The sequence below is a fragment of the Salvelinus sp. IW2-2015 genome, unplaced genomic scaffold (assembly GCF_002910315.2).
Source record: "Salvelinus sp. IW2-2015 unplaced genomic scaffold, ASM291031v2 Un_scaffold1682, whole genome shotgun sequence".
Lineage (NCBI taxonomy): Eukaryota > Metazoa > Chordata > Actinopteri > Salmoniformes > Salmonidae > Salvelinus > Salvelinus sp. IW2-2015.
In genome coordinates, this window is record NW_019943082.1 from 1 (window position 1) to 132338 (window position 132338).

The 132338-nt window shown below is 42.0% G+C and overlaps 6 protein-coding genes and 1 pseudogene across 13 annotated transcripts; 5 read left to right on the top strand and 2 right to left on the bottom strand.

The window, feature by feature from the left end:
* Positions 1-9571: 9571 nt before the first annotated feature.
* On the top strand, positions 9572-36457 carry LOC112071680 (6-phosphofructo-2-kinase/fructose-2,6-bisphosphatase 4-like). Of its 3 annotated transcripts, none has more exons than XM_024139114.2 (14): positions 9572-9836; positions 11412-11528; positions 13569-13665; positions 13958-14024; positions 14403-14477; positions 16957-17013; positions 17100-17221; positions 26762-26969; positions 27110-27256; positions 30624-30728; positions 32101-32230; positions 32423-32485; positions 32623-32687; positions 36298-36457. In XM_024139114.2, exons 1-14 carry the CDS (start codon positions 9626-9628, stop codon positions 36355-36357), a joined length of 1524 nt encoding a protein of 507 aa, XP_023994882.1. In that variant the 5' UTR covers positions 9572-9625; the 3' UTR covers positions 36358-36457. The 3 variants fall into 3 exon arrangements, with proteins under 3 accessions (XP_023994882.1, XP_023994883.1, XP_023994884.1); XM_024139115.2 differs by lacking the exon at positions 36298-36457 and adding an exon at positions 34813-35428; XM_024139116.2 differs by lacking the exon at positions 16957-17013.
* A 6608-nt stretch (positions 36458-43065) lies between these two features.
* Positions 43066-45244, bottom strand: LOC112071682 (actin-related protein 2/3 complex subunit 4). The gene is made up of 6 exons (XM_024139119.2): positions 45135-45244; positions 44595-44713; positions 44402-44513; positions 44130-44225; positions 43751-43921; positions 43066-43634 (listed from the first exon to the last, which is right to left on the bottom strand). Exons 1-6 carry the CDS (start codon positions 45135-45137, stop codon positions 43629-43631), a joined length of 507 nt encoding a protein of 168 aa, XP_023994887.1. The 5' UTR covers positions 45138-45244; the 3' UTR covers positions 43066-43628.
* A 261-nt stretch (positions 45245-45505) lies between these two features.
* On the top strand, positions 45506-65501 carry LOC112071681 (transcriptional adapter 3). Of its 3 annotated transcripts, none has more exons than XM_024139117.2 (10): positions 45506-45575; positions 45703-45735; positions 46334-46567; positions 53743-53984; positions 60258-60363; positions 60611-60743; positions 60890-60993; positions 62732-62841; positions 64234-64425; positions 64794-65501. In XM_024139117.2, exons 3-10 carry the CDS (start codon positions 46358-46360, stop codon positions 64984-64986), a joined length of 1290 nt encoding a protein of 429 aa, XP_023994885.1. In that variant the 5' UTR covers positions 45506-45575; positions 45703-45735; positions 46334-46357; the 3' UTR covers positions 64987-65501. The 3 variants fall into 3 exon arrangements, with proteins under 3 accessions (XP_023994885.1, XP_023994886.1, XP_070295580.1); XM_024139118.2 differs by having other exon boundaries at positions 45519-45575; positions 45703-45745; XM_070439479.1 differs by having other exon boundaries at positions 45520-45735.
* Positions 65502-74162: 8661 nt separating this feature from the next.
* On the top strand, positions 74163-77469 carry LOC112071684 (abasic site processing protein HMCES-like; annotated as a pseudogene).
* A 46-nt stretch (positions 77470-77515) lies between these two features.
* Positions 77516-88421, bottom strand: LOC112071683 (ras-related protein rab7). Of its 2 annotated transcripts, none has more exons than XM_024139121.2 (6): positions 88333-88421; positions 82042-82104; positions 81795-81921; positions 81451-81669; positions 81230-81358; positions 77516-78961 (listed from the first exon to the last, which is right to left on the bottom strand). In XM_024139121.2, exons 2-6 carry the CDS (start codon positions 82092-82094, stop codon positions 78866-78868), a joined length of 624 nt encoding a protein of 207 aa, XP_023994889.1. In that variant the 5' UTR covers positions 82095-82104; positions 88333-88421; the 3' UTR covers positions 77516-78865. The 2 variants fall into 2 exon arrangements, with proteins under 2 accessions (XP_023994889.1, XP_023994888.1); XM_024139120.2 differs by having other exon boundaries at positions 88055-88404.
* A 10215-nt stretch (positions 88422-98636) lies between these two features.
* On the top strand, positions 98637-102885 carry LOC112071685 (dolichyl-diphosphooligosaccharide--protein glycosyltransferase subunit 1). Its single transcript, XM_024139122.2, has 10 exons — positions 98637-98976; positions 99633-99697; positions 100176-100482; positions 100634-100843; positions 100960-101152; positions 101280-101379; positions 101466-101604; positions 101900-102019; positions 102175-102420; positions 102541-102885. The coding sequence occupies exons 1-10, from the start codon at positions 98731-98733 to the stop codon at positions 102721-102723; spliced, it is 1809 nt and encodes a 602-aa protein (XP_023994890.1). The 5' UTR covers positions 98637-98730; the 3' UTR covers positions 102724-102885.
* A 12604-nt stretch (positions 102886-115489) lies between these two features.
* LOC112071686 (GATA-binding factor 2-like) lies at positions 115490-132332 on the top strand. 3 transcript variants are annotated; one of them, XM_070439482.1, is made up of 6 exons: positions 115490-115842; positions 122257-122723; positions 123706-124278; positions 127153-127298; positions 130825-130950; positions 131696-132332. In XM_070439482.1, the coding sequence occupies exons 2-6, from the start codon at positions 122498-122500 to the stop codon at positions 131993-131995; spliced, it is 1371 nt and encodes a 456-aa protein (XP_070295583.1). In that variant the 5' UTR covers positions 115490-115842; positions 122257-122497; the 3' UTR covers positions 131996-132332. The 3 variants fall into 3 exon arrangements, with proteins under 3 accessions (XP_070295583.1, XP_023994894.1, XP_070295582.1); XM_070439481.1 differs by lacking the exon at positions 115490-115842 and adding an exon at positions 121852-121958; XM_024139126.2 differs by lacking the exon at positions 115490-115842 and having other exon boundaries at positions 121849-122723.
* Positions 132333-132338: the final 6 nt, after the last annotated feature.

Genomic DNA, 132338 nt, shown 5'->3' on the forward strand with positions numbered 1-132338 from the left:
CTTACTGTGTCTGGTGGGGGGGGTTCATATATTTTGTACAGTGCGTGAGTGCAGAGTTGGATGGTGAGCCGTGCATTGCATGACGTGCAATTTTGTGCTGTTCCTATCAGGTACATTGTTAAGATATTATATTGTATATTGTAATTGTATTATTTTGGTAACTACATGGCCCAGTGAACAAGCACCAAACCAGCGTGCGTGAGTGCAGAGTTGGATGGTGAGCCGTGCATTGCATGACGTGCAATTTTGTGCTGTTCCTATCAGAATAAATCTCCATGACTGGTGCTACACTTTGGAGTTCGTGTCGAGGATTGATTGTACACAACGCAAGAAGAGTACTGTTACACTGAACAGTTAATCATATGGCTACCCGGACTATTTGCATTGACCCCCTTTTTTGTTGTTGCACTGACCATCTTGCACTGGCTCTACCCACACACACACTACACTCCAATACACACATACTCTCACTCACACACACTGCTGCTACTCTGTTATCTATCCTGATTGACTAGTCACTTTTCCCCCTACCTATATMTACATATTAGCTCAATCACCTCAACCCCATCTGAGCAGCAGCAGTTAGGCTCCTCCTAATTTTTTAAATTATTGTTAAATAATTTTGTTTTTTGGGAACAGTTTGGTTGTTTCAATGGAGTGCTGTCTCCACATCTGGAGATATTTTTCATTTGAGAAGATTGAGATTGATCAACCTGGCTATGAAAGCTAGCTAGTCTACTATCATCTGGCAAGAAGCAACAAGAGCAGGATTGYGGGACTAGAACATGAGGACAACGAGAAAGAGGAAAAATAGAGGATAAAACCAACAGAAAAAGMAATTGATTTGGAGGGTTTCTGGAAGATTTCTAAAGGAAAGACAGTACAAGGCATTGAAAAGGAAACAAAAACAAAACAAGCACATAAGGTAGGATTATTCTGGACATTGTAGTTGGTGTGAACTGTCGTGGAAAATTGCAAGATTATGTTATAATGCTTGTAAGATTATGTTATAATCATCAAATCAACTCAAATGTATTTATATAGCCCTTCGTACATCAGCTGATATCTCAAAGTGCTGTACAGAAACCCAGCCTAAAACCCCAAACAGCAAGCAATGCAGGTGTAGAAGCACGGTGGCTAGGAAAAACTCCCTAGAAAGGCCAAAACCTAGGAAGAAACCTAGAGAGGAACCAGGCTATGAGGGGTGGCCAGTCCTCTTCTGGCTGTGCCGGGTGAGAATTATAACAGAACATGGCCAAGATGTTCAAATGTTCATAAATTACCAGCATGGTCAAATAATAATAATCACAGTAGTGGTCGAGGGTGCAGCAAGTCAGCACCTCAGGAGTAAATGTCAGTTGGCTTTTCATAGCCGATCATTAAGAGTATCTCTACCACTCCTGCGTCTCTAGAGAGTTGAGAACAGCAGGTCTGGGACAGGTAGCACGTCCGGTGAACAGGTCAGGGTTCCATAGCCGCAGGCAGAACAGTTGAAACTGTAGCAGCAGCACGGCCAGGTGACTGGGGACAGCAAGGAGTCATCATGCCAGGTAGTCCTGAGGCATGGTCCTAGGGCTCAGTTCCTCCGAGAGAGAGAAAGAAAGAGAGAAAAAGAATTAGAGAGAGCATACTTAAATTCACACAGGACACCGGATAAGACAGGAGAAGTACTCCAGATATAACAAACTGACCCTAGCCCCCCGACACATAAACTACTGCAGCATAAATACACCACTAGAGGGATATCTTCAACCACAACTACCATCCTGAGACAAGGCCGAGTATAGCCCACAAAGATCTCTGCCACGGCACAACCCAAGGGGGGCGCCAACCCAGACAGAAGATCACGTCAGTGACTCAACCCACTCAAGTGACGCACCCATCCTAAGACGGCATGAAAGAGCACCAGTAAGCAAGTGACTCAGCCCCTGTAATAGGGTTAGAGGCAGAGAATCCCAGTGGAGAGAGGGGAACCGGCCAGGCAGAGACAGCAAGGCGGTTCGTTGCTCCAGAGCCTTTCCGTTCACCTTCACACTCCTGGGCCAGACTACACTCAATCATATGACCCACTGAAGAGATGAGTCTTCAGTAAAGACTTAAAAGTTGAGACCGAGTCTGCGTCTCTCACATGGGTAGGCAGACCATTCCAAAAATGGAGATCAATAGGAGAAAGCCCTGCCTCCAGCTGTTTGCTTAGAAATTCTAGGACAATTAGGAGGCCTGCGTCTTGTGGACCGTAGCGTACGTGTAGGTATGTACGCGCAGGACCAAATCGGAAAGATAGGTAGGAGCAAGCCATGTAATGCTTTGTAGATTAGCAGTAAAACCTTGAAATCAGCCCTTCCTTAACAGGAAGCCAGTGTAGGGAGACTAGCACTGGAGTAATATGATCACATTTTTGGTTCTAGTCAGGATCTATCAGCCGTATTTAGCACTAACTGAAGTTTATTTAGTGCTTTATCCGGGTAGCCGGAAAGTAGAGCATTGCAGTAGTCTAACCTAGAAGTAACAAAAGCATGGATTAATTTTTCTGCATCATTTTTGGACAGAAAGTTTCTGATTTTTGCAATGTTACGTAGATGGAAAAAAGCTTGTCCTGAAACAGTCTTGATATGTTCGTCAAAAGAGAGATCAGGGTCCAGAGTAACGCCGCGGTCCTTCACAGTTTTATTTGAGACGACTTTACAACCATCAAGATTAATTGTCAGATTTAACAGAAGATCTCTTTGTTTCTTGGGACCTAGAACAAGCATCTCTGTTTTGTCCGAGTTTAAAGGTAATGCTTAAAAATAATTTAAAAAATAATGCTTGTATTACATTATAATAGTTGTTACATTCGACAGAATAGAGTATTCTGTTAACTATTGTGTGTGTGTGTGTGTTCCACTGAGGATGGGCCTCTATGAGATAGCACTGACAGAGGTGATTTACAATGTCTTTGGGTGATAAAACCTAGAGCATTCCAGAGAACATGAGCTAATGGTTCTGTTCTATGCCGTACCAGGGAGAGATGGTTCTAGTTTGGAGTAAGAGGGCCAGACACTGGTCTTTACAATAAACTGTTGACACAGCAGTAACTGTCTGCTATGGTTTATAGATATCTTTCATACAAATCTTTACCTTTGTGGACTGTTCCTAAGATCTGTGGTTCGTCAGTGTAAGTTGAGAGGGGTGTATCTTGGCTATAAAAGATCTTTGTACTTTTCTGTTGGTACTTCTCAACGGTTCATTAGAAATAGTGAATTGTTGAAAGTCAAATGCTATTGCAAAGCTTATTATTAAAGATGTAGTTTAAGTATAACRCTGACTGGTGTGTAGTTTGTAACTCTCCTCATTTGGTAAGCAGAAATATGCCACCACAGAACAGTTTTAATTGCCCTAAATTACACATTTAATAGCTTGATATTTTCATTAGTCCAGTAGCTACACAACTCAGGCTGGTTCCCAGAGTAACCCTCCACATGATCATCACCAGACTCTTCATAACCATCTCCCTAACCAACCTTCCTCTGATCAAGTCATGAACTGTCCCTCTCCATCTTTGGAGGATACATGCACTAAAATAATTGGCCTCTATTGGTTGACTTAACTATCAGCCCCCGTCCCCGCAAGAGGCCTTTTGGTAGGCCGTCATTGTAAATAAGATTTTGTTCTTAACTGACTTGCCTAGTTAAGTTAAATAAGGTACTTTGGCCATGTCGGAAAGAGATGAATCACTAATGGTCCACAAATCTTGATATTTCATGAACAGGAGCCTGATAATCGACTCTTCACCATTAATGCCTACAACTATGGCACTGTAATGATTCAATGGCCTAGAAATTGTACTAATCCTCTATATATACAAGAGTTTACATCACTGAAAGAGCTAACAGACACCTTGAAAGAGAATGACACTAACTGCTACACTTTAATCAGAAGACTGATGAGAAATCAGTTAATTCCTAAAGTCCCACACTCTCATATCTAACCAAGCCACCCTTGCAGACATGGAGAGCGACAACCGTTTCTAGGCTTTGGGAGTATCTCCCTACTGGAGGTAGAGGTGAATGAGCTTTGTGGTGAGGTGACAGTTCTGAGGCAGGATAACGAGGGGCTGAGAGAGAAGCTGGCAACGGTCTAGAGCATCATGAGGAGAGAGGTAGCTGACATCAGGGAGGAGCTACAAAGGGAGTTGTCAGCAGTCATATAATTGCTACAACACAGAGACACCACCATCCACACTCTAAGAGAACAACTGGAGCCTACCACAACCCTCACTACCACACCCTCACATCCCCTCATCGGCAGTACCACGTATTGAACCTGCGGAACTCACACAGACTCAGTACATGAGGTCAGTAGCCAGGTCTGACCCGACCTCCCCAAGATCTTTACATCCCAGCCCCAGAGCACCAGCACCAGTGGAGCCATGCTGGGACCCTCAGAAGAGAGGAAGACAACGAAAGGCCATCTGTGGTCCCCACCCCACTCCATCCCCCCAAAAATCATTCCAGACACCACAGCCCACAACAGCAGCAGAGCACTCTATTTCCTTCATTTTTAATGTGACTCCAATGGGAAATTTCTCAGACAGAAACTGCTATTCCCTGGCATGTCAGTCAGAAAGCTATGGTCACCAACAACACCAAGTGCCTTGAAAAGTCTGTCAAGAAACAAATGAAATGGGGCCAAATATTATAATTCATACAGGTARTAATTTGTTATTTTTTTTTAAATTTAACCTTTATTTACCTAGGCAAGCCAAACCCGGACGACGCTGGGGCAATTGTGCGCTGCCCTATGGGACTCCCCATCCCGGCCGGATGTGATACAGCCTGGATTCGATACCAGGGACTGTAGTGATGCCTCTTGCACTGAGACGCAGTGCCTTAGACCGCTGCACCACTCGGGAGCCAAATAATTTGATGGCAATGAGAGGACATGTGGCAGCCAGAGATGCAAAGAGATTTCCTAACACCAAAATCAGTATGTCAACCCTGTTGCCACATGGAGCTGTGCCCTTCCACATTATTCAAAGCAACAACAATGATTTGTCTAGAGGCTGTGCTCTCTTGGACAATGTTTACCTGGCGAACCACCGTGAGATTCACCCCCAGGTGATATACGACCTAGTACACTTCAACAAGCAGGGTGTCAAGGCGTTTGCTAGGAACTGAAAGAAACTCCTCTGGGACAAAGCAAAAACCCAAATAAGAGGAACTTTGCCATACATCCTCCAAGATCACGACCACCAGCCCCCACTCAGAGAGTCCAGCACCACCCTACACCACCAGGCCTCATGCAGAGAGGCCAGCTCCACCCTGCACCACCAGGCCTCATGCAGAGAGGCCAGCTCCACCCTGCACCATCGGCCCCTTCCAAAAAAGACCAGCTCCACCCTACACCATAGGTTAACTTCCAGAGAGGCCAGCTCCACCCTGCACCATGGAGCCCCTTCCAGAGAGGCCGGCTCCACCAGACAACATTGGGCCCCTTCCAGATTGGACACAGATCTGGGGAAGGGTACCAAAAAATGTCTGCAGCATTGAAGGTCCCCAAGAACACAGTGGCCTCCTTCATTCTTAAATGGAAGAAGTTTGGAACCACCAAGACTCTTCCTAGAGTTGCCCACCCGGCCAAACTGAGTAATCAGGGGAGAAGGGCCTTGGTCAGGGACGTGACCAAGAACCGATGGTCACTCTGGCAGAGCTCCAGAGTTCCTCTGTGGGGATGGGAGAACCTTCCAGAGGACAACCGTTTCTGCAGCAGTCCACCAATCAGGCCTTTATGGTAGAGTGGCCAGACGGAAGCCACTCCTCAGTAAAAGGCACATGACAGCCCACTTGGAGTTTGCCAAAAGGCACTTAATGAATCTCAGACCTTGAAAAACAAGATTGAACCCTTTGGCGTGAATGCCAAGCATCACGTCTGGAGGAAACCTGCCACCATCTCTACGGGAAAGCATAGTGGTGGCAGCATCATGCTGTGGGGATGTTTTTCAGTGGCAGGGACTGGGAGACTAGTCAAGATTGAGAGAAAGGTTCACCTCCAACAGGGCAACGACCCTAAGCACACAGACAAGACAACAGAGGAGTGACAAGTCTCTGAATGTCCTTGAGTGGCTCAGCCAGAGCCCAGACTTGAACCCGATTGAACATCTCTGGAGAGACCTGAAAATAGCTGTGCAGCAACACTCCCCATCCAACCTGACAGAGCTTGAGAGGATCTGCAGAGAAGAATGGGAGAAATTGCCCAAATACAGGTGTGCCAAGCTTGAAGCGTCATACCCAAGCAGACTCGAGGCTGTAATCGCCACCAAAAATGCTTCAACAAAGTACTGAGTATTCAAAGCCATATTCCTGTTAAGCTCAGAGAGTATCTCATGACAAATAAAGTAGGTGTGCTGTGGTTGCAGGTTCTCCGGCCTCATCTGTAGCCTCTTCTTTTAGGGTGCTGCTATAGCCCGCCAAGTGCAAACTCTCAGTGTCTGGAGAATATGTGTGTGATTTTCGATAAGGTCTCTGATGCTAACAGAGAAATGTATTTTCTTGGGGACCTGAACATCGACTGGTTATCATCTAGTTGTCCTCTCAAGAGGAAGCTTCTTACCGTGACTAATGCCAACATGACCCAGGTTATCATTCAACCAACTAGAGTGTATACCAATAGTGTTGGATCTGTGACATCCACTTGTATTGATCATATCTTCACCAATGCTGCAGAGCTTTGCTCCCAAGCAATATCAATTCCCATTGGCTATAGTGACCATAACAAGGAAAGCCAAAGTACCAAAGGCAAGGCCTAATGTTATTTACACTATACATATAAAAGTATATGGACACCCCTTGAAATTAGTGGATTCAGCTATTTCAAATCAAATCAAACTTTATTTGTCACATGTGCCGAATACAGCAAGTGTAGACCTTACCATGAAATGCTTACTTACATTCCCTTAACCAACAGTGCAGTTCAAGAAGACTTAAGAAAACATTTACCAAATAAACTAAAGTAAAAAAGAATAAAAAAGTAACACATTAAAATAACAATAACGAGGCTATATACAGGGGGTACGGGTACCGAGTCAGTGTGTGGGGGTACAGGTTAGTCGAGGTAATTTGTACATGTAGGTAGGGGTGAAGTGACTATGCATAGATAATAAACAGCGAGTAGCAGCAGTGTACAAAACAAATGGAGAGGGGTGTCAGTGTAAATAGTCCYGTGGCCATTTGATTAATTTTTCAGCAGTCTCATGGCTTGGGGGTAGAAGCTGTTAAGGAGCCTTTTGGTCCTACACTTGGTGCTCTGGTACCGCTTGCCGTGCGGTAGCAGAGAAAACAGTCTATGACTTGGGTGACTGGAGTCTCAGACAATTTTATGGCCTTTCCTCTGACACTGCCTATTATATAGGTCCTGGATGGCAGGAAGCTTGGCCCCAGTGATGTACTGGGCCGTACGCACTACCCTCTATAGCGCCTTATGGCCTACCCTTACCACCTGGGGGCGGGCCCGTCAGGAAGTCAAGGATCCAGTTGCAGAGGGAGGTGTTTAGTCCCAGGGTCCTTAGCTTAGTGATGAGCTTCGTAGGCACTATGGTGTTGAACGCTGAGCTGTAGTCAATGAACAGCATTCTCATATAGGTGTTTCTTTTGTCCAGGTGGGAAAGAGCAGTGTGGAGTGCGATTGAGATTGCGTTATCTGTGGATCTGTTGGGGCGGTATGCGAATTGGAGTGTTTTCAAGCCCTGCCACATCCGACGAGCGTCAGAGCTGGTGTAGTAGGATTCAATCTTAATCCTGTATTGACGCTTTGCTTGTTTGATGGTTCGTTTGAGAGCATAGCGGGATTTCTTATAAGCATCCGGATTAGTGTCCCACTCCTTGAAAGTGACAGCTCTAGCCTTTTAGCTCGATGCGGATGTTGCCTGTAATCCATGGCTTCTAGTTGGGATATGTACGTACGGTCACTGTGGGGACGACGTTGTCGATGCACTTGTTGATGAAGCCGATGACTGAGGTTGTATACTCCTCAATGCCATTGGATGAATTCCGGAACCTATTCCAGTCTGTGCTAGCAAAACAGTCATGTAGCGTAGCATCCGCGTCATCTGACCACTGTCACTGGTACTTCCTGCTTTAGTATTTGCTTGTAAGCAGGAATCAGGAGGATAGAATTATGGTCAGATTTGCCAAATGGAGGGCGTGGGAGAGCTTTGTATGCATCTCTGTGTGTGGAGTAAAGGTAGTCTAGAATTTTTTTCCCTCTGGTTCCACATTTTACATGCTGGTAGAAATGAAGTAAAACGGATTAAAGTTTGCTTGCATTAAAGTTCCCGGCCACTAGGAGCACCGCTTCTGGATGAACATTTTCTTGTTTGCTTATGGCCTTATAGAGTTGGTTGAGTGCGGTCTTAGTGCCAGCATCGGTTTGTGGTGGTAAACAGATGACTACGAATAATATAGATGAGAACTTTCTTGGTAGATATTGTGGTCTACAGCATATCATAAGGTACTCTACCTCAGATGAGCAATACCTTGAGACTTCTTTAATATTAGACATCGCGCACCAGCTGTTATTGACAAATAGACACACACCCCCACCCCTCATCTTACCAGACGTAGCTTCTCTGTTCCGCCGGTGCATGGAAAATCCCACCAGCTCTATATTATCCGTGTCTCGGTGAGACATTAGGTATTACATTTAAGATATTATATTTAAGCCACACCTGTTGCTGACAGGTCGATAAATCGAGTACACAGCCATGCAATCTCCATAGACAAACATTGTTAGTAGAATGTCCTTACTGAAGAGCTCAGTGACTTTCAACGTGGGACCGTCATAGGATGCCACCTTTCCAACAAGTCAGTTCGTCAAATTTCTGCCCTGCTAGAACTGTAAGTGCTGTTATTGTGAAGTGGAAATGTCTTGGTGCAACAATGGCTCAGCCGCGAAGTGATAGGCCACACAAGCTCACAGAAGGTTACTAAGGCAAAAAGCAAATTTAGATTTAAAAACAGATAAAAAAACATTGTATCACAGAGCCTCTCCTCTTTCTAAAGATCTAATTTAACTGTGCTGTATATAATAATATGAATAGTGCGTAAATAGTATTTTTGTTGTCTCTTGGTGTCTGTCCTATATATAATTTATTTTAATTGGAATTTAATGTAATATATTATGTTGTTCTTGTCTATTACTGTTCTGTACTTTGTCATGTATTTGCAAGTTTTATGTTGACCCCAGGAAGATTAGCTGCTGCGTCTAATGGAGAAAGTCTACACCTTTTGTATTCGGCGCATGTGACTAATAAAATGTGATTTGATCTTAAATACTCGGTTTTCGATGTCGTGTTGTGTAGTTACTACGGTAAACAGAATACAACGTATTAGTGTCTCCGAATTGATACATTGTCCGTGTTTGTAGAGAGCTTGAAACTACAGATGTTTAGGGAATAATTAAGTCGTTTAGTAGGCCAATAATCCCAATATAATCTTGGAAGTATGACATTTGAGGGAAATTGTAATAGCAACAGCAACAGCGTTACTTCATTGTTTCTGAGCAAATGTGCGCGTGTTTTCGCGAGATTAGGGTAGGTACAACCTTCTGTGGTTTCACCACGACACCGCCAGACTTCATCAGAACACTGATGCGAGACCATTCGCCTGAAACGCATGACAAAAGGCTCCGCGCCACAGTAGTCGAAGCAACCACCATGTCCTCAATGGAAGTTGGAATGGAAGAACGACCATCGAACACTGCAACGCCGCGTGAACTCACTCAAAACCCGCTTAAGAAAATCTGGATGCCGTTGCCGTGTAAAAATGGCCTTCCCGAGAAACACATATCTCAGAGAAAGGGTTCGTATATAACGTTACCGACGTGGCTAGACAGCAAGCCGGTTGTTGCACACGCACGAATAATACATTTAATGGACGTTGTTTACGTGGTGAAAATGCATTTTATTCATAGTTCGCTAACGTTACATGTATCTCTTACTAGTTAACATTACAAACGTGCAGCCAAGCGTCAAGCCAGGTTCTTATCCATATATTGTGTCGTAACGTAATTTTCGTTGATTACGTGGAGAAAATGTAAATGTATCAACGGCGTGATCGTCAGCCAGAGAAAGAACATTAGTCTTCTTGGCAATCGATTATTGATGATACTTGCTGCCTGTTATCTGATGACTGTCTGTTCTGACTGGTTCTTCATACTGTCGTTGGACTGGCCCCTCCAGTCCAGAGCAACGTCCTTTGCTTCTCATTGTTAATCTCATTGTATATTTTGTCCTGATTTGTGAAAGAAGCAGATGCCAGTACAACAACCCAAGCGGTTGAGCATTAGTGGCAAACTAAGTCACTTTAAGGACACACTGCTCATTGAAGTATCTATTGTCTGTTTTCAGAGTACTGACTGTTCACAACAGGCCAGTAGATGGTAATCCATGATGGCATTGTTCTAAATCACCGCTCCATCCTTTATCAATCCAAACTTATTGGTAAACATGAATTGTAGTCCTGACTCCTGGCACTGGACTCTGTGGATCTGCTTCTCTAAGCCTGTATTACCCTGTTCAATAGTATTTTTATTAGTATGATTTGTTCTGTGGGTTGACCAGACATCATAGGCCACTTTCCAGTCTTTTGCATGCTACATTTTCTTCGTGAGAGATCTCTATGACAACTTCAAGTTTCACTGGCTTGGTCAGTCATAGAATATCACCATGGTTTGTAATACATAACCTGATCAGTTGCTGGCTTGCTGCACAGGTTTTTATGTTTGAAACTCACAAACATATAGGCAACTTTGACATTTGTTCCTGGCATTGACTTGTTGTATTAACACCACTGGAGTATCTTTTTCACCAAAGGGATATGATATGAAGCCGAGACACTGGCTCCTCTCTCACCCTGTCCTCTACAGACCGGGTGAGAGAAAGTGTGTGTGTGGAAACTAGGTTACAAGTCTCCAGATGCCTTGGCTTGTACTGTCATTTCACAATAGCATGCCATGGTGGCACTTGTGACATTTGGTACCTCTGCTCCTTATTGACAACATTCCCAGTACTTTCTGATATGGTTTTATTTCTTCATGTTAGATAGCAATGGTACACAGTGATTGGTGGAATCATCATATGTCCTTATCCGATTTCAACACAATGCTTCCATCTTTGCAAACTGCTCTCTTTCACTTGGTTCAATAGTTAGTGTGAGTTACAGAGGGCAGGTCAGTTGAGGGACAAAAGTTCACTTGGGAATTAACTCCAAAGGGTCATTTAGGACAATTTAATGATTTTTTTTGTTGTTATCAGAGCCCTTCACTGCTATAGCCTGCACTGTGTTCTGTTATGTTTATCTTTCAATGCCGGTCTCTGTCCAAATATAGTAGAATAATTTAACCCGTCTCTCCCTCTACTCTTTTTCCATGTGCAGTATGTATGACCAACTGCCCCACCCTGATAGTGACGGTGGGCCTCCCAGCCAGAGGGAAGACCTACATCTCCAAGAAGCTTACCCGCTATCTCAACTGGATCGGCGTGCCCACCAGAGGTACCAACTCTCAGCCCTTTTACCTGAAATTACATTTCGGCAATCCACTCACACACACTCAAACTCGTAAGAATTCCCCTCAACAGTCTGTAATAGAGGTCGACCGATTATGATTTTTCAACGCCGATACCGATTATTGGAGGACCAAAAAAAGCCGATACCGATTAATCGGCCGATTTTGATTTATTTATTTGTAATAATGACTATTACAACAATCCTGAATGAACACTTTTATTTTAACTTAATATAATACTTCAGTAAAATCAATTTAGCCTCAAATAAATAATGAAACGTGTTCAATTTGGTTTAAGTAATGCAAAAACAAAGTGTTGGAGAAGAAAGTAAAAGTGCAATATGTGCCATGTAAAAAAACTAACGTTTAAGTTCCTTGCTCAGAACATGAGAACATATGAAAGCTGGTGGTTTCTTTTAACATGAGTCTTCAATATTCCCAGGTAAGAAGTTTTAGGTTGTAGTTATTATAGGAATTATAGGACTATTTCTCTTTCTACCATTTGTATTTCATATACCTTTGCCTATTGGATGTTCTTATAGGCACTTTAGTATTGCCAGTGTAACAGTATAGCTTCCGTCCCTCTCTTCGCCCCTACCCGGGCTCGAACTAGGAACACATCGAAAACAGCCACCCTCGAAGCATCGTTATRCATTGTCCACAAATGCCGCGGCCCTTGCAGAGCAAGGGGAACAACTACTTGAAGGTCTCAGAGCGAGTGCCGTCACCGATTGAGACGCTATGAGCGCGCACCCCGCTAACTAGCTAGCCATTTCACATTGGTTACACAAGCCTAATCTCGGGAGTTGATAGGCTTGAAGTAATAAATAGCTCAATGCTTGAAGCACAACGAAGAGCTGCTGGCAAACGCACGAAAGTGCTTATTTAAATGAATACTTACGAGTCTGCTGCTGCCTACCACCGCTCAGTCAGACTGCTCTATCAAATATCAAATCATAGACTTAATTATAACATAATAACACACAGAAATAAGAGCCTTAGGTCATTAATATGGTCAAATCCGGAAACTATCATTTCGAAAACAAAACGTTTATTCTTTCAGTGAAATACGGAACCATTCCGTATTTTATCTAACGGGTGGCATCCCTAAATCTAAATATTGCTGTTACATTGTACAACCTTCAATGTTATGTCATATTTATGTACAATTCTGGCAAATTAATTATGGTCTTTGTTAGGAATAAATGGTCTTCACACAGTTTGCAACAAGCCAGGTGGCCCAAACCGCTGCATATACCCTGACTGTTTGCACGGAACGCAAGAGAAGTGACACAATTTCCCTAGTTAAAAGAAAGTCATGTTAGCAGGCAATATTAACTAAATATGCAGGTTTAAAAAATATATACTTGTGTATTGATTTTAAAGAAAGGCATTGATGTTTATGGTTAGGTACACATTGGTGCAATGACAGATTTTTTCGCGAATGCGCTTGTTAAATCATCACCTGTTTGGAGAAGTAGGCTGCGATTCGAGGCACCGCATCGATTATATGCAACGCAGGACACGTAGTAATATCATCAACCATGTGTAGTTAACTAGTGAATATGTTAAGGTTGATTGTTTTTATAAGATAAGTTTAATGCTAGCTAGCAACTTACCGTGGCTTCTTGCTGCACTCGCGTAACAGGTAGTTAGCCTGCCACGCAGGCTCCTCGTGGAGTGCAATGTAAGGCAGGTGGTTAGAGCGTTGGACTAGTAACCGGAATGTTGCAAGATCGAATCCCCGAGCTGACAAGGTAAAAGTCTGTCYTTCTGCCACTGAACAAGGCAGTTAACCCACCGTTCCCGTCATTGAAAATAGGAATGTGTTCTTAACTGARTTGCCTAGTTAAATAAAGGTTAAAAAAAAATGTCCACAATCGGTGTCCAAAAATGCAGATTACCGATTGTTATGAAAACTTGAAATCGTCCCTAATTAATCGGCCATTCCGATTAATCGGTCGACCTCTAGTCTGTAATAGTATCTAGAAAAGTAAAGCATGTAACTCTTTCTTTCCCCTATTTAGAGTTCAATGTTGGGCAGTACCGGCGTGAGTGTGTGAAGATCTACAAGTCTTTTGAGTTCTTCCGTCCAGACAACGAGGAGGGCCTGAAGATCAGACAGTAAGAAACATTTCCAGTGCTTTGATCCTCTACTGTGAACAAGTTAAAACACTGAGAAGATCCACTTGTCCTTGAATCCCCCCAATTTTGTATTTATTTATTTGAATTCACCTTTATTTTACCAGGTTTAAATTGCCTAACAATATCACGGTATTATATGATATTACTTCCTGTTTTTAACCAGTGTCTGTGATTAAGCAACCTACATTTATTTGTCTCTGCTAACCCACCAGTGGCTCTTTTAGTCTTGTCACTGCTGCCTCTGACTCAATTTTCCCACTGTCCCTTGTAGGCAGTGTGCGTCAGCAGCACTGAATGATGTCAGACAGTACCTCGCTGACAAAGGAGGCCAAGTTGCGGTGTGTACAATCACTATAAAAACAAATATAATATTGTGGCCGGATTATGTGCGCATTAACTGTCAATTCCGACACTTTTCAATCCCGTGTTACATTTTTACAAGCACAATACTAGTGTCTACATATGTGGAAGTGGTGTGTTTCTGTGATAGAAATGTGCTGTAGAAATAAATGTGTGTTTTACACTTATGTTGGCACTGGTATTGTGATGTAGATAATGAAAATTAGGTTGAAAGTGGTGGAATTGKCCATTAACATTGGGATGGGATTATCCCGTCATGAAATGCTGTGATATCTCATTGTGTATTTATTTGTATATGGATTACAGTGGAGTGGTTCTGGCAGTTTGTGATGGTGTGTGTTTCGTTCATTCTCCAGGTGTTTGATGCCACTAACACCACTAGAGAGAGGAGAGGGACCATCACCGCGTTTGCTGAGCGGAATGGCTTCAAGGTAATGGTGGCTTCTTCAACAACAAAAAAATCGAATAGCAATTTATTTTTTGTGGGGCCAGATATTGGAATATCAATTATGAATTGCAATTTTCAACACTTGGGTGAAAACTTGGTAATTCCATCAGACATGGTTAAACCAACTGTCAGGGTATAGAACATCACTTATAAAATGAGATTATATGAATGTAGAACTATGTTCCAACATTGTTATAGGCTACATATAATAATAGATAGGATTATTACACKTACATATTAACAAACATACATTTTGAACATTTGCAACAAAGCATCCTTCACTCATGCTGCCAAATATACCTTCGTAAAACTGACCATCCTACCGATCCTCGACTTCGGCAATGTCATTTACAATATAGCCTCCAACACTCAACAAATTGGATGCAGTCTATCACAGTGCCATCCGTTTTGTCACCAAAGCCCCATATACTACCCACCACTGCGACCTGTATGCTCTCATTGGCTGGCCCTCGCTTCATACTCGTCGCCAAACCCACTGGCTGCAGGTCATCTACAAGTCTTTGCTAGGTAAAGCCCCGCCTTATCTCAGCTCACTGGTCACCATAGCAGCACCCACCCGTAGCACGCGCTCCAGCAGGTATATCTCACTGGTCACCCCCAAAGCCAATTCTTCCTTTGGCCGCCTCTCCTTCCAGCTGTCAAAGCAGCTKACAGATCACTGCACCTGTACATAGCCCATCTGTAAATAGCACATCCAACTACCTCATCCCCATACTGTATTTATTTATCTTGCTCCTTTGCACCCCAGTATCTCTACCTGCACATTCATCTTCTGCACATCTATCACTCCAGTGTTTAATTGGTTTATTGTAATTACTTTGCCACCATGGCCTATTTATTGCCTTTCCTCCCTTATCTTACCTCATTTGCACACACTGTATATATACTTTTTCTATTGTATTATTGACTGTTTGTTTATTCCATGTGTAACTCTGTTGTTGTATGTGTCAACTGCTTTGCTTTATCTTGGCCAGGTCGCAGTTGTAAATGAGAACTTGTTCTCAACTAGCCTACCTGGTTAAATAAAGGTGAAAAAAAGAAAGAAAAAAAAAAGAAAAACATGATCATAAAATGTATAGTGTGCTATAAGCGCAGCACTTATTCATTAATTCATTAACATGAGTTCCTATTTTACCATTAGGCCTATTAGTTCTTAAATAAACTAAGTTCATTGTTTATTCAGGCAGCCATAGGCTGCAGATGGAATAGTCTTATGATTGTGTAATTATGTAGAGGTAGTCTCCATCATTATTATAATTTAAATGTTAAGTCAGTGCCTTAAGAACATGTAACACGTAGTCTATCGATTACAAGGTGCATCCTGTGTCCAAAACATTGGAGTCTGGTCCAGTCATTCAACACAACATTCAATGTTTAAACTTCTCCTTAAGTTTGTTATACAGTGTTGGGATGGCGACTTGGGAGAAATAAATGTGCGAGATGGAATCTTGTATCTCCTGTCCAGCTTGTTTATCATCTTCTTGAAGCAGCCTTTGCTGACTGTGTAAATAGGAACCATGTCTTTGGCTATGTGATAGTTAATTGCCTCTGTGATTTCTGTGTCGGTGGGATGTTTTTTAAATTCAAATTATGGAATAGATTTGTTGTTGCCTCTTGTCACCACAACTCTGAGGTACATTTTGCAAAACACTTGCATTTGGTTGACACCGGATTGCCTGTAGCCGAAATACTGCCATCACTGAAGATGCGCCCTTCTTTGGCACCAAATCGGCTTCTTATTGGGACTAGCAGCATTTGTGTTTCCGACTCGCACTCTCTCTTCACCAGCATGTAACTGCTCGCTCTATGCGGATTGGCCAGCATGAGCATGCCATGCAGAAGGTGAGAGAGCCCGCTTGTGATTGGTCAGCATCCTCTGTGCTTGTACAGAGGGAATAAACAGAGTCTAGCGCATCTCATTGGAGGTACCGTAGTGTCGTTTTTTGTTGTATTAATGGCATGTCAAAGAAAGGAGAAAATTGTAGCCAGCCTCTTGCTATATGGATATTGCACATGTCAATATCTCAATTTTGATCTGAATTCGATTTATCAGCCCTAGCTAGCGGCAATAACTAGAAGCTGCTGTGTGATGAATTGTAGATGGTTTATTTCAGCTGGTTGTATTTTGTTCTTGGTACCATCTCTTGTTATGACACGTCATATCTGCAGTAACATGGCTAGGGTCGCTAGCTCACCAACAACTGTAACAATGTATCTGAAAGCGAACAACTGCTTATTGGGCAAATCTATTTTTCAATTAACATTTGCAGACAAAATATAACTTACATGTTGTCAATAATCCTTTGATTGTAAGCCAACCCTGTCTGTTTTTAGCCTTGTGGTCACGCATGCATTGGTTTTGTTGGTTAACACCCTACCCATCTATGTGACTTAGATGTTTTGTCTATCCTGGGGGTTTACTGTATTCCCTTTTCTCCTAGGTGTTTTTTGTAGAGTCTGTTTGTGAAGACCCTGAAGTCATTGCAGAAAACATTGTGGTGAGTGATCATCCACAGTTCCTGTTGATAACTCTTTATAGAGAGCACCAATAAGTCTTATTTCCACTGTCTATTTCTCTGCTCAGCAAGTGAAGCTGGGCAGCCCTGACTACACCAACTGCAACACAGAGGAGGCTATGGAGGACTTCAAGAAGAGGATCAAGTGTTATGAGAACTCCTATGAGACCCTGGACGAAGTTCTGGACAGGTGAGCATCTTATCTCAATGAGGAACAAAGAGTTGTCTCCTACTATTTKATCGAAAAGCGTTCTGTGGACCGTTTTCTATTCAAAAGTTGTTGCTTTTACAGTTGTAACTGTTAATTCAAAATTACACAACGACTAGGTTCCAGTTTAACAACGTTTACTTCACAGAACATAGTCGCCACCACACTCAGGCCAGGTCCATCTCCAGTGAGACTACTGCGCAAGCGTACTAATAATCAAATGGAATCACATTTTATTTGTCACATGCGCTGAATACAACCGATGTTGTATTGAAATGCTTACTTACAAGCCCTTAACCAACAATGCAGTTTTAAGAAAAATACGTGTTAAGTAAAAAATAGATAACCTAGAAAAGAATAAGAAATAAAAGTTACAAATAGTTAAAGAGCAGCAGTAAAATATCAATAGCGAGGCTATATACAGGTGGTGACTCGTACAGAGTCAATGTGCGGGGGCACTGGTTAGTCGAGGTAATATGTACATGTAGGTAGAGTTAAAGTGACTATGCATAGATAATAAACAGAATAGCAGTAGTGTAAAAGAGGGGTGGGGTGACAATGCAAATAGTCTGGGTAGCTATTTGATTAGCTGTTCAGGAGTGTTATGGCTTGGGGGTAGAAGCTGTTGAGAAGCATTTTGGGCCTAGACTTGGCGCTCTGGTACCGCTTGCCGTGCGGTAGCAGAGACAATTTTTAGGGCCTTCCTCTGACACCGCCTGGTATAGAGGTGCTGGATGGCAGGATGCTTGGCCCCAGTGATGTACTGGGCCATACGCACTACCCTCTGTAGTGCCTTGCGGTCGGAGGCTGAGCAGTTGCCATACCAGGCAGTGATGCAACCAGTCAGGATGCTTTCAATGGTACAGCTGTAGAACCTTTTGAGGATCTGAGGACCCATGCCAAATCTTTTCAGTCTCTTGAGGGGGAATAGGCTTTGTCGTGCCCTCTTCATGACTGTCTTGGTGTGTTTGGACCATGATAGTTTGTTGGTTTTGTGGATACCAAGGAACTTGAAGCTCTCAACCCACTCCACCACAGCCCTGTCGATGAGAATGGGTGTGTGCTGTAGTACACAATCATCTCCTTTGTCTTGATCACGTTGATGGAGAGGTCTACCACTGTTGTCATCAAAAAACTGAATGATGATGTTGGAGTCGTGCCTGGCCGTGCAGTCATGAGTGAACAGGGAGTACAGGAGGGGACTGAGCACGCACCCCTGAGGGGGCCCCTTTGTTGAGTATCAGTGTGGCAGATGTGGTGTTACCTACCCTTACCACCTGGGGGTGGCCTGTCAGGAAGTCTAGGATCCAGTTTCAGAGGGAGGTGTTTAGTCCCAGGGTCCTTAACTTAGTGATGAGCTTTGAGGGCACTAAAGTGTTGAAAGCTGAGCTATAGTCAATGAATGGAGATTGCATCATCTGTGGATCTGTTGGGGCGGTATGAAAATTGGACTGGGTCTAGGGTTTCAGGGATAATGGTGTTGATGCAGGCCATGACCAGCCTTTCAAAGCACTTCATGGCTACAGACGTGAGTGCTACGAGTCGGTAGTCATTTAGGCAGGTTACCTTAGTGTTCTTGGGCACAGGGTCTATTGTGGTCTGCTTGAAGCATGTTGGTATTACAGACTCAGTCAGGGACAGGTCGAAAATGTCAGTGAAGACACTTGCCAGTTGGTCAGCGCATGCTCGGAGTACACGTCCTGGTAATCCGCCTAGCCCTGCGGCCTTGTGTATGTTGACCGGTTTAAAGTCGGGTTGCATGATATATCGGTAAGCATGTCGGAATCGGACGATGTTAGCTAAAAATGCCAGCATCGGCCGATGTGCAAAATCGATATCAAAGCTGACTTGCGTACCTATATAACGTAGGTAGATCCCATAATGACGCCACGAAAAATATAGCACTACACGTGCAACACCTAGCCTTTCATTGTCTTCTGTGTGGATCGAGCAGTCATTTGAAAGATTAAGAACATTTCAGCCAGACAACTCAAATGCGAAATCCATTAACGCCAAGATAATGGAATTCAATGCCCTTGATAATAAACCGTTCTCTGTCGTGGATGATGTTGGCTTTCGCCGACTGGTCGAGCACAGTGGGTCGCCGAGGATTTCRTACTGAGGAAAGCCGCATTGCATGCTTAAGAATATGCTSGTTCTCATACCTCTGCTGCCATTTCAATGGCATTTGAGAACATGTTTGAAACATGAACACTCCTAGCTTCATTCGAACAACTGACTTGAGAAATAAGCTCAACTGCCTCTGCAGCAGACGTGAAACCAGGAAAACAGCTTTGAGGTGTGGAATCACAGTTGTAGCAAAGGTCTGTGAGCCACCCCAGATGAAGTCATCAACATGACAGGCAAGTACTCCAGTCACATTGCAGTCTTGATCAAGCCAATAGAAGACTGCAGGATCCACTTGTGACATTTTTCCACCTGTACACAGCATTGTTGCCTTGACTTTGTTGTACCAGTAGAGTGATGCATCTGCCAGGCCATACAAACAGTTTTTTCGTTTCCTTAGTTCAGGCGGAGGTCGGATGTGAATGTCTCTTGACAGCTTTGTTCCCTGCAAAATGCACATTTGATGTCTATGGAATGACATTTCCATTTTTTTCTGGCAGATCACTGTCAGCAGCAATCTGAGTGACTGAGTTCTTTAGCAGCCAGCTCGTCAAAACCTCTAGCCACTAGATGTGCTTTTGGCACTATTCCAGTTAAGGATGCTTTAAGGGAACACACCTACCTTGTTGAGACACATTTTTGGCCAATGTCTGTGACTTCCTCAAACACTAAATTTTTCCTCCAATTACTGAGCGCATCTAATTTAGCTGAGTCAAATGACACGTCCTTTGTATCGAGTACATCATTTTGAATGTCATTCTGTTTTTCTCAGTTTTCCATTGGTTCAATTCTGAGATGATCTACAAGTCACAGGTAATTTGACCCTGTTGTACCAGAAAGTGTAGCTGGTTCAGAGTACTGAAAATTTTACCAGTTCTGGTGTTTTCTTTTGGCTTTTCCTGCTCGTCCAATGACTGTTGCTGTGTGTGGAATACCACTTTCTCTGTCCATGTATTTAACAGTTAGTTCAGTTTTCAGATTGGACGCAAAAGTCAGCACAGTACAAGCAGTCAAAGCCAACTGTTTCTTCCTACCATCCAGACAGGCAGTATCTAGCAACTTGAAAGCTAGCACTGCATTTGGGAAAACCATGTTGTACTTGCGCGTCATATTGTACTGCTGTTCGAAATCTATTATGTAGTCCGTCATTGCAACCGAAATGTCTCTAACACTGTCAAAGTTTAAGTATGCCTCGTAGGCATGGTCTTTCTCTTCTTTAAGAAACACAGAATCCAGTGCTCTGATCAGTTCTCATATCGTCATCCTTGTTCAAATCCTCCACGGATATTTCCTGTACTGTATCTCTCGCTCTTCCCACGAGCACAAGTGCTTGCTTTTTCTCGTCCAGATTAGTAACCCGTGTCCAGATTCCAAGTAAATTTTCACAACTTTCATACAACCTCTTCTCGTCGAAGTGAGGTGGCACATTGTAGTTATTGGCCATCCTCTGCTACCAATGTAAACTCAAAGACACAATGAGGAGCACGTGATGCTGTGGAGCTGAGCAGACATTGACAAACCGAGCTCTTCAAAGTTATTCCATTATTACCTAAATAACAACATTGAAACAATATTCTAACATCGGCTGATAAATTGTCAAGTACTACTTACCTTCCCAAAGAGCCATGGACCTCCGACCAAGAGGCAAGAAGGACGACCAAAACGTTGTTGATTCCCAAGATAACGATAATGCTACAGCTAGCAAGATTAGCGTTAGCCCTCATACTCAGACAACAGTTCCAGACTGGCTCTGCCGACATGCTGGCTACTCTCCTTCGGGAAATTCGGGATGGTAATAAAGGTCTTTCTCTGAAAATTGACAAGAAATCGMCTGAACTCCATTCTTCCATTGACGACCTGAAATCCTCCATGAATGGTCTCCTTTTGAGAACGACTAAGGCGGAGTTGCGCATTAGCACAGTTGAAGATACAATCACTCAACATGACCAGGTTCTGATACAACTGCAGAAGGACAATGCCTACCTCAAAAACAAGCTAGACCAGATGGAGAACCAGAACAGACATAGCAATATCCGTGTGGTGGGATTGAAAGAGGACAGCGAMGGCCGTGACCCGGTCCGTTTCTTCACTCAATGGATCCCTGATGTTCTAGGCATAATCAACTTCACCAAGCCGTTGGAAATCGAACGTGCCCACAGAACATCAGCGCCGAAACCCCGGCCAGATGAGCCCCCACGGGCCCTCCTGATCGGGTTCCTCTGTTTCCAGGACAGAGAGAAGATACTGCAACTCGCAAGAGSCAAAGGGGACATCACCATCAATGGCAAGATGGTGATATCCTTTTCCCGGATATGAGCGCGGATCTCACCAGACGTCGCAAAGGCTGACATTGTGTTTTTACAAGAAACACACCTTACAGCCAGTGAACACAAGAAATTGAAGAGGGAATGGGTAGGACACGTTTTTGCGTCCTCTTTTAACTCCAAAGCAAGAGGAACTGCAATTTTGATAAGTAGACACATCCCCTTCTGCGTCAACAACACCATCTCTGATCCCTCGGGCAGGTTTGTTTCGGTGCAGGGGCATATGTTTTCGGAGTCTTGGACCCTATTTATGCTCCTAACTTCGATGACCATATGTTTATTCAGAATGTCTTCCTTCAGGTTGCTCAAGCACCACCAGGATGGCTACTGGTTGGAGGAGATTTTAATTTTAGTTTAGATAATTGGATATCCAATTTGTTAGTAGTTACTGCCTTGTCTCATTGCTACAACTCCCGTACGGGCTCGGGAGAGACGAAGGTCGAGAGCCACGCGTCCTCCGAAACACAACCCAACCAAGCCACACTGCTTCTTAACACAGCGTGCATCCAACCCTGAAGCCAGCCGCACCAATGTGTCGGAGGAAACACCGTACACCTAGCGACCCGGCCCGCCACAGGAGTCGCTAGTGCGCGATGAGACTAGGATATCCCTTCCGGCCAAACCCTCCCTAAACCGGACGACGCTAGGCCAATTGTGCGTCGCCCCATGGACCTCCTGGTCGCAACCGGCTGCGACAGAGCCTGGGCTCGAACCCAGAGTCTCTGGTGGCACAGCTAGCACTGCTATGCAGTGCCTTAGACCACTGTGCCACCCGGGAGGCCTTGATACAGTTCTTTATAGGTCCTCTGATAAACCCTCACTTCTTACCAAAGCCGGCAAGCTCACCATGTCATTCATGAAAGATCTTAATTTGCTAGACATCTGGAGACAGTTGCACCCACAGGATAGGGACTACTCTTTTTATTCACACCCACACAACACACACACACACACACGCATAGATAACTTTTTACTATCGACCCAACTATTTCATACTGTTAGATATCGAGTATCTCCCCAGATTGCTTAGTGACCATTGTCCTCGTATTATCAATCTCCATTCCTACCAAGGTAAATGGAGCATATAGATGGAGACAAAATTCTACACTCCTAAAGCAACCCGAATTTTGTGCATTCATCAAAGAGCAGATCAATATTTTTACTTTGACAAACAAACCCTCTGCTCCTGACAAGCTTTAAAATGTGTCCCAAAGAATGAAACTATCTGAGGGGACAGATAATTTCCTATACTAAAGGGCTGAAGAGAAAACACGGTGCGGAACTGAATGTCCTTGAATCTGAAATCTCTGAGCTAGAGAACCTACCAAAGAGGCCCGACTAAAGATCTATACAGGCTTTTGGTAAATAAACTGAAATATAATATTCTGAACACATATCAAGCTGAGAGGGCCATCAATCATTAAATCAAAACAGCGTTATTACGAGCTTGGAGAGAAAGCACACAAAGTATTGGCATGGCAACTGAAAMCAGAGTAAGAGGACAATATAGAAACTCTTACTAATGAGATCTTTCGACACTACTGAAATTAATGAAATACTATGAAGACCTCTACACTTCCCAATCAAGCGATGATCTATCAGAGATCGACTCCTTTCTCTCCACTCTCAACCTCCCATGCCTGTCAGAGGAAGACAGAGAGCGCCTGAGTGAACACTTCTCAGACCTTTGTAAATGGATGGACTTGCCTCTCACTACTGGGTAGAATAAATGTAATTAAAATGAATGTTCTGCCCAGATTTCTATATTTGTTTCAATCTCTCCCTATCCCTGTTCCCGCAGCATTCTTTTCCTCTCTCGACAAGCTGACCAGACGGTTTATCTGGCAAGGCAAAACCCCTAGAGTTGGCCTTGATAAACTGACCCTTGATTACGGTCAAGGGGGCTTAAACCTCCTCAATTTTAGAATGTACTACTGGGGCTGCACAGTCTAGGGTTCTGGCTCAGAGGTTTGACAATGATCCCTCTCCTTCATGGTTGAACATTGAAAAGTTTGAGGTAAATGATGACACTGAGGCAGATTTGTTTTACAAATGGGACATAAAATCTATAAAAACCATCACAGACAACCCTTTAATCATATATTCTGTCCTGGCATGGTGCAAACTGCATGAGCTGTTCAGACGAGGGGGATTTCTTTCCCCTAAAACCCCTCTATGGAACAATAGATTGATCCCTATGTTTTTCCAGAATAGTAACTTTAGACCATGGTCTGATAAGAGGATCACTCTTCTGGAACATTGTTATGAGGAGGGAGTTCTTATGTCTTTTGATCAGCTGAAACAGAAATACCATTTGTATATACAATTATTATCTTTTTAAAAATGTACGCTCGTCTGTTAGTGTCACTTTGTCCTATTGCTGTCTAATATATTTTCACTTTTGTTTTGAATGTTCTTAATTGGAAAATGCAAAAATAAAATATATATAATTTAAAAAAAGACACAGACTAGGTTCCAGTTTAACAACGTTTACTTCACCCTATTACCACAGAACATAGTCACATCACACTCAGGCCAGGTCCATCTCCAGTGAGACTACTGCGCAGTCGTACTAATAAGAGTGATAGCACTGTAATAACAGGAATATAGGGATACTTAACAGTACAAGAATTTCCGGGTGAACAAAAAGGAGAGTAGTCATTGAGAGCCAATCAAAATCAATACAGTTTATTACAAGAATTCAGGGAGAACACCTCCAGAGCAGAAGCGAAGAATGTTTAACGGGCCTTCTCACCACCCCGAGAAGCTTGTAGGAAGTCACAACATCAGCTGCTACAGAATCACACGGTGTCACAGATATATTCAGTGTGTCCTCGAATCCAGTCTGGTGCAAACTTTAACCATAGCATTCAACACTTACAATTTGATTCTGGCAGTTCAACAGGTCAAAGGTAATAACATCTGTATTTAGTTACAACAGATAATTATAGACTAACAAGTGACAACTACTTAAACATATGGGACCCTTTTTCCAAATTTTGTTGAGTTACAGTCTTATTCTAAAATGGATCTACAAAATGTATGTGTGTGTGTGTATATATGTACAATAATGACAAAATGAAGACTGTTMTCTAGAAATTGTTAAAATGTATTAATGATCAAAAAACAGTATTCAGACAGTCACCTCCCTGTATGCTGTCTCATCGCTGTTGATAAGCAGGCCTACTACCACTGTTGTTGTCAGCAAACTTGATGATTGAGTTGGAGATGTGCGTGGCCACGCAATCATGGGTGAACAGGGACTACAGGAGGGGACTGAGCATGCAATGTGGGGCCCCCGTGTTGAGGATCAGCGTGGTCCAGGTGTTGTTTTCTACTTTCACCACTCGGCTCGTCAGGAAGTCTATTACCCATTTGCACAGGGTGGGGACATACCCAGTGCCCTGAGCTTAGTGACGAGCTTGGAGGGCACTATGGTATCGAAGGCTGAGCTGTAGTCAATGAACAGCATTCTTACATGGGTATTTCTGTTGCCCAGGTGGGAAAGGACCGTGTGCAGTGCAATGKCGATTGCGTCGTCCGTGGATCTTTTTGGTACATATGCAAATTGTAGTGGGTCTAGGGCAGTGATCACCAACAGAAACATGACTTAAACATGACTTATGCAACAACTTAATAAAACCGGGAGGTAGGAATGAGGTTTGTGCTGTAGGCCTAATGCATTTTAACAGCATATTGGCCTACCAATATTGTTTTTCTCAAACCATATTATATGGTTGTATTTCTGTATTTCTGATCAATTTGATGTTATTTTAATGGATGACAAATGTGATTTTTCTTTAAAAACAAGGACATTTCTAAGTGACCCCAAACTTTTGAATGGTAGTGTACATGGCAGTGACAATGACCGAAGAAAATTCTCTCTGGAGGTAATGTGGTTGGGATTTGATGGTGAAGTATTCCAGATCTGGAGAACAAAAGAACTTGAGTTCCTGTATGTTACCACAATTACACCATGAGTTGTTAATCATGAAACAAACCCCTCCGCATTTCTTATCCAGTTCTTTCTTCAGGTCTGCACAGTGGACGGAGATCCCCGCTGGTTGAATGGACGGGGACAATATATCCCTAGAGAGTCATGTATGTTACAGTCCCTGATGTCTCTTTGGAAGGAGATCCTTGCCCTGAGCTAGTCTACTTTATTGTCCAGGGACTGAACATTGGCGAGTAATATACTAGGAAGCAGCAACACCTGAGTCTGACTAGGGCCCTACTCCTTCTACCTCTTTAGTGCAGCTCCCGGCATGATTACGGCTGCCTCTGGAAGTTTAAACAAAGGATCCATGTCTGGGAAGTCAAATTTATTGGTAGTTAGTCTTGTCCCATCGCTGCAACTCCCGTATGGACTTGGGCGAGGCGAAGGTCGAGAGCCATGCATTGTCAGAAACACGACCACGCCAAGCTGCTTCTTGACACACTGCTCGTTTAACCCGGAAGCCAGCCGCACCAGTGTGTCGGATGAAACACCGTACAGCTTACGACTAAAGTCAGCGCGCATGCGCCCGGCCTGCCACAAGGAGCAGCTAGAGCGCAATGCGACAAGGACAAACCCTCCCCTAACCCGGACGATGCTGGTTCAATTATGCGCAGCCTCGTGAGTCTCCCGGCTGCGACAGAGCCTGGGATAGAACCCGGGTCTGTAGTGACCCCTCCCACACTGCGATGCAGTGCCTTAGACCGCTGCGCCACTCGGAAGCCCTGGAAGTCAAATTTCTGCTTGAATATCTGAAAGTTATTTACGGCTGTCGGTAATAATACAAGAAACATTCTTAGCAAATAATGTAAGAAATAACACCAAAGAATACTACAAAGTTGGCTAGGAGCTAGAAATAGGGTGATCATGTCTGTCGGCGCCATCTTGTCTGTCAAATACATGAAAATAATGAATCAAATAATTTCCAATTACATCAGTCAATTACGTTGCTTGTCCTTTTAATGTGAAATTTTTTAAAGCTGGTTTCAATGCGTGTTGTTTCTAAGAGGTGTTCTCTCTTGTAAAGTACGGGATTCCTAAAGCTCTCTGGCCTGTCCCTCGCCCCCTCTCTCCCAGGGATCTGTCCTACATCAAGATTATGGACGTGGGCCGGAGGTACCTGGTGAACCAGGTCCAGGACCACATCCAGAGCCGGATCGTCTACTACCTCATGAACATCCACATCACGCCACGCTCCATCTACTTGTGTCGCCATGGAGAGAGTGACCTCAATGTCAAGGGCTGCATTGGAGGAGACTCTGGACTCTCCCCCAGGGGCAAGGAGGTATGGCTAACTCTATCCCTAGACTTGATCTGTACCTTACATATTCTACTTTTTAATTTCTTTAATATTGAATAAGTTTACATATTTTATTATATATATATTTTTTTTTTCTCTTTTGTGTGGATTTTTTCCATGTGCAGTTTGCCAATTATCTGGGCCAGTTCATCCAGTCTCAGGAAATCAGTGATCTGAAGGTGTGGACCAGCCAGATGAAGAGGACTATCCAGACAGCTGAGGCAGTGTCTGTGCCGTACGAGCAGTGGAAGGCGCTCAACGAGATAGACGCGGTAAGAACTCACCCACGCCTTCTCAATATTGCACAGTGCCACCTGTGTGATATCAAATTAAAGTTTATTGGTCACATACACAGTTTGGCAGATGTTATAGAGGGTGCAGCAAAATGCTTATGTTACTAGCTCCTAAAAGTAATTTAAATGCAATCTATTAGGGCTGGGAATTGCCATGGACCTCACAATCCGATATTACGATACTCAGGTGCCGATACGATATATATTGCAGTTCTCATGACTCTACAGTGCCTTCAGAAAGTAAACTCAGCAAAAAAAGAAACGTCCCTTTTTCAGGACCCTGTCTTTCAAAGATAATTTGTAAAAATCCAAATAACTTCACAGATCTTCATTGTAAAGGGCTTAAACACGGTTTCCCATGCTTGTTCAGTGAACCATAAACAATTAATYAACATGCACCTGTGGAACGGTRGTTAAGACACTAACAGCTTACAGACYGTAGGCAATTAAGGTCACAGTTATGAAAACATAGGACACTAAAGAGACCTTTCTACTGACTGAAAAACACCAAAAGAAAGATGCCCATGGTCCCTGCTCATCTGCGTGAACGTGCCTTAGGCATGCTGCAAGGAGGCATGAGGAATGCAGATGTGGCCAGGGCAATAAATTGCAATGTGGGTACTGTGAGACGCCTAAGACGGCGCTACAGGGAGACAGGACGGACAGCTGATCGTCCTTGCCACGTGTAACAACATCGGTACATCCGATCATCACACCTGCGGGACAGGTACAGGATGGCAACAACAGCTGCCCGAGTTACACCAGGAACGCACAATCCCTTCATCAGTGCTCAGACTGTCTGCAATAGGCTGAGAGAGGCTGAACTGAGGGCTTGTAGGCCTGTTGTAAGGCTGTTCCTCACCAGACATCCCGGCAACAACGTCGCCTATGTGCACAAACCCACCGTCGCTGGACCAGACAGAACTGGCAAAAAGTGCTCTTCACTGAAGAATTGAGGTTTTGTCTCACCAGGGGTGATGGTCGGATTTGCGTTTATCGTCGTAGGAATGAGCGTTACACTGAGGCATCCTGACATGACCCTTCAGCATGACAATGCCATACTGCTCATTCTGTGTATGATTTCCTGCAAGACAGGAATGTCAGTGTTCTGCCATGGCCAGTCAAGAGCCCGGTTCTCAATCCCATTGAGCACACCTGGGACCTGTGGGATCGGAGGGTGAGGGCTAGGGCCATTCCCCCCAGAAATGTCCGGGAACATGCAGGTGCCTTGGTGGAAGAGTGGGGTAACATCTCACAGCAAGAACTGGCAAATCTGGTGCAGTCCATGAGGTGGCCACACCAGATACTGACTGTTACTTTTTATTTTGACCCCCCTTTTGTTCAGGGATACATTATTCKATTTCTGTTAGTCACATGTCTGTGGAACTTGTTCAGTTTGTCTCAGTTGTTGAATCTTATGTTCATACAAATATTTACACATGTTAAGTTTGTTGAAAATAAATGCAGTCGACAGTGAGAGGACGTTTCTTTTTTTTGCTGAGTTTATTTATACCCCTTGACTTATTCCACATTTTGTGTTAGACTGAATTAAATTAAAAATGATTAAATAGATTCTCACCAATCTCCCTCTCCAACACACTTGACCCTCTCCAACTCGCCTATCGCCCTGACAGATCCAATTGCCATTGCACTGCACACTGCCCTTACCCACCTGGACAAAAGGAATGCATATGTGAGGATGCTGTTCGTTGACTATAGCTCGGCCTTCAATACCATATTGCCCTATATGCTCATTACAAAGCTCACAGCCCTGGGTCTGAACTCCTCCCTATGTATCTGGGTCCTGGACTTCCTGACGGGCTGCCTCCAGGTGGTGAAGGTAGGCAGCATTACCTACTCAACGCTGATCCTCAACATAGGGAACCACAAGGATGCGTCCGCAGTCCTCTCCTGTATTCTCTGTATACCCACAACTGCGTGGCCTCAAAATTCCAACTACATATTCACGTTAGCTGACGACACGACAGTAGTAGGCCTGATCACCAACAACAGTAGTAGTAGGCCTGATCCTTCCCTACAGGAAGGAGGTAGGACACTGATGGCGTGGTGCCAGGTAAACAACCTCTCCCTAAACYTTAGCAAAACAGAGGAGCTGATTGTGGTCTTCAGGAGGAACCAGGCTGGACACGCCCCCATCCTCATCAATAAAATTCCTCTGCGTACACATCTCAAAGAAAATGAAATGGTCTAACCACACACACCATAGTGATGAAGGCACGGCAGCGACTCTTCAACCTCAGGATGCTGAAGCAGTTTGGCCCCGAGGCCCCTCAGTGTTCTACAGGAGCACCATCAAGAGCATTGGGCTGCATCACAGCCTGGTACGGCAGCTTCACCGCAGCAGACCGCACGGCTCTTCAGAGGGTGGGTGCGCACTGCCTGCCCTACAGGACACATACAACACCAGATGTTGCAGGAAGGCCAAGAAGATCATTAGAGACCCCATCCACCCAAGCAATGCCCTGTCCTCCCTGCTTCAATCATTCAGACGTGGGCAGTGCAGGAGCATCATGGCAAAAACTGAACTGAGACTACCCTCAGACCATCAGGCTGCTGAATAGCCACCACAACTAGTCAGCTACCTGCTCCCCCCCTCTCATGGACATCCCCTTCAACCACACCCTGAACTTACCTGCTACTCCCACTATGGACATTCTTTATCCTGCTGCTTCCACCCTTCTACTCCCCCATGGACATTCTTTATCCTGCTGCTTCCACCCTTCTACTCCCCCATGGACATTCTTTCTCCCTTCTACTCCCCCATGGACATTCTTTCTCCCCCGTTGCTACTTGACTTCCCACAATAGGACATTTCATATTTTCCTTCTCTATAAAAAACTCCCTCCTTATAGGACCCCCCCCCCCGCCCACCAGCAGTTGCTGATCATCAGACAATAAAAGTGCTGCACACAAATTGTCTCCCTATTTAAAACAAGATGGAGAACAGGCTATGAAGGAAAAATACTGGAGTTTTGGTGCAGGTACAGCCGACTACCCCCATAGCTACAATCTATACCAGGGGTCTCTAACAGGTTGCGAGCTACCAGTAGCCCCTGGTTAACTACCAGTAGCTATTGGTTAACTATTTAGCAGTCTTTTGGCCTGGTGGTAGGTGCTGTTCAGGGTCCGGACTGCATCGGCAGAAGATATATTAGTGAGATTTGTCAAGAACCCAGTATATAAATAAATATGGAGTGTGCATAAACAGTGTAACTAAAATGCAATATACAGATGTAGATTTAGAAAATTGTGCAAGTCTGTGATTTACTAAATATGTTGTGGTGTGTTTGAGTAACTGAAGTGGTGCATGTGTGTTTATCTTCAGGGTGTGTGTGAGGAGATGATGTATGAGGAGATCCAGCAGCACTACCCGCTGGAGTTTGCAATGAGGGACCAGGACAAATACCGCTACCGTTACCCAAAGGGAGAGGTGAGTGAGAAGAACATTCTCTAATGCCTAATTTGTTAAATCATCTTTATGTATTATGGAAGTGCTCTGCCAACCTGAATGCTGGTTTTATGTGTCAAGAAATATGTGTGAGGATTTGCTTCTGCTGAAGAGCTGTACAGTTCTTAACAATGTTTTTGACAAGCGAGCACTTCGATATGGTCATTTTCATACTTTCATGGAATGTTTGGGATTGACAGAGTAAGGCATTTGTGAAAATTCTATAGCAATATATAGTTGGAAAGCAGCTGTGTGTTTGGACAATTAAGACACTGCAGTAATCGGGGAAGAAGGGCCTTGGTCAGGGAGATGACCAGGAACCCGATGGTCACTCTGACAGCGCTCCTGAGTTCCTCTGTGGAGATGGGAGAACCTTGCAGAAGGACAACCATCTCTGTAGTACTCTACCAATCAGGCCTTTATAGTAGAGTGGCCAGACGGAAGTCACTCCTCAGTAAAAGGCACATGATAGCCCACTTGGAGTTTGCCAGAAGGTAATTAATGGACTCTGACCATGAGAAACAAGATTCTCTGATCTGATGAAAGCAAGATAGAACTCTTTGGCCTGAATGCCAAGCGTCACGTCTGGAGAAAACCAGGCACCACTCATCACCTGGCCAATACCATCCCTATGGTGGTGGCAGCATCATACCATGGGGATGTTTTTCAGCTGCAGGGACTGAGAGACTAGTCAGGATTGAGAGAAAGATGAACGGAGCAAAGTACAGAGAGCCTTGATGAAAACTTGCTCCAGAGCACTGAGGTCCTCAGACTGGGGCGAAGGAACACTTTCCAACAGGACATCGACCCTAAGCCCACAGCCAAGACAATGCAGGAGTGGTTTTGGGACAAGTCTCTGAATGTCCTTGAGTGGCCCAGCCAGAGACCAGACTTGAACCCGATTTCAACATCTCTGGAGAGACCTAAAAATAGCTGTGCAGCGTCTCTCCCCATCCAACCTGATGGAGCTTGAGAGGATCTGTAGAGAAGGAGAGAAACTCCCAAATASAGGTGTGCCAAGCTTATAGCGTCATACCAAAGAAGACTCGAGGCTGTGATCGCTGGCAACGGTGCTTCAACAAAGTACTGAGTAAAGCGTCTGAATATTTATGTAAATGTAATATTTCAGTTTAAATTTTGTATTAATTTGCAAAAATGCTTTCTACATTGTTTTCCACTGTAGACCCCATTACTGAAGATAATTTCTCATCTTGTAGTATTTGTCTGTTCCCTGGTTTTTGGGGGGTGTTTTTTATCCCCTGCCTTAAGTTTTTGTCACCCTTTTTGGCCGAGTGAGAGTCTTGGTTGGTCTGTCTGTCTCTGAGTGTACCTGACCGTTGACCTGTCCCCTCAGTCCTATGAAGACCTGGTGCAGCGTCTGGAGCCGGTCATCATGGAGCTGGAGAGGCAGGAGAACATCCTGGTTGTCTGTCACCAGGCTATCATGCGCTGCCTGCTGGCATACTTCCTGGATAAGACCGCAGGTCAGTCTCGTTGTCTCTCCTGGATAAGACCGATGGAAGGTGTTGTTTAGTCCCTTTTTTGTAGATCTCTTTTGTAATAGATTTCTGGACAAGTCTCTGAATGTCCTTGAGTGGCCCAGCCAGAGACCAGACTTGAACCCGATTTCAACATCTCTGAAGAGACCTTGGTAATGTTTGTGTGTTGTTTCTCAGAGGAGCTGCCCTACTTGAAGTGCCCACTGCACACCGTGCTGAAGCTCACACCAGTGGCTTATGGTAAGACTGGCCTTCCACTGCTACGCAGGCCTGTTTGTACCTGCTTCACTGTGAATTGTGAAATAACAGAAATATTTCACATTGGATTTAGTTGTTTATAATGCAAGAATGCACCTTTCTGTTCTCTGTGTTTTCAGGCTGTAAGGTGGAGTCCATCTACCTAAATGTGGACGCAGTGAACACTCACAGAGATAGACCGGAGGTTGGTATATCTACATACTTGCACACACAGATACTGATTTGGTGGCAGATTTGGTAAACATAAGGGGGAATCTGTGCTACGCTTGACAGATGACTCTAAACTCTGTAACCTGTGCAGCTGTAGTGCTTTTCAACAGTCCTGGTTGCAATGGCTTCATAATCAGAGGAGTGTTTAATAGTAATGCTTAGAGTGGATTTTTTATTGTAAAGATGTCATGTGCACTGGTATCAGTACTAAAGATGATGATTGTGACTAATGTTGTGACCTTCATCCATTGTCCAACACCATTTCACACGCTCATCCTGAATAAACCAATTAGAGGATAGTGGGATGGAACGACATGATTCATGATGTTATATCATCAGGTGAAATCTGTGTGATTAGGAATCATGTTCATGACATTTCTTTATCGTATACGTAGAGAAGCATTTAGGGAGTGTAACTATTCAAATTAACTTTGATAATTAAATTATTAAATGGACTTTTATCACATCCTGGGCTCTGTTTTCAGCTGGTGCTAAGGAGGCACTAGTGTCAAATGCACATTAGTTTGCAATTTAGGCATGTAAAAAAAATGYCAGACTGACATTTTCCAGTCCTAACGCCAGGTTTGTCAATTTACCTGTCGAACATCAGCTCGTTTGCACTGAGGTGGGAGGGGTGGCAATATTTGAGGTGTGTCCTTTAAAAACAAAGGCAAAAGTTACAATTTCATGCAGCACTAATGGTAAGTTTTAAGACTCACAAAATGCAGGTCTTAACGGTAACGCTGTTGATAATGGCATGATTTTAAGAGCAGAAGTGCAGCCTATCCAGCCATGATGCACAGTGCCCATGGAAGGAGACATGTGCCAGTGAACCTTATATTTAGAAACGTTAACAAATTATTGATTTCTGCCCCTTTCATTTAATTGGATTAAAAAACAAGCATAGCCTACCCTCCCGTTAAACAAGGCTGGTTTAGCAACATCGCATAGGTATGCCTTTTTATCCTGGCCAAAGGTAGCTTTTGAATAAATGGTTTCTACTGGGAGTGCTTTTAAATATTGGAGGTTTAAGCCCTTGTGCATTTTAATTATTCACAATTCACATACCTGCGTTTTGCTTGTTCAAGTAGGCTATCCATCCCCATTTTCAAAGAGCACCCCACATCCGATTTACCGAAGACATGCTCTTCCAAAATCTTCCAACGACAGATTATTATTATTTTTTTTAATGATACAATTGACAGGAGCCTAGTATTGGCTTCAATGCAATGGAAATTTTGTCTGCTATTTCTGGAGAAGTGCAAATATGATCTGTAAGGTGGTTCCATGATGTTTATAAAACATTACAGTTGTGAAGTATAATGGTGAGTGGACATTCCCCGTTCTCTTTACTTTGGATCTTTATCCAGCTCCTGTGAAAAGTTTGGATGTGTGTAAAACCCTCCATAGTCTTATTTGCCTGGTCTGTATTATATGCCCATGGGGAGCAATTATGGTGCCTGTAACTCTATTTAGACATTGCCTATTTAAAACAAGTTATTTTGTTTTTATTAGAATTGTGGACTGTCATTTTAGGCCTTATCAATAGCCTAGTGAATTTAATGTTGCTTGTTGACTACGTTTGGCATGTCCAGACTGCAATTTACAGTAGACATTGCCCCTGTATCAGTGCGAATGCTGTTGCCTATGTTTCCATATTGAAGCAATGTGTTTTAGAACAATGTGGGCTGACATGTTCAACATATTTAGCAAACTAGGTTATAACGGACTAACATTCGAATTGGGGTTACAATACATAAAAGACCATAAATACACAACTTGAAGCAACTGCATATTTAGTTATGGTTTATGTTCTGATTGGCCAGTGAAGGGCCAAGTCTTGACACACTCAACTTGTTTATTCATCAAAACCCAGCCCTTTCACGCCACCACCAACTACTCTGCCTATAATTCCAGTTGTGAAAATGGCAACTATTTCTGACTCACCCTGAACCTATAACGCTACCACCAGCGCTAAGATTTACCATTGCGCTAGGTTTGTTAGAATAGAGCCCCCTGTCTTTCCCACCCATCCTTCCATTATAGCTATTTTGTTTCCCTGATGTTTGACCCCAARCTTTTGTTTCATTGCTGAACAGAACGTAAAGGTGTCGCGGATGGCTGAGGAGGCTTTGCTAACAGTACCAGCTCATCAGTGAGATAGTATCCCTCATGCTCTCACACTCCCTTCTTTCCACTCCTCCTTCTGGCCCTGCCCCATTAACTTGTCCTTCAATCAGACACTTAGTCCTCAGTCACTCCATACCCTCTTTACTTCCTGACATCAGAAGTACTCTGATTTGTTTTGGAGTATTCAATAATAATTATAATTAACTGGAATCTAGTTAATTTGTAAATATCCCTACCATACGGGTCTGGTGTCATTTCTTTTGTTTATTGACCTGCTGCTTTTCTCCCTCTCCAAATTGACATAATGGTTTTGTAAATCAATGTTGAACTGCCAAATGTGAAGCGATTAACCCGAAGCAAATTTCAGTTCAAATATTTTCATTTTAGGATAACCTTTTTTTAAATTTAGTCTCATGGATGTATGTCACTTTTTTTTATTCGGGAAGCTCAGTATTTTATTATTATTTGTCAGTAGTGAGTCTGGATTTCAATGTGACTCACTGTCTTAATTAGTTTAAAAGTTGAATGTGTGTCTGTCGGTGTTCATAGCGTTGCACAAATGTCTACTTGATGAGGTAGTGTTTTGCACCTTTACTCTGAAACCTAAACTCTTGAGTTTCTTTAATTAGTTATTTTAAAAAGTTCATTCAGTTTAGTGTATTTTTAATTTGATCAAGTTAGATTAAATGTTAATTTTATAATCATGTATGAAGACGGCCCAGAGGAACATTTTTTATTAGAATGTGAAGGTCTCTACTCCATATGGAATATGAGGAAGTAATTTACATATCACTGTTTACTGGCTATGTTAATAAAATCGACTTGACCAGCCCTGCTGTATTTTATGTATCGATACATTGACCCTCACATTTTTGTTCTATAAATGTGTTCATAAACCTCTTTTACTGTGCTATGCAGAGCATTTGGTCCTCAACCTTTTATTAATATGCAGAGGCTGTATTGGAAGTAATTTCCTCTGTAGAGTACTAATGCCTATTCATCAGACTCAATATAAACAACTGTTTGTAGAACAGTGCATCTCTTCCTGACACCGTACCCATCACCATAACAGTAATTCTCCTCATCCACAAAGCCAACTGCAAAACATGCCTTTTTCATACATACATTTACTTGTCCTAGACACGGGCTCGGAAGTGTACATAATCAGCTGACCAGGAACAATAATGCTCAGTTGTCTAAACTAATATCTATTTCTCTAAACCATTATCTCTGCCGCAAACAAACAAATTTCACTGTGTATAGCACATAGTGTCACTCACTGAAATTAAATGCCTTGTTCTAGGACTTCTATGCCTTGAAGCTATGGGGGACTTTTTTTGAAGTTGGTAACCACAGAACATGTCCCTTATTTTGAAACTCCATGGACATGAGATTTGATTCGTCATTCTGGTGTGTCTTCAAAGGGATGTAAAACGTGTATGTTCCTCTTTCAGAACGTCAACGTTCATCGCACCACAGAAGATGCCTTGCAGACAGTCCCACCTCATCTCTGAAATGCAAGCCACTCGGATTGAAGTTTGGGCTCTCTCCTCTACCTCCCTGTTACTACGTGTCATTACTTGTGTCTCTAGTGGTACAGAGTCAGTGGACATTCTATCTGTGCAACTCACTCAATTGATGGTTCTTTGTTGGGTGATGTAATGTTTTCACAGCCTTGTCTCAAAGCAAAACACAGTACCAGTCAAGTTTGGACACATCAACTCATTCAAGGGTTTTTCTTTGATTGTACTATTTTATACATTGTAGAATAATAGTGAAGACATCACAACTATGAAATAACACATGGAATTGTGTAGTAACCAAAAAAGTGTAAAACAAATCAAAATATATTTTAGATTCTTCAAAGTAGCCACCCTTTGCTTTGATGACAGCTTTGCACACTCTTGGCATTCTCTCAACCAGCTTCACCTGGAATGCTTTTCCAACAGTCTTGAGGGAGTTCCCACATGCTGAGCACTTGTTGGTTGCTTTTCCTTCACTCTGCGTTCCAACCATCCCAAACCATCTCAATTTGGTCGAGGTCGGTGATTGTGGAGGCCAGGTCATCTGATGCAGCACTCCATCCCTCTCCTTGCATGATGCAGCACTCCATCACTCTCCTTGCTCAAGTAGCCCTTACACAGCCTGGAGGTGTGTTGGGTCATTGTCCTGTTGAAAAACAAATGATAGTCCCACTAAGCCCAAACCAGATGGGATGGCATATAGCTGCAGAATGCTGTGGTATCCATGCTGGTTAAGTGTTCCTTGAATTCTAAATAAATCAGTATCATCAGCAAAGCAACATCACACCACCACCTCCATGCTTCACGGTGGGAACCACACATGCGGAGATAATCCGTTCACCTACTCTGCGTCACACAAAGACACGGGAGTTGGAACCAAAAATCGCACATTTGGAAAATTGGACCAATGGATAGATTTCCACCGGTGTAATGTCCATTGCTTGTGTTTCTTGGCCCAAGCAAGTATTTTCTTACTATTGGTGTCCTTTAGTAGTGGTTTCTTTGCAGCAATGAAGGCCTGAGTCACGCAGTCTCCTCTGAACAGTTGATGCTGAGATGTGTCTGTTACTTGACCTCTGTGAAGTATTTATTTGGGCTGCAATCTGAGGTGCAGTTAACTCTAATGAACTTATCCTCTGCAGCAGAGGTAACTCTGGGTGTTCCTTTCCTGTGGCGGTCCTCATGACAGCCAGTTTCATCATAGCGCTTGATGGTTTTTGCAACTGCACTTGAAGAAACWTTCAGAGTTCTTGACATTTTCAGAATTGACTGACCATGTCTCAAAGTAATGATGGACTGTCATTTCTCTTTGCTTATTTGAGCTGTTCTTGCTATAATATGGACTTGGTCTTTTACCAAATAGTATTCTGTATACCAGCCCTACCTTGTCACAAGACAACTGATTGGCTCAAACGCATTAAGGAAAGAAATTCCACAAATGAACTTTTAACAAGGCACACCTGTTAATTGAAATGCATTCCAGGTGACTACCTCATGAAGCTGGTTGAGCGAATGCCAAGAGTGTGCAAAGCTGTCATCAAGGCAAAGGGTGGCTACTTTGAAGAATCTCAAATAAAACATATTTTGATTTGTTTAACACTTTTTTGGTTACTATATGATTCTATATGTGTTATTTCATAGTTTTGATATCTTCACTATTATTCTACAATGTATAAAATTGTAAAAATAAAGAAAAACCATTGAATGAGTAGGTGTGTCCAAATTTTTGACTGGTGCTGTATTTTACAAAAATCCATGCCACTCCATTAAGTATGATATGTTACTTTGTTAGGTTACATTACATTAGCCTGCGTACATCTGGCACGCTCAAATTAGTATGGTAAATTAGTTATATGTTTGGGATGATAGATTACTTAAAGCAAAAACAAAAGGAGGGTGGATGGGTAGGCGTATAACGTGAATGTCTAGCAACCCAAAGGTTGTGTGTTCGAATCTCATCACAGACAACATTAGCATTTTAGCAACTACGGAAAAGTATTGACACAGCCTGAATTTAAAATTGATTAAATTTTAAATGTATCACTGACCTACACACAATAACCCATAATATCAATGTGGAATAATGTTTTTAGAAATGTCTTGAGTCAATAAGTATTCAACCCGTTTGTTAGGGCAAGGCTAAATAAGTTCAGGAGTAAAGATTCGCTTAACAAGTCACATAAATTGCATGGACTCTGTGTGCAATAGTAGTGTTTAACATGACTACCTCATCTCTGTACCCCACACATACAATTATTTCGAAGGTCCCTCAGTCGAGCAGTGAATTTCAAACACAGATTCAACCACAAAGACCAGGGAGGTTTTCCAATGTCTTACAAAGGGGCACCTATTGGTAGATTGGTAAAAAAAAWAAWAAWAATTAAGCGGACATTGAATATCCTTTTGAGCAAAGCTAAGTTATGAATTACACTTTGGATGGTGTATCAATACACCCAGTCACTACAAAGATACAGGCATCCTTCCGAACTCAGTTGCCGGAGAGGAAGGAAACCGCTCAGGGATTTCACCATGAGGCCAATGGTGACTTTAAAATAGTTCGTTTTTAATGGCTGTGATAGGGAAAAACTGAGGATGGATCAACAACATTGTAGTTACTCCACAATACTAACCTAAATGACAGCGTGAACAGAAGGGAGCCTGTACAGAATAAAAATATATATGCATCCTGTTTGCAATAAGGCACTAAAGTAAAATTGCAAATAAATAAACTTAATGTCCTGAATACAAAGCATCATGTTTGGGGCAAATTCAACATCCATACATCACTGAGTACCACTCATTTTCAAGCATGGTGTTGGCTACATCATGTTATGGGTATCCTTGTCATCGGCAAGGACTAGGGAGTTGTTTTAGGATAAAATAAATTAATACAGCTAAGCACAGGCAAAATCCTTAGAGAAAAATCTGGTTCAGTCTGCTTTCCAACAGAAAAATGCACCTTTCAGCAGGACAATAACCTAAAACACAAGGCCAAATATACACTGGAGTTGCTTACCAAGACGACATTGAATGTTCCTGAGTGGCCTAGTTTGTTCTGTTTTAAAGACTTAAAAATGTCAGTCTAGCAATGATCAACAACCAACTTGACAGAGCTTGAAGAATTAAAAATAATAATAATGGGCAAATATTGTACAATCCAGGTGTGCAAGGCTCTTGAGAAACTTACCCAGAAAAACACAGCTGTAATCTCACCAAATCTTATTCTAACATGTATTGACTCAGGGGTGTGAATACTTATGTAAATGAGAGATTTCTGTATTTAATTTTCAATAAATTTGCAAAAGTTTCTAAAAACATGTTTTTACTTTGTCATTATGGGGTTTTGTGTGAAGATGGGTGAGGGGGAAAAAACGATTTAATACATTTTAAATTCAGGCTGTAACACAACAAAATGTGGAATAAGTCAAGGGGTATGAATATTTTCTGAAAGCACTGTACTTTTTAAGCTACTTTGCAACTACTTAGCATGTTAGCTAACCCTTCCCCTAACCATAACCCTTTAATCTAACTCCTAACCTTAACCTTAACCCCTAACCTAACGGAGCATGTCATACTAAAGCAGTCAAATGTAATATATTATACTAAAGCAGTGGAACGTAGCATATCCTACTAAAGCAGTCGAACGCAATATATCATACTAAACGATCAAGACGTAGGATACTATACGTCCTACAATACATATTATATTGTACGATCGACATTACATTTGTAGGTCAATGTAATGTAACCTAACTTTAAGTAACACACACTACATTTGGACACCTACTCGTCGAACATCTCATTACAAAATCATGAGCATTAATATGGAATCCCTCCCCCCCCTTTGCTGCTATAACATCCTCCACTCTTCGCTTTGTGCACAGGGGCATTGTCATGCTGAAACAMGGACGGGCTTTCCCCAAATGGTTGCCAGAAAGTTGGAAGCACAGAATTGTCTAGAATGTCATTGTATGCTGTAGCATTAAGATTTCCCTTCACTGGAACTAAGGGATCCAGACCTTTATTCCTCCCCCACCAAATTTTACAGTTGACACTGCATTCGAGCAGGTAGCGTTCTCCTGGCATCCGCCAAACCCAGATTCGTCCGCGGGACTGCCAGATGATGAAGTGTAATTCATCACTCCAGAGAACGTGTTTCCACTGCTCCAGAGTCCAATTGTGGCAAGCTTTACAGCACTCCAGCCGACGCTTGGCATTGCGCATGGTGATCTTAGGTTTGTGTGCGGCTGCTCGGCCATGGAAACCCATTTTATGAAGCTCCCAACAAACAGTTCTTGTGCTGACGTTGCTTCCAGAGGCAGTTTGGAACTCGGTAGTGAGTGTTGTAACCGAGGACAGACAACTTTTACGCATTTCAGCACTCGGCGTTCCCGTTCTGTGAGCTTGTGTGGCCTACCACTTCGCAGCTAAGCCGTTGTTGCTCCTAGACATTTCCACTTCACAATAATAGCAGTTACAGTTGACCAGGCAGCTCTAGCATGGCAGACATTTTACAAACTGACTTGTTGGAAAGGTGGTACCATGTTGAAAGTCATTGAGCTCTTCAGTAAGGCTATTTTACTGTCAATGTTTGTCTATGGAGATTGCATGGCTGTGTGCTCGATTATATACACCTGTCAGCAGGTTTGAAGGGGTGTCCACATACTTTTGTATATATAGTGTATCATACTAAATGGAGTGGCAAGGATTTGAGTAAAATATAACACGTTTTGCTCTGAGACCAGGTTGTTTTTCTGCCCCTTCTCCCTCTCTGAGCACATTCTTGTCCTGTTTTGGTGTCTATGTTCAGAGCAATGTTAACTGAAGGATCCAGAGCCTTTTGGCTTTTCTGTAAGCATCCTCAATTGGCCTGTACAATTGTATCAGTTGGCCTTATTACTCCTCCGTAGTTATCTCAGTCAGTCTACAGCACATTCAGACCAATGGTTTAGAGGTCCAAACAGAAATGGGAATTAAATGAACAGTTCTGCTTGCATTCTAGGGTTTTGGGGTATGCTTTCAGGGAATTACTCAGACCCATTACCTTTTGCTGCTCCATTCTCATGGTAGGAAGAGCAGTAAGTCCTTGTTAGTAGTTTGGTTTATGTGTGTTAAGGCTTTATATATAGCTTACAGCGTTGTCTTGTCTAGGAGAGAAATGGACTGCAACTTATTTTTGTAAAGTATGAGCCCCTCAAACTATTGATTGTGTGATTCACTTGTCCATTTTGAACCTCAGAAGTGTCACTATTGTTCTTCATGTCAATGTTTTATATTAAAAAGTATTTTGAGATGTGCAATTATAAAAATGTGATGGCTACACCATCAGCATATGCAAATATGTGGGCATATTCAATTGTTGGTGCTTATGTTGGCTGCTATTGAATCCAAAATTTTGATCATTTTTCCTGTGTTTTTCTAAATGTTTTTCCTGTGATTTTTCAAAATCTTCAATAAAGATGTGTTTTTATACAGCTGCCTCAGATTCATCGAACAGAGTTCCTCTATTACAGATTACCTAACAGTTGGATTTTCTCAAAATCAGCCAAGCACATAACTGCATACAAATTACCAAGAAGCACCAGTGTTGAATGAATATGCTGGAACTCAGTGTTATGAAAATAATATTTGAAGATAATAATTGGCCATAATGAAATGTGTTTGCAGCTTATGGCTTACGAACGGAGGGAAACCGTAAACAAAATAAATACTACAACCAGTCTGTTTTAGTTACATTTTAGTCATTTAGCAGAGACTCTTATCCAGAGCGACTTACAGGAGCAATTAGGGTTAAGTGTCTTGCTTAACGGCACATCAGATTTTTCACAGTCGCTCAGGGATTCTAACCTTTCGGTTACTTGCCCAACGCTCAGCTACCTTCCCCCCAGTTCAGCGCTAGAGGCCCACACTCTAACCAGGAAACATGCAAGATCTGACTCGCTCATTTTAGAACCAGCAACACATTCACTTCTCCTTTCTCACACCTGAAATAATACAGTGAGCCTTACTCTGCGCAAACTGAAGAGAAACAGCTGATCTTAGCAGAGACTTGAGTCCCAACCAACACAGCTAGTGCCACAGAAATATAATTTGAAATTAAAGTGCCCTGAGTGTACAAAACATTATGAACACTAATATTGAGTTGCACCCCCTTTCGTCCTTAGAACGGCCTCATTTCATCAGGGCATGGATTCTACAAGGTGTCGTAAGCATTCCACCTGAACGCATACCCATGTTGACTCCAATGCTTCCCAGTTGTGTCAAGATGGCTGGATGTCCTTTGGGTGGTGGACCATTCGTGATACACACAGGAAACTTTTGAGCGTGAAAACACACAGCAGCATTGCAGTTCTTGACACACTCAAACCGGTGCGACTGTCCCCTGCTACTACCATATCCTGTTCAAAGGCACACCCTCTGAATGGCACATATACACAATCCATGTCTCAATTGTCTCAAGATTTTAAATCCTTCTTTAACCCGTCTCCTCCCCTTCATCTATACCGATTGAACAAGTGACATCAATAAGGGATCATAGCCTTCACCTGGTCAGTCTGTCATGGAAAGAGCAGGTGTTCCTAATGTTATGTATACTCAGTGTACATATCTAATGGTATACACACACACTCAACTTCAAGAATGAGGATGTGGACAAAAAGAAGAGCATGGATGGGACACACGAGCACCATTACTCAGAACTACAAACAAGCTCTCATGAGTTTTATTGGTGATAATTTCAAACATGGTTTATTTTAGGACAGTTCAATAAATCTGTGATATCTTGTAATAAAATGTAAACATACATATTTTTTAAATTTATCTCCATGATGATCGTTACATTTTGAGGTTACATTTTCTTTGTTGTAACAAAATACAATAGTACATAAAGTCACAGAATGTATAAAAACAACACAGGCTGTTTCAGTTGCAACAACACATTCTCATTGTCCCGGTAATCATGAATATCAACCTGGTTAATACTTTTAAGGACCCGCCTTGGCTTTGAGATTTGTTCTAATTAGAAAATAATTCATTATATACAGTCATCAATATTTATGAGTACAGGGAAATACTTGTGAGACGCAGTTGGGTGCCACACACACTGGATTGGTCACTTTTCTATGGTATTCCTCGCTGATTGGTTGTTCACTTACAGTACGCTTCTCCACCCTCTTCCTGCTATCGGACCCTTGAGCCTGCCCTGTCTCACAGATCCATGGTGATGGCCAAGTCATATGATCAGTGAGGGATGAGAGGACAACTCAGAACTGCAACAAAAGGAAGGCATTGACAAGCATCATAATACTGTTCCATTAGTCCCACTGATTTGACCACGTTTCTATAAAATGTAGATGGTTTTGCTTCTAACACATAGCAGTCTTACATTCTTGAGGAACTCCTCCGCTACAATACGGGCACGGGCATTGACAGACAGCTTCATCTCGCTGATCTCCTTGTCGATCTCCTCCATGAAGGTGATGACGAAGTCCACCAGCTTGTGTTTGTACATCTGCTCCGTGTGGAAGTTGGTGATGAGGAAACTGATGTCATAGCCCTACATGACAGGATGGAAAGATGGACGAAGAAAGAGAAAAGGATTTTTTTTTTTTATTAGCAAGTCCAACAACAGCAATACCAACAACACCAATTGAATAATTTCCTGTTTCTATTTCTGCATCTGTTTTCTTTCCTGATATGAATCTCACTGGTTCCTTCAACCCCAGTTTAAAACATGAACGTCTAAGTTGATTTTCATTTATCACCTCAACCGGTTTCCTCCTGAGAATGAAGAAGTTCTCCGCTCTCATCATCATGAAGCGCATGAACTTGTGGCACAGGATCTTCTCAATCTCATCAGCCTGATGGAGCCAATTACAGTGCACTAATCAGCATTTGCATTAAACACACTTTTGTTTCCATACTGATTACAACCGATAGCTTTCAAATCTATATGAAAGGCTTGATTTCAAACACACAACATCAAGATAATGGAAGGATAACATTGAAAGCAAAAAGACGGGTCATATTCCCTGACCTGCTTCACAGCAATGCTGACTCGCACAGAGTTGATGGAGCCCTCGATTAGGACCTTCTCCTTGTCATTGCGGCTGATCACCACAGGCTGTAGAAGGAGTTCTTTACTACTCCTGTTATGAGAAAAGACAGTGTCACAAATAACACTAATGTCATCATGAGGAGAGAGAGAGACTCTTTCACACACAACTCACCTGACCTCCACCTCTGGTTTGTTGTGGCGTTCCACTACCTGAGAGGAGAAGTTCTCCAGACAGAGGGCGGCCTGCAGTGTGGCACGCACAGCGTTCAAGTATGGGCGCAGGGTTGCTGTCTGAGGGAGGTAGTGCCAACATTAACTCACGGATAGAAAACATCACTATTACATTTCAATTATCACGACAATCATCCAGATTTTTTAAAAATTTTTACTAAGGCTTTACATGTTTCATCTCAGACAGACTATTGTCTGGACCTCTAGACAGGCAGTACCATGGTCACAGGTTTTGCTACAACCATGTTACTACAAACATATTAGCCTCATTCATTTGCATAGTATTGAACGATCTAATAATGTTGTGGTGTTGTCAGAGATTTCTAGTCTGTCTTGCTTTGATCAATACTTTTTTCCTAGGGCGTCCTGTCAAACCACCAGATTTTAAGGTGCAACCTACACGATTAAGGTTCAACCTGGGAATTTAAAAGCAGAGAATATAATCGGTATTTCTGATTAAATAGAGATTCAACTCACTCACCATTTCTCTGTTGTAGTGGGTTTTAAAGGCGGAAGTTACTTTGCCACGCCTGCCAACTCCTCTTCCGCAAATCTCATATCACAGCGAATAGAGCGTTTCATTGGATTTCGACTTGACGGTCGTCGCGGCCATCTTTCTGCTATCTAAAACATCTTTGGACGCATCCATTTGTTGGCCTCACTTTTTAGGGGAGTTAAATAAAATTATAATTTAGTGAATTTGCTCATTTTAGAAATCATAACTATATGACCGACTATTGTAATAGTATACCTACAAATACACTTAAATTAGAGACAAACAAAAACATTTAGACGCGTAATATTCGTTTGATTCCCGTTACCATGAATCCACATCCCCAAATACAATTTGGTATTTGTCAGGGATGCCATTCTAGAATTTAGAGGGTCACTGTATTCGTCACATGGGAATTGCTCAAATAAAGTATTAACAATTGAGAATCATTCAACACTCAGAGAAATATTGTTCATTTTTTTCTGCCTCAATAATAGCTGGTATGTTAATGCACGAGACTCTCTTACTGAATATTCTTATCCCCCCTCTTCCACAGATGGTTCAATCAATAATGGATGCCAGTCAAGAGGTAAATATTGGTGCGTAAATATTCAACATTTGGTCCATTTACATGGTGTATTTGCAATCAAACCACTATTTTGTCGATTTATAAACTGTATTTGGGGTTCTGAATGATATTATGAATGGTCACTTTTGTTTCGGAAGCAACACCGGTCGTTGAGCGCAGATACTACTGGTACTGTGCTAAAGCTAGCTAACGTTAGCTGGTTAGCTAAGCTAGCTAACGCGCTAATGTTCACGATATCTTCAATGGCAATCACAAACGTTGTTCCCCGGTCTTGAAGTTAGTAGTAGTAGGCTAATGGAGTTCAGTGAGTAATGTGAGGAGCGTTTCTTTTTTTTGGACAGATGAAGCGTTCTAGCTATCAACCCTAGTCCTGGGGGGACCCGCACAGGATGTGCAGATTTTAGTTCCAGCGCAGTACTAACCCACCAGATTCAACCAGCCCGTTAATAGTTGAATGAAGTGGATTAATACTGGGCTGGAACAAAAGCAGGCATGTTTGTGTGTGTGTTTAAAAAAAAAACTTAGTTTCATGATTATGTATGAGTCTGTACATTTTTGTATGATCAAAGGTGCACTTTATCTCTGCCTCTCCACACAGACATAGCCCACTCTAACCATCAAGATGAGTGAGTTGAAGGACTGCCCGCCACTAAAGTACTATGACTTTAAGCCAGTAGAGCATGTGAAGGTGTGCCCCCGCTACACTGCAGTGCTAGGGCGCTCAGAGGACGATGGCATCGGTATTGAAGAGCTGGACACACTGCAGCTGGAGCTGGAGACTCTCCTGTCCTCTGCCAGCCGTCGTCTCAGAGCTCTGGAGGAACAGAGACAGGTAAGACAGGAGTCAATGGGCACATATTTAATGTCTGAGTAATTGAGTAGCTTTTGTGTCATTGGACTGCCCAATGATTCAGTTGCCTCTAGGGCTTGCACAATTACTGTATAACCCATGGTTATGTAACCAATGGTCATAAGGGACAGTTCTAAATTTACTGGGGTGAAGGGGGGAGGGTTGTGTTTTATTTATTTTTTATTGGACAAGGGAGGGTACTGTGTTTTTCCCCCTGGTTTATATTTGACCTTTGCAAGTTTTATGAAAGTATTTTCTTCCATCCTAGCCACATTTCCTCATCGGCATGCATGCGCCTCCCCTATATCAAGGTGTTTTGGTACTTCCCTTATGCACTACACTTTTACACACGTTAACTATTACTATACCACAGGTCAATATTAGAGAACGACCGGTCAAGGAGGCTGATGGCCCATATTCAATATCATTACATTTGACAATTTTGATTACAATTTCCCAGGGGCGTATGATAATGCATCAATTTTAAAATCAAACAAATTTGACTTTGTTTTTACCAATCTAACTACATAACAACATAATGGTAATACTTTTTATTTGAATGGTAAATCTCTTGATACACTGGGTAAATTAAGATGGCATAGGGGTGTCAGTTAGGGGTGTGACGATCTCGTCGTATCTGTTGTTTTATCACACTCAATACTCGTAATCTGAAAACCAGGAAGTGCGCTTTAAATGTTGTTAAAGCCTGTACATCAAGTGCGCATTACTGCGCTATCACTCAGAGCGCATGGTTATGTACCTTCACTCATTCACGCACATTGTTAAAAGGTAAATGACCCTGACAGATGAAAATGCACATGATTTACTTACTTAGTCCTATTCAATTATCAACGAATAATAAATTGCCTAATACATGGCTGGCTACTACTGCCTGCATATATTCCAGACAGATTTAGATGAAGGTAGGCTAATTCACTTGCCCCATATATTGTTTTACTTTAGAGAGGAGCAAAACTTTTCTCTCCCGACACTTAGTTGCAAGAAAAATGTTTGTGCCCTATGGAATTACATGGATTTCTGCATTGATTACTCATAAAATGTGGTCTGATCTTCATGTAAGTCACAATAATAGACAAACACAATCTGACTAAACTAATAACACACAAAKAGTTGTACTCTTCAAATTATTATTGAAGACATTGAGTAAATATCCACTTTGCAGGCTGGAAAAAGTAAGTGAACCTGTGAATTTAGTAACTTGTAGATGCTCCTTTAGCAGCAACAACCTCCACCAAACGTTTCCTGTAGCTGCTTATAATACTTGCACAACGTTGAGGAGGAATTTTGAACCATTCCTCCCTACAAATCTGTTTCAGTTCATCAATATTTCTGGGTTGTCTTGATTGCATAGCCCTCTTCAGGTCATGCCACAGCATCTCAATTGGGTTAAGGTCAGGACTCTGACTTGGCCATTCCAAAACACAAATCTTCTTCCTTTTCAGCCATTCTTTAGTTGATTTACTTGTGTGCTTTGGGTCATTGTCTTGTTGCATCACACAACCTCTCTTAAGCTTGAGGTCATGGACTCACTATAACTATAACATTTTCCGACAAGATATAACTGCCAAAGGGGGCGGAGTTAGCCTGCAGAGTTRTGTCATACTATCCAGGTCTGTGACCAAACAATTCGAGCTTCAACTTCTAAAAATCCACCTTTCCAGAAACAAGTCTCTCACTGTTGCCGCTTGTTATAGACCACCTTCTGCATCGAGCTGTGCCTTGGACACCATATGTGAATTGATTGCCCCCCATCTATCTTCAGAGCTCGTACTGTTAGGTGACCTAAACTGGGACATGCTAAACATCCCGGCCGTCCTACAATCTAAYCTAGATGCCCTCAATCTCACACAAATTATCAATGAACCTACCAAGTACAACCCCAAATCCATAAACACGGGCACCCTCATAGATATCATCCTGACCAACCTGCCCTCTAATACACCTCTGCTGTCTTCAACCAGGACCTCAGCGATCACTTCCTCATTGCCTGCGTCCGTAATGGGTCTGCGGTCAAACGACCACCCCTCATCACTGTCAAACGCTCCCTAAAACACTTCAGCGAGCAGGCCTTTCTAATCGACCTGGCCCGGGTATCCTGGAAGGATATTGACATCATTCCGTCAGTAGAGGATGCCTGGTTATTCTTTAAAAGTGCTTTCCTCATCATCGAAAATAAGCATGCCCCATTCAAAAAATGTAGAACCAGGAACAGATATAGCCCTTGGTTCACTCCAGACCTGACTGCCCTTGACCAGCACAAAAACATCCTGTGGCGTACTGCATTAGCATCGACTAGCCCCCGCGATATGCAACTTTTCAGGGAAGTTAGGAACCAATATACACAGGCAGTTAGGAAAGCAAAGGCTAGCTTTTTCAAACAGAAATTTGCATCCTGTAGCACAAACTCAATCAATTATGGGACACTGTAAAGTCCATGGAGAATAAGAGCACCTCCTCCCAGCTGRCCACTGCACTGAGGCTAGGAAGCACTGTCACCACTGATAAATCCAAGATAATTGAGAATTTCAATAAGCATTTTTCTATGGCTGGCCATGCTTTCCACCTGGCTACCCCTGCCCCGGTAAACAGCCCTGCACCCCCCACAGCAAATTGCCCAAGCCTTCCCCATTTCTTCTTCACCCAAATTCAGATAGCTGATGTTCTGAAAGAGTTGCAAAATCTGGACCCCTACAAATCAGCTGGGCTAGACCATCTGGACCCTCTCTTTCTAAAATGATCTGCCGCAATTGTTTGCAACCCCTATTACTAGCCTGTTCAACCTCTCTTTCAAATAATCTGAGATCCTCAAAGACTGTAAAGCTGCCGCGGTCATCTAGACATTCTAGACCCAAACTGTTACAGCCCTATATCTATCCTACCCTGCCTTTCTAAGGTCTTCGAAAGCCAAGTGAACAAACAGATCACCGACTATTTCGAATCCCACTTTACCTTCTCCGCTTTGCAATCTGGTTTCCGAGCTGGTCATGGGTGTACCTCAGCCACGCTCAAGGTCCTAAACGATATCATAACCGCCATCGATAGACTATACTGTGCAGCCGTATTCATCGACCTGGCCAAGGCTTTCGACTCTGTCAATCACCACATTCTTATCGGCAGACTCAACAGCCTTGGTTTCTCAAATGATGGCCGCGCCTGGTTCACCAACGACTTCTCAGATAGAGTTCAGTGTGTCAAATCGGATGGCCTGTTGTCCGGGACCACTGGCAGTCTCTATGGCGGTGCCACAGGATTCAATTCTCGGACCGGCTCTTTTCTCTGTATACATCAATGATGTCGCTCTTGCTGCTGGTGATTCTCTGATCAACATCTATGCAGACGACACCATTCTGTATACCTCTGGCCCTTCTTTGGACACTGTGTTAACTAACCTCCAGACGAGGTCATATACTACCCACCACTGTGACCTGTATGCTCTCCTTGGCTGGCCCTTGCTTCATATTCGTCACCAAACCACTGGCTCCAGGTCATCTATAAGTCTGCTAGGTAAAGCCCCGCCTTCTCAGCCCACTGGTCACCATAGCAGCACCCACCCGTAGCACGTGCTCCAGCAGGTATATTTCACTGGTCACCCCCAAAGCCAATTCCTCCTTTGGCCGCCTTTCCTTCCAGTTCTCTGCTGCCAATGACTGGAACGAATTGCAAAAATCACTGAATCGGAAGACTCATATCTCCATCACTAACTTTAAGCTTCAGCTATCAGAGCAGCTCACAGATCATTGCACCTGTACATAGCCCATCTGTAAATAGCCCATCCATAAATAGCCCATCCCCATATTGTTATTTATTTTTTTGCTCCTTTGCACCATAGTATCTCTACTTGCACATTCATCTTCTGCACATCTACCATTCCAGTGTTTAAATGCTAAATTGTAATTACTATCCCACTACGGCCTATTTATTGCCTTACCTCCATAATCTTACCTCATTTGCACACACTGTATATAGATTTTTTCCTATTGTGTTATTGACTGTATGTTTGTTTATTCCATGTGTAACTCTGTGTTGTTTGTGTCGCACTGCTTAGCTTATCTTGGCCAGGTCGCAGTTGTAAATGAGAACTTGTTTTCAACTGGCCTACCTGGTTAAATAAAGGTGAAATAAAATAAAAAAATAATGCATCTTCTAAGGTGCTGTGAAAGTTGTTGGGATCGAGGCATGGTTCACACTAACCAATCTGTGTGCGTGTGTCTGTCTGGGGAAATGAGAGCAGAGGGAGAGTGGCTTGTTCTAATCCAATCGTTGCAGCATGCTCAACCTATACCCCGCCCATTTCCTTACAGACAAGAACTAGCCAATTGTTGTTTAGAACGCGCAGTGCTTCACACTGTTGGAGTGAAAGAGAAATGGCAGCTGACAGTTACTTTTTTCCGATCAATAAAAATTATAATTATTCATAATCGTATTGGGGAAACTCTCCATATCCATCACTATTCTCAGTTTGCCTTCCATCTGGGACTCTCACTGAGTGTATAAAACATTTCGCAAATGGAATAGAGCTACACTACATGACCAAAAGTATGTGGACAGCTGCTCGTTGAACATTTCATTCCAAAAGTATGGGCATTAATATGGAGTTGGTCCCCCCTTTGTTGCTATAACAGCCTCCATTCTTCTGGGAAGGCTTTCCACTAGATGTTGGAACACAGCTGTGGGGACTTGCTTCCATTCAGCCACAAGAGCATTAGTGAGGTCCGGCACTGATGTTGGGCGATTAGGCCTGGCTCGCAGTCGGCGTTCCAATTGATCCCAAAGGTGTTCGATGGGGTTGAGGTCAGGGCTCTGTGCAGGCCAGTCAAGTTATTCCACAACGATCTCGACACCCCATTTTTGTATGGACCTCGCTTTGTGCACGGGGGCATTGTCATGCTGAAACAGGAAAGGGCCTTCCCCAAACTGTTTCCACAAAGTTGGAAGCACAGAATCCTCTACAGTAGAATGTCATTGTATGCTGTAGCGTTAAGATTTTTCTTCACTGGAATTAAGGGGCCGAGCCCGAACCATTAAAAACAGCCCCAGACCATTATTCCTCCTCCACCAAACTTTACAGTTGACACTATGCATTCGGGCAGGTAGTGTTCTCCTGGCATCCGCCAAACCCAGATTCGTCCGCCGGACTGCCAGATGGTGAAGCGTGATTCATCACTCCAGAGAATGTGTTTCCACTGCTCCAGAGTCCAATGGTTGCGAGCTTTACACCACTCCAGCTGACGCTCGGTATTGCGCCTGGTGTACTTAGGCTTGTGTACAGCTGCTCTGCAATTGAAACCCATTTCATGAAGCTCTCGACAAACAGTTATTGTGCTGACGTTGTTTCCAGAGGCAGTTTGGAACTCGTTAGTGAGTGTTACAACCAAGGACAGACGATTTTTATGCGCTACGTGCTACAGCACTTGGCGGTCCCGTTCTGTGAGATTGTGTGGCCTAACAGATCGTGGCTAAGTCGTTGCTCCTAGACGTTTCCACTTCACAATAACAGCACTTACAGTTGACCGGGGCAGCTCTAGCAGGGCAGAAATTTGATGAACTGACTTGTTGGAAAGGTGGCATCCTGTGACGGTGCCACGTTGAAAGCAATTTAGCTCTTCAGTAAGGCCGTTCTACTGCCGATTTCGTTTTTTGTCTATGGAGATTGCATTGCTGTGTGCCTGATTTTATACACCTGTCAGCAACAGGTGTTGCTGAACCAGCCAAGTCCAATAATTTGAAGTGGTGTCCACATACATACTTTTGTATATATAGTGTAAGTAAGCACAGGCAAAATCCTAGAGGAAAACCTGGTTCAGTCTGCTTTCTAACAGACACTGGGAGGCAAATTCACCTTTCAGCTGGTCAATAACCTAAAACACAAGGCCAAATACACTTAGTGTACAAAACATTACGAACACCTGCTCTTTCCATGACTTAGACTGACCAGGTGAATCCAAGTGAAAGCTATGATCCCTTATTGATGTKATCTGTTAAATCCATTTCAATCAGTGTAGATGAAGGGCAGGAGACAGATAAAGAATAAGAATATTTTTTAAGCCTTGAGACAATTGAGACATGGATTGTGAATTGCCAAGACAAAAGATTTAAGTGCCTTTGAACGGGATATGGTAGTAGGTGCCAGGTGCACCGTTTTGAGTGTGTTAAGATTTGCAACGCTGCTGAGGTTTTCACGCTCAACAGTTTTCCGTGTGTTACAAGAATGGTTCACCACCAAAATAGCCTCAATTAGCCTATTAGGAAGGTACTACTAATGTTTTGTACATTGTTCCTGAGTGGCCTATTTACCGTCTTGACTTAAATCGGCTTAAATCAATGGCAAGGCTTGAAAATGTCTGTCTTGCAATGATCAACAACAAATTAGACAGAGCTTTAACAATAAAATAAAATGTTTTGCAAATATTGTAAAATCCAGGTATGCAAAGCTCTTAGAGACTTACCCAGAAAGACTCATAGCTGTAATCGCTGCCAATAACATGGACTCTTAACAACATGATGGAGCTTTGTTGCCCCTTGCAGAAACAAGCAAGGTGTTGTAGCAAACAATGAATATAATGGGTTGGCAACCTCTAACCCTGGCAATTTGACTTGTAAACTCATGGGTACACTCGCAATTGCTGCCTGGTATTGTGATGTAATAACTTCCATGTTAATGTACAGTGTTCATTCAAATTAAATGATATTAACTGATGTAGCTCACGCAATGGAATGTATTTTTTGTAATGCCAGTTGTAATGCCAGTTCAGCAACAAATCACAGCACATATTGATGGGTACACTTCTTGCTGTTGCTTCCTGCTTTTCTCCTATGGGTACACTCGCGATAGCATAATGGATGGACTGGCGGCTATCATTGACTTGAATGGGAAAGCGTGTTCTATTCATTCTATTTCTATGGCAGCACATGCAGTCAGGGGCGGAGGAAAGGAGAAAATGTGCGTCTAAGAAATTAATCTAATAATATCTTATTTTGCCTCCTTGCTCTACCTGCTGTTGCTACACCTCCATCTGTAATGTTGGACAGGAAAGATATTTTGGTGCCATAGTGGTTCTGAAACTGCAAGTGGTCTGATACTTGCCTGATGTTACAAATTGGTGACTGGTGTTGGTGACTGGTCCCTATTTTCTCAGATCCTCACAGARTGGCAGGATAAGAAAGGGGACAAGCGCTTTCTGAAGCTGGGAAAGGATGCAGACCTTTCAGCTTCATCACGTCACAAACCTAAGAAGCAGAAACTCGATGGAAAGGGCAGTCACGGGCCTGGTCCTGGGCGACCCAAATCCAAAAATCTACAGCCCAAAGTCCAGGAGTACGAGTTAAGTGAGGATCCACAGGACATTCCCCGTAATCCTAAGAACGATGCCCCCAACAGGTCAGTAACAATCACATCTCACTCAAATAGTGTAGGGTGTCCGCATATTTTGACCAATGAGTAACATAATATGTTAATTGTGTAGATAATCTTCTAAGAAAACAAATGGTCCACACCTCATGTCTCTGTCATAATTTGTTCAAATGTTATTTAAGTGTTTACCCTTGTAGGATGGCTAGAATTTGGGTGACTCATGTTGCGCAACATTTCTACAGGCTATGCAATTGTGTGAGAAAACAGTTTTGATGGACTCTATTAAGAAGAAGAGGATACCATCAGCTTTCTATAGGCTAGGCCTACTATATTTATTTCTCAACTTTCCTAATATTATGCACATTGCTTCACTTTACATCAGGAGTAGCCTTAACTGACTGGCATGAAAATGAACAGAGGGAAAAGCGTCCTCCATTCACTATTTATGTGCATATGATAACTTTTTTCTCTGCCCCTGTTCTGACGGGTGCATGATAATGGTCCATTCTAAATCAAAACTAATTTAACGCATATATTATTAAGTATATGTAAAGAAAATATTAAATTGAGTGTAGTCTGATTGGTGACAGTAGTATCACTTGTGAATGATGCCGTGTGTGCAGCCTAAGGCAAGAAACAGCACATGCCTTTTTTTTGTGACTTTTTCAAATCCTAGTCGCACACATCATGCAACCTAGCCCATAGGCCTATATGTTTTGATAAGATTTGTATCACAACTAAAGTGACCAAATAAGTAAAAATGTAACCTGTAGGTCTAAGAGCCCTGGAACACGGTTGGAGAGCACATAGCCTACAGAACCTAGTGAAATGTGTTCTTATAAGTCCAGTCGCGTGTGAAAAGAGTTTTGACTAGCCACTATTTAAGAGGATCCTATCTTTCTCGTGCTTCTATATTTATTGCTCAATTCTTAAAATGAAGCACATTAATCCGCTTTATAACCAGTGTAGCTTACCTGGCATACATATGTGGTGCGTGAGTTTCAAGTTTGGGGGCAGCAAATTTTCACCATAAAAATGCACCTTTAGAATAAAACGTATTTCGTTGCATCATAGCATTTTCAGACTTATGTAAAATAGCTTACTATTCGTAATGTGATGAGTAGATTGAATAGTTATAATTTAGGCTTCTAATTTAACTCGATCACTGTTTTAAAAAACCCTGTTCAATGCAGCTGAGTGTGTAGAGTAGGCCTAGGCTATATTTTATATTAGATACATTTCTTTCTTTTCATGGGAAAAATGTGGCCTTTTATAAACACATTTCATGCAATTCTACTACACTTTCTATGACTGGAGAATTGTTTTATGTAGCACTGACTCAACAATGATAAATAGTGAATATGCACAGTGTGCACTCACAGGGGATATTGCTGATGCTCTCTGCTGGTGCCAATATGATAGGCTATACTGTTGTTCGCGCAATTCAGTTGAGAATTTTGTTAACTAAAAGAGAGATTATTCTTTTCATTGTCTTCTCTTTACAGCAATAAACATTTTCTTTCTAAACTATGTTTTCCTGCGATTGTATTTTTAAATATTTTTAAATGCCTGGCTTGGCCTCTCTACTTTTCACAGACAGTCGCAACTCAACAATAATCTGCCCAAATTGTGCACGCTGCCTTTCCTTCCGACTGTAAGCAATGATATTTTAAAACAATTCACAACATTTTACTTTAGGGAAAGCTTCCCCTAGCCTTATGGACGCGCCGCCTATGCTTGCGTATTAAAAACGTAACGCATGTAACTTCCATTCGCTATTCGAGTGCTGGCTACAGATTACATGTTTTTTTTGTGTGGGCTAAATAAAAATATTCCACACATATATTAGTAGGCTATATGTAAAGACCAGATAAAATTAAGAATAGTCTGATGGGTGAGAATATTAACAAGTACTTGTCAAATGGTCAATGAGAGACTGATTAAGTGTGTGCAGCCAGCACAAGAATCAGAGCTCATGCCTTTCATGCAACTTTTTTCCAATCATTAGTCGCATCATGCAGCCTTAGAATGTATTAAAAATCAAAACATATAGCCTAATGTTTTTTCACAACTAAGGTTGCATAAATAACTCTAAATTAAGCATGTAAACTCAGAAAAAGAAAAAAAATGTCCCTTTTTCAGGACCCTGTCTTTCAAAGATAATTTGTAAAAATCCAAATAACTGATCTTCATTGTAAAGGGTTTAAAACTGTTTCCCATGCTTGTTCAATGAACCATAAACAATTAATGAACATGCGCCTGTGGAACGGTCGTTAAGACACTAACAGCTTACAGACTGTAGGCAATTAAGGTCACAGTTATGAAAACTTAGGACACTAAAGAGGCCTTTCTGCTGACTCTGAAAAACACCAAAAGAAAGGTCCCTGCTCTTCTGCGTGAACGTGCCTTAGGCATGCTGCAAGGAGGCATGAGGACTGCAGATGTGGCCAGGGCAATAAATTGCAATGTCCGTACTGTGAGACGCCTAAGACAGCGCTACAGGGAGACAGGAAGGACAGCTGATCGTCCTCGCAGTGGCAGACCACGTGTAACAACACCTGCACAGGATCGGTACATCCGAACATCACACCTGCGGGACAGGTACAGGATGGCAACAACAACTGCTTGAGTTACACCAGGAACGCACAATCCCTCCATCAGTGCTCAGACTCGGGGCYGCAGGTAGTCTAGTGGTTAGAGCGTAGGACTAGTGACCGAAAGGTTGCAAGATCGAATCCCCGAGCTGACAAGGTAAAAATGTTGTTCTGCCCCTGAACAAGAATTTGTTCTTAACTGACTTGTCTAGTTAAATAAAGGTAAAATACAATTTAAAAAATAAAAGTGCTCCGACTGTCCGCAATAGGCTGAGAGAGGCTGGACTGAGGGCTTGTAYGCCTGTTGTAAGGCTGTTCCTCACCGGCAACAACGTCGCCTATGGGCACAAACCCACCGTCTCTGGACCAGACAAGACTGGCAAACAGTGCTCTTCACTCACGAGTCACGGTTTTGTCTCGCCAGGGGTAATGGTTGGATTCACGTTTATCGTCGAAGGAATGAGCCTGTACTCTGGAGCGCGATCGATTTGGAGTTGGCGGGTCCGTCATGGTCTGGGGCAGTGTGTCACAGCATCATCGGACTGAGCTTGTTGTCATTGTAGGCAATCTCAACGCTGTGCGTTACAGGGAAGACATCCTCCTCCCTCATGTGGTACCCTTCCTGCAGGCTCATCCTGACATGACCCTCCAGCATGACAATGCCACCACGCACAGAACGAGCAGTATGGCTGATTTCCTGCAAGACAGGAATGTCAGTGTTCAGCCATGGCCAGCGAAGAGCCCGGATCTTAATCCCATTGAGCACTTCTGGGACCTGTTGGATCGGAGGGTGAGGGCTAGGGCCATTCCCCCCCATAAATGTCCGGGAACTTGCAGGTGCCTTGATGGAAGAGTGGGGTAACATATCACAGCGAGAACTGGCAAATCTGGTGCAGTCCATGAGGAGATGATACACTGCAGTACTTAATGCAGCTGGTGGCCACACCAGATACTGACTGTTACTTTTGATTTAGATCCCCCCCCCCCCCTTTTGTTCAAGAACACATTATTCAATTTCTGTTAGTCACATGTCTGTGGAACTTGTTCAGTTTGTCTGCTGTTGAATCTTGTGATGTTCATACAAATATTTACACATGTTAAGTTTGCTTCAAATAAACGCAGTTGAGTGAGAGCACGTTTCTTATTTTGCTGAGTTTAGGAGGACCTGTTTCTTTGTTAACGGCTCACAGAATAGCCGCATGTGCGCACTCCCTATCTATTATATTCATCAATGTTCAATTGTATTCTTCATACTATAAAATAATGCCACTGAATTCTAAGCAAATCTTGTCTACTAAGTGAACTAGCGTAGCCCACAGTCATATGGCATAGCCAGATCAGGGCCTAACATAAGGCCAACTCATAATATGCTCTTCTAAAATAGGCTACATTTTCTTCATATGATGTTTGTTTAAACCTGTCTAAAATAAATAATGGATTTATTGTGATTGTGTACGCTATATTAAATTGATTTATTATACTTTTTTTTATGTACTGTTCCAAAGGTCTGCATCAGTGGCTTGTAGGCTATGCGTGGAAGCCAGGAGATGCTAAACGTGTTTATTTTAATTAACGGTCAATTACCATTAGACCTGCAACTATTTGCATGACAATCACCAACTGAGAAAATGTTATGACCGCCACAGCCCTAACTGAGCACATACCAAGCTTTTTATTTCAAGGCCTTTAACATTTCATTCAGCGCCGGTCATGCAAATTTTTCTTTTTGCGATCCACGGAAACAACTTTGAAGATGACGACCACAAAATGTAAAATATTCAAGAAATCTGCACCGCTACAGTTTGAAGTCGGAAGTTTACATACACTTAGGTTGGAGTCATTAAAACTAGTTTTTCAACCACCCCCAAATTTCCTGTTAAAACTATAGTTTTGGCAAGTCGGTTCGGACATCTCCTTTGTGCATGACACAAGTAATTTTTCCAACAATTGTTTACAGACAGATTATTTCACGTATAATTCACTGTATCACAATTCCAGTGGGTCAAACGTTTACATACACTAAGTTGACTGTGCCTTTAAACAGCTTGGAAAATTCCAGAAAATTGTCATGGCTAGAAGCTTCTGATAGGCTAATTGACATCATTTGAGTCAATTGAAGGTGTACCTGTGGATGTATTTCAAGGCCTACCTTCAAATTCAGTGCCTCTTTGCTTGACATCATGGGAAAATCAAAAGAAATCAGCCAAGACCTCAGAAAAAATATGGTAGACCTCCACAAATCTGGTTCATCCTTGAGAGCAACTTTCAAACGCCTGAGGGTACCACGTTCATCTGTACAAACAATAGTACGCAAGTATAAACACCATGGGACCATGCAGCCGTCATACCGCTCAGGAAGGAGACGCGTTCTGTTCTGTCTCCTAGAGATAAATGTGCTTTGGTGCGAAATGTGCAAAACAATCCCAGAACAACAGCAAAGGACCTTGTGAAGATGCTGGAGGAAACAGGTACAAAAGTATCTATATCCACAGTAAAACGAGTCCTAAATCGACATAACCTGAAAGGCCGCTCAGCAAGGAAGAAGCCACTGCTCCAAAACCACTATAAAAAGCCAGATTGTACTTTTTGGAGAAATGTCCTCTGGTCTGATGAAACAAAAATAGAACTGTTTGGCCATAATGACCATCGTTATGTTTGGAGGAAAAAGGGGGAGGCTTGCAAGCCGAAGAACACCATCCCAACCGTGAAGCACGGGGGTGGCAGCATCATGTTGTGGGGGTGCTTTGCTGCAGGAGGGACTGGTGCACTTCACAAAATAGATGGCATCATGAGGTTGGAAAATTATGTGGACATATTGAAGCAACATCTCAAGACATCAGTCAGGAAGTCAAAGCTTGGTCGCAAATGGGTCTTCCAAATGGACAATGACCCCAAGCATACTTCCAAAGTTGTGGCAAAATGGCTTAAGGACAACAAAGTCAAGGTATTGGAGTGGCCATCACAAAGCCCTGACCTCAATCATATAGAACATTTGTAGGCAGAACTGAAAAAGCTTGTGCGAGCAAGGAGGCCTTACAAACCTGACACCGTTACACCAGCTCTGTCAGGAGGAATGTGCCAAAATTCACCCAACTTATTGTGGGAAGCTTGTGGAAGGCTACCTGAAATGTTTGACCCAAGTTAAACAATTTAAAGGCAGTGCTGCCAAATACTAATTGAGTGCATGTAAACTTCTGAACCACTGGAAATGTGATGAAAGAAATAAAAGCTGAAATAAATAATTCTCTACTATTATTCTGACATTTCACATTCTTAAAATAAAGTGGTGATCCTAACTGACCTAAGACAGGGAATTTTTACTCAGATTAAATGTCAGGAATTGTGAAAAACTGAGTTTAAATGTATTTGGCTAAAGTGTATGTAAACTTCCAACTTCAACTGTATGTCAACAGAGCTTGGCGCTTATTATTGGATGTATTAGGTTACTTTTTGGATATAAGGTTAATGATATGTTAGAGAAAGACTCCACTGAACGATTCAGAACATCAATCATATTTGTTTTGGTAAAATGTATTTTATAACAAGTGAAATTTCATCACCAAAGGCATTTTCACCCACTCTGGGCACGGTAGGTGGACACCCTTAACAGTGCTCTAAGGCCACTTACAGACACAAGCTGGTTTGGGTATAGGATATGTGTTTGTTTTTCATTGTCCCACATGCATCTGTCTATTATGTTTTCCAGATTTTGGGCATCAGTAGAGCCATACTGTGCTGACATCACAAATGAAGAAATCCGGGTTCTGGAAGAACTATTGAAGCCCCCGGATGATGAGGCTGAATACTACAAGGTACAATATTGAATGTCCAAAATCATAACCCTTTTGTGTTTTATGTCATATTATGCTCATTGCATTAGTAGCTAGCTTCATTAGTAGTGCATTAGTAGCTAGATCCCAAGCACTACTAGCATATCTGATAGTAGGTATTCTGTGACAATTCAGATAAGAGTTGTGCTTTGGAATGGTGTGTTACTCACATCCTCTGTTACAGATTTCCCCAAGGAGATAGATTAATAGTATTGGTTATATTGTAAAGATTCCAGCATTGGGGAAACACTTCTCTCAGCGATGGGCTCAGGAGGATCTACTGGAGGAACAGAGGGAAGGAGCACGAGCCAACGACAAGAAGAAAAGCCTCATGGGACCACTATCTGAGCTCGATGCCAAAGGTGAGTGCACGCCAGGGATGGGAATGATGACATACAGTATGTATTGAATGGATGAGCCTTCATAAATGGGTATTGTGTCTGTCTACATTCAGCATAGAAATTATCATGTGTACTTGTCTGATATGAGAATGCTTTTATTCTCTCAGATGTGGATGCCTTGCTAAAGAAGTCAGAGTCCCAGCACGACCCCCCAGAGGATGGTTGTCCCTTCGGTCCTCTCACACAGAGGCTCCTTCAAGCTCTTGTTGAGGTCACATACAGTTGAAGTCGGAAGTTTACATACACCTTAGCCAAATACATTTAAACTCAGTTTTTCACAATTCCTGACATTTAATCGTAGTAAACATTCACCGTCTTAGGTCAGTTAGGATCACCACTCAGAATAATAGTAGAGAGAGTGATTTATTTCAGCTTTTATTTCTTTCATCACATTCCCAGTAGGTCAGAAGTTTACATGCACTCAATTAGTATTTGGTAGCATTGCCTTTAAATTGTTTAACTTGGGTCAAATGTTTTGGGTAGGCTTCCACAAGCTTCCCACAACAAGTTGGGTGAATTTTGGCCCATTACTCCTGACAGAGCTGGTGTAACTGAGTCAGGTTTGTAGGCCTCCTTGCTCGCCCACAAATTTTCTATAGGATTGAGGTCAGGGCTTTGTGATGGCCACTCCCAATACCTTGACTTTGTTGTCCTTAAGCCATTTTGCCACAACTTTAGAAGTATGCTTGGGGTCATTGTTCATTTGGAAGAGCCATTTGCGACCAAGCTTTAACTTCCTGACTGATGTCTTGAGACGTTGCTTCAATATATCCATATAATTTTCCAACCTCATGATGCCATCTATTTTGTGAAGTGCACCAGTCCCTTATGCAGCAAAGCACCCCCACAACATGATGCTGCCACCACCGTGCTTCACGGTTGGGATGATGTTCTTTGGCTTGCAAGCCTCCCCCTTTTTTCCTCCAAACATAACGATGACCATTATGGTCAAACAGTTCTATTTTTGTTACATCGGACCAGGGGACATTTCTCCAAAAAGTACGATCTTTGTCCCCATGTGCAGTTGCAAACCGTAGTTTGGCTTTTTAATGGCAGTTTTGGAACAGTGGCTTCTTCCTTGCTGAGCGGCCTTTCAGGTTATGTCGATATAGGACTCGTTTTACTGTGGATATAGATACTTTTGTGCCTGTTTCCTCCAGCATCTTCACAAGGTCCTTTGCTGTTGTTCTGGGATTGATTTGCACATTTCGCACCAAAGCACATTCATCTCTTGGAGACAGAACGCGTCTCCTTCCTGAGCGGTATGACGGCTGCATGGTCCCATGGTGTTTATACTTGCGTACTATTTGTACAGATGAACGTGGTACCCTCAGGCGTTTGAAAATTGCTCACAAGGATGAACCAGATTTGTGGAGGTCTACAATTTTTTTTTCTGGTGTCTTGGCTGATTTCTTTTGATTTTCCCATGATGTCAAGCAAAGAGGCACTGAATTTGAAGGTAGGCCTTGAAATACATCCACAGGTACACCTTCAATTGACTCAAATTATGTCAATTAGCCTAACAGAAAGCTTCTAAAGCCATGACATAATTTTCTGGAATTTTCCAAGCTGTTTAAAGGCACAGTCAACTTAGTGTATATACACTTTTGACCCACTGGAGTTGTGATACAGTGAATTATAAGTGAACAACTGTAAACAATTGTTGGAAAAATTACTTGTGTCATGCACAAAGTAGATGTCCGAACCGACTTGTCAAAACTAGTTTGTTAACGAGAAATTGGTGGATTGGTTGTAAAACGAGTTTTAATGACTCCAACCTTAGTATGTAAACTTCCGACTTCAACTGTATCTTAGGCTTTATTGTTGACTACGCATACAATTCTAAATGACTTTTGAGAACTTAACCCTGCAAATAACTAGTTGATTTGAATAGTTTATAATTAAAATGTAGAATTTAAATTCTTTAATCTTGTTGTTTTTTCGTGCAGGAGAATATCATATCACCCATGGAGGATTCTCCAGTCCCCGACATATCGGGGAAGGATGGTGGGAACGACGGGGCTGGGACCTCACCTCGCAACCAGGGCAAAGCTTTTAGGTAAAGACCTATCCTCCATAAAGTAACATCACCCCCTCATAACCTTGTAGGATACATTCTATAAATACCCTGAAAGAAACCAACAAAGCAGGGCTCGACATACAAGGATACCCGCTGGCCTGGGGAGGTTTTGGACCCCCCCTTGGCCAGTCAACCATCCACATCATTGGCCCGCTTGGGCCAGTGAAAATAATATTGTAATAATGCTATTTTCAATCTAGGCTACATAATTGATGAAAAAACAGATGAATTCCTGAAAATGTTAGTTCGTTATGTAGATTATTTATCAAACACGTGCCGCACACGGTGCAGCAGCTCACAAAATGAAGGGGGATACCTGAAGGCATACCTGAATGCCTTCAACTGAAATGTGTCTTCCGCATTTATCCCAACCCCTCTGAATCAGAAACGACAACGGTAGGGTAGGTAGGAAAGATGTTTCAACTTATGATATCTACAAGTAAATTCTAAGGCAACAATGGGTATGCAAACCAGGTATTCAAATAGTTTGGTCCGAAGTCTTGGTTAAATCTTTGCGATATGCAATTCAATCATTGTGTGCTGTTTGAATAAACATTTCTAAAGGCTTTGAAATATTTTTTAAAAAACGGCCCAATTAAATGTTGACTGCAAAGTAGGTCTACGTGATATCATGATGATTTGTATCCATTGGGGGGGCATTTGTTTGGCAAACCCTGCCATCACATCATGTAGCCTACACTGTAGATTGGTAGGCTACAGTACAAAACACAGCTAGCCAAACACAACGGTCTTTTGCTAGGTGAGCAATTGATTTAAAGGTAAACTACACCCTCCAATTATATATATTTTTTTCTTTCTCCCAGACCTCAAATGGTCTCTTGATGTGGTTTAAGCGTTGTTATGGACTGGTACTCTATAAATAAAAAATAAATAAAAATTAAGAGTGAAACAAGGAAACCTGGAAAAACCGTGAACTATATTTAGCTAAATATAAAACTGATTTTATAGGGCCCTACAACTCGCTAACAAAATCGCTAACAATAACACTCTTTTTGAGATTGCACAAAGGTTTAATTTTCTCTCTCCAAACAATGTAAATATGATATTGTCAAGTAATAATTATATAAAATTTAATTATTTGTGTATGGAGGGTAGGCTACTTGCTTAGCCCGCAAATTAAAGATACAATTTAAATGATTTGCACATTATTCGGGCCAGTAGCTTTCAGTTGGCACTGGCCGGTGTGCCACTGGCAATTTAACCTGAATGTCAAGCCCTGAACAAAGGCTTTGTAGATTACACCGAAGTATTCCAATCACTGCTTACTTCTTCTGCAACTCTGCAGAAGTTCTGCAACTCACTAATCAGTTAACTAGTTATTTCTCTCCTCTGACTTTCCCTCTTTCCTAGTGTTCCTCACACACGCTCCCTAGAAGCGCGGATCAAGGAGGAGCTGATGTCTCAGGGGCTTCTGGATTCTGAGGAGCGGCCCGGAGCAGGCGGAGACTCAGAGGATGAGGTGCTGGCTGAGCTCCACAAGAGACAGGCTGAACTCAAAGCCCTGAGCGCCCACAACAGATCCCGCAAGCAGGAGCTACTCCGGTGAGAGCACAGGAGAAAAGGGCAGGGGAGAAATGTAAAATATACATCAGAAATAAGGTTTATTAAGGTCAAAAAGGATTGTATGATGACTTAGTTCAAGACCTATAAGGAGGGATGTTCTGATGTCAATGATAATGAATTGCACTTATAGAAGGCCCAGTTGGTTCTCATTGTGTTCCACTTCATCCACCATCAATATGTAGAGTGGAGATTAAGGGAATTTTTAACTTTTTTTCCCTTTTTTTTTTTTTTTTAATTATTATTATTATTTTTTACCTGGACACACATCAAACTATTACTGGATTAGGATATTATTCATAACAAACCTCAACATTCATCCTTTACTCTAATCTTCCCATCCTCCTCAGCCTGGCAAAGGAGGAGATGCGGAAGCAGGAGTTGCGGCAGAGGGTCCGGGTGTCGGATAATGAGGTCATGGAGGGCTTCCGTCGCATCATGGCTGCTAGGCAGAAAAAACGAATGCCGACAAAGAAGGAGAAAGATCAGGCATGGAAAGCACTGAAGGAGAGGGACAGCATCCTCAAGCTGCTGGATGGTTAGAGGGACAATAGTTTAGAGTGGGAATGAGATGGGAAGGGGTAGATTTTCAGTCTGCCAATGAGTATATACTGTTGTATGTGTTTGGTCATATGCTTCCATGGTCTAGTGGCCATAAGCATTTGTGTTACTTTATAAAACTCCCCAAATGGAAGGTCAGTGAATACCTGCAATGATGTAGCATGATTGTCATAGTTGTTGACACTCGATGTTGAAAATGGAGGTATCCATGTTTTGTATTGATAATTACTGTATTCTTGCATGAATGTGCTAACTAAACTTTCAGTGCATATTCACTATTGGAACATCGTCACCATAAGAGCTTATGATCATTTAATGTGCATTGCTGGCGTTTGTTTGTTTTTTTACTAATAACTGATAGTTTCCCACTGGCATTTTCTAAGTTCTGTTGTCGATTTTTGTTTTAATTTTATTTTTAACGTTATATAGTGCATTTCTTTTGTCTAGTATGGAAAAACAAACTATGAATGTTTGAATAAATAAATATCAGAAAGGGTTGTGAGGGAGTGTTTGTAATGTGCCATTCAACTTTCACACTAGCAACGTAATGTTGGGAAACGTTTAACCAACGATTTTAATAGCTAAACCAAGATAAACCACAGTCTGTCGTTATCAACGAGAACAAATGAGTCATAGTTGGCAGAACAAGCGAGATAGTAAAATCCTATTGGCCTGTTCTAGCATCATCTGCATATTCCGTTAGGGAACGCCTATTCTGAAGTGAGCGTGTGCAATAACTAAATTAGCCTTTGCACTCCTAACGCGATTTTTTACAACTTTAGCAAAGGGTGAAGTCAACGAAACTTTGTCCACTCTGTTCATAATAGATCTCTAGTTTTGGCAACAAAACTATTGAGATCAAATGTTTCATCGATGAGAAAATGTCGGCTGAAATCCATCTCCTTTTTACAAATAACTGGTATTGTTTCCCACTGGCATTTTCCAAGTTCTGTTGTCGATTTTGTTTTATTTTTAACGTTATATAGTGCATTTCTATTCTCTAGTATAGAAAAACAAACTGAATGTTTGAATAAATATCAGAAAAAGGGTTGTGAGGGAATGTCTGTAATGTGCCATTCAACTTTTACACAAGACACGTGACGTTGGGAAACGTTTAACCAAAGATTTGAATAGCTAAACCAAGATAGACACAGTCTGTCGTTTCCAATGGGAACAAATGAGTCATAGCGAGCAGAACAAGCAAGGAGGCAGGCAGAGCCAAGCACGAGCTACCAAGATCCTATTGGCCCGTTCTAGCATCATCTGCATATTCCGTTAGGGAACGCCTATTCTGAAGTGCGCGTGTGCAATAACTCAATTCGCCTTAGTACTCCTAAACAACGCGATTTTTTATAACTTTGGCAAATGGTAAAGTCTACAATCCTTAGTTCACTCTGTTCATAACACACTTCTAGTTTTGTGAACAGAAAACTGTATTGAGAGCAAATGTTTCATCGATGAGAAAATGTGCAGAATGTCGYCCGAAATCCATCACCTCCCACTGCTGGGCACATGGTTTGTGGAAACGCCAAGCGGATGCTTTAAATTTATACATCCCGAAATATCTGTCTCATTGTCTGCATTCCAAACACTTAAAAGACCCCAGCCCTCAAATGAAGTGGACACTTCTGATGACTTATGACGTCTGACGAGTTGACACTTGCAGGGCGAGGGAAGAGTTAATTCATTTTAAATGGACCGCTCTTGCCCGGAAATTTGTCAGTCGTTCATCGCACGGTTGTGTTTTCAGTCATTATGAAACAGTTGTGTGCGCTACAGTCAATTGTGATTGCATTTCATATCTTGGCTAGAAAACAACGCATCCGCAGACATCGAATGTTTTCCATTCTACTATATCAGGTAAATTGAAAATGACAACGTATAAGTGTGATGTCAGGGAAAGTTATATGCGCAAGTTAACGTTTCCAAAAAAGAATCAAACAAAAACATAATTACTTTTATGATATGTGTTTGAGCCGTCATGTGCATTAGTAACAGACTTTCTAAATTATTTACATTCGTTTTAATTCCATTTGTATGTTGACTTCTCCATATTAATGTTGGTTTTAAGTTATGGCGGACTTTTCTTAGCGGATGTACAATCATCGCGAATTGAATTATGGGGCGTTTCAGGCCCGGGCTGCGTTTCAAACTCATAAAAGACACCTTTATTTATTTTTTGTTAAAAAAATCTAAATATAGTTTATATTTATTTTTATTTTTTATTAACAACAAATCAATACAGGAAGTACATGTGGGAACACAAGTATATATAAATAATATACAAAGGACAATTGGGGTTGGGGGTACAATATCACATTACACAAGGACCTTAAGGGACATGCATACACTTATAATTCTAACAGCTTTTTTGTTAGAGTATTTAATTGTCTTAAAATATAGTTCAATTTCTTTTTGTAAGGTAAGAAAATGTGGTGTTTTGTTTGTAAATGTACATTTGTGAATATGAAATTTGTCCAAAAGAATAATGAAATTAATTACATAAAATTGTTTCAGCTTATTTCTATCGTAGGTAAAGAATCCAAGCAGTACATCTCTCCACAATAGTGTAAAATCTTCAGAAATGTGTTCAATTATAAATCTACTGATGTCTTGCCACAGTTTTCTTACATGAATACAATGCCAAAAAAAGATGCAACACTATTTCTGGGTGATCATTACAAAAGGTACAATTTGAGTTTATGTTTTCCTTAAACTTCTTCATATAGTGGTTGGCAGGATAATATTTGAACAATTTTAAAGGAAACTTCCTTAATTTTGTTAACAAGTAGGTATGTTTGTGGCAACATTAAAACTTTTTCCCAACAGATATTATCAATAAATCCGTTCCAATAATGCATGACATAAGGTATAGATACGAACCTTGTTTCAACAGGATGTTGTATCGCTCTGTTGTTAAATGGACCAAAAGAGAAACAAATCTTTCCTACTGATGAGTCATCAGGGTTAATGGAAGGTAGGTTCTGAGGGTCAGGTCTTGACATGTTCCTGAATAATAAAGCAACACCTGAGGGAATGGCATCTAAAAGAATTGCAAAATCTTTAGGTGTTACAGGGACCTTGTAAAGTGATAAGAATTCCTTATAACTAAGTAAAAAACCTCTGCATTTACAAGTTGGCTCACCAATAGGATATTATTTCGGAACCAATATTCTAAAAATAAAGAACTATTTTTATACAATATACCTTGATTATTCCATCTATAATATCTGTGTGGAGAAACATTATGCTTATAAATTAAGGACCATGACAAGAAAACCTGCTGATGAAAAGCAGAAAGTTTCACTGGAACTTTGTCAATATTATAATTGCAAACCAACATGAAGTTAATGCCACTAAAAGTAGAAAAGACATGATGAGGAATAAAATTCCACATAGAAGTGGGTCTTTTTTATTTATTTATATATATATATTTTTAAATAATCAACTTTATTTAACCAGGTAGGCCAGTTGAGAACAAGTTCTCATTTACAACTGCGACCTGGCCAAGATAAAACAAAACAGTGCGACAAAAAACAACACAGTTACACATGGAATAAACAAAAGTACAGTCAATACCACAATAGAAAAATCTATATACAGTGTGTGCAAATGGTGTAAGGAGGTAAGGCAATAAATAGGCTAATAGTAGCGAAGAAATTACAATTTAGCAAATGAACACTGGAGTGYKAGATGTGCAGATGATGATGTGCAAGTAGAAATTCTGGTGTGGAAAAGAGCAAAAAAAGTAAATAAAAACTATGGGGATGAGGTAGGTAGTTGGATGGGCTATTTACAGATGGGCTGTGTACAGCTGCAGCAATCGGTAAGCTGCTCAGATAGCTGATGCTTAAAGTTAGTGAGGGAGATATAAGTCTCCAACTTCAACGATTTTTGCAATTTGTTCCAGTCATTGGCAGCAGAGAACTGGAAGGAAAGGCGGCCAAAGCAGGTGTTGGCTTTGGGGATGACCAGTGAGATAGACCTGCTGGAGCGTGTGCTACGTGTGGGTGTTGCTGTGGTGACCAGTGAGCTGAGATAAGGCAGAGCTTTACCTAGCAAAGACTTATAGATGACCTGGAGCCAGTAGGTTTGGCAACGAATATGTAGCGAGGGCCAGCCAACGAGAGCATACAGGTCGCAGTGGTGGGTAGTATATGGGGCTTTGGTGACAAAACGGATGGCACTGTGATAAACTGCTTCCAGTTTGCTGAGTAGAGTGTTGGAGGCAATTTTGTAAATGACATCGCCGAAGTCGAGGATAGGTAGGATAGTCAGTTTTACGAGGGTATGTTTAGCAGCGTGAGTGAAGGAGGCTTTGTTGCGAAATAGGAAGCCGATTCTAGATTTCATTTTGGATTGGAGATGCTTAATATGAGTCTGGAAGGAGAGTTTACATTCTAGCCAGACACCTAGAATATGTGGACAACTACAAATACCTAAGTCAGAACCGTCCAGAGTAGTGATGTTAGTCGGGCGGGTGGGTACGGGCAGCTATCGGTTGAAGAGCATGCATTTAGTTTTACTAGCGTTTAAGAGCAATTGGAGGCCATGGAAGGAGTGTTGTATGGCATTGAAGCTCGTTTGGAGGTTTGTTAACACAGTGTCCAAAGAAGGGCCAGATGTATACAGAATGGTGTCGGCTGCGTAGAGGTGGATCAAGGAATCACCCGCAGCAAGAGTGACATCATTGATATATACAGAGAAAAGAGTCGGCCCGAGAATTGAACCCTGTGGTACCCCCATAGAGACTGCCAGAGGTCCAGACAACAGGCCCTCCGACTTGTCACACTGAACTCTATCTGAGAATTAGTTGGTGAACCAGGCGAGGCAGTCATTTGAGAAACCAAGGCTGTTGAGTCTGCTGATAAGAATACGGTGATTGACAGAGACGAAAGCCTTGGCCAGGTCGATGAAGACGGCTGCACAGTACTGTCTTTTATTGATGGCGGTTATGATATCGTTTAGTACCTTGAGCGTGTCTGAGGTTCACCTGTGACCAGCTCGGAAACCGGATTGCACAGKGGAGAAGGTACGGTGGGATTCGAAATGGTCAGTGATCTGTTTGTTAACTTGGTTTTCGAAGACTTTAGAAAGGCAGGGCAGGATAGATATAGGTCTGTAACAGTTTGGGTCTAGAGTGTCACATCCTTTGAAGAGAGGGAAAACCGCGGCAGCTTTCCAGTCTTTAGGAATCTTGGACGATACGAAAGAGAGATTGAACTGACTAGTAATAGGGGTTGCAACAATGGCGGCGATAATTTTTAGAAAGAGAGGGTCCAGATTGTCTAGCCCAGCTGATTTGTACAGGTCCAGGTTTTGCAGCTCTTTCAGAACATCTGCTATCTGGATTTGGGTGAAGGAGAAGCTGGGGAGGCTTGGGCAAGTAGCTGCGGGGGGTGCGGAGCTGTTGGCCGGGGTTGGGGTAACCAGGTGGAAAACTGGCCAGCCGTAGAGAAATGCTTATTGAAATTTTCGATTATCGTGGATTTATCGGTGGTGACAGTGTTTCCTAGCCTCAGTGCAGTGGACAGCTGGGAGGAGGTGCTCTTATTCTCTATGGACTTTACAGTGTCCCAGAACTTTTTGGAGTTTGTGCTACAGGATGCAAATTTTTTGAAAAAGCTAGTCTTTGCTTTCCTAACTGACTGTGTGTATTGATTCCTGACTTGCCTGAAAAGTTMCATATCGCGGGGACTATTCGATGATAATGCAGTACGCCACAGGATGTTTTTGTGCTGGTCGAGGGCAGTCAGGTCTGGAGTGAACCAAGGGCTATATCTGTTTTTAGTTCTACATTTTTTGAAAGGGGCATGCTTATTTAAGATGGTGAGGAAATTACTTTTAAAGAACAACCAGGCATCCTCTACTGATGGGATGAGGTCAATATCCTTCCAGGATATCCAGGCCAGGTTGATTAGAAAGGCTTGCTCGCAGAAGTGTTTTAGGGAGCGTTTGACAGTGATGAGGGGTCGTCGTTTCACCGCGGACCCATAACGGATGCAGGCAATGAGGCAATGATTGCTGAGATCCTGATTTGAGAACAGCAGAGGTGTATTTGGAGGGCAAGTTGGTCAGGATAATATCTATGAGGGTGCCCATGTTTACTGATTTAGGGTTGTACCTGGTGGGTTCCTTGATAATTTGTGTGAGATTGAGGGCATCTAGTGTAGATTGTAGGACGGCTGGGGTGTTAAGCATATCCCAGTTTAGGTCACCTAACAGAACGAACTCTGTAGATCAATCAATTCACATATAGTGTCCAAGGCACAGCTGGGAGCTGAGGGGGGTCTATAACAGCTGGCAACAGTGAGAGGAGTGATTAAAAAAAATAATTAGAAGCTCGAACTGTTTGGGCATAGACCTGGAACGTATGACAGAACTTTGCAGGCAATCTATTTAAGGTAGTAAAGTCCAGAAAATTCAGCCCACCATACTCATAAGTGTTCYTTACAACAGTTCTTCTAATGTAATGGGTACGGTTTCTCCACAGAAAGTTGAAAAGCATCTGGTCTATCTCCTTGCTTATTTTACCGTCAAGATATAAAGATAGAGCGCCAAATGTTAACCAAGGCTGAAGGTATCTCTAGGCTATTAGGACTCTTCCTTTTAAAGATAAGTCTCTCTGTAGCCATTGATTTAGCTTCATCTGGGTTTTTTTAATAAGAGGGTTAAAATTTAGTAAGCCTCTAGACTTATGATCCTTAGTAATGGTTATGCCTAAATATGTAAGTTCTTCTTTCACTGGAATACCATAATATGAAGGTGTCACACAATCTTTGACAGCCATGAGTTCACATTTATTAATGTTAAGATATAGACCAGACGCTTTGGAAAATGATTATATCACATTGATCGATATGGGAATTTGGTTAGCGTCTTTCAGAGAAAGTGTAGTATCGTCAGCCAGCTGGCTTATAATAATTTCTTTACCAGCTATGGAAATACCTTGTACCGGACTATTATTTAAATAATTTTTAAGAAGTTGGGTGTTTTAATAAAAACAGATACGGAGAGATAGGACAACCTTGCCTATTTCCTCTCTTTACCTCAACTCTAGGGGAGGTGCCATATTTCAATTTGATAGAGCTGTTACCATTTGTATAGAGAGTCTTAAACGGCTAGGGGGCAGTATTTTTGTTTTTGGCTAAAAAACGTACCCATTTGAAACTGCCTATTTCTCAGCCCCCGAAACTAGAATATGCATATAATAGTCAGATTAGGATAGAAAACACTCTGAAGTTTCCAAAACTGTAAAATTTTGTCTGTGAGTTAAACAGAACTGATATTGCAGGCTAAAACCTGTTCTTATGCATCCCTATTGCCCATTTAAAGGGATATCAACCAGACTCCTTTTTCTATGGCTTCCCTAAGGTGTCAACAGCCTTTAGACATAGTTTCAGGCTTTTATTTTGAAGAATGAGCGTGAATGACCACATTGCGAAAGTGGATAGGTGGGGTCTCTCAGAGTGAGTTGTGCACAAAAGAGAAAGGCGGCCATTGTTACTCCCGGTCCTAGTGAAAAGCCAACTGTCCCGGTTGATATATTATCGAATAGATATTTGAAAAACACCCTGAGGATGGATTATAAAAAACATTTGACATGTTTCTGTGGACATTATGGATATAATTTGGAATTTTTGTCTGTGTTGTCATGACCGCTCTTTCCGGTGGATTCCTGGGCATAACGCACCAAACTAACGGAGGTATTTGGATATAAAAAATATCTTTATGGAACAAAAGGAACATTTGTTGTCTAACTGGGATTCTCGTGAGTGAAAACATCCGAAGATCATCAAAGGTAAACGATTAATTTGATTGCTTTTCTGATTTTCGTGACCAAGTTACCTGATGCTAAGTGTACTTATTGTTTTGTCGAGCGATCGATAAACTTACACAAACGCTTGTATTGCTTTCGCTGTAAAGCATAATTTCAAAATCTGAGCCGACAGGTGGATTAACAAAAGGCTAAGCTGTGTTTTGCAATATTGCACTTGTGATTTCATGAATATGAATATTTTCTAGTAATATTATTTACCTGTGGCGCTATGCTACGCTATTCAGCGTTGCTGATGACAATTCTCCCGGATCCGGGATGGGTGGTTCAGAAAGGTTAATAGCCTTAAATAACAAATCCCCAAAGCCAAATTTCTCAAGGGAGTGGAAGAGGAATTGATGCTCTACTGTGTCAAATGCTTTATAAAAATAATATGAAGCTATCCTCTGTTATTAGATCTGAGTAGTCAAGTATGTCTAATACTAGTCTGATATTGTTAGAAATATGTCTGTTCCTCATAAAGCCAGACTGTGTTTCATCAAAGATTGCATCCAGGACTTCTTTCATTCTTTTTGAAAGTAGTAAGGCTAATATCTTATAGTCATTATTAAGAAGACAAATTGGACGCCAGTTATCGATGAGCAGCACTTATTTTTTAGGCTTAGGTATCAGTGTTATTAACCCCTGACCCATTGTAGGAGGGAGAACATTGTTTTTAATACTTTCTAAAAAAGACTTCAAATAGGAAGGGAGCTACTTGTTCAGAAAATAATTTGTAAAATTCTGAAGTAATTTCATCACCTGGTGATTTAATGTTCTTTAGATGTTTGATAGACTCTATAATCGCTTCAAAATTGATGGGTTCATCACACTGTTTAGATTCTATATCACTGATAGAGTGAACATTATTCAGTGAGTAAAAAAACATATCTGTGGATTCCTGACAGTACGTAGAGCTATACGATTTCCTGTAAAAATGTCTACAGTATTTAGCGATTTTAATTTTTGGTCATCTGTAATAACACCATCAATGTTTAATTTATGGATAGTGTTATTTGTAGATTGAAATTTCTCAAGTCTAAAGAAATAGGATGAATTCTGTTCTCCCTTATCAATCCATTTTTTCCTGATCTAATAAAGGCTCCTTCTGCTTTTAATCTCTCTATATTATCCAGTTTATTTAACCTATATATATCATCCAGTTTATTTAATCTATATATATCATCCAGTCTTATTAATCTCCTCTAAGATCCAGTTATCTGAACCCTACATATATCATCCAGTTTATTTAATCTCTCTATATTATCCAGTTTATTTAACCTATATATATCATCCAGTTTATTTAATCTATATATATCATCCAGTTTATTTAGTAACTCAATCAGTTCCATCTTCTCCTCCCCCGAGAGGCCGGCAGGGGACCTCTGAGAAAGGGAAGTTATCTTAATGATCACCTTTTCCTCCTCAGCTTTTCTGGTTTTAGCAAGATTCAGCTTTTCTGGTTTTAGCAAGATTACTACCATATTTTCTGAGGTATTTGAACACCTCAAATTTAAAGAGCTCCCAGTTCTTGCAATAAGATGTGTGAGAGCAGATCTTTAACCTCAAACTTAACTATATCATTATTTAATAACGAGCTATTTAGCTTCCAGTAGGATGCTCTACCAACGTTAGTATCAGGGGTAAATATTTTGATATCAATGTAAATGGCACTATGATCTGTGAGGGGACTAGTACAAATATACATTTGGATATAAGCCAAAAATCTATTCTGGACTTTCTGGAACCTGTTTTGTTACTCAAAGTGAACGATCTGTGTCCATGTATCAGTAAGATCAACATTTTTCATAAAATGTATTAAACCCAAATTCTGACTGGTTGAAGAAAAAAAAAGACACACCCTCGCCCACTTACCCTCGCCTTATATCCTTGGGGAATCCTCGTCACAATCTTGGACGTCGGTCCAAACGATTAGCCAAACAAGGGAAATTCGCAACGTAAGCCCTTCTTTTTGATCGAGTTTGCGAGTGTACAATTATTTTCACTTCAGGGCTGAAACGCCCCACAATTAAATTCGCGATGATTGTACATCCGCTAAGAAAAGTCAGCCGAAACTTAAGACCTCAACGTCAATATGGATAAGTAAACATACAAGTAAACTAATGTAAAAAGGTTAGAAATTGTGCTACTAATGGACATGACGGCACAAACACATCTCATAAAAGTAGTAATATTTTTGTTTGGTTTGCTTTTGGATTTTTTATTTATTAAACATTTTCATTCTTCAGAAGTTCCAGCTAGGCAGCCTAACGTTATTTAGCTAATTAATTTGCTAGCTATCATACAGTAGGCATATATTAATAATTATATAGTTAATATAGACATGCAGTCATAATTGACTGTAGCGCACATAAAGCCCCCACAAGCTACCCGTGGCTGAAAACACAATCATCGCGGGATGAACAGTGACGAATTTCCTGGCAAGGGCGATCCATTTAAAAATCATTCCTTCCGCCCTTGCCCTGCAAGTGTATACTCGTCAGACGTCATGAAACGTCATCAGAAGTGTCCACTTAATTTGAGGGCTGAGGGGATAGGGTGTCTTTTAAGTGTTTGGAATGCTGCCCTTGAGTCATCGTGGAAAATGTTACATTTGTCAGTAATATACACAATGCATGCATTTCATTACTGCATGTTGTTTCATCAGACACTGGGCTGAGGACGTGTGGGAGGACTGCATCACAAATACATGGGTTAGATTAATCTTAATCTTTGACTGCATTCATCCTGAAGGCGGAGGGCGCCTCTCAGTACAGAGACCGAGGTGGAAAGAATGGGATTCGGATACGTACCGACCTTCCTACAACAAGAGTCCACAGTCCTTGAGCCCAGCCTTGTCCCAAAGACATTTTGATAAGGTAAGCAAAGTATAGGTGTTCAACTGATCCTGGCTAGGGGGCTGGATGTTTCTGTGGGGGGGGCTTCATTTGCACCCTGCCTGGAGAGAGATTTGTGTATTAACCAGACGGTCTGCATCCACCCCTTTTCCCTCAGAATGCCCCAGTGGATGAGTGTGTGCTGGCAGCAATGACCCAAGCAAGATGCAGTACAGCACCAACAACTGTCGCAGCGGGAGCCTGCTAGAGAAGTCCTAAAAGGTGCAGAGTGAGTTGGATTCATCTTCACATGAAATACACATAACTCATCAACTGGGACAGCATGCATCCTCAAACTTGGTTCCCCGTGTATTAGTGAATGTTTGTGTACCATTTCATTCAGGATCCGCTGCTGAAAGGACAGCACTGTTTCATCTTGGCTGACGGCTTTTATGAATGGAGGAGGCAGGAGAAAGATAAGCAGCCCTTCATCTATTTCCCCCAGACTCAAGGACCCGCTCACGTGAAAACAGAGGACCAGGATGAGGGGACACCCTATAAGGAGGATACAGACATGCATGTCTGAAGAAGGCTCTGTAGACCTGGAAGAGGTGAGCCTACCCACACATGCACCTTTCATCACTAAGAAAACGTAACATTCAGAATAAGATGATTGAGTCTGATTACACTGATGAGATCTCCCATCTTCCCTTTTCTTCTCAAAAATACTTTACCACTCTCCCACTGACTCCATCCTGACCCATTTTGTGATCCTTCTGTTTGTCTGCAGTAATGAAATAATGTAAACTTTGCCTTTTGATGTATTTCTTTCTTATGTAGGAGGACAAAGGAGTCTGTGAGTGGAGAGGATGGCTGGCTGTTGCTGACCATTGCAGGACTGTTTGACTGATGGACTCCCCATAGTGGAGATCCCCTCTAGACCTACACTGTGATCACTCTGGGTACATCCCCCATCTTCAAGGCATCGATGACCAGTATGGGTCTGTTTAAAACATTACTCTCTTCTTGAGTAAAGTATGTTCTTTATATATGAAAGTTTGTGTACGAGGTAGAATCACCAATTATTTTGCTTGTGTTGCAGGATGCCAGTGATTCTCGACAGAGGTCAGAAGATGGCTGAATTTTGGTCAGGTGAGGTCATTAGATGCCCTAAAACTGCTTCAGTCCAAAAACAAACTGACCTTTCACCCTGTCTCTTCACTGGTCAACAACTCTCAAAACAATTCCCGAGTGCCTGCTGCCAGTGGATCCTCAGGCTAAGAAAGTACAACTGCATGACTTCACTGAGCTACATACCCATATTTGAGATGTCTGATGTGTTCCATTCATTGAATAGCTCCTGATCATTGGTCTGGGACAACCTTTCTAAAAACATCTAGATTTAAAACCTTGAAGAGTAAACATACATAATGGGCTCCATACCATACTACACTTTCCTCCCTGCCTCCCCTCGTCATATACACTTCTTTCCCCAGGAGCCCAAGCCCTCAGCTGGCAGTAAGATGATGATTGGCTGGCTCAAGAGCAGCACACCCTCCAAGAGGAAAGAGCCAGATACTGGGAAAGTCAAACAGGAGGGCCACACAGGAAAGACCAGGCCTGAGAAGCAGCCGAAGACTGCAGGACCTCTCCAACAGTGGCTGTAGGTAACCAGTAAGAAACCCAGGACCAACTGAGTGGTTGGGACAAACATTGACTGACTTTGAAAAGAGATGGGAACAGACTGAAGAATGTATGTCTTATTGTCTTGAGGTGGAAGAGCACAAATGGTTTGATTATTTTTATGTCTGGTGTTGGTTGAAGATAATGTAATTAAACGTTTGACAGATTTCGATGGTCCCGTGTTCTGTCAACTTTCACAAGTGACCAATTTTTATATTTCGGTACAAGTAGTGGACTGAATACAAATACCAAGTCAGTGCCCCCATGCAAAATGACACATTTCAATGTATACTATAGATTTTAGTGAACTCTTTCTTTCAACAGCTGTGTGTATGAGAGCCATGATAGTAACCTACTGTGCTTTAACTACCTGTTCTACTTGCACTAACACACACAGATTCTTTATTCAATAACCATTATTATTACCTGAAACCCAAAGACATTTTTAAACAATGTAGATTAAGTGCATTTATCATTTCATTAACTTGATTAATGCTAACACATTTCCCCCATATGTCCTCTGATGCAATTCAAATTCTAAACATAATATGCGAACAGACAAAAGATCTGATCGGTAAAAAAAAAATCAAGCACTTAAATAATTTGCCAACCTGAGCTATAGGCAGAGCGAGTAACTGACAAGACATGTTTTTTTTCCTTAAACGATTGACAAAGGTTTGTAATAGTTGACAGTGTAAAAAGAAGACGGGTACTAGCTAATAATAGTAAAGAGATATTTCTACTCTGAAAATATATCTCCCTTGGTTTGATTCTCTACCCCGTGTCAGGTCTCAATGTTGACAAAATAATTTGCCGCTTGACTTTTCCCCCATTGAGAAACAATGTGTAGGGCAGTTGAGGACATCATGGAAGTTGGGGAGCAGAGTTAAAATCCATATTGCCTCTTCTGCCTTGAGCTAAAAATAAATAAAAAATAAAATAAAGTGTTTATTGTGGCTCCAAAATAAGGTGTCAAATATGGTTTGAATAAGCCTACATGACAACAAAGTGCAAAAAATGCCTTCAACACACTTGTATGTTGGATTTGCTAGTTCACATCCAATCCAATTAACACATGTATCTTCAGGCAGTACATTGGTATAACCCCCACACACCATTGATATAAATTACTCAATCTGATCCTTCACCACTGGAACTTTGGGAGTGAACTATATCTAACTCCCCTTATAAAATGTTATGAGGCTGGTGCCATGGAAACAATGGCATCTAAAAAGGTTAAGGGGAAATAATAAGCAGATATGCTGTTAAATGCTCTAATATCCATCTGGGTGTTCTTTGGGCTTGGAGACTCATCTTGAGAATAAATGTGTGATGTGTACACAGGGATGAGTACAGTGTGTGTGTGTGTAAAGTATACTTTACGAGCGGAACTCTGCTTGCATCTACGAAGGCCAGTGATGATATTGGGCAGAGGAGAGCACACAGGGGCATGGGGGATAAAGGGTAGACAAGGCAAGACAGAGTAGCACGGCCAACAGTTGTCCCCTGTAGGTCTCTTAGGTCCTCAGCAGCTGCAGGCCTCCGCTGATGGCTTGGCCCGTTCGTTCCTGTCCAGCTTTATTGGTTCAGGAAACTCATTGTACAACTCCACCTCTGTCTCCTAAAAGACGAGATGGTGTTAAGTACTTTAAAGTATTTTTACTGAAGTAGTTTTGTGGGGTATCTATACATAACTATTTATATTTTACAAGTTTTACTTTACTACATTCTTAAAGACAATAATGTACTTTTTACTCCATACATTTTCCCTGACACCCAAAAGTTCGTTACATTTTGATAGGAAACTGGTCCAAATTCATGCACTTATCAAGAGAACATCCCTGGTCATCCCTATTGCCTCTGATCTGGCGGACTCACTAAACACAAATGCTTTCTTTGTCAATTATGTCAGTGTTGGAGTGTGCCCATGGGTATCTGTAAATTTTAAAAAAACAGACAATTTTGCCATCTGGTTTGCTTAATATAAGCAATTTGAAATTATTTATACTTTTTCTTTTGATACTTAAGTATTTTTTTCCAATTACATTTACTTTTGTATATTTAAAACCAAATACTTTTAGACTGACTCAAGTAGTATTTTACTGGGTGACTACTTTTACTTGAGTCATTTTCTATTGAGATATCTTTACTTTTACTCAAGTATGACAATTGGGTACTTTTTCCACCACCACTGAGCTTTTTTGTGTGACTTCAACATACAGTGCCTTCGAAGTATTCTAACCCCTTGACTTTCACATTTTGATGTGTTACAAATTGGGATTAAAATTGAGTTCTTTTTTTTCTTCAACGATCAACACAAAATACTCTAATGTCAAAGTGGAATATATACAGTACCAGTCAAAAGTTTGGACACCTACTCATTAAAGGGTTTTTCTTTATTTTTTATTATTTTCTACATTGTAGAATAATAGTGAAGACAAACTATGTAGTAACCAAAAGTGTTAAACAAATCAATCTATTTTAGATTCTTCAAAGTTGCCACCCTTTGCCTGGATGACAGCTTTGCACACTCTTGGCAATAATAAAAAATAAATCAATAATATATCTTCATTAGATAAGTATTCAACCCCTTAGTCAATACATGTTAGAATCACCTTTGGCAGTGATTACAGCATAAGTATCTTAATAAGAGCTTTATACACCTGGATATTTGCCCATTATTCTTTTTTTTTTAACTCTTAAAGCTCTGTCAAGTTGGTTGTGATCATTGCTAGACAGACATTTAAGTCTTGCCATAGATTTAAGCCAAAACTGTAACTAGGCCACTCTGGAACATTCAATGTCATCTTGGTAAGCAACTTGTGTAAATTTGGCCTAGAGTTTTAGGTTATTGTCCTGCTGAAAGGTGAATGTCTCCCAGTGTCTGTTAGAAACCAGGTTTTCCTCTAGGATTTTGCCTGTGCTTAGCTCTAAAAACTCACTAGACCTTGCCGATGACTACCTGATCCATAACATGACGCAGCCACCACCATGCTTGAAAATATGAAGAGTAGTACAGTACTTACTCAGCGATGTGTTGTGTTTGATTTGCCCCAAACACAATGCATGTTCTGGAATATTTTTATTCTGTACAGACTTCCTTTTCACTCTGTCATTTAGGTCAGTATTGTGGAGTAACTACAATGTCGTTGATCCATTCTCAGTTTTCTCCCATCACAGCTATTAAACTATGTAACTGTTTTAAGGCACCATTGGCCTCATGGTGAAATCCCTGAGCGGTTTCCTTCCTCTCCGCCAATTGAGTTAGGAAGGACGCCTGTATCTTTGTAATGACTGGGTGTATTGATACACCATCCAAAGCATTATTAATAACTTCACTATGCTCAAAGGAATATTCAGTGTCTGCTTTTTTGTTTTTGTTTTTACCCATCTACCAATAGGTGCCCTTTGTGAGGCTTTGGAAAACCTCCCTGGTCTTTGTGGTTGAATCTGCACTTGAAAAATCACTACTCGACTGGGGGACCTTACAGATAATTGTATGTGTGGGGTATAGAGATGGGGTAATCATTCAAAAATCATGTTAACCACTATTATTGCACACAGAGTGAGTCCATGCAACTTATGACTTCCTTCTGAAAGTATTTAGGCGTGCCATAACAAAGGGGCTGAATACTTACTGATTCAAGATATTTCAGCTTTAACATTTCTGCAAACAAAATTTCACTTTGACATTGATGGGTATTGTGTCTAGATCAGTGGCACAATCTCAAATTAATCCATTTTAAATTCTGGCTGTAACAACAAAACGTGGAAAAAGTCAAGGGGTGTGAAAGGCACTGTACAATGAAATCAAGACAGCACTACTGTAAATACACAAAACACACATGGCATTCAGCAAAGCGCTCATAAGCTCCCCTCTGACCCCTACCTGTTTAAGAGCATTGCGTGCGATAGTCTGGAAAGCCTGTTCAACGTTGATGGCCTCCTTAGCGCTGGTCTCGAAGTAGGGGATGTTGTTCTTGCTCTGACACCACGCCTGTGCTCGTTTGGTCGTCACCTGACAGATGCAAAGGGCAGCTGTCATTCTCTGAAGTGAACACAAGCTACTACCTGAGATGCTCTGGTCTCAAATGCTACATCTGGACCCACCTGTCTGTTCTCCAAGTCAATCTTGTTGCCTAGCACCACAAAGGGGAAGTTCTCGGGATCTCGGGGGCTGGCCTGTATAAGGAACTCGTCCCTCCAGCTGTCTAGCGTCTTAAAGGTGTTGGGGGCGGTCACGTCAAACACCAGCACACAGCAGTCTGCCCCGCGGTAGAACGCTACACCCAGAGACTGGAACCTCTCCTGCCCTGCAGTGTCCCAGATCTGTGACAGAGCACAGGGAGGCGATACATGTTCATGAACAACAATAGATTATAGGCCTACCCACTGGCCTCTACTTCAGCACTTGTGAAGTGATGAGTAAATTGATAGTATCCCTTCCCCAGTACCTGCATGGTGACAAGTCTGTCATCCACCATCACTTCTTTCGTTAGGAAATCAGCTCCTATTGTGGCTTTGTACTGGTTACTGAACTTCTTATTCACATACTGGTTCATCAGCGACGTCTTCCCAACTCTGACAAGAGAGATTCAGCAACAGTTATGACAGAGTGATTGGTAAACAAACATATTTTGGTAAACTTTTAAGTTGAGAAGTGAAATTAGCCTAGCTGTGCAAGGTAGACAGGACACTCACCCAGAGTCTCCCAGGATGATGACTTTGAGTAGTACTTTCTTCCTAGACGTCATTGTGCCACAGCTGAGGAAAGAGAAGGGGCACTAAATTAGAATGGTGGACTAACCATGTACATTGTTATTATGGTAAACAGCAACCTATAACACAGGCACATAGTCTATAAGCATGCTGCCTGTGTGTCTGCTGTGAAACACCCCCCCCCCCCCGGGTTAAAAAGCGATGCAGTTTATGACAGCATGGCTCAGGCAATATTATCACAGGCTACTACTTACAACCACTACTACTGCAGTGTAAATATTATAACACTTCTTTTGTGCAATTGACTATATTGACCAGCTGCTAGCTCAACCTCACTCTAGACATTTGGTCCACAGCTAGTGGTCCAGTCATTGGGATTACAGACAATGAAATGCTCGGAGCAGGAATAGTTCTGGGAATGTAACCAAGTACAGTGTGCCTCACTGGACACTGTTTAACTACATAAACAACAAGACTAGTTGTTTTTGTTTTTTTAACTCTGCCTGCCCCTCCAACAACATGTTCCTCTAATTTCACAAGATACAGGTTTTGGAGAGGAATGTACTTAATGTAACCCAGAAACGTTTCAACATGTGAAGGAAGCTATGAGACTTGATCCACAGACAGAGAGAGTGGAATACAATATTCCTGTTGTGCAGGCCATCTTTGTGCAGAGTCCTRCCATAAATACACATTGAATAAAGACCCACTGCTCTCACTGACCTACATTTTCTTAACAAAACAGCATAACCATATCTCCCCCAAATAAAACCTGACCATAATTATATCCTCCTGATTCCTGCTTACAAGCAACAATTAAAGCAGGAAGTACCATTGACTCGCTCAATACGGAAGTGGTCAGATGACGCGGATGCTACGCTACAGGACTGTTTTGCTAGCACAGTCTGGAATATGTTTCGGGATTCATCCAATGGCATTGAGGAGTATACCACCTCATTCACCGGCTGCCTAGTGGTTAGAGCGTTGGGCCAGTAACCGGAAGGTTGCTGGATTGAATCCCCGAACTGTAAAGGTAAAAATCTGTCGTTCTGCCCCTGAGCAAGGCAGTTGGACCCACTGTTCCCAGGGCGCCGTGGATGTCAATTAAGGCAGCCCCCTGCACCTCTCTGATTCAGAGGGGTTGGGTTAAATGCAGTAGACACATTTCAGTTGAATACATTCAGATGGACAACTGACTAGGTATCCCCCTTTCACTTTCATCAATAAGTGCATCAACAATGTCGTTCCCGCATGTACATTTGCCAACCAGATGCCATGGATTAGAGGCAACATCCGCACCGAGCTAAAGGCTAGAGCTGCCGCTTTCAAGGAGAGGGACACTAATCCAGACGCTTATAAGAAATCCCCCTATGCCCTCAGACAAACAATCAAACAGGCAAAACGTCAATATTGGACCATGATTGACCTTCCGGACAGACCACCCCCAGGTGGTAAGGGTAGGCAACAACACATCTGCCATGCTGATCCTCAACACTGGGGCCCCTGAGGGATGCGTGCTTAGTCCCCTCCTGTACTTCCCGTTCACCCACGACTGCGTGGCCAAGCACGACTCCAACACCATCATTAAGTTTGCTGACGACACAGCAGTGGTTGGCCAGATCACCGACAATGATGAGACAGCCTATAGGGAGGAGGTCAGAGTCCTGGCAGTGTGGTGCCAGGACAACAACCTCTCCCTCAATGTCAGCAAGACAAAGAGCTGATCGTGGACTATAGGAAAAGGAGGACCGAACAGGCCCCCATTAACATTGACGGGGCTGAAGTGGAGCAAGTGAACGTGCTGTGTGGAAGGAAATTTGCAACACAAACAAACATGGAGGAGAGTGAACATGACACAGAGCACGGAGACACAGAGCTTGTACCTAAAAGAGGGGCCACGTCGGTCGCATGGATGTGCTTTGGGTATGAAAAGTCTGTCACGACAAAAAAAAACGTCCTCTGCAAATATGCCGCAGGGCAGTCCTGACAACAGGCTCAAACACCACTAACCTCTTTTACCACCTATGCAAGAATCATGTGAAACAGTACGGAGAGAGTCTACGGATGAGACCCAAAAAGTACAGTCGAGTGCTCAAAACAAACCCCCAACTCAGACATTGCAAGAGGCTTTTGCCCACAGCACACCATATGGCAAAGTATCACGAAGAGGGAAGATAACAACTGCCGTTACGACTTACATTTGCAAAGACATGGCCCAAATGTACATGGTCGAGAAACGTGAGTTGTATATTTGTTGAGTATAATTCAAAATGTAATAAGAAATAGGCCTTTACATGTGGTAATTTTATAGAAACTATTTATTCATTGAATTTACAGAAAATTTGCTATATTGTGATATATGAAATGACCTATATCAGGATATGAGATTTTGGCCATATCACCCAGCCCTAGTCCAAACACTCCAAGACAGTTGTAAAGAGGGTACAACAACACCTTTTCCCCCTCAGGACACTGAAAAGATGTGGCATTGGTCCCCAGATCCTCAAAAAGTTCTACAGCTGCACCATTGAGTGCATCCTGACCGGTTACATCACCACCTGGTATGGCAACTGCTCGGCATCTGACCATAAGGCGCTACAGAGGGTAGTGCGTATGGCCCAGTACATCACTGGGGCCAAGCTTCCTGACATCCAGGACCTATATAATAGGCAGTGTCAGAGAAAAGGCCCAAAAAATTGTCAAAGACTCCAGTCACCCAAGTCATAGACTGTTCTCTCTGCTACCACACGGCAAGCGGTACTGGAGCACCAAGTCTAGGACCAAAAGGCTCCTTAACAGCTTCTACCCCCAAGACATAAGACTACTGAACGATTAATCAAATGGCCACCCTATTAACATTGACCCCCCCCCCCTTTGTTTTTACACTGCTGCTACTCTGTGTTTATTACCTATGCATAGTCACTTTACAAGTTACCTCAACTATCCTGTACCCCAGCACATTGACTCGGTACCGGTACCCCCTGTATATAGCCTTGTTATTGTTATATAATTTTAGGATTTATTTTCTTTTTTTCCCACTTTAGTTTATTTAGTAAATATTTTCTTAACTATATTTCTTGAACTGCACTGTTGGATAAGGGCTTGTAGGTAAGCATTTCACAGTAAGGTCTACACCTGTTGTTTTTGGCGAATGTGACAAATTAAATTTGATCACAGGACCGTGCATTCAGGAACCCTGACCTGGGATGTAGACCAACATAAGTGATCAATTGGACCACTCTAGAGGGTGGAAGATACATGCATGGTGCCAAAATAGGCCTAACCTCAGTCTGAACAATTAAATGAAGCACTATATACTTTTTAAATTTCTAACAATATGGCAATTCTGACTGTGGCCTTGCTGACTCCATATTTAATCTCTAACCCATGACATTCATGAGAGTCGGGTGGGTCACATGGGTTTCGCATGTAGAAAGCAACACCACAGATTATCCATTATATTGACCAGCTACACTATTGGCCAGTAACAACGAAGATAATTGTCTTTAAAAATGGAAGACAGTCGGGAGGAGGCCAGATCAGGTGAGACCATTCCAGCAAATGAGAGGGCAGACACGCGTGTGAACAACATGCATAACGGTTTCCACTAATTACCAAAGTCAAAATGATCTATCATAAAAACTTGTGAAAATGTATAACCAAAAAGCACATTTTTAGTTAAGGTAAGGGTTAGGCATATAGTTAGCAGTGTGGTTAGGTGGAAAATCACATTTTAAGAAGATAAATTGTAGAAATAGGCGGGGTTTATGACTTTGTGGTAACTATTGACGACCAGGCACAACTCCGCTATAACTTTTTTTCTCTCAAAATTGCCGGGATGTCACGTGTCCTTCCTATATCAGTACACTTGTAACAAAACATTTTGCAACGGAAATCGTTTACCCCAAACGGATGGATTTTGCAATGAAAACAATAGTTTCTATTGGACAAATTCAGGAATGTACTCATTACCTCGATTCTGAAGCAAACGAAAAAGGGGGGACCTATTTGAATTTGTCAAATAGACACACTCACATACAATCATCATAGACTCTGCTGCTACAATGTTCATCATATATCCTGATGCCTACCTTACCCCTAAACATACCTAACTCTACTACTCCAGTATCCCTGCACATTGTAAATATGATATTGGAACCGACCCTGACTGATACTGAACAAAAATATAAACACAACATGTAAAGTGTTGGTCCCATGTTTCATAAGCTGAAATAAAAGATCCCAGAAATTGTCAATTTCTCTCCAATTTTGTGCACACATCTGTTTACATCCCTGTTAGTGAGCATTTCTCATTTGCCAATATAATCCATCCACCTGACAGGTGTGGCATATCAAGAAGCTGATTAAACAGCATGGTCATTCCACAGGTGCACCTTGTGCTGTGGACAAAAGGCCCCTCTAAAATGTGCCATTTTGTCACAACACAGTGCCACAGATGTCTCAAGTTTTGAGGGAGTGTGCAATTGGCATGCCACCAGAGCTGTTATCAGCTAATTTAATGTTAATTTCTCTACCATAAGCCACCTCCAACGTTGTTTTAGAGAATTTGGCAGTACGTCCAACCGGTCTCAAACTCAGTCCACGTGTAACCACGCCAGCCCAGGGCCTCCACATCTGGCTTCTTCACCTGCAATATCTGAGACCAGCCACCAGGACAGCTGATGAAATCGAGGAGTATTTCTGTCTGTAATTAGGGCCATTTTGTGGGGAAAAACTCATTCTGATTGGCTGGGCCTGGCTCCCAAGTGGTTGGGCCTATGCCCTCCCAGGCCCACCCACAACTGCGCCCCTGCCCAGTCATGTGAAATCCATAGATAAGGGCCTAATGAATTTATTTCCATTGACTGATTTCCTTCTATGAACTTAAACTCAGTAAAATCGTTGAAATTGTTGCATTTATATGTTTGTTCAGTATACTTTCTTGTGTTCTCATCTCTATTTCTCATGTGTTTTTGTTCTACTTTACTTTTTTTGTAGTACTACTGATATTGATTACTGCATGGTTGGGAAAAAGCAAGCAAGAATGGCGTTTCCCTGTACTTGTGCACGTGACAATAAAAACTTGAAACTTTAGAAACTAGTTTTACTCTGTTTGGTTCTTAAACGGCTAAAAGTTTCCGTAATGAATACACCCCAGGTAGGTCCCTCCTCGTTTGTTTCCATCCATTTGCTTCCTAGAGTTTTGAAACAGACGAAACATTTTTGCAACTGATTCCGATTAATGAATACACCCCTTGCTGGCTAGTAAGGTTAGCTCGTAAACAAATGTTTACCAGTTGCTAACATACTAGCTAGTTAGTTAATGATTACAGATGAGCACGTCATTCAACACTAACGTTAGTTATTTTATCAACAAGGTTAGCTAAATTGAGTAACGTTAGCTAACATGACAGTTGGCTAAACTCTAGCTAAACGGTCTGTTTGTTTTCTAACAACGTTACTTTAGCTAACTAGTACCTGGCGTTACCCCTGATGGGCCTAGTAGGTTAGCTAGCCCGTTAACGTGACGTTAGTTGGTGCATTACTAACTAGCACCTAGCTAATTAGATACTACAGAGCCATACATTTAGAAAAATAGCTAAGTACATGGTTTTGGATAGTTAGCTAATGTCAGTAGACACATTTTTGATTCTTTGTCTACTGACACTAAGTACATGATTTTGGATGTTTACTGGCTGTTTAGACAACTAACTGTAATTGGACAGGACTGATTTTGACAAAGATGTTCTCGTATGACTGATGAGTGACACTCATATTATAGTCAAGAAACTAGGTATCTGACTTCAGTGTCTAGTGCTCAACGCCCACTGCGGGGACAAACGACCCGTTAACTAGGTATCTGACTTCAGTGTCTAGCGCTCAACGTCCACTGCGGGGACAAAACGACCCGTTAGCTAGGTAAGTAAATTGGTAAACATAAAATAACCATTTATCAAAATTTGTGCAGAAAAAGAATACCAGATACAAATCTTACCTTGATCAACCCAAACACAGGGAAGGAATATTAAAGAATGTTCAAATGGGCCTTTCGTTTTAGTAGATGAAAAACAGACAACTTCAAACCCCCCCCCCCTCCACCCACCCAACAAACAACCTAACGTTCGTTAGCTAGCTAGTGGTGTGGTAACGTTGCTGTCAGAACGCACGTCTGTTTAATTATATGCAATATATACTTTCAATACTAGTAGGTAAGCCACCTGTGTTTCCAAAGTAAGATAAATTATTAAGCAAGAGGAATCCCTGTAGGTTTACTTGAAGAGGGCCTATTTCTTTTTCTTTTCAGTCTCTTGTCACTTCCTCCAAAACAACCTCTGAGTCAGCAATCTTTGACGTCATCACATATGTTGACTAAGACACGCCCTAAACCCTGCCCTCTTTTCACTGTATATGGCAGGGTTTCCCAAATTAGGGGTCACCTCATTTGAAAATGTGATAGCTAGAGAAAACAGGGTAGCTAGACCAAAGTCGCGCTTGGTCAGCCTGGTCTCATACACTCGACCTAACATAGTAAACGTAAATCCGGGAAACTCAAATGAGTATAATATGTTAGGTATTTTTATTTTACCTTTATTTAACTAGGCAAGTCAGTTAAGAACAAATTCTTATTTTCAATGATGGCCTAGGAAAAGTGGGTAACTGCCTTGTTCAGGGGCAGAATGACCCATTTTTACCTCAGGGATTTGATCTTGCAACCTTCCATTTACTAGTCCAACGCTGTAACCACTAGCCTACCTGCCACCCTTATGTATGGTTACATAAGAAAAAGGTTACTTATTAACAGAACAATGAAAGGAGGGTGGTTGGTAGTGGTGGATGTGTGGGCGTATAACACCTATGTCTAGAAACCCAAAGGGTACATGTTTGAATCTCATCACAGAAAACATTTAAAAAACATGGATATCAGTCAATGAAGACCTGATGAGAAGTTTGATGATATGTGCCCTAGCCTACCACGCAAAGGCACTATGGATTTATTTTTCCCTGGTTGACACAGACATGCTTAGGAAAGTGATATCATAATTTAAGCCTTCTACCTGCCTTCACAATCCTATCCCCACCATCTTCTTCAAAATTGTCTTTATTTGCATATCTCAAGAAGTGCAAGCTATTGTTAATCACTCCCTGTTCACAGGCACTTTACGCAGATGACACCATTCTGTATACCTCTGGCCCTTCTTTGGACACTGTGTTAACTAACCTCCAGACGAGCTTCAATGCCATACAACTCTCCTTCCGTGGCCTCCAACTGCTCTTCAATACAAGTAAAACTAAATGCATGCTCTTCAACCGATCGCTGCCCGCACCTGCCCGCCCGCCCAGCATCACTACTCTGGACGGTTCTGACTTAGAATATGTGGACATCTACAAATACCTAGGCGTCTGGTTAGACTGTAAACTCTCCTTCCAGACTCAAATTAAGCATCTCCAATCCAAAATTAAATCTAGAATCGGCTTCCTATTTCTCAACAAAGCATCCTTCACTCATGCTGCCAAACATACCCTCGTAAAACTGACCATCCTACCGATCCTCAACTTCGGCGACGTCATTTACAAAATTGCCTCCAACACTCTACTCAACAAATTGAATGCAGTCTTTCACAGTGCCATCCGTTTTGTCACCAAAGCCCCATATACTACCCACCACTGCAACCTGTATGCTCTCATTGGCTGGCCCTCACTTCATACTCATCGCCAAACCCACTGGCTCCAGGTCATCTACAAGTCTCTGCTAGGTAAAGCCCCGTCTTATCTCAGCTCACTGGTCACCATAGCAGCACCCACCCGTAGCACACGCTCCAGCAGGTATATCTCACTGGTCACCCCCAAAGCCGATTCTTCCTTTGGCCGCCTTTCCTTCCAGTTCTCTGCTGCCAATGACTGGAACGAACTGCAACAATCACTAAAGCTGGAGACTCATATCTCCCTCACTAGCTTTAAGCACCAGCTGTCAGAGCAGCTCACAGATCACTGCACCTGTACATAGCCCATCTGTAAATAGCCCATCCAACTACCTAATCCCTATACTGTATTTATTTATTTATCTTGCTCCTTTGCACCCCAGTATTTCTACTTGCACATTCATCTTCTGCACATCTACCATTCCAGTGTTTAATTGCTATATTGTAATTACTTTGCGCCACCATGGCCTATTTATTGCCTTTCCTCCCTTATCCTTCCTCATTTGCACATACAGTATATAGACTTTTTCTACTGTATTATTGACTGTATGTTTGTTTATTCCATGTGTAACTCTGTGTTGTTGTATGTGTCGAACTGCTTTGCTTTATCTTGGCCAGGTCGCAGTTGCAAATGAGAACTTGTTCTCAACTAGCCTACCTGGTTAAATAAAGGTGAAATATTATTATTTATTTTTTTTAACTTTCCCCACTGCACTAAAAATTGCTATGCTGAAACCCCTTCTGAAGAAAAGTAATCTAGATTGTTGAGCTTTTAGCAATTTTCGGCCAATCTCCAGCCTTCCATTCTTAAGCAAAATTCTGGAGAATATGGTTTTCAAAAATAAAAAAATTCAATGCCAACTGTATTTTTGAAAAATTCCAATCTGTTTTTTGTGCCCACCACAGTGCAGAGACAGCCTTAGTTAAAGTGGTAAATGATCTTAGAGCCAACACAGATGCCAAACATCTCTCTGTTCTCTTGGATTTAAGTCCTGCATTCGACACTGTTGACCATGATGTCCTTCTGGACAGACTGTAGAGGTGGGTTGGCCTCTCCGGCTCAATTCTAAATTGGTTTAGGACCTCATTAACCGGTCAAGAGTTTTTTTTTGTCACCCTTGGTCAACATAACTTAGAGAAAATGCATATCACATGTGGCATTCAATTTTGGGTCCGGTACTGTTCAGTTTCTATATGTTACCTCTTGGAAGCGTTATCGGAAATTGATTTTCACTGCTACGCTGATGATACACAACTGATGATACACAACAATTTCTGTGTCACCAGAGGATTTTTGCTCCACAGATAAATTATTAGACTGTATTAGTGGTTTAAATACTTGGATGGCTCACAACTTCCTCCAGCTAAATCAAGACAAGACCTAGGTACTTATTGTTGGAGCGAAATCACAGAAAGAGAATCTGGCCGCACATTTTAATACACAGGCAATAAAGATAAAACACCAGGTAAAAAACCTAAGTGTTATTTTAGATTCTGAACTCTATTTTGAATCACACATTAGGAATGTGACCAAAATAGCTTTTTACCACCTGAGGAACATTGCCAAGGTGCTGCCATTTCTCTCTCAGGCTGATACAAAGAGACTCATCCATGCTTTTATGACAAGCAGGCTTGACTACTGTAATGCTACCCTGTCTGGTCTACGCAAGAAAGCCATTGGTCAACTGTAAAACACACAGAATACAACAGCACGGGTACTGACCAAGACCAAACGGAGAGCACACATTACACCGGTTTTAAGAAATCTGCACTGGTGCCTGAAAGTTTTAGAATGAATTTTAAGGAAGCTAGTTACAGTGCTTCCTGACATGACTAACATCGGGGGAAAAGGTATGTAGAGACACATTGTACAATATGAGGACATTATAGTCCTAAAAAAGCTTTCCAGTTTCACTGACTCACCCAATGATGCGCAGCTCACTTGCTTGCTTTCCAACCTGTGTTTTCCTGCAATTGTATTTGAAATATTGCGAAATACCTGTTTTGTCTGCATGCTGTTCACTGACAGATTTGCCGCGCATAGCCGACTGTAGGCTACACATAATCTGCATTTTATTTCTGAACACAAATCACTAATTCTTTACCTTTGGCAAATGTATTTCAATTGATCAGGGGTAAAAGTTATTTAAATTTATCAGGGGTGCTGCAGCACCTCCAGCACCCTTTCTACGGCTATGATTCTATAAGGAAAGACATTATGAAGTGCTGCTGCTCGTAGGCTATCAGCCAACCAGACCAAATATTGATGATGATGTAAATCAAGTGTTTTCCAGTGTTAATCAAATGTTATGCTGCTGTGGCAGTGCTGTTGATAATTAAACTAGGTAGCTTGCTACACACATTTGACCGGTGACCGCATTTCAAGCCATGCATGTTTGGATACCAATCTCAGTACAGGGCAGACTGGAAAAGGACACATGTGACCTCCATACAGGGCAGTGGATGGGGAAGGGGTGGGGGGAGGCAAACTTGGCGACGTCACAACGACTTGGGGGCAGTGGGTTCAGAACAGCAATGGCAAAAGCTGTATGTAGAGCTGCCCTCATAACAGCCTCAATTCGTCGGGCATGGACTACAAGGTGTTGAAAGCGTTCCACAGGGATGGTGGCCCATGTTGAATCCCACATTTGTGTCAAGTTGGCTGGATGTCCAAACTATTGAGTGTGAAAAACCCAGCAGTGTTGCAGTTCTTGCACAAACCAGTGTGCCTGGCATCGACAACCATAACCTGTTCAAAGGCACTTAAATATTTTGTCTTACCCATTCACCCTCTGAATGTCACACACACAATCCATGTCTCAATTGTTTCATCGCTTAAAAATACTTATTTAACCCCTTCATCTACACACTCAGCACCCCCTACTTCCCGAGGTTATGCAGGTGTGTGCCTGGCTTGTGTTTGTGTTCTGTGTGAGTGAGTGTGCATCACTTGGTAGATGGCTAGTGATGGCTGTTCAACAGTCTGATGGTCTGGGTATGGAAGCAGTTTTTTAGTCTCTCGGTCATTGGCTCTGATGTACCCGTACTGTCTCTGTCTGTCAGACAGTAGCCAATTGAACATTCAGTGGCTCAGGGGGCAATGCCAAATTTCTTCAGCCGCCTGAGGTTGTAGAGGCGCTGTTGCAGTTTCTTCACCATGGGGTCAGTGTGGTGAGACCATTTTAGGACCTCAGTGATGTGCACGCCGAGGAACTTGACTCTTTTGACACTATTCACTGCAGCCCCGTCGATGAAGATGGGGTTGTGCTCCCTCTTCTGTCTCCTCTCATCCACGATCAACTCCTTTGTTTTGTTGACATTTAGGGAGAGATTATTTTCCTAGCACCACTCTGCCAGTGCTCTAAACTCCCTGTAGGCTTACTTGTCGTTGTTGGTAATCAGGCCTACCTCTGACGTGTCGTCAGCAAATTTGATGATTGAGTTGGAGTCGTGGGTGGCACGCAGTCATGGGTGAACAGGGAGTACATGTAGTTATGGCAGATAATATTCTATTTTTTGTGACTTTAATATTCACATGGAAAAGTCCACAGACTCACTCCAAAAGGCTTTCGGGGCCATCATCGACTCAGTGGATTTTGTCCAACATTTCTCGAGACCTACTCATTGCCACAGTCATACCCTGGATCTAGCTTTGTCCCGTGGAATAAATATTTTGGATCTAAATGTTTTTCCACATAATCCTGGACTATCGGACCACCATTTTTTTTACATTTGCAATTGCAACAAATAATCTGCTCAGACCCCAACCAAGGATCATCAAAAGCCATGCTATAAACCCTCGGACATATATAAAAGAAGCCAAAAAGCAAACTGTTGGGACTTTTCGATTTTTATACTCCAGTTTATAATATGATTATTTTAGAACAATGTGACTTGTATTAACACTATTTCACAATTTTAACATAGTGTTAACACAATTTCACAATAATGTTTTCTAAAGAAAACATAGGCCTATGTCTTAACCATTTACTATCAATCCCCATAGTTCAGAATAAATCAATTGGTGTGATGAACCATAACAAAGGGAGAAATGCAGAGAGCAAGGTAAAGCAATTTTACCAGTTGTATTTAGATTGTCATTATAGAGACACCTGTTGGATAAATGTGAGAGAAAAAAATTGGGCTAGTTTTCAGGCCTTGTGGGAGGGTTTTGGATTTTTGGACAATGGATTGTATTCGATTTGGAACCGGGCTGCCACCCGGGCATAAGCCAGGTTCAAAGCCAACGGCGTCGTCGGCTCAAAACAAAAGTGATGTAATTAAGCACGTGTAGTAATTAGTAGGATTCTGTGTTCTGTCTTCTGCCTTCCCAATGAAAACTAGTTCGAAAATTCAAACGTGTTTTATGAGAAAGAGATGTATGTTTTGGACGATGCTCCATGCTGCCTTTGCAGCCTTAATGCTTTATGTAAGAACCGGTCCACGAACGGGAATGCTAGATCTGCATTATCGGCTGCCTAGGCTATGATTGGGTACAGGAACAATGCCATCCATGATAGCCATCTTGAAGTAAGTGATGACGACAGGGAGGGYTCGAACATATTCCGTCTCTATTCTGGTCATTCACAAGTAAGGTTAGGTTGTAGCTACAAGCTACATACAGATTTATGTGTTACTGGAGAGAGAAGTTTTGCAAAAAAAAAGAAAAGGACAATTGCTCCCTCTGCTGTTTTTTCTTCGGAACAGCATCTTTGGACCAGTTTATGCCGTTTTTCTTCTTCTATGATATCATGCGTCCGCAAACAAACGTGTAAGGTGCATGTCGCCACCTACTGTGCTGGAGTGTGTGATCAATCATGGTCTGCCAAATTCTGTACCACTACGAAAATACAATTAAAAACCAAATAAATCCCAACTAACTTCTACCCCCCTACCCCCCCAATCCATTACAGTTGATCTAAATCATGCTGAAACAATCCACCCTTAGAATTATTTAGCATGTCAACAACCATTGATAGTCAATAAAGTTAACTTCCTAGCTTTCATTGGTAAGGTTAACAACACGACTCAGGTTATGGAACGCAGAAATGCCAGGTTGAAGGTTATAGTGGATACGGCAAAAGAGTTATTGGGGGTAACAGATGTTACTGTCAAAGTTTGTTTTTACACAGCACATTCATGATTGCAAGATTTATGAACAGGTCTCGAAACCATGCAGGACCAGCAGAAGCACCAGCTCCGACAGTAGGTTCACTTAGTACAGGAGCAGCAATGGAAGCTCCATCAGACCGCACTGTAGTTCCACCAATCTGTCTTATAACCTCTGCATACGATACATCATGACTGCTTTTATATTTCTGAGCCTCTAGCCTCTCTCTGCACCTGGCATCCACCAAATGCTGCACTATGTCCCTTCTTTGACCCTCTTCTCTACTGATCACCCTTTTTTCCTCAATCACTCTTCCTCCCTTCACATTTTCTTTAACATCATCTATGGACATACTGTAGATATTGTGACCCCCAGTGATGACTCCCATCAACCTAGCATAAGCACCAGGGTGTTGGTTTTTAATCTTCTTCCCATGAAGCTTTTCCATTTGCAGAATCTTCCCTTGCTGAGCCTGACTACCACAAAATATTATCAATCTACCTTTTCCAATGAACCGGGCTAGTTTGATTTTAAATGAGGCCCTGTGGTCTCATCAAACACTCACCACTTTCTACACCAACACATCTTTACTCTTGCATCATACCTTGGCCCTCTTTATGCTTTCTTTAGTAGACGCTTCACTGCTTTCAGTTTCATGACCTCTTTTCTTCCTATGTCTTTCCACTACTGACCATTCAGGTCATTGACCCTCATCCTCCCGCTCCATATCATCAGAACAGACACCCATATTGTTCGCATTCCAGCACAGCTGTTGCTTCACCAACTTCTTCTCAATTTCCTCCATTTCGTCCACACTACTCGCTGCCATTTCCAACCCGAGCGCGTTGTCAAGCCCTCACTCACACTCAAACCCGGGCCAGCCTTGTCATGTTTTTGATGAGACAAAGAACATTTAACAAACTGTTTTCAGCGCTACAAGTCTTCTCCTCTTCTGCAAACGCACTACTCTCAGCGATTACTGAGCATCAATCATTTAGCCTGAAATTGGGAAAAAGTTGGTTGAAGCAACAGCTGTGCTGGAATGCAAACAATATGGGTGTCAGTTCTGATGGTATGGAGCGTGAGGCATTAAAGAAAATATGAAAGGAGAAAGAGTGGTTGAGGCCAGGTTGATCAGTAGGAAAGAAGGCTTTCATTTATTTGACTTATCAGTGCTGCTGAGGTGTGAGAAGGTTATGCCTGGAAAAGTACAGATAGGATTCCTTAGTTTCAATGTCAGAGCATTTGTCCCTTCCCCATTGCAGTGTTTTAAATGCAAAAGAATTGGACATGTAGCTGCTCAATGTAAAGGAAGGAAAAGATGTGCCAAGTGTGGAGGGAAACATGATTACGGTGAATGTGGGAGTAATGTGAAGGTTAAGTGTTGTAATTGTGGGGGGGCATAGTACAGCATTTGGTGGATGCCAGGTGCAGAGAGAGGCTAGACAGACTCAGAGATATAGAATTAGTCATGATGTATTGTATGCAGAGGCTGTAAGACAGATTGCTGGAACTACAGTGTGGAATGATGGCGCTTCCATGGCTGTTCCTGTAGTAAGTGCACCTAATGTTGTGTTTCTGCTGGTCCTGGCATGGTTTGGAGGCCTGTTCAGAAATCTTGTACTCATGAATGTGTGGTGTCAAAGCACACTTTGATAATGAATAAAGTTGACTTCATAGCTTTTATTGGTAAGGTTATCAATACGACTCAGGTCTATCACTCTAGTGTTTAATTTCTAAATTGTAATTATTTCGCCACTATGGCCTATTTATTACCTACCTCCCTTATCTTTCCTCATTTGCACACTCTGTATATAGACTTTTTTTCTCTATTGTGTTATTGATTGTATGTTTGTTTATTCCATGTGTAACTCTGTGTTGTTGTTTGTGTCGCACTGCTTCGCTTTATCTTGGCCAGGTCGCAGTTGTAAATGAGAACTTGTTCTCAACTAGCTTACCTGGTTAAATAAAGGTGAAATAAATAAATAACAAGGTTGTAGAAAGCAGAAATGCCAGGTTGAAGGTTATTGTGGATACAGCAAAAGAGATATTGGGGGTAACAGATGTTACTGTTGAAATGGTTGTTGATATACTGAACAATCCTAAGGGTGGAGTTTTTCAGCATGATATAGATCAAGTTTAATGGGGTAGATGTTAGTAGGGATTTATTTGGTTTTTATTTTATTTTCATGGTAGTACAGAATTGGGCAGAACATGATTGATCCTACATTCCAGCACAGTAGGTGGCGGCGGCATGCACTCAAATGATTGTTTGCGGACCGCCATGATATCATAGAAGAAGAACCATTTAGCCTGGGAAGCAACCAGTTTACGCCATTACAAACACTTATTTCCGGTGTTCTGTCGAAACGYCCCCTCCTAGGAAATGCTTTTGAGAACTTGATATAGCTAGCTGAAGTGGAATAGAAAGAATCGCAAGAAGCGAGATCAGCGTGTTTTCAGCGTGTTTTGAGAGAAAAAGATGGCGGAAGCAGATGATGAAGTGGATTCTGAATCTAATGGCGGTAGAATCAAGGAGAATTGGAATATTGTCCAAAATAATGGAAAACGGAGAAAAGTAGTGTACAATGATGATAATTTAACTTTGTATCTTGTAGGACTACGGATTATTAATGAGGAGCAACTGATCGAATGACCAATCTTGAGGAATCCATTGGAGATATCCAAACTGGTGGAGAGAGTGCAGGGTAGAGTGAAGGCTGTGGGGATCAGGAGAGGCGGGCTTGTTTAGATTGTATGTGCTTCTGCGGATCAGAAGAACGTGTGTTGCGTCTCACCCGATTTGATACGTTTGAAGTGTCGTGTGTGTGTCTCTTAGGAACAGGGCACCCCTCAAGGGTTATAGCTGGTGTCTCGTGGGAAGTGGATGTTGAAGAGATGAAAAATATTCCTGGAGTGATTGATGCACGTCGGCTGAATCATGTGGGGAATTAAGAAAAAGAGAAGAGTCTATCTGTTCTTTTGTTTTTTGATATGGAGTCTCTCCCTATTCAAGTGCAGTTAGGGTATATTAACTACAGAGTCGGGTTATTTATCCAAAGACCAATGCAGTGTGATCATTCTAAAGCTTTTGGTCATGTATCATCAAGTGTTTGCATACGGGAGAACCCTAGATGTCCAAGTTGTGGAAAATATCATATCATGTTATAAAAGTGATGAAAATGTGACATGTTGCAATTGTGATGGGAACCATGAAGCCACGTCTTTCGAATGCCCCACAAGGGTGAAAGAGAATGAGGTGGCCAAAGTCAGGGCTGTCCAGAGCATTTCATATGCAGCAGCTGTTAAAGGGTTGAGGGTTTGAATGGTTCACCTGAAGAGTCCATGGTGGTGGATAGTCTTTCACTGCAGGGGTTACATTTCACGAGCAGGATCCTGACATTGTAAAGGTTAAGAAGGTGGCCTTTATAGCTATGGTGATTAATTGCCCTGCCAAGGTGGAGAGAAGGTCCAGGAAGATAGAAATCATTGTGGATGCGGCAGGGGTTCCTTGGGCTGAAAGATTTCTCGGCGAAGGAGTTATATGCAATATTGTCACAAGCKGTAGGGAGATTTGTTTTGTCAATGTACTTTTTCTATTTGGGTGGATTAAGTTAGTTATGCATTTTATTTTTTACCTTGTTTTGGTTTCAACCCGTCCAGTTGGTGGCGGCAAAACACATGTTTTGGTTGTAGTCTGTCATAAAACCCACAGAAGAAGAAGAAGTTTACGCCATTACGTGAGAAATGAATTAAGCGTCATCCTTTCGGGTGCAACTTCGATCTTAGTGGCGCGCGGCATTTTTGTTTTTTCCCCCCTCTCTCTAGCTTCAACTATACATACTGTTTAATTATATAACAATGGCGCGAAGCATACCCTTCTGCACAGTTCCCACTTGTCTGCTCCTTATCACCGGACTGTGTTATCGAGTAGCTGCCGACGGGCTGGTGAACGAGGAGGTGAAACGAACAGTGGACCTGAGCACGCACCTCGCTAAGATAACAGCAGAGATTCTTCTGTCAAACCAGGGAGACTCGGCGGTACATAGCTTTATCTTGGCAGTAGAGCCCGACTTGGCCCCCAACCTTGCGTACGTCGGAGCATCGGTAAGTTAATTAGGAATGCATTCGCTGTAAACCAAACATTTTTCTCCAGGTAGTGACCTAACACATGATTATAGGTAGCAGGCTAGGTAGTTAACCTAGCTAACAATAGCATGCATTTGTCCTGCAGCGCCCAGGCAAGGAAGCTAACTTACTACTTGCTAGATAGCGACTTCCTAACTAGCAAATGTATTTTGCTAACAATGCAAGGCTGTAACAAAAAATATATAAGTCAATTATGTAATTGTGGCGTGGAACTGTTTGAATGGGCTAACGAGTGCACTTCCGTAGCACTCGTTCTGTCAGGAATGACACGTATCCGCTGAGGGGAGTTACTTCCGTGTCGTATCTATATTATGAACAGCTCCTTTTGTGTGCATGATTTCGGGACCTTTGATTATGTAAGATAATATTTAATAACTAGTTAGAATAAATGTTTTCCTCATGGTGAGGGTTGTAAATTAAGATTTGTGTGTGTTATCAGTGATTGTGTGCACACCACCCATAGCCGTGGGGAATGAGTACTAACTCTACAGTCACAACGCAACATACTCAAACTCATTCCTATCTATAATGAATACAGYTCAGGTCCAGTTGCAGTAATAAGAGTTGAATTGCACCGGATTGGACAGACATGTAAACATGTGTGTCTTTGCCAGGTGAAGGGTGATGAAGAGGAGGATGGCATACTTGAGCTCAAACAGACAATGATCCAAGGCCAAAGGTGAGAGGTCTTTAATTGCTGGTGTATCCCTGTTCACTAACACTTCGAACACACCGACAGCGTCTTTGCGCAAAATAGTATGCAGCATCATCTGGATATGTATGCAACAAAAGTTAAACATTCACCTTCTGCTACCATTTCTGTCAAGCCATCTACGCATACAGTTTCACGCATAAGTATGTACCACACCGAACGCACTGCAACTGCCTATGCAATGCTGCAAGGCAAACACAACTTTTCATTGGAAATGAATGCAATTCTGATGTACCAAAATGCCATGATGCTATCGTTGTGTTGCTTATCCATTGTCAAGCATTAGACTATAAAGTTTCTAGATATGCACATTTTCACCATGTTAAACTTCACCTCTTTTTGAGTTTCTGTCACTGTTTTAGTTTGTCCCCTTGTTTTTTAAAGCCATATATGTTGGTGCTGGTGTCCACTGACCTGACCCCTCCTGTCTGCTAACCTCTTACAGTGGGGAGTTCTACAAGGTGCAGTTACCCTCCAGTCTGGGCGTTGGCGCTAAGCTGCGAGTGAAGGTGGAGACAGTCCTGAGCCACATTCTGAGGCCCTTTCCCACCCACATCACTCAGGCTGAGCGTCAGCTGGTGGTGTTCCAGGGCAACCACTACCTGTACTCTCCATACCCCACCCGCAGCCAGACCACCCGTGTCCGCCTTGCCTCTAAGACTGTGGAGAGCTACACCAAGCTGGGCAACCCCAGCAAGAGTGATGAGGCCATTGAGTACGGCCCCTTCCGTGATGTCGCCCCATTTAGTGAGGTATAATGTCTGAGGGCCCTGGGTTTGAGATGCATTGATCTGTTGTTGAATGGTCTGAACACTGTTGGGCCTGCTGAATAGCAAATATTGGCTTAGTAGATTCATATTTGGAAGAGAAGTTTGATATTTCTTTGTTTCTCATTCTTTTTAGGATGCCCTGAAGGTCCATTATGAGAACAACACCCCCTTCCTCACCATTAGCAGCATCACCCGCATCATTGAAGTCTCTCATTGGGGAAACGTTGCTGTGGAAGAGACCATTGACATGAGGCACACAGGGGCATTCCTGAAAGGGCCTTTCTCCCGTTATGACTACCAGCGCCAGTCTGACAGTGGCATCTCATCAGTCAAATCCTTTAAGGTGTGTTGATTTTAAAGACACTTTTATTGCCATGGAATATTGGTGCATTTGCAAATCATGCTCTCAATGGGGACTTGTAAAGATTGTATAATAACTACATCCTCTTTCTCACAAAGACCATTCTTCCTGCCTCAGCCCAGGATGTGTACTACCGGGATGAGATCGGCAACATCTCCACCTCCCACCTCCAGATTCTGGAAGACTCTGTGGAGGTGGAGGTTAGGCCCCGCTTCCCCCTGTTTGGTGGCTGGAAAACCCACTACATTATCGGCTACAATCTGCCCAGCTACGAGTACCTCTACACCCTGGGTGAGTTGAGTTGACTAGATTACCATATTACGATAACTGTTTATAACCAGAACTCTTTTTAAAGAGAAATGGCCTAACTGAAAGCTAAAAAATAATATGCTAATTCAAATATTCCTATGGTCCTCAGGGGATCAGTACGCTCTGAAGATGAGGCTGGTTGACCATGTATATGATGACCAGGTCATCGACTCCCTCACTGTTAAACTCATACTGCCAGAAGGCGCCAGGTGAGTATGCATGATGTGTATTTAGCATCTGTGGAAATGCATTGATCTCCTGTTTCATTTTATTGATCCATGTCTCTTCCTCTCAGGAACATCCATGTGGAAACACCCTACCCCATTGACCGTATTCCAGACCAGCTGCACTACACTTACCTAGACACCTTTGGCCGTCCCGTGCTGGTGGCGTCTAAAAACAACCTGGTGGAGCAGCACATCCAGGACGTAGTGGTGAGCTGCAATCCCCTAGTGGAGGAGGGAACAGAGACTTTAGGGGGGAGGTTCAGGGGAGAAACAAAGGCAGTTTTTCTTTGGTTTCACTTCATCTGGAAAACCAGAGTGCCATTACGGTGACAGGATTATTATAAGCAATGGCTCTGGAGTTATGCCACTGAAATATAAAAACAATTTAAACAATCAAGATGCATGCTTTACATCTGCAAACCCTTTTAGAGAAATGCTTTAGATGCTATGTAAGGTTCCCAATTGATGGTGTGAGTTCCTCTGTCTCTGTCTCATCCCCCAGGTGCATTATACCTTCAATAAGGTCCTGATGCTGCAGGAGCCCCTGTTGGTGGTGGGGGCATTCTACATCCTCTTCTTCACTGTCATCATCTATGTGCGCCTAGACTTCTCCATCACTAAGGTACACCATCCTCAACATACTTCTCAACATACTCCTCCTCAGTCTCTTTAATAGTGATAGCACTTGTACTCTCCACATCACTCCCTTCTATGTTTATCTCCTTTTTCCTGTATGCACTTGCTGAGTCTCTCGTCTCGCCCCCCGCCCCGTTTCAGGACCCTGCTGCAGAGGTTCGTATGAAGGTGTCCTCCATCACAGAGCAGGTCCTGACCCTGGTCAACAAGCGTTTAGGGCTGTACCGCCACATGGACGAGGTGGTGAATCGCTATAAGCAATCTCGAGACACAGGGGCCCTGAACAGTGGCCGCAAGATCCTGGAGGCCGACCACCGCACCCTCACCAACGACATCAGCTCCCTGCAGGCCCGCCTCAAAGCAGAGGGCTCCGACCTCGCAGATAAGGTGTGTGTGTGTGTGTATTCAATTGTGTGTACAGTGTTTGGTGTGTGTGTATGTACAGTTTATACCTACCTGTGTGCATACACTGTGTTGAACCTCACATTTCCTTGTGTTTGTCAACAGGTGGGTGAGGTGCAGAAGCTGGATGGCCAGGTGAAGGAGCTGGTGTGTCGCTCCTGGCAGGAGGCTGAGCGCCTGGTGGCAGGCAAGGTTAAGAAGGAGGCCTACATCGACAACGAGAAGACCCTCTCTAGCAAGAGACTGGAGCTGGTGACCCGCATCGACAGTCTGCTGGACACCCTGTAAACACCACTATACACGTGTCAGTGTACAAAAAACACACATGTGCTGCCCCAACTACACATCTGTTGATCCGGCCCTGCAGTTATTATAAAATAAGAAATATTTACCTTTGCACACATTCACCCGCAAGCTCATTGTCCATCCCAGTCACAAAGTACACACACTAAAGGAACCTGTAGGTGCATGCAAAGACTTGTGCCTCGCTAGAAACACAACAGCGTTATGCTTCACACCACAGGAAATGCTTGCGTCACACCTTACATGGCAGTCTAAGTTAAATTGCGAGGAAGAGCTCTGTTGTTCGTCAGAGTAAATGCAGAATTTTCATGTTTAAATTTGGAWTCTTAGGCCTCCCGGGTGGCGCAGTGGTCTAAGCACTGCATCACAGTGCTAGCTGTGCCACCAGAGACTCTGGGTTCGAGCCCAGGCTCTGTCGCACCCGGCTGCGACCGGGAGGTCCATGGGGCGACGCACAATTGGCCTAGCGTTGCCCGGGTTAGGGAGGGTTTGGCCGGTAGGGATATCCTTGTCTCATCGCGTACTAGCGACTTCTGTGTCGGGCCGGGTGCAGTGCACGCTGACACCATCGCCAGGTGTACGGTGTTTCCTCCGACACATTGGTGCGGCTGGCTTCCGGGTTGGATGCGCGCTGTTGAGAAGCAGTGCGGTTGGGTTGTGTTTCGGAGGACGCATGGCTCTCGACCTTTGTCTCTTCTGAGCCCGTACGGCTGTACGGGAGTTGTAGCGATGAGACAAGACAGTAACTACTAACAATTGGATACTAGGAAAGGGGGGTGTAAAAAATAAACATTTTGAATCTTTTGTGTATATAATATTATTTTTGTAACCTTTTTTGAATGGTCGGTGGTGATAAGGGTGGAGTAGTCATCAGTGCCCCTGAAATAAGGGATCCCTTGTGAGTCAAACAGTCTCTAAATGTCTTCGTCATATTCTTTGCACTTACGAACCATTGTTACTTCGCCCTGGCTGTTATATTTGAACAAAGTTGAAGCTCTGAAACGGTGTGGACCACAATCCAAAGGGTTACCATCTTCATGTTAAGTTTCTCATTGTCCCTCTGTAATATTTTCTAACATTTTGTATAATTTCTCTTTGTAAATGGTATATTTTCTTTGATAGGAGATTTAGTGAATGCATGAGATTAGGCCATGTGTGTGGGGAATAGTATGGGGCAGTCGAAGACATTGAGTGATAATGTATGTGAACRTGTATCGTTAGTAAATGAAATGGGGAAAATGAACCAAGTTTTAAACATTGTCTGACAACTGTTTTAAAATACAAATGATTCCTCCACTTTTAAAACTCTTGAGTGAAGTAACCTAGTTCCACCACCCGAGGGCACTCTTGCTCAAGATATTTTCCCCATCTGTGGTGGGAAAGTGAGGCTTTTGTCTTGAGAAAGGGATAGTGCCTACAAAGTTTGCACTGTTTTATTTTATTTTAATATGGAAGCAACCCCAAATAAAACCACTGGTGCTCAATTCATATGTGATCCATGTAAATGTGGCTTGCTGATTCTCTCTTAATCATGGGGAAAAATTGGCTTGTCCTTTAATTTTGCTGATCATCACATCAGCTAATTATATTATTGAAGACACTAAATCGTGGCTCACCTGTCAATTAATTAATAAACGAGAGGGCAATGGTGTGTTGAATTCTCCATTACATTCAAAGATGTCACATACTGTATATGACATGTATATTACATTTCCCTTCTCCACATTCCTCTGGGAATTTCCAACACGATTTATTCTAGAGTGCACACCGGGCCTTAGTAGGATGACCACACCTAGCAACCCAAACTGCCAGTGGAGGGTGGCACTCCCTAGGAAACCTGCTTATTTCTTCCTGATCAGAGAGAAGGACGAACAGGAGATGAGACATAGGTCAGTCTGAGGTCACCGCTTTCCCTTTAGGGTCGTAAGAGGTTGTGCCAAGGCATTTTCTGTGCTATAACTACCCATTCTAGTTGCCATGATAATGTTCATGTATTGTATGTGCATTACAATAATCATTGTGAAAATACACATTGGAGGAAGGCAAAGACAATGTCTGTTAGCACTGATGTTCGGTGGCGTTACAAGGCCCACAATGGCATTTTGTGTTTGCGCTTCAGTGGAGATTTGGAGCTGCAGGGCTGGTAGACCCCCCTCAGCCAATCATTCTCACACCAACATAAACTCAGCAAAAAAAGAAACGTCCTCTCACTGTCAACTGTGCTAATTTTCAGCAAACTTAACGTGTAAATATTTGGATGAACATAAGATTCAACAACTGAGACATGACCTGAACAAATTCCACAGACATGTGACTAACAAATGGAATAATGTGTCCCTGAACATAGGGGAGTCAAAATCAAAAGTAACAGTCAGTATCTGGTSTGGCCACCAGCTGCATTAAGTACTGCAGTGCATCTTCTCTTCATGGACTGCACCAGATTTGCCAGTTCTTGCTGTGAGATGTTACCCCACTCTTCCACCAAGGCACCTGCAAGTTTCTGGACATTTATGGGTGGAATGGCCCTAGCCCTCACCCTCCGATCCAACAGGTCCCAGACGTGCTCCATGGGATTGAGATCCGGGCTCTTCCCTGGTCACGGCAGAACACTGACATTGCTGTCTTGCAGGAAATCACGCACAGAATGAGCAGTATGGCTGGAGGCATTGTCATGCTGGAGGGTCATGTCAGGATGAGGCTGTAGGAAGGGTACCACATGAGGGAGGAGGATGTCTTCCTTGTAACGCACAGCGTTGAGATTGCCTGCAATGACAAAAATCTCAGTCCGATGATGCTGTGACACACCGCCCCAGACCATGACGGACCCTCCACCTCTAAATCGATCCCCCTCCAGAGTGCAGGCCTCGGTGTAACGCTCATTCCTTCGACGATAAACGCGAATCCGACCATCACCCCTGGTGAGACAAAACTGAGACTCGTCAGTGAAGAGCACTTTTTGCCAGTCCTGTCTGGTCTAGTGACGTTGTTGCCGGTGATGTCTGGTGAGGATCTGCCTTACAACAGGCCTACATGCCCTCAGTCCATTCTCTTTCAGCCTATTGCGGACAGTCTGAGCACTGATGGAGTGATTGTGCGTTCCTGGTGTAACTCAGGCAGCTGTTGTTGCCATCCTGTACCTGTCCCGCAGGTGTGATGTTCGGATGTACCGATCCTGTGCAGGTGTTGTTACACGTGGTCTGCCACTGCGAGGACGATCTACTGTCCGTCCTGTCTCCCTGTAGAGCTGTCTTAGGTGTCTCACAGTACGGACATTGCAATTTATTGCCCTGGCCACATCTGCATTCCTCATGCTTCCTTGCAGCAGGCCTAAGGCATGTTCACGCAGATGAGCAGGGACCCTGGGCATCTTTCTTTTGGTTTTAGAAAGTCAGTAGAAAGTCCTCTTTAGTGTCCTAAGTTTTCATAACTGTGACCTTAATTGCCTACCGTCTGTAAGCTGTTAGTGTCTTAACGACCGTTCCACATGTGCATGTTCATTAATTGTTTATGGTTCATTGAACGAGCATGGGAAACAGTGTTTAAACCCTTTACAATGAAGATCTGTGAAGTTTGGATTTTTACGAATTATCTTTGAAAGACAGGGTCCTGAAAAAGGGATATTTCTCTTTTTGCCGAGTTTCCTATACTGCAGACATACTGTAGTTGACATAGTTTCCCTCACTTGTTTGCAGTGGTATGTCAAACAAAACAGCTGAGGTAATGTAACGCTTCTTACTATTAAATGACGCCATCACATCACAACTTGGTTACCAGTATGTTAGATCTTATTGTATTCTACAGCAGGTTGCATACTTATTTGTGAACCGCTGTATGTTTGGCAAATAAACTGTTAACAAGGGAGAGAGCGAAAGTATTGCTTAAGTACAGTATGTTGCATTAGCTCTTCATAATACCACCAATTCCTCACATCTGACATCACTTCCAATAGTGGCAATAATTTGATTATGTCTTACCCAAATGAGTGGCATAGCGACAGATTCAAAATGTGTTTTCTTGTAATAGTTTAGTGTGATTTACTGTATTTGGTTGATATGTGGGTTGTAGGAGGTGAAGATTCGTTAGAGATGTTCCTTTCGGTTCTGGCCCTGCCTTGCTTTAGTTTCAGCCTATAGGGGATGTGATAACCGGTCACACCAGGGCTGCGGTTGAGCTGTTGACCAAATCCGAGCAAAATTCTGTTTAAACCGGAATCTACAAACAGAACTGTATCCTGATGTGTCGAAGAGTGAAAGCTGAGGAACGTGTGTGTGAACCATGTGGTTGTTATGAGTTGCATAAATAATATTTATTTCCTCATGCAGTAACTTAGGCTATTGCAAGTAAGTTATTTCTCAGAATTAATTAATAGTGTTGGAAGAATCTGAAAGAAAAAGCCAGGTACCTATGAAATGGGGAATCTAGAGGGCAAGAGCAACGTGACATGGTGGTGATTGATTATGTTGAGAGCTCACCTGCAGCCCCCTTCTCCTAATCTCTTTCTCCCTCTCTTTAACACACACACACCCTACCGAGGGACCAGTCACTGTCAGAGAACAATATCCTGCACTGAAGACCCTTCAAAGTGCGTGCTCATAAATCACTCCCTCAGAGAAGCCATCCTCCCTGTCCCTATTTTATTATACATGCAGCACATACATACACGCACATAGCAGAAGGTTGAAGAAAGAAGAGAGAAACCATGCAGATTAGGAGGAAACTAATCCAAACATCAAGGGAGTTCTCAATACTCACACATATGCATGCAAAACCTGGTCTCATAGACTAGACATAACATAGTAAACATAAATCCAGGAGCCTCAAATTAGAACGATATCTTATGTTTGGTATGATTACATAAGACAGAAGGTTAGTTAACGCAAAACAAAAGTAGGGTGGGTGGATGGGCGTATAACCAGGTTGCTTGTTTGAATCTCATCACGGACAACTTGCATTTTAGCTAATTAGTAACTTTGCAACTACTTGCTACTTTTTAGCTACTTTGCAACTACTTAACATGTTAGCTAACCCTAACCTTAACTGCTTAATTAACCTAACTTCTAACTTTAACCCCTAACTGAGCCACCTAGCTAACGTTAGCCATAACAAATTGGAATTTGTACATACATTTTGCAAATTCGTAACACATTGTACAAATTGCACTTCGTAACATATACAAATTGTAATTCGCAACGTATCATATGAAATGAATGATGGACATCCACAAATTAATAAATATCATACGAAACGTAACATATCATACTAATTGGAGTGTCCTGGATTTACATGTACTATGTTAAGTCTACCCCTGAGTCCAGCTTGGCATGCACACACACACACATGCATTCATGAACACTCATAAACACTTACAAATGCAAATGGAAAACCATGTGCCATCAAATATCTGTCATACTTGACTGTCCTCCATGCTGTAAAGACTGTACTCACTACCCACAATAGCTAAAATGCTGTTGATGGTATTTTACCTAAAGTGATGGTAATCTGTAGAGAATTGACTTTGGGCTACAAGGCAATATAAACAAGGAAAATCCCCATCATGCATTCTGGCAATACCCACACACTCCCAGGTCTCTGTCTCCTGTTGTATTCAAAATCATAAAAAAATGTAGCATCCTATGCTAAAATCTATGGCTTTGCTGTGGACAAATCCTGTATACTTTAGCTCCTCTTGACCTGGAAACAAACAGAGATGGCTCTCCGTCCTCTAGCCCGTGTGTCTGCCATTCCACAGTGACAGGCCTGGGGCAGAGGGGCCTGCGCTGGGGGGGAGATGAAAGCTGCCTGGTCAGGGCCCATGTCCTGTGCAGGTGGCAGGTGTGATTGTGGCGGGTGCAGACGAGCGAGGGCGAGGAAGAGGAGCACAATGAGAGCGCCTGTGCCCCTCTCACAGCTGCAGGGGGTGGAGATGAGCACGGCTGACAGATAGACAGACAAACAGACAGAGGAGGGTAAGGAAGGGAACAGAGAGAGGGATGGAGAGATATCTGGACATGTTGTGTTCATCTGACTTCAAACAGAGGATTGTGTCGGGGGTGTGGAGAGACACATTCTTGTCTGGGGCGGGTAGGGTGGGTCGTATGGTGAGGAAATGGAGGAAAAGGTGCAAGAGAGACAGAAAGAGGGGGACAATCATTGAGAAGGTTGTCATTGCTTCCATCTACTGCATAGAGTATGTGTGTTCTTAATCAGAGTTTGTATACATGGTATATGTGTGTTATGTCAGTTTGTCTCTTCTCTCTCTATGGATTTGTATTGATGAAACAGTAATCCTCTTGCCCTCCTCCCCTTGTATGTAACTGTCCACAGCTCCCACTAAGACCCCCTGATCTCTGCCACATGGCTCTCCATCAAAGACACGCTGGTCATGCCTCTCAGGGAGAGATTCACCTAAAACATCCACTGGGCGATCCATCTCTAGGGGAAGTGAAGAGGTGGCAGATCTGGCTCTGATGGTTATTTTATATATGTGTATGTTATCCATGACAGATCCATGGGCTTTCTAAACCCAGTGAGACATGGTTAAAAACAACTTCATCCATACACAGAGAAAGACATGCACATGTACCTATGTGCAAATGCGCACACACACACACACACACACACACACACACACACACAACCACACACACACACACACACACACACACACACACAACACACACACACACACACACACACACACACACACAACACACACACACACACACACACACACACACACACACACACACACACACACACACACACACACACACACACCACACACATGTTTTCCTCCTCTCTATCACTCCTGATTAGAGTGACAGGGCACTTCCCATTGGCTATGAGAGTGGCCCTCTCCTTTCCAGGCAGCCTATATCCCCCTACTCCGAGCTATAGGAAAACTCTGATTGTCTACTGACTTTAGGAGAGGACAAGACATTTTTCCTCTCACACATCACGTCACACTCAATAATATTTTCTACTGTGAGACTCATTCTTTCTGTGTTTTCTCAACCTCTTTTTATCAAAACCTCTGACATTAACTCGTGTTGTCCCGTTGGTACATGAGCTTTCATTGTTGAGCCCACGTGGGTTTGTAACCTGGCTGACAGAAATTCGACAGGCAGGAAGTACCACCGTGGTAACACCTGGTTCCTGCTCCCCAGTTTATTTACACCTCAAGCAACTTGATGGCCTGCAGCTTGACCCACTCTCCTCCCTCCCACAACCCCATTGATCAAATGTATCATACCTTGTGGCTGTGTGAACCCACATGAGGAGTTTGAAGGAGAACATTTGAGGGAAATAGGATGGTTTTCATAACCAATAAGGCCTACAAGTCCGAATGTGGAGGGGAGTGAAGCATGGCGAAAGACAGAGAGGATAGGTAGACAGAGAACACTTAGAGAGAAATGTGTTGAGAGAGGGAGAGCAGCTAACAGGAAACAGCTTCTCTCTCCCCACCCAGCACTAGCCCTCCCAGCACACTCTTCCTGTCAGGACTCCACTGTCTTCCTGTCCAGCCATCGGGAATCCCAGCTGGAACATTCCAGCTGTGCAATGGCCTTTTGTAGTCTCTCTCTCTCTCTCCCTCACTCTTCCTCTCTCTCAATCTCTTTCTCTCTCACTCTGTCTCCATCCCCTGCATCTATTCTCAATGACTCAATTAATTTTTATCCGCCATGAATTTCTCTCTATGTTCGTCGTTTCTCTCTCTCTTTCAACACACACATGCACACCGACTCTCTCTCTCTCTCTCTCTCTCTCTCTCTCTCTCTCTCTCTCTCTCTCTCTCTCTCTCTCTCTCTCTCACACATACACACACACAAATACACACACTTTCCTCCATTTTCCTAATTTGAATATTGATCTACTTTTGAATAATCATCTCATCACTAGGGGTCGCTACATAACAGTACATTGGGCCCAATTGCTACTAAAACCGGAGCCCTAGCGGGTTGGTAATGAGACAAATAGCCTGAGTAACCTCTCCAAGCCTCAGCTTGTGTTGCTGCTATGTTGTTCTGTCTACATTCACCATAAGTCACAGAAGGTCCTTCTTTATGATGCTGATATTTTGTGAGCAGGGACATTTTGAAGGTTAATGACTTTAAATGAAACGGCACGAGAATGCATGTATATACATGTGTGTGCACTCACAGCCAGGGTGAAAATACCAGGTGTCATGATTTTGTGTTTGACCTTTTCGGAAAGAGAGCTAATCCCAGGATATAATAGACTGGTGCTGATATGGAAAACTGCTGCTCTGTTATCTTGGTTGTCTAGGAGACCATCAGAGCACAGGGCTGGTGGAGATACCTTGTTATTAAAAGGGGAGCTTGTGTATATTGGAAAACGCGATTTTTTTGTCATAAGTGTCACTCCTAAATACTACATTATGTTCCATGCTCGATTATACATGGAAAACGGTTCTCTCTCACATACAAAACATTTTGCTCTCTGTGCGGTCAAATTAGTAATGTAGACTCTGAGATGTATGACTACAGCAAACTTCAAAGGGCAGTCATCAGAGAACTCGATGTCCATGCTAAAGTTTTTGCGCCTACACCTCGATCACACCTACAGTGTCTTGCGTTTAAGTACACCAGAAGTACATTCATTTCCAATAGAATAATGAGTTTGTCTTGCAGCATTGCGTTGCAGAGGCAGTTGCAGTGTGTTCTGTGTGGTGCATATGTTAAATTTATCAAACATATGCATCAAATTGTATGCTTAGATGGCTTGACAGAAATGGTAGCAGAAGGTGAATGTTGAACTTTTGTTGCACACATATCCAGATGATGCTGATTACCATTTTGCGCAACGAAAGTGTAGGTGTGATCGAKGCATAATCGTGTATGCCAAATATGCTCTCATAAGACATCAAAAATAACATGGGAGAATAAAGGAATATTAGTTCTAGCATACCACACCAGGTCTATAGTATGCCTATTTCATACACATAAAATATGGAAAAAGAATTGTGTTTGAATTTTAATATTTTAAGAAAGGCATTTGTTAGAGAATAATCAGTATGCCTATAGAAAACGGCAGAAACTGTTTGTCTGCTTGCTCTAATAAACGTTTGCCATACTTTCGGGAATGTTGAGGTATATTGGCTTATTGTATTTGTTATATAGGCCTATATATTGCATTTGTAAGGTTTTAGTGAACTAACACTCGCACTTGACTCGTTTCCCTCTTAGTAGCTCTGGCTTTGCTGATATCTACTTTATTGAGMAAAAATGTACTTACTATGACTTATATATGTCGTTGTCCCACCTAGCTATCTTAAAACGAATGCACTAACTGTAAGTCCCACCTAGCCTCTTCTTAAAACGAATGCACTAACGTATAAGTCCCACCTAGCCATCTTAAAACTAATGCACTAACTGTAAGTCCCACCTAGCCATCTTAAAACTAATGCACTAACTGTAAGTCCCACCTAGCATCTTAAAACTAATGCACTAACTTAAGTCCCACCTAGCCATCTTAACTAATTGCCGTAACTGTAAGTCCCACCTAGCCATCTTAAAACTAATGCACTAACTATAAGTCCCACCTAGCCATCTTAAAACTAATGCACTAACTGTAAGTCACTCTGGAAACGAGCGTCTTCTAAATGACTAAAATGTAAAAATGTATATTGAAGTGAATAGTATTGCCATTGCTAATACTATGATTAATCAACATATGCATTATTATTATTGTAGTTATTATTTAGCCTAAGCTACAATTGTTACAGTATTATGTTATTATTTATTGCATTGTTATGTATGTTCATTCATAGTGTCATTATCAATTGTTATTATGTTCCATTGTGTTTCAAATGTCAGCGTTTATAGTTTAAGTTATAGTGGGCTATTCAGTATAGAAATACATTTCTGAAAACGAATAGGCTACAAGGCTACATCCGACGCAAAGAAATAACGTTTTTTTTTTTTTTTTTACCACTACCAATGTAGAGACAACAACTGAGGAGACAGGATTAATCAGGCAGATAACCATCATATCACTTCACCGTGATATATGTTTAATATAGGGTGATATGTAAAATGTGTGAACCAAAGGCCTACCTAATATTGGCTCTAACACGGGAGCGGGTAAAACGTGTAAATATTTCGCATTCCCTGTGTCTGTATGTCTCTATCAACCTGCGGGATCTCCCCCCCACAAATGATGCATTAGATGCATTGAATGTATTTGTTGTGCGCGTTTGAAAAGGCGGCGATAATCTGGGAGTGAGAGATAAGGAACACCAATTTATTCAGCGGCACTTTGGACCCTGCTTTCAGCCTCGGTCGGTGCTGACACCCCGAGCAGTTTGCTGATAACGATTAGGCCATTTATTATCTTCACAGAGAACAAAGATTGCCTAGCACCGATGAAATATTAGCCTACCCCTGGTAATAATCAGAAGAAGAAGGGCCCTGGCATCTAATGTAGCATGCATTTATAAATAATAACGTTCCAGCCAAGCACCATACAGACACCTACAAAAACCCTGCTGCAGAACATGTTGAAAATTATAAGAAACATACAGTAATAAATGCAGCGAATGCATTTTCATGTGATTATGTGATTATGATAACCCTATGATAAAGATTATTAGGCTATTCAATTATTGTAAAGCCAATTATTATTATTAGGCTATAATTCAGCCTATTATTTGTATTATTATTAAGTCATTCACCTTGAACTATAAAGTTTGTATTATTGTCATTAGGCTCACCTCAAGACAATTTGCTTCAAAATGTTAGAAGCTATAGGTGTCAAACTGTAGCCTAAAGGCTAGATTTGGGTGGACAGTATGACATGTCGTATTTTCTATTAAAAAAAAACATGAGGTGAGCAGCTACATCAATGTATGGGTTATATATATTTTAGTATTTTTTTCCCTTTTTTTTTTTTCAATAGTTGCAAATAGGAATGGGAGCTCGGTGCTGATAAGCTTTTATCGCGCGCTCAAATCAGGAGGCAGCTCTTTCCGCTGGACGGATCACAAGGCTTGCGGTGCTCGTACTTTTATTGATCTGTAAATAATTAGCATTCTAATTGGGTTAATGCTATGAGCATGTTACGAAATTCTTAATTTAGCTTAACCAGRTTTTTGTCAAGTGATGATATTCTACGGTATTGTAGCCTAAATAAACGAAAAGATCAATACACATAAAGAGCTATTTGTGATGAGTGTTTGATTATAACTATTAACATTAACTGGTATGATCATCACCATTGTTGTTGATTTTGGTGCAACTTTTAGTAAAATAAAGAACTGTCGCTTTTGGGGTGGGATACTGTGAAAATAATGGTTCGTTGCCGTTCTCATTTCTCTCATYTGTCTGCTCCAAGTTCTCAAATATTGAGTGCATTTTCATTTTTGTGCTTTAACTTCTACTTTGGATAATGGGATAACAACATCATGGACCGGGGTCGAGTCTGCATTTCAAGGACGGTAAAGGCTAGTTACTGGATGCAAGTAGGCCTAAGCCAATAATGCACTCTCCAATTTCAACAAGATATGCTGTCTTCAATTGTGCGCCATCATTGAATTTGATGTTATATTACAACAATGTTATTTGAAGAAAAATGTAGGCCTAAATGCACAATACAGGCTATTTAAAATGTGTTTCTCTGGGCGTATATGCACGGATTGTTGTAAAGCGTCCAGTTGGGAGAGTTGACATAGCACCATCTCAAGACAACTGTCTTTATTTTTCGGCTTCTCTTCTTTTTTTGGTAAAATGATATAACCTATCATAAACCAGACGATTCTTATCAGTTTATTCTATTTTGAAAATTAAACTTATGTCAAGTCAGTGTGTAAATTCTGTCTGTTTTTTTTTCATTCAAGGCCCTATGCATGAGCCAAAACAGATCGGTCTTTGATGAATTTTGCATAAATGATTTTAAGCATTGAAATGAATGCAATTAATTATGTCAGAGTTTACTTTTTTTGTTTCTATTGATGCAAGCTTGGTTTTCTCCTCTTTTTGTCTGTGTCTACTCTAGGGGACACGAGCCCGGGATGCAGCAGTCCTTGCACCCTTGCACCTGCCTGGCTTCAGAGGCAGTGCACGAGCCCAGGTCGCGTGCAGGAGATATTGAGGCTTTGCATGTTTTAAAAGTTGGTGTTAATGTGTGGGACAGAGTAAAAAGACGATGGGAGGAGGGAGGGTCGGTCATGGGGTATACCGTATTTTAATCCAAATTGGCGAAGGAATTCATTACACCGGATTGCTCTAGGCCAATTACTATTGTGCATGTAGATTTATGTAGCTTGCTTCGTCATAGCCCAACAACCCACGATAGCTCAATAGGTAGGCTAATATAATCACAATTTGTTTTTTCATAGATTAGATTCTTTTGAAGATATATTGCCTCGCCATAGCGCTAAACTGGGCCTACTTTATATGACTTTTATTACAGTTCAAAATAACCTGATTGGGAAGATGTTACACCGTCAAGTGGATTGGATGAGTGATATTGACCTTCCACTCTCACATTGATTCCATAAGGAACTGTTCTGCTTAGTGATTATGAAGTGAAACTGTAGGCCGGATAAACCTTATGACTAAAATGTTTTTAAGAATGAACACTAGATACCCTCCTCCACAATCCATATCAAAATGGCCAAAGCCAGGATCCGGAATACAAGATCGAGACTGGTTGACGCACCGACCGACATTGTTACGTTGCTCCAGCCCCTATATGTCTATGAAATTCTTTCTCGTTTTCAGTGGAGAGAAAGGGGGAGTGCAGAGATAGAAAAAGTGAAAGGGTTGAAAGGGAGAGAGAGAGGTCGCTAAACTGCTTGCCAGCTGACAGAACTCTTGGGAAAGAGCGACATAACTTCTACAGCAGCATCACCACAAACGCGGATTGATTTTTAGGCAAGTCTACCACCTTCATCACTGTGCGCATAACAGGGAAACGTGCTAGAACTACGCGGTGTCAGGCAAGCGAAACGGCGACCCGGTTATACAAGACTGAGTCTCTCATTATTCCTCTCCCAGACAGAGCAGGACCGAGTCAGTTTGTGTCCATCTAGCCTGTGCATCGCGAAGAACAGGGATCAGCCACTACATATGCAACCATCAAGTGGTAAGAGCTATTCAATATTTACTTAGGGTATTGTGGTAAATGGAATTATTTAGGATATATGATCCTTGCAATCTTGTTACTGGTTGGGGTGCATATTGCAATAATAGTTGTCCATCAACTGAAATACAATATGTGAGAGAGTAGGCTATCCAAGCTTTATGCCAGTCAAAGATAATGAATGTGCCTATGTATCATTTAAAATATACTACATTGTAGGCCGCAGAGAGCCATGGCACGGCACTCGGAATGACACGGAGTAGTTAGAATGTGAGAAGAACAACATGAAATAGAAGCCATCACAATAATGACAACAATAGACTACAATTGGAATGTATTTTATGCAAACAGTTTCTCATGTGTTTATCATATAGTTTACCATTCAGAACAATTCGTTACGCAGTTACAGCAGTAGCCTATCTAATCCAATTGTGCGATTATGTGCTGTTTGCATTTCTCTGTCAAATCTATAATTACGACTATCAAACAAGTTTTCCTGGTTTTATAAACAATATTTTTTTATTAGACTAAATAGACCTCAAATAAAATAGTTGAAAAAATACATTGAGACTGTATAGGCTACTATGCCTACAGCTAGCTCCTTTGAGCATTAGTTATTAGGCCTACTGTTTTTCGTAAATATTATGCTATATAGACTAGGAACATAACACAATGTGATACTTCGAACATGAAGGCATCTGGTAGAGCTAACATAGTCCTCCCGAGTCCCCCAAAAATACCTGCCGCGTCAAATGAGCAGAAGAAGAGCATCGATTATAATTTGTCCAGATTAAATTCTTAATGGTTTAACAGTGTTATTTATTACATGGTTATTGCGAGTATCCGTTTTTGAATGAACTGACTTAGTGTGATCTGATTTTCTGTACTAGATGTTCATTAAGTATTTAATAGTTCATAATTTAAAATGTGAAAATTGCCTTGTCCTCGGGTTGTTCTTATGGAATTATGCAGATCCAGATAGGCTAACCAATCATGGGTGTGAGATCAACATTGGCGTTATATTGACATATGACGATGTATCCACTAATCACCTGTGCTTTCAACCGCATTAACTCCAGTAAACCTCTTTCATCACAAGAAAGGGCAAAAACGTCATGATCTCAGCGCTCGAATAGAAACAGGGGCGGGACTGTTGTCTCGAGCAGGCATATTTATTGCCCCCGTGAGACTGGGATCATCTAATAAAAATGACGCTTTTACTCGAAACTCAACATGTGGCCCCTTACAGTTGGTTACCTATCACCTATCAGTCCCTCACATGCCAAAGAGTTAAGCATCCCTTTTATGTGTCTGTTTGTGTGTGTGTCTTGTGATCAACTTCATATAAATCAAAAGTATCACTTACACCTAATCTAAATAAACGACTCTCAAATTATGTCAAGGCTACCAGTGAGATACAGGAAGCCAACATATACAGAAGTCCATCCATTAATGGGCCGTTATACTATGGGGTATCCTTAGAACATAGTAGCTAGATTCGCCTACTCCGAAAATAGTAGTTTGACTTCTCCAAAATTCAGCTGCACCTCAGTGTAATTTATTCAAATAAAACATATACCAACTTCAAAGTAAATGGATGCAGTTTAATGTGAGGGTGAAAAGGCATAGCTTTCACATCTCGTTCTGTGTTCCCATGCACTTCCACTAGGATGGGCTGGGTGTTGGGTGCTTGTGTCTCTATAGCCCTTAGTGCCCTGGCTCGATCTAATTACCCATGAGTAAAGGACAATAATGCTTCAGCTGGTTTGTGTCATTCTCCTCTCCCCAGCTCTGCTTATCTTCACAAACCCCTCTGTGGCTCTCACTACCACCCTACCCCCCAGCCCCCACCCCGCTGGAAAATGATAGATGACCAGGAGCATGGGGAAGAAACAGGTTGAGAAAGGCAAGCTCATTTCATAACAGCACCTGTTAATTATTTGAATTCTCTCTGTAACTCATACACTTACTCTTGTTCAGTAATAACAACCTGACCTTAGCAATGGTGGTAGGGTATATCTTCAGCATGCTTTGAAGCTGCCAGCTGCACAGATTCAACCCTACAGCTGAAAATAAAAAATAAACTAGGAATTTACATGGTTTTGCTACTATTGTATTGTCTTTCATAACCATGCCTGTGTTTGCTATGTAAAGATAGCCAATGAACATTTCTTAGGAATAAAGGCTTTCCCTCAGCTATAGGTACCCTTGCTTACCTCCAAGGGTTCTACCGCTCTAGTAGTATCCCCTGTGAGACAATTCTGCTATGTCCTTGAGAGAGGACCCCCCCCGCCCCCCAAACCCATCATCCCATCCTTTGTTCCAGCACAGATACAAATGGGATTAATGAAGGTATAAATTACAGAGGAGTAAATCCTGTTGAGTAATCCATTTGGCAAACAAGCAAAACAACAATGGAGAAGCTTGCTTGCTGGGCCTGACCCACCCAGTCCCAGCCAGACAGCACAAAGCTGAGAGGAGCACAGCACTGAGGACAGACAACAACACAGACAGACAGCAGGGGTGAATTACAAACAGCATGCATTTGGGTGAAGTTGTTGTAAAATGATAGGTTTTTCTTGCTATGATCACTATTTAGGGTTTGGTCAAGACGTAAATCAAGAATAATTAATATTTGAAATTTGAGTTGGTACATGACTATTAAATTGATGCATCATAGTTTGGAGAGATCTATTGTGTCGATGCTTATTTTAATGAAGTCCTGCACTTTTTTCAATGGAATATCTGTAGGGAATATTTATATTGTACTTTAGACCTAGCTAAGTGCCATAGAAAACATTTTTTGAAATTTATGTAATTAGACCAGCTCAATGAATCGACAGACAGTTGCACATTATATATAAAAAACAATTTATTAAGACAAATCTCCTCAGTGCTACACCTGTCATTTTCTGTAGCTATATACAGTGGGGCAAAAAAGTATTTAGTCAGCCACCAATTGTACAAGTTCTCCCACTTAAAAAGATGAGAGAGGCCTGTAATTTTCATCATAGGTACACTTCAACTATGACAGACAAAATGAGAAAAAAAATTCCAGAAAATCACATTGTAGGATTTTTAATGAATTTAGTCTCCAGATCTCAACCCCATAGAAAATCTTTGGAGGGAGTTTAAAGTCCGTGTTGCCCAGCAACAGCCCCAAAACATCACTGCTCTAGAGGAMATCTGCATGGAGGAATGGGCCAAAATACCAGCAACAGTGTGTGAAAACCTTGTGAAGACTTACAGAAAACGTTTGACCTCTGTCATTGCCAACAAAGGGTATATAACAAAGTATTGAGATAAACTTTTGTTATTGACCAAATACTTATTTTCCACCATAATTTGCAAATAAATTCATTAAAAATCCTACAATGTGATTTTCTGGATTTTTTTTCTCATTTTGTCTGTCATAGTTGAAGTGTACCTATGATGAAAATTACAGGCCTCTCTCATCTTTTTAAGTGGGAGAACTTGCACAATTGGTGGCTGACTAAATACTTTTTTGCCCCACTGTAATTGGGGAGACCCCTGGGTGTGTTATGACCCCCACATATGCTAATTTGTTGATTTTAGGATTTGACGCACAGAGAGCTGAGCTCATCATGTCATGTCCCCTGGCCAGTGCCAATGACTGAATGTCAAGCCACACACACACACACCATTCAGACATGCTCATATCAAAGCCCAAACTGCGCAAATTCCCTTGCTCTAACATTGCGTTAAACATTCGTGCATCCCTTTTTTCACWGGTTGAGTAGAATGCATGTAATTACTTCACATAAGCTTGGCCAAAACATCACTGTATTTCTATCAGAATAAGTTAAACTTGGTCCTCGTTGATCTCGAGGCTTTTTTGGAACGATTATAAAGTTCATGCGCTGGTATTTTTTCCCCTTTTCTATGATGCTGTGACGTCAAGTCGCGGCGTCAGAGAGGCGGCCAGTCTGTGCCCCGAGCTCCCTCCAATTATTGCCTGTCAATCACGCACGCACTCTTTATTACAAAAGCCACAATAAAACAATTCATTTTTAATATTCAATATCGTTAAAGCATGGCACGAAATGCCAAATTTTGACCATAGTGGGTAAGCCAGTATGTCTCGACTGACAAGTTCATCCTGAATGCTTTCCCTTTGGAACAGGTAGGTCCTACATGGCATGTCKATGTAGTGTGTAGCTACAGTTTTTCATCACATTATAATAAAAGGCCATTATACTTGTAAGCCTACATATTATGAGTCTCAGATGCTCAGTTGGTAGCCTATTATTGAGTAGGCGTTTGCTTACCTAAGGCATGAGGATGTCTAATCTATACTTTAGTTAATCACATATATACCTAGACATTAGTCTTTGGGTAGGCTATGCAAATGGGGCAATTATAGGACAAAGCCTACCTGGTTATATTTATTTTTATGTAACCTTTATTTAACTAGGCAAGTAAGTTAAGAACAAATTCTTATTTACAATGATGGCCTACCAAAAGGCAAAAGGCTTCCTGCGAGAATGGGGGCCTGGGATTAAAAAAACGAAATAAATACAGGAAAAAACACACATCACAACAAGAGAGACAACACTACATAAAGAGAGACCTAAGACAACAACATAGCAAGGCAGCAACACATGACAACACAGCATGGTAGCAACACAACATAACAACAGCATGTTAGCAACACAACATGGTAGAAGCACAAAACATGGTACAAACATTATTGGGCACAGACAACAGCACAAAGGTCAAGAAGGTAGAGACGACAATACATCAAACAAAGCAGCCACAACTGTCTGTAAAAGTGTCCATGATTGAGTCTTTGAATGAAGAGATTGAGATAAAACTGTCCAGTTTGAGTGTTTGTTGCAGCTCGTTCCAGTCGCTAGCTGCAACGAACTGAACTCAGTCTTTCTGCCTGAGTTGGGTAAGCCAGCTTGTTTTAGCCCACGATGAGATTGTAAACAAGAATTAACAAAGTGCCGCTAATGGTCACCAGTTGGTTTTACGCAAGTGAGGCCTGACGCCCTGTCTGCACCACCAAGTGAGAAAAAGGCGCTATTACCATGACATTACCATACCATGTTTGATCGCCCTATTTCTGAGACAAAACCAGTGTTTTCACAAGAAGAATGTCGTGACTACTAATTAAAGACAATTAGGCGTTCACAACATCGGCCCCACTTTCGAGGTCATAAAACGCCTCCAACCATATTAATCCTAGAGGTGCTGAAAGTTGTATTTATTTGCATTGCAGTCTCATGTGAAAACTCACACTTGTAATGGTTGTTGTTCTACGTAACATTTACATGATTGGCATATATAATATTTGTAAAGTTTGTCCAACCTGCCGATGCAGTTCCCCAGGGCATATGCGTAAAACAAGGCATTATGCTAAAACCAACCACTTTATTCATGAATACAGAATAATAACCAACAGAGTGCTTAACCAAAATACCCATAATTATGTTATGATGTCTGATAGCATTTATATTAGCCCACTAAACCTGTAGATTAGAAAATKTAATCTAATTTAATTAGCCAATTCAAAATAGCATTGGCATACACTTCAAATTTAAGRTTATAGTATTATGATGCGTTCTCTAAACGTGGTACAGGCTACGCGACAACAGTCTAAATTGCGTTTTCCAGATAATGTAATTGACTGCTCTAGAACTTGGTAGGTTTACATTTTATAGTTACAATTTGCCTCCATCTTGGCTGTCCACTTCTTGAGTGTTGGTAGAAGAAGACCTTATCAGAGGCCAATTGCTCATTTTGTGAGCTTCACGAGAGAGAAAAAGACCCCCAAGAAATTACAACGCTGATTGATATGTCTTTTAGTTTTTTGGTCCGGAGCATTGCTGTTTCGACAGCAGAATGGAAATTCAAAGAGCTGGGATACATGAGCCAATTGTAGCTATACTGATCTGTGGTTGGCTTACAGGAGGTCATTGCTAACCGGTGACTCCGCCCCGGCTCGCTTGATATTGAATTTACTGGCGCCAGTCGCATCAGTACAGCCACATTTCATTAATGAGCGTGCGCCCGGGTACCTCACGGATCAAGCCTTTCAGAGATTAAAATGTGTTTGAACAGCTGATCGTAGTTATAGATCAAACTTTCACCAGGTATATTCAGAATATATCTTTTTTTACGGAATAAGATTGGATGCAAAAAACAGAAACTTGCAGCAATGTTTTTTTTTACTATTTAAAAAAAAGTATACATGACGGAAGCTGTTTGTAAAAGGGCTTCAGTGGTAGACTAGCCTATCTATACAATCAATGTTCCTCGGAGGACTGAACATATATGGATAACAACAATCTATTATCTTTTGCATACATCCCCGAAGGAGTTCTACAAAATGGGCTGGCACCACCTTGTGTATTAAATTAGAGCATTTTGTTTTGTTTCATTTCATTGCAGGTGTCAGTAAGAGCCAAGACGGATCAAAGTTTCTATATCTGAAGCAAATAAASTATAAGGAGAGTGTGCAGAAAACCCATATCACAACTGCATCACTACGTGCATCTTTTTCTCCACACTTCGGGACTGTTTAAAAGTGCTTGATCCAGGAGAAAGACCACAGAAAGATCATTTATATTTTGAGTAAAGTAGGCTACGGCGTTTTGGTTATATCTTGGATACGGAGATCGACGACTTAGTTATGGAAGTCGCAGCTGATCAATCTCGGTGGATGGCGCATCACCACGCGGTGTTGAATGGGCAGCACCTGGACTCGCATCACCACAGCCTGACCCACAACTACATGGAGCCCATGGCGCCGCTTTTGCCCCCAGACGAGGTGGACGTGTTTTTGAACCACTTGGACTCTCAGGGGAACCCCTACTATGCCAACTCCCGGGCTAGGGTTACATACAGCCAGACACATGGTAAGACGCGCTCAGCCTTGTGACTAAACTGTATTTGTGTTCTAGRCAAGTCTGCTTTAAAGCTGTAGGTAATTGTGAGTGTGCGAGTTACAATACGATTACATGTTTCCTTCAACCCAGCCTGTTGCTTTCAAACTCATTGATGGTAGGCCTATATTATTGCCATAAATGGTTAGGTGTGATGCGCAAAGCCCTTTGACACAGAAAAACGACGCCGGACCAGTTAAAAGTCATAACAGTCCCTTATGGGACTTTTATTTCATTTATTTAATCCTAGGACATTTTGTTATTTTTTTTCCTTCAACGCGTAAGCCTATATGCGAATTCAATTACTCTAACACATCTATGTCCATAAGCGTGTAGCCTAGGCTTATATGTATCTGACATACGGCATGGAATCATAAAATGAGAATTTCTAGCAATAAATAGCAAGAGGAAAGGGAAGTATGTCATTTAACCCCTCTCTGTTGGGTCAGGGGTTTCTAGAAAAGTAGAGAGAGAGGCACTTCCGGATATAATATAAAAAGCGCAAAATTGCTAATAACAMTCTTTAGCCCAAGTTCTGGAACTTGAGCGACGACCAGGCAATGGCCATAGGCAAATAGCAGTTCAATCAAGGCCTCTACAAAGGTCCGATTTTCTCCTCGTGGATTTTTTTTCTTCTCAGTTAGGCCTACATACTTTCGGCAATAAGCATGAACATTTAAATTAGTAAATATGTTGTATAGGCTATGGCACGGGGCTGTTGTAGCCTAATTGTTGTTTTAGCTTTGGCTGGTGATTGTAAAATGACGTGGGTTTTAAGTTAGTGCCCTGTAGGCTACTTGATTAACTTTTACACTGTGAAAATGATAACTCGATGTCGAGTTTAAATAGTTTGGAGTTTACATCAACAGGTGAAGAGACAGCACGCATTCTGAGAGAACTGGACCAATCGCTTTCGATTAGTAAAAATTCATAATAGCATATTTTTTATTTCCAGCTCGCCTTGGGAGTCAGGTTTGCCGGCCACACCTCATCCACAGCCCTGGCATTCCGTGGCTGGACAGCGGGAAGGCGGCCATCTCTGCTGCCCACCACCATAACGCATGGGCAGTCAGCCATTTCAGCAAGCCCGGACTGCATCCTGCTAGCTCCGGCTACCCTTGCAGTAGTAGCTCCAGTTCTGCTCCCGTGTCTTCCCTCACCCCTGCGTCCCACTCCAGTCCGCACCATCTCTACAGTTTCCCTCCTACGCCTCCCAAAGACGTGTCCCCGGACCCCGGCCCTACTTCTCCAAACTCCAACTCTGCGAGAATGGACGAAAAGGAGTCCATAAAGTACCAAGTGTCACTCGCAGACGGAATGAAAATGGAGGGTTGCAGTCCTTTGCGCAACAGCCTGGCTTCGATGAGTGCCCAAACTCCCGCAACGCACCTCCCTATCCCGACCTACCCATACTCTCTACCAACACCACACGAGTACGGCGGCAGCCTTTTTCACCCCGGTAGCCTGCTGGGCGGATCTTCATCCAGCTTTACGCCGAAGTGTAAAAGCAAAGCCCGGTCATGCTCAGGTGAGTTTCATAACTCTATTCCAAAAGTTACCCTGTGCCTAAAGAGTTTGGTATAATTATGTAAGTTTTAAGATACCAATATCTGGGCCTGCATGTTTAACGATATAAACTCGGCCTATAGTTTGTCAAAACGCTTTGGAAGTGCATCGATTTCTGTCAGGGCACATACAATAATTAACATACTTTAGATTGATTTTACTTGTAGGGCTATAAATGTTTTTTTTTAAATCTTGAAATAGATTGGGTGGTCCGGTATGTGTTTCGCTGTCAAACGGTTGGTTGCTGTAATAGTTTATTCAGGTTATTTTTACCTGCAGCGTTTCTTTCTCCTCCTCAAACCTGTTCCAGCGACTCGTATCTATGTTCCATCGCATTCGTCACCACTTGTAAACACCATCCACTTTAAAGGGTCACTTAATGGGAATCTAACATGAAACGACTAATCAGGGTCACCGATTTCAAACGCAAATATTCAGGACCAGCTTGAACATGATTACACGTTTTGGAGTCGAGGCAAAGAGATGATAGCCTAAAGTCAACAGTCACCAAAATAGAAATAGGGAATTCAACGTGAAAATGTATTTTSTCGTTGATTATTTGGCTTATAGTAGGATATAGTATTTTTAAGAGGCTGCTGAATATAATAATATTTCAGTACACAATAAGGCTTAGCTATTGTGCATGTTCTTGCTACTATTTTTAACCATATTCAAAGTGGACGTTTTTATGTTTATCTGATTTAGATGCTGAACATATATCCCACCAATGTCCTTGTTTGGCAGAAGTGTTCGCTTCCAGTTGTTTTCTTTTAGAGTAGTTCTTTATTACACTCAAAATGCAGGAGTCACGACGCTCTGGCTCCTACCATATCCTGTAGCCTGTACTTCTGAGTGAACAAATCACGACCTCCACCCCTGCCCATTGCTTGCCCCAATACTAACAAAGCACCGTCGGGATGCGCCGTCACAGGCGACAGAGCCCTGCTGTTTGTGTTTTTAAGCATGGCCTTGGCCCAGTGCGCTGTGATGGTGAGAAGGAATACAACCCAGGGATAGGGTGGCCTACTCTAGTTGAGAGGATGATTATAACACTAGTAGTAATGACCACATCAATCACAACAAAGTCATAATATGATATTTATAATTGATAATAACGATATTATGATATTGTAATAATAGCTGTTACTCATATAAAAGTTTAGGATCTGCCAAAGAGCACCTCACCTTCAGAGAAATTAATACAAATACTAGATAATGAATTAGATAGTTAATCAAGCCATCACATGAGCTCATAGGGAGACATTTATTATTGCATTTGCTCAGACTAATTATGTTGTGGCCCTGGTGTCCAAAAATATGTTGAGTGTGGAATCTCTCTAACAGTTCATTAGTGTATAGAGATATTAGCAACAGCTGTCTTCATTTAGATGATCACCAGAGCTCAAAGTGCTATTATCTGATGGATGCGTAGTAGTTCAATACTTTGTGGATGGTAGATTGGTTATGCAAATATTTTAATTCAAAACACTTCACAAATGTTTTAGGGGGATTATTTAATGCAAGAAAAGCCTACTGTTATGTGAGTTACTCTCCAAAATCAGTAACCTTAAGGCCTGCCATTAGCTACTCTTATCTGTCAGTCCCATCTGATGTAGCAGTGATTGATTGTTGTATGAAATGCCACAATGACATTTCAGCAGTCAGCACATACCTTAAGACAGTGTTGCTTCCTGTTTAAATAACCTAAAAACAGCCCTCTCCGCTCACCTACCCACCTCTTCTCTCGAAAGGCAATAGCCTCACACTCTCTATACTCTTGGCCAGTGCGATCTCAGTGTTCTCTCCCTGTGGAACCTCCCCAAATTACACAACAATTCAACAGCTTTAGCATTTGTGGAGCTGGAAGGTGATGTTGTATTGATACTGGTGCCTCTGCTGGACTAGGAGAGAGAGTCAAACACTCAGAATACACTTCAAAGTGAACATTGCCATTGTCCAGAGCAGATCCCTCTCTCGGGTTTCGGTGGGACTGTGGGTGTCGCTGACATTATAATAAGACATGATGCACCAGCAACCTCCCATTTGACTGAGCCTGTGCATTAAACGAAGTGAAACTGAGAGGAGAGAGAGTGAACGCCCATTTGTTCTCTGCAGCTGAAGATGTAGAAGTGGGTGAAAAGGCTTGAGCACTTAATACTACAGAGGAGGAAAACACAATCAGGGTCACCACTAAATGGGTCACAGTTGCTGTCAGGTACACAAACCTAACAATGAAAACATTTAGTAAACAAATTTAAAGGGCACGAGTAATGGGAAAAAGAGAAACCGGGCTGATATAAAGTGATACTGAGCTATATTATGGGAATCTATTTGGTTGAGACCACAGTGTGGTCAGGCCCACATTTAATACTACCACAAGCAGCACACACTTCTGTTTCCTATCATGTGTGCCTGCTAAGCTGATGAATTATGTAGCTCTAATTTGATGGTGTCTCACATTCACCTGTTTGGACACCTTTGGACACGTTCTGGCTGTCTCTGGGCTTCCTAACATGGATCACTTTACATACAGGTGTCTGTATCCATGGAGATTTGCCATGAACCAAGCTGTACAAATGACAGTCATATGGATTGTCCTTGGCTGGTACACCTGCACACTGAGACACTGTCCTCGCGGGGGGGGGGGACGACGACTTCATATTACACTACTAATGAAAAGTGGCTCCAATAGGCTCATTAGTACCTGTGTGTCCTCCTTGGACCTGACGACTATTGTCTTTAATGTGAATCTGTTACAGTTTAGCTTTTGATGGAGTGTGAACTTTTTAATTATATAAATTTCCCTTTGTCTTCCCTCCACTTGAATTCTGCTCAGAGGGGCGCGAGTGCGTCAACTGCGGTGCCACCTCCACCCCCCTGTGGCGGCGGGATGGGACAGGCCACTACCTGTGCAACGCTTGCGGCCTGTACCACAAGATGAATGGCCAGAACAGACCTCTCATCAAGCCCAAACGCAGACTGGTGAGTCCCGTCTCTCTCRTGTCTACCCCTCCACATCTGAGAAAGGGGGCGCAAATAGAGCATGAAGCAGATACCGCCAGGACAATTCCAGGAAAGTTATATTTTCCCTATGATCTTCCTGGAATTGTTTGTCCCTCTCACCCCCTGGTGATCCCCTACACCGCCTGTTACAATACTGCTACTATTGCCATTGTTACTGCTATTATTATTGCTGGTACTTTTGATACTGTCACTGATACCAATGCCCATGCTGCTTTAGTTTTCACCACACTGGAGTGAGTGAAAAACAGTGCACACACACAAACACTTTGTCCAGTGTTCTGCACAGGCATTTAGGAGCARGGAGTATTCCAAGCCCTGTTATTTTTAATGCACATACACTTTTATAGATATTTGTTTGTCTCGGACCAAAGTATTATTGTACGTTTAATGTTCAATATTATTAACCATGATGAGTTGTTTAGTTATCATTACAAGTTATTTAAAACAAATATATATATTGGTTCCTGCTTATTTTGAAATTGTTTTATTTCTTTCATTTTGTATTCAGACCTCTGATTAGGAATCATAACTTTGATTCTATAGGATAGCCTTACTCCGTGGTGTAGTGGGGCCAAGAGGAGTGGGTATGCTCTAATTTTGCAAAATAAAATGTACAAAGGCCTGCCCTGTGTGAAATCTTTTATGAGTAACATTGATATGTACTCTGAATGACCTAAAATGATAATTCCCATGTTGGTCTTTCATAGTCAAGTAGGCTAATAGTAGGCCACATGAGATTGATCAATGCAAATAATCATTAGCATCACTATATTTTTCCTGTTGCTTAGTTGTTGCTTAGTTGTTTGAAACCTGGACGTTTGAAACCTGGACGTTTTACTTGGTATTATGAGGCATGTCTTACCTTGCTTCAAAGTAGCCAAGACAAAATTCTACCATAGAAATGTTGATAGAAATATTTAATGAACACATCCTCATGCGCTCTCACGTTCTATCGGTTTTCAAATGAACTTTTCATTCATTCTTTCATTTTCTAGCAGCCAAGTCATTTTAGCAACCAATGATAGTTGTTCCATCTTTAGATCTCCCCCTTTCTACATTTTTTATGTGCTATGCAAATTTCATTTTCAACATTTGCATGTAGCCTCCACTACATCACTAATTTGGCATTTTCAGTCTTACCATCTCAAACTTTAAAAATATATTAAAGTTTCCCAAAAGTAAATTGTGAGAAGTAATTGAGGCTAATTTCAATGACAGTCCAAGGCGCAATCCAACTCCTAACTTTTGGGTAGCTCAAAAAAAATGTAGGCTAAGCATTACGCAGTAGATTTAGGGKTCTACTCAATTCATATGGAAGTTCAGCATTACAAGTTACAGCTTGATTGAAATTTAAAGGCAGTGTTCCCTCCCTTAGCAGAGACTGCATTTATGGTAAATCTGCATTTAAACACAATCTGTAAAGCTTCAGCAATACAGACTGAATAGAGGCCGTAGATTGATCTAATCTTTAAATTAGTTAGAAAAATTGTTTTACTTTATTTTGCTTCTATAACGACTTTTTCTAGCTTCTGTTTTCCTCAGCTAAACAGGTTCATGAATCATGATCAGTAGGCGTTTTACTCGCCACATCTCGTTTATGTAGGCCTATAGGCTTAATCTGAATAGTTTTGTTCTGATTAGACATTCAATTTATTTCACAGAATTAAATCATATGCTACTATAGGCCTACATAATATAAATGTTTCAATCAATAGCTTATACCTTAATATCTAATTAAATCTGTACTTAGACAGGTATACTTACACTTATACTCATCCAGTCATGCAGTGCCAAAGACACATTAGCTGGATAACCTAATTGTAGCCCAATTCACTCGTGTTTTTAATGTATGTGTGTAGCCTAACCCATGTGGTTGCCTTGAAATCAATAATTCAAAATGTTCAACAAATTGAAATGGTTGTTTTCTTTACCATTGCTATCTTCCATTGAGCTACATGTCATGGGATGGAGAGCATGGTGAATAGGGTGGGATTATGTTTTGAATATCTTTTGAAAAACTGTCTTTCTGAAATACATTGTTTCTTACTGTATTAGCAACATTGTCAGCATTAGTGGGACAAGTATAACTCATTTTAGCGCAGCTTGGTGTAAATAAACCTTCTGCAATTTTCTCCTTGGCTGCGCGCCTCTGCCTAGTTCTTCCGATGAGAAGTCCATTACATTTTCCATGGGTCGGTCTGTGGTCGCAGCTTTGCATTTTCAGCTCAAGTGTTTTCAGAGTTCAGTTCAAAGGGCATCCAGTTGTTTCCTATCCGGATATCTGCCCGGGCCCGATAAGGAAGCCAGGTTCCCCGGTGTTTCCGCCTTCAACAAACGCCGCTGCATTTTCAGGCCAGACTTCGACATATACTGTAAAGCGATTATCACAGCACTGTAGGAACCAGTTATGTGTGTGTGGAGAGAGAACGTGAGGGGGGGTTAGGGATCGGAAAATAAATGGATTGTTTGTCATGCTGGGTTAGCAGTGGCACAAGCTTTATGCGTCGGAATGCGAAGTGTTTTTTGTTGTCGTTTTTCTTTTTCTCTTTTTTTACATTCCGTGCGTCGCCAACGTTGTTTTTATTGGGGATGTTTTGAATGAACAACTATGATATGATAAAACCTTAAATTAATGAAAAGAAAAACACATGCAGCATCATGGCTGTATAGTTATTGTATTCTGAGTTTAAATGTTTCTTATTATGTGTGAAGAATTTATCTGTAATGGACACAAAGCGCATTGGCAGACAGGGCCCTGGTATTGTAGACGTCTTAGTCCGGATCGTTTGATTCTCTGGATCAAGGGAGAATCATGCAAAAAGACGGCATAAATTATTAATGTGCCCTATCTAATTTTTTAATTAAATGAAATATGACAGCAGTAATTGGTAAAAGATAGAAACAACGCATTTAACTAGAAACAGCTTTTGCAGCATTGCACAAATTGAAAAATTGAATTAAGCTTGTATAGATCACAGAATATATTCAATTAAATCAATACAGATGTGACTCCCTTTAAGCAATTTCATGAGTCTAACTGGCGCTGTCTTTGATGTTATTTGTGGATGTAGCCCTGAGAGGAGGTTGGTTGGAGAATAGCCTACACAGCAACACAAAGTCATATTACTCATCACCCTAAAAGATACATGGGAAGATATTTACCGAAGAGAATGCTTTATTCTGTTGTTCAATGCGTGATACTAGCTGATATGGGTAGATCTGGTGGAACATTACAGTAGGCTTTTAAAACGAGTGGTTTCAAGTTCTAAACTCAGAAATGTCCTGTAAATTCCGAATGAACATTTGAAATGTAGCCACCTTTGGCTGTGCCTAAATGGTCACGGTAGTTAATTTCAATAATCGTATTCATGTCATGTTCACTTTCCTCGTTGACCTCTGTTGCCTAATACAATGATCAAATCAGCTAACATTTGAATGGCTTTATTCATAATGTATTAACATTATGCGTTTTTCTCCTCCTCAGTCCGCTGCGAGACGAGCTGGCACCTGCTGCGCTAACTGTCAGACCACCACCACCACCCTTTGGAGGCGCAACGGCAATGGTGACCCGGTGTGCAATGCCTGCGGGCTCTACTACAAACTGCACAACGTAAGTAGCCTGACCGCTTACATAGAAACTGGGGGGTGAGCTGGTCAAGTAGGCGGACAGCTTGTATCGATTGAGGAGCCGGGGAGAAAGAGGCTGGGGATGCAAAGTCTGCTTTTCCTGTCAAGCAGAACCCGCCAGTCGTTTTTTCTTTTTATTAATCCATCTTTGTTTCAATGGGGGGTGTTTCAATGGGGGGTGTTACTCCCAGGAGAGGCTGGAGGGTGGGACTGTCATTCAGGGTAAAGGCGTCAGTTATATTGATGCCAACTTGTCTGAGAGTAGCCCTTTCAGGTTCAGCGTGGCTTCCAGTCCTCATGTATTCATGTTCAGTGAGAGGATTCTATTTAATTTTAAAGACAAAAGTGGAAAAATGCTCATGCCTTTTAATGTGGCTTGATTATCCAATGTCTGTTAAATCTGTTCCACAATAGTTATGGCACATCAGAATTTTTTCTCATGTTTATTAAAAAGGCAATATGTTTTCCATCATAGTTGTTTAGATTTTTCTAAATGATCCACAATTACGAACGAAGCTTGACAAAGTTGAATATAAAAGCATTGAGAGTGCAAGAAAATGTCCAATGACTAAATCATTTAGTTCTGGACAGTTTTTTAAAACAAGAAACATGTATTTGACATGATATTGAAACCCACAAAATATCAATATGAAGCCTACTCCAATAGCCTACTCCAGACTTGTCTGGCTTCTCCTAGGCTAACATCCGTCCTCCCTGGCTCTCCACAGGTCAACAGGCCAATGACCATGAAGAAGGAGGGCATCCAGACACGCAACCGCAAAATGTCCAGCAAGTCCAAGAGGGGCAAGCGGTCCGGAGATGGCTACGATGAGCTGTCCAAATGCATGCATGACAGGTCTTCTCCCTTCGGGGGTGGCCCCGGCCTGGCTGGACACATGACCCATATGGGCCACCTTCCCCCCTTCAGCCACTCCGGACACATGCTGCCAACTCCCATGCCCATCCACCACCCCTCCTTCAGCCATCCCCACCACTCAGGTCGGTCGCCGGCCTGGGCTGAGCACTGAAGCCTCCTAAAGCCCCTGCATCAGGCCTTGTCACCACCACCACCACCCCTCCAACCCTATCACCACCACTACTGTAGGACCACATAAAGAGGACTGCGTCTGTTTTTAGAAGGGTAATAGTAATGGGGATCAACTGTCAGTAGGACATTGTTTTGCCTGGCCTCATTGAGAGATTGATGAAGAGGAAACGTGACTGAAGGTAGAAAGAAAGTGAGAGGGTAAAGAGGAATGTGGGCATGCTAAGTTGCTCCCTTCAAGTGTGTGGAAGACGAAGACGCATGGGTGTACGAATGGGGACATTCATGGTTCTTTTGCCTTTTTTCTACTAAGTCACTTTGGTACC

Coding starts and splice junctions, on each gene's coding strand:
- LOC112071686 (XM_070439482.1), top strand. CDS start 122,498: ATGGAAGTCGCAGCTGATCAATCTCGGTGGATGGCGCATCACCACGCG. Junction 122,724..123,705: donor TACATACAGCCAGACACATG/GTAAGACGCGCT, acceptor TTTTATTTCCAG/CTCGCCTTGGGAGTCAGGTT. Junction 124,279..127,152: donor CAAAGCCCGGTCATGCTCAG/GTGAGTTTCATA, acceptor AATTCTGCTCAG/AGGGGCGCGAGTGCGTCAAC.
- LOC112071682 (XM_024139119.2), bottom strand. Junction 44,514..44,594: donor AAACCAGAGGTGGAGGTCAG/GTGAGTTGTGTG, acceptor TTCTCATAACAG/GAGTAGTAAAGAACTCCTTC. Junction 43,922..44,129: donor TCAGGAGGAAACCGGTTGAG/GTGATAAATGAA, acceptor CCTGTCATGTAG/GGCTATGACATCAGTTTCCT.
- LOC112071680 (XM_024139114.2), top strand. CDS start 9,626: ATGCGAGACCATTCGCCTGAAACGCATGACAAAAGGCTCCGCGCCACA. Junction 30,729..32,100: donor ACCGTTACCCAAAGGGAGAG/GTGAGTGAGAAG, acceptor CTGTCCCCTCAG/TCCTATGAAGACCTGGTGCA. Junction 32,688..36,297: donor CTCACAGAGATAGACCGGAG/GTTGGTATATCT, acceptor TTCCTCTTTCAG/AACGTCAACGTTCATCGCAC.
- LOC112071683 (XM_024139121.2), bottom strand. CDS start 82,094: ATGACGTCTAGGAAGAAAGTACTACTCAAAGTCATCATCCTGGGAGAC. Junction 81,670..81,794: donor ACAGACTTGTCACCATGCAG/GTACTGGGGAAG, acceptor GCTCTGTCACAG/ATCTGGGACACTGCAGGGCA. Junction 78,962..81,229: donor CACGCAATGCTCTTAAACAG/GTAGGGGTCAGA, acceptor CTCGTCTTTTAG/GAGACAGAGGTGGAGTTGTA.
- LOC112071685 (XM_024139122.2), top strand. CDS start 98,731: ATGGCGCGAAGCATACCCTTCTGCACAGTTCCCACTTGTCTGCTCCTT. Junction 101,605..101,899: donor AGCACATCCAGGACGTAGTG/GTGAGCTGCAAT, acceptor CTCATCCCCCAG/GTGCATTATACCTTCAATAA. Junction 102,020..102,174: donor TAGACTTCTCCATCACTAAG/GTACACCATCCT, acceptor GCCCCGTTTCAG/GACCCTGCTGCAGAGGTTCG.